Below are 125,529 nucleotides of genomic sequence, written 5' to 3' on the forward strand. Positions count from 1 at the left end.
ATCAGGAAGATACTTGTGGTGTGTCACACGCATTTCAATGGGCAAAAAACAATTCCCAAAATCGGGAAGACTTTCACATTTTTCTGTCAGAACATGAAGAGATGCTGGTACTTAAAGGGATAGTATAGTTTTGGTTGAGATTGGTCTTCAGGTTTCCAACGTTTTATGATGATGTTTTTGTTGTTTTGTTTTTTTTTAGATAAGGACAAACCTCTTATGAAATATGAAGAAGCATATAATTCTAAGAGGAATTCAAAGTTAATTTGATGAAAAATTGGTTTTGAAATTTTCTGAGATATCCAAAACAAAGTGATCCTAACAGAAGGTGGGACCAACAGTTCACTAGGATCAGTTTGTTTTACCTTCTTTTGGTCATCTCAGCCATTTCAAAACCGATTTTCATCAAATAGACTTTTAATTCGTCTTTAGAATTGTATGCTCTTAACATCTGATAAAGTGGTTTTTAAGTATCTTGCAAAAAGTTAAAAGCTGAATCATCATCTCAACCAATACTATACCATCCCTTTCAGTTTTCAGGGAGCCTCCTAACAAGATCATGGAGACTTGGTAGCCCTGATATGCTCCAAACTCTTACCAGTCCACTGACGTGATGGTTGTGTTGAAGGTTTACCTGTCGTATACGTGTAATGCCTAACAATGCCCTTCAGCAGACAAACTCCTACTACACAATGATTCATAGTCCATCTCCACAGTTTTGAAACATGAATATCAGCCATGTAGCTCACAAAAAACATCCTGCTTATTCAAGGCTTACTTTTTGTGTCTCTTTTTGAGTGTCATGTTGACGTGCCATGTAGCTTGGAATTTTACATTATATGGCTGTGTTTGTTGGCAAGAGCTGGAATTCTAATTTTTTATTTTTTATTTTTTACCAAACTTGCATGATTAGCAAACAAGTCAATGCAAATGCAGCATATACATTTTAGAACATGAACCCCCGTAACAACCACATTCAAAATGATAAGTGAGATTTCGTTATTGGTGTTTCTGTTTTCGTTTCAAAATTGAAAGCAACTCTGACCATCAGAGCAGGGCATACCTAGTATAGCTGAACATGACAAGCTGATTTTGCCGATAAATTTAAGATGCTTTGCCAACGCTGTTCAGCAAAGCACTCTCCATATATGAAGAGGTTTAAAATGTTCCGTCTTTCCCAACACACTCGTGACCAATCCATTTCCTCCATTAATACTTAACATCTGGAACAAGAGCGTTAGCAATGAACACATCATAAAGAATGCTGTCACTTCAAAACATTACACACAGTTAACATACACATCAGAGCAGAAAAATACACATGAACATAGAGCGTAACATCTAACCATTAACTGCACATTGTCGCTTCTAATCAGAAATTTTTGTTATTTCCCTTTAAATACAGTTGCCCATCTAAACACTAAGCCAAGACTACCCGAGCGGGGGCATACTTCCACCCAAATCAATCGGATAAATATTTGAAAAATTTATAAAGCCATGGTCTTGATATTTAGCTGGGTTACTCTTTGCAACTGATTGACAAATTGCCCTACATCGACGTTAATTTATTTACGTCGATGTGGGGCAATTTGTCAATCAGTTGCAATGAAAACATCTTGATGGGTTACTCTTGTTGATGAATACCTGCAATCTTAGCTCAACTTACTGACAAACATGACCCACACGCAGACAACCCATCAGTTCTAATACAGCCGGCATGACATCCAATAATGAGTCCACATTTGCTTTGCTTTCTGAATGAGCATGTAACATCTGTCAATCGTCACTGAGACTGGATCTCAGCTTGGCAAAGAAGCGACAAGTTTGGCATGTTCCAGGCCTGTCCTTTTAAGACACTGGTCTGGCTTGAAAATCAGTGACAATTTTGTTAGCCAAACAAGAAATGTGATGTGACATCATCACTAGAGCACCTCCTGTACTTCTTTGGGGTGGAGCATTATGTGCTTTATAAGCTGATCCTTCTACAGGAAGACAGGGACCACTTTGCATCAATTTGCATCACATGTTATCAGAGAGTGTAAGGAGCTGTGTGCACTGTGCGCAGCCATGGCCATATGACTGCCAAAAGTCACAAAGGTCACACACCCACAGTTAGATGATGATTGCATTGTTAGTGGAAGATGCCAAAAAGGCTGATTTGACAATAACTCTGTTTCAGCCAATGCCATGTTGTTCGTTCTCAGTCAATGTATTTGTGACCTACATCTCATAAAGCTAACACAGTCAGCTTGAACAAGCCATCTGAACTTTCACAAAATCCTGTATGCCTACAGCAGTAAGCATCATGCTTTCATAATTACCTACAACATGCATCTGGCTCTTGCAGTGAAGTGTTAACATGGTTACTGAATAATATGTCTTTTCAATAAGTACTTCTTATAAATACATTAATGGGCATCACAATGTTGCCTTCTGATTCCTTACGAGTTTAATGTCATCAGCAAACTGCCCTCTCAAACCATGAACCAATACTGACATTAACAAATTTTAGACCTGTGAAGGGAACGCTAAGCCTACCAGGTTGGGCAATGGAAACAGCCGTCTGGCGCATGTGTAGAACACCATTTTGGCTTCATTAGCGTCTTCTTAGCATTTGCATCACAGATCTAAAGCTTGCTATTGAAATAATATATGGTGAATTTAATGCGACTTTCCCCAGCGTATCTGAGCAATATCTTCAATGAAGTTCGCTCTACATACAGACAATACAATAAACTATCATGCAGAAAAATGTGTTCCAGCTCCCATGAAAATAAATGAAATATTTGCAATCTTGATATGGCCTTGACCTACAGTGCAACATTCACTACAAGTTAGTGAAGTTGCTCTTGAAAATGTAGAAACAGTTGCTTGGGGTTGGATGTAGGAAATATCTGTGCCCAGAGTATGACAAGCAATGGCTGCCAGACTGGTGAAATGGTAGACGACATCCACATCATGGTACACACCTTACACACATCTAAATGCCTATGCCTACAGCTTGGTCGTGTCATTTTGCATCATAAAATGTGGCCTATTCTAAATAAAATCCAAAAGATACAGCATGACCTCTCTTTTTTCCAGCAAAGCATGCTTCAGGAAGTTTATACAAGTGAGTGTTCTGTCATATATCATCAATTTGGGGGGGGGGGGGAGAGAATACAAGCAACTTTATGAAAGTTTGTTGCTGTCTTTTGTTATATGGACACCTAGTGACATGATGCTGTTATACACAGAAGAATGACACTGGTGGTAGGATGGCAGGATTGAGTAAGGAAGGGGGGGGGGGTCATGAGTGATCAGAAGCAGAAGAAACAGATGGCAACTAAATGGGAGGTTACTGCTATTTATCAGTATGGTACAGCATTCCAAAGATCTGTTATAGTTTGGTGCACATAGAAAGCATTTTGAAGCTATTCACAGAACCAATTAGGTAGCCTTGAAGAGAGCATATATCACAAGTACCATACTGTAAATGTGTGCACTGCCATGAGCATACGCGTGCTATATGGCACATTCACATTCTACTCTATTTGAATAGAGATCTCACATTTACTGAGTTCTAATGAGCATCTTCTGGGTCTCCTGGATAAAGAAAAATGTGTTTAAAAACAAACTACATTATGTCTCCTTTCCATATTTCCAAAAAAAAATACACAAATCCAAAACTTCAAGCCTGTCCACAATGATGTTGTGAGTTTCAGACTTAACACAAAGCTGCTGGCAAATGGTAAGTAAAGGTAACCTTTTAAAGGTTAAGCGCAGTATTCAACAACATGGCTTATTTGGCATGGGAACGTTTTCTTTCTGCTCAGCACTCCTGAACATGGTTAGCTATCCTCTCCCTTCCCCCACTAGCACCTCTTCCCAAAAACCTGCTATATAGGTCTTTGTAAGCTTTTAGACATTACATTTTTGCTCACTGCCACCCCGTTCTCCACGCCCTTCTAGACCATGGATATGACAATGAACACAAGATTTAGGGGGAACCTTAGGAGTACACACTGCAGCACAATTGGGCCTTATTTCACTATGACATGGGCCTTTGTTGTTCCAATAATGGCACACACCATTGCAATGACAAGACTGCTACCAGGTGATTGGTTGTTGCTTGGCTGTTGTCAAGGTGACCATGATTACTGCAGACTGCAACTGTGGCAAAGTGCTTCACGGAATGGCATTCTGCAGCTGTGATGGTTCCTTCAGATTACATTTCAAGAGATACAGAAGAATTTTAAAAGACATGTGACTTATTATGCCATTTTAAAGAAGTTTTGGCTGAAAAACATTCCCAGTGCACCACTTTTTACAAATAGGTGTGATAGCAGAGAAGACTGAGGGCCAGTGGAAGTCTTTTCTCCATCTACATCCCGTGTAGACATCTACCACATAGATTGGTGAGTGATGTGTGGAGGATGATCACTGTATGCCATAGACATGAAAGAGAAATGTGCCAGGGTAGGTACACAGAGAGGAAATATGGCAAGATTTCTAGAGACTCTGTGTCTCTCATCCGTTTACAGAGGTAGTGTGTTTGGTAGCTAAAGATGATTCTTGTGGTCGACAAGAGAGGGCAGTCTACCATGACTACTAAGTAGCTTGTAAAATATATCTCTTTCTATGAATGGGTGATTAACTTCATTCGCAACCTCACATACTGGAGTACACATCTATGACATTACCATAAGCCCTGGAACGAATCCAATGGGCCTTAATGTTACGCAATCACTTAGTAGGAGTGTACGTGTGAAAGGCAGAATCATAATGCACCACATACCCCCCCCCCCCACGTTAGTAACAGTCATCCATCAATGTCCTGTGCCTCCACATGAACACCTGTGAAAGGCTAAACTGGTTGAATATGTATCAAATTAGCAAATTGGGTCTAACAGATCCATAACAAAGACATGTTGTGTAGTCGCAAAACTGTTTCTGCTTCTCACAGTGCAGTGTTCAGACACAGGTCCCTTTCAGTGATTTCGGTTGAAGAACATCTCAACTTCCACCCCACAGAGATGTCAATAATGTCTTACTCTCAAGCTGAATTTCTCTACCAACTTAGCACAACTGTGGTAACAAACTCTTTTACATGTACGCTGCCATGGACAACACCTGCAACCAGCACATTCATGAAATATCTACCGTACTTGTGAGTGGTCACTAGGTACTGTGGCATTCTTCACACTATTCCAGCAATGTTATGTTGTCATGCAGAGGTCAAAGCCTGACAGTATTACGTATAAGCTGCACAATTGGCAAATACATGTGATGGCCTGCATTCCCATTTCAAACACCTACACAGTCAAGATGGCATTTCATTATCTGACATTCGTGGAGAAAAAAACCCAAAAACATTCCAAGGGTATCGAACTGGCAAGGAAAAACAAACAAGGAAGCAAATATTTAATACTGGTTTTGCAATCATCAAGCATTAATAACAACCTCATGACACCTTCATGCCCAAGAACATGTTAACACGGTGTATTACGATGCAATCGTTGAAATGCCTGTAGGGTATCATTGTGTCACTGTGTTTGAACTGCACCTCACCAAACCCCTTCGGCAGAAAGTGAGAGTGAGAAAGAGAGGAGGAGAGCTCAAAGATAACTAGATCATATTTCATACACTGTCAGTCTACAGAAACTAGTGAAATGAAGCTGCTCCATTATGTGCTAACTGAGAACTAACCCACAAAAAACTACTTGTACGTTACACACCTTGCAAATACATTAACATGCTCTTTCTCCACAATTCTGAAACAATGACCAACAAGCGAGAGAGAAAGAGAAACAAACAGTAACAAGCACAGAAACATGTAACAATGCATCACATTTAATGTATGCACACATTTTTCTTCTTTTTTTTTGTATGTTTTTGTAAAGCTCATTAACTTTTAACTGTAGCATGTTTTTCCAACGCTTGAGAAGAATAAAGAGCTGCACAACGCCCTAGTTACTCTTGGGTCGGTAGACTGCCGCATTGGGGTCCAGCACCGATGTCTTTGCAGGGGACGTTCCCTGGGACTGTGGCCCCGGGGGAGGAGTGCCAGGATTAGACGACTGCTGCTGGGGTGTTGTGGGAGGCTGCTGGGGTGGCGTCTGGACCAACGGGGATACCCCTACCACCGGCTTGCTGACCACTGGGGCCTGGCCAACTTCTTCAGGGGGGCAAGGGCTGCAGAAGTAGCGGGGCGTCGCCACAGGGTTGCTGGTCGAGGTGGGTACTGGGTAGTTGGCCATAGGCATGACAGCCATCAGGTCAGCTATGGTTGCCTTCAGATCCCGAATCTCCTGATCTCTATGGTGAATCTGATCTACAATGACACATTAACAAACAGCAAGATTGGTGTTATCAATAGACAGCTTGTCTTTATGAGCCAGTCGACTGTCCATCAAAGCAAGTGTTGGCATATCTGATTTGTAAACTGTATGCACAGTAAAAGGGGTGCAGGCCTGTGTTTCTCAAGTCAACATGAATAGCACCTTCGATACAGCCAGCAAACACCATAATAGGGGTGTAGGCCTGTGTTTCTCAAGTCAACATGAATAGCACCTTCGATACAGCCAGCAAACACCATAATAGGGGTGTAGGCCTGTGTTTCTCAAGTCAACATGAATAGCACCTTCGATACAGCCAGCAAACACCATAATCTGAAAGAGATATTCTGCCGTGAAAGTGTGGATCACAATCAACGCAATAGCAGCATTTGTCCCTCAACAGTCATGAAAGTCAGTAAACAGGGGTAATTTTTCATGCATGCTTCCCACACAGAGGTTATCCAAAGCAGCACAGATTTTAAGACAATGGCCAGATGCACACATGACCAAGTACTGGACATATGTACTAATAAACTTCTAATTCCAACTCTATCAATAAACAGGTTACACATGAACAGATTTGTTCACAAGTCACTTTAACAGACAAACATATTCAGAAATCTAACTGGTAAATGCAAGTGGTAAAATACTTGTGTTCATTTTCAATTTTTATTCTTCTATTTCCTTTGTTTTAATTGAATAACTTGTATTATCATGTTTTGCTTTACTGTTTTATGTCTTAGATTTAAAACAATATTGCTTCAACTGTTTTTGGGTTTTTTGTTTTTTTTTTTTGGGGGGGGGGGGAACTAAGCTGACAAGACCTTAGGTCTTTTGTAGTTTCCATGTTTCATTTATAATCAGCATGTGTTATGTATTGCACATTTATACACTCATTTTCTGTGTTCTGTTTGTTTTGTACGCAATGTTATGGTTTTAAAATGAAACAGCATAAAGTTTAAGTTCAAGTTCAGTTCAGTTCAAGTCATTTGAACGGGTTAAGTCGGTTGGAAAGGACTTACTTTGAGCTATTTCCACCTGTCGCCGTGCATCACCCAGTGCCGAGAACAAGTCCAGCTTGAGTCTGGTCTCTGCGCTGAGACTTGTCTCCAGTTGGGTATTCTTGTCCTGCATGGCGACCAGTGCGTTCATCAGCCTCTCCGTCTGGCTCTGCACCTCCTGGCGCTCATGGAGCTGTGAGGGTCGGAGGTCACAAACACCATGCTAATCCAACATCGCAAATAATGTTAATACTATACAAGAATGAGCTCCTTTTGTTGTTGTCCTGTGCGCATCCAGAAATGAATGCAGCATCACTTCTTCAAGAAGATTGAGGTACAGATGCAATTTGTCTCGCCCCTCTTTTGTGATCTAATATGCAAGCACCTTGTAAAATAGACTGGCATATGGTTTGTATTTCACATAAACTAGCACTGCACTGCAGACAAAATGATTCTTATCTTGTAATGTTTATTCCCGTTTGTAGAAAAGAATAGAAACATTTCAGCCCATATCCTACGTTATCTTTGAAAGTTTGCATGGGTGACGTAAATATCACAAGTAGAGGTTTGTGGTTTCATCGTGTGGACTGTCCTGACGAGGATTGGAGAGAGAAGACATGAGGATACTGAAAAGAAAGGTGAAAAGGTAGGAGAGGGAGCGTAGAGTAGTTTATTGCTTGAAATTTGGTGAAGTGGTGAGGATGGATCACCGTGTGGATAGTCTTTTCCGTAAAGACTGATGGGTGTTCTTTTACCATTAATTGATGACGTCCTGAGAAAACGGGTCACCGTGTGGATAGCCTGAATAATGACTGTTTGGTATTTTCCAACCGTAAATTGCTGAAGTTCTGAGAAACTGGATCAATGTGTTGACAGTCCTAGTATTAGTAATGACTCTTGGGGGGGGGTGGAGGATTGGGCTATAAATCTATGAAGTGTTGAGAAAACAGATCACTGTGTGAATAGCCCTAATAAGGACTGTTTGTTTGTTTGTTTTCTTTTTTTGCTATAAACTGATGAAGCCCTGAGAAAATGGATCACTGTGTGAATAACCAAAATAAGGACTGTTTGGTATTCTTTCATTAAGCTGGTAAAGTACTGAGGAAGACAGATAGGGCTGTTAGGCTTGGAAGAGGGAAGAAATGAAGAGAGTCAATAGAAAAGCAAGAAAGTATAAGTGAAAGAGAATAGACTATTTTTTCTTATGTTACGGGTAATAAATAGTGTATGCACTTGAGTGAACATGTTATTGAGAGTGCACACCTTCCTCTGAAAACACAACCATGACTGACATTATCTGAAGCTGGACTATAGAAAACCACTACTGGATTTGCATGGTTGGTCACATAAAACTATCTTTTCTATTTACCGCCAGCAAATAAAATTGAAAAAAAGAAAAGAAAAAGAAGAGAATCACACGGCTGATCAGGAGTGTGATATGACCTCAATCAGACATATTTATGTAACAGCATAAATTCTTTTCTCACTGCAATTACAGAATTGCTTTTGATACAATTAGCACAGTTACATCATACCATACCTCTAATTTTTGTTCTAAATCACGAAGTTTCTCGCCCTTGTCCCTTGTTTCTTTCAGTAAGTTTTGTATTTCACTTTCCTGATCTTGGCGTCGCAGGCGACAGTTTTCTGAGCATTCACCATCCCTGCAATTAACAGAAAACAAAAATATGCACAATTCAACATTTGCAATTTGCATCACATTTTACGTAAAATGTTCTTCTTCGCTGTGAGTTTTGGCTGGTGGAAAAAACATATTATTTACAACTTTAATAGCAAGCACAATGAATACAATTGTAAGGACAAACTAAGTGAAAAGATGTGTGAGATTAACTATAAATGCAAATAGATATCTTGTGTTGTCAGATGACTGTCTCACATCTGATCATCCTTTTCACTGTGATTTTGGTATATCACTGGGCCAATGGCATTCTTCATTTTCATTTGCATCTCAATTCTAATTACCCAGTTGCAAAGATCTGCTTCTAAGTTTATGGGATAAAAGCATTAATAATGAAAAAAAAAATAGATACTTAAGCAAAACTTCTGACAAGAGTTTAGACATCCATATTCTTTCCTTCAAATATTCAATCTTTTATGTGCAATTCCTGATCATGTTCACATTGAATTTTACACACAGAATGAAATCAGAAGAAAAGAATGATAGAGATTTCAGACACAAAAGTTATGAAAGGTCCCATGTGTTGACTGGACAGCACACAAACTGGAAGAGGCAATAATATTGTTACCTTACAAACATCCTACAGCTGGTGTGTAAACATAATGTTATTTGTGGCTGAATTACTTAAAATAGATAAAGATCAGTCAGACATATCAGGATTTGAGGCTGGAGAACAATTGCATTTGAAAATATAAAAAAAAAAAAAAAAAAACTAGAAAATTGAAAAGGTAATATGCAGCTCTACAAGCTGTATCTGGAAAGCAGTAATGAGATGATGACATCACTATTTGCATATAAATATAATGACTCTTCAAAAAATGTTTTGGGAAAATTAATGTAATTTCACAATTTCATAACTTCCCTAATTTTCATTTGATTTTGATAACATTTTCACTGTTGTGATTGCAGAATTTGACTCTATCTTTTCACTGGTCTGGAATTCCCCTTTAAGCCAACTTGAATGTTGTGATGGATTGCACTTCAACAATATCATATTGAACCAGGAAATAAGAGCAACCACATTTCACTCTCATGTATCAACCTCCAGTTAGAGGTTTTATTCCTTGTCTAGCAGGCGTACTAATTCTACACAGTGAAAGAGTTGGATATGTTCCCATCAATATACACTGTACTTTCAAGACTGCAATATTGCACAAGCTGTTTTTTTGCATACAGACATTTTCACGAATGAGGAGGTCACAGACATACCTGCGAAATTTTGATTTCATGATTTGACACCAATGTTTGTCATAAATGCAATTATGCCTGTTCATTTGCAATATTTTAGTGCAATGTTAAATTCGGGCCCCAGCAGTGATTAGCAAAATTCACAAAAACTAAACCCCGGTGAAAAAAAAAAAATGGCTTTTACGGTACCAAAATAAGACTACCTGAATCATTGCCAGTACGGAAAGGAGTGTTAAAATTCACAAATATATTTCTAGATCAGACAAAACTTATTGTTATAATATACTGTATGTATGACAAGCAATACACAGAGAGACAGAGAGAGAGAGAGAGAGGGGTACACATGTAGATTTAAAAAATGTATTTTTTTTTTTTTTAACTCCCGTGCATACATTTTTTGGAACAATTATTGGGTACATGTTTGGTTATACAATTAGTCCACTGTTGCTGTCAGCTGATGATATAACACTCCATTGGGTTTATTACCATGGTCGTGCAGAAACCAGAAACCACGAAGTACAACATGGAAATGATAAATGAACTCTTTTACTCTCACTTCTTTGAGGCCATATGAACGGACTCTGAGTTTCTGTTGTTTTCAGCATGTTCACTACCATACACTTTATCTAGTTCCAAAGATTGGTAGAATAAAAGAGGAAGAAACCAAAACCTAAAATAAAATGTAGTCCTACTGTGAGTAGGAATGAGGAAAATGTGTGTGCTACAGGAGAGAGAGAGAGAGAGAATATTTTCATATATATGATGCACACTCTAAATTACAGTTAGATGTGAAAGTGGTTTAAGGTTCACCCTTAATTGGGATTGTGGCTGTGGGGGAAGTTGGATGTAATGGCTCACACAATATCATGTCACTTAATGCAAAGCCCAAATTGAAAATCATAACATTTGAAAGTGGTGTTAACTTTCATAGCATACACAGCCTACAGTTGACATCTTGGTCTCACTCATACCATGTTTTTTATGACAGTCAAAACCTCAACTTCAGGGTATGGTTGGCAGCATATTCACACTTTAATTACTTATTAGTAACCTTTAAAATGGTGACTGCATGCACGGCAAAGAACACATGTAACATAGATCATTCGCACATTGTGTCTAGGCTTCCTAAGACCACATAAAAGTCCATTTTTGTATTCAAACTTGGTTTGAACTTTATTCTCAACAAAGAATCATAAATCTAAAAAGCATTGCTTTGCTAAGATATATCCTGGTTTAATGGATGACTCAAAAAACTCTCTCATTTCTTACCCTGATGGTTGCACAACCTGCCTGCCTGAGACCTCCTCAGCTTTTCTATTCTTTCGTTCTTCCTTCAGCTGGTTTTCAAACGTGGCGCGGGATTCCCGCTCCTGCTTAACCTTCTTCTCTAGCTGAACAATATTCTGCTTGTCTTGCTGTTTCTGAGACACCAAATTATGCAGTCTGCAAACAAAAGGAGAAAGAAGAATTAATATATTACTACACAGTCTACGGGGACTTCTGATACATAGGGGAACCAAGGTATGGTACATTCTGTATGCATCACATAATGTGTACAAAAAACAGGCATCTACAGTAGATGAATCATATATTACACACCTAAAGGGAGTGTGTGAAGGAAAAGTTTTGTGGTTGAATTTTGTAGTTTTATAATTGAACAAGGCCACTGTTCCCATTACATATTTGGCTGGAATCTGTACAGACACAAACTGAGCCAGCTTTCTTCATATGTATGATAAGAGGCATTATATCACTCATACTACAATTCAATGAAGGTCAATAACCTCAGTGTTGCATATGCATTTGCAGTCTATGATCTGTCAATCATGAGGCAAGTTTCTACACAAGATTACATCGTGTACAAGAAATAAAAAATCAAATGAGGTTTTGTCTGACATGGTCATGCATAGACAATTAGTTTTTTTTTTAAAATGCATCATACTTGCTGTGTGAGAATGACTTCATACCATGTGCAAAGGGTGCAATGACTGTCAACAAGGATATTCATAGATGTATACACATATGTCTTTATTCAATTAATACTGGTAGTTCTCACATCAGTTTAGTTTTAGTTTTTTTTTTTTTTTTTTTAACTGCTACTGATTGACAATTGTCATTCATTAAGATACACACCGATTATTCAGTGTTTTGAGTAACAGCCATGAAAAAAATCACGGGCATTCATCCTCGGGTTCAGTTTGAACTAACAACCCTCTGATTGCTAGACTGGCATCATATCCACTAGACATACAGGCTTCCTTCCAATAGCCAGTAATAGTTCTTATCCCTTTTAGCAGGGGGTACTGCATATTTATTCAAATGTACGATTCTTGTTTCAAGTCAATTTTATTGCAACGGGTTTAAATCCAACCCAAAAATGTATGCCCATAACTTTTATCATGAGTATTTATGCAATGAAGGGCAATGTGTTAATCAGTTGCAATAAAAACAACAATAATAATAGAAATAGAACTGCATAGAAAATAAAAGAACAAAGATGAGAGAGAGAATTAACCTGTTTTGCAAAGACTCATTGTCTTTCCTGGCCTGTTCCAAGTACATCTTGTCTTGCTGCTCGGAGGCCAACAGGCTGTTCACCTGGTTCCGGAGGTCACTTTCCACTTGACGACTGGCTTGTAAGTCAGCTTTCAGCTTCTTGACATCAGTCTCCAGTCTACCACATTGGATTGCAAATGGAATCTTTGTATTTGTACTGCTCATAACCAGCATTAAATCATTTCTCTTCGTAGCCTGGGTTAGCCCAGCATTAAAGCATGCATTGATTTTCTCAGCCCAGAGTGGGGATGCCCTAATAAACTGATGAAATGTCAAGTTCCTTTCATTACCCAACATGTCACCCAAACAATTTTCCCGTTGCATATATAATCACATACCAATACATAACCTTTTTCTGTCAATAGAATAAAACAAAAGAGACCTGACATAAATCAAGACCATGAACATGACTAATATTCAAGAAATCTTACCATTTGTGACCTTGCATCACAAAAACACTAAAAGGTCACACAAGACAAGGATTTTTAGTTAGGGGCAGATTATGAAAGAGCAGGGTTTAAGCTTTAAAATGATGTATAACTCGATACAACTGGACCTTCCTACCCTGTCTAAATAATGGAAAGAAAGTGCGTTCTCTGGAAAAGTCTTTATTGACAAAAGAGGCTTTAAAGCTTTAAGGGTCTACTCGAGTGCTAAATCTCTCCTAGTTCCAAAGCTGTCCAATGAATGGTACAAAAAAAAGGATGCAAAATTCTGTGATAACAATGAAAGGATTATCAGATTAAGCTGAAAATTTTCACACTCATGGAGCACATTCTATTCATGACTGATACTACATTTGACTACAGTACCACTATCCTTTTAAAAATTATCAGAGCCGAAATTGAACAGTATGAAAAGGGTTTTTATGAATAAAAAGGGGTCTCAAAGACATACATGATACCATTAAAACAAAAATAGTGTTAAGTAAAAGCTGCTAAAAAAAACCTAAATTTACTATTTGTTTTATAAATCCAAACTTTAGAATTACATAGAAGAATTGCTCTTCCAGAAAATATAAAAAACTCAAGATCTGGAACCTTCAAACTAATGGACGACAGAATGGAAATAAGTAAAATCATTTAGACCCTTTCTTCAGTATCGAAATGACTCTCTCACTCTTACCGTGCAATAATGTATTTTGACTGGTCCGTTTTGACTACTTGGGTTGCATTCAATGTCCTGGCCAGGTCAGCGCTGACATTTGTGTCTTTCTCTTTGTTCTCCAGCTTGGAAGGCAGCGGTTTGGGCTTCTTACTACCCTGGCCTGAAGAGCTGTTCTCTTTCATCACTGGTGAGGGATTGCGCTGCCGGGTCGACGACCCTACCGAAATTTGCTTCAGATTTTTGGCCTGGGTCTGCTCGTTCACTAGATTCTCTTTCACATTATCAAAGTCATTCACCGAGTGGCTGTTGCCAGTTGAGGATGACGATGAGGAGGAGGATGAAAGCGACGCGGCCGTCTTTGCGTCTAAAATATTTGCATCTGTTGGTGGGGTGGGGGAGGCAGATTTGGCATTATTTGTCCCAATGTGTCTATTTCGAGTCTCCTTTGCCACACTACCACCCCCTCCTCCACCTCCTCCTGATTTTTCCACACCACCACCAGTCTCTGCACCAGACTGATTCTTTGGTTGTTTACTACTCGGTGATTCTTTCTTGGCTGCTGCAACCCCATTTGCCACAGGTTCATCTGCTTTTTTACTTGAAGCTGTGTGGAAAGACAAATTATGAGAAGAGCTTGCATGGGAATGATCTTCACAACTATGATATTCACATGGACAAAACTTTCCCTTTCATATTTGATATATTGCAAGAAGTCATATGGTTAATATATCACACTATACTTGGCACACCCATTTCCCAGAAGCACTGGATTAAGTAAGAATGGCAATAACCAAAATCAAAATATACAAAATAACATCTCCACCACAAAATGGAGATTAAATATCTACATAGGTACTGGCTTCAAACTTGACTGGCATATAGAGGATTAATAAGAAAGCTATGAAAAGAGCACTGTAAACAGGAAAATTGAAGAGCCACATTAAACAACTGGGGCACTTGAAAATATGCCTTTCTGTTCATTTCTATTCTTCTTTTCCTGTTGTTAAGTACTCACCACATGAAATTCCCACAGATATTATGGTACTTCCAACTAACAAAATGATGTACTTCAATATGTAAGAAACACTCTTTTTTTTCTGACAAAGTGCAATATTATCATGAAAAATCAGTATGGATTTAGACCGGGGTACTCCACATCTTCTGCATTGATTGATTTCATTCGTAAGGTGATCTGTGCAATAGACAGCAGGAAAATTTTACTGGGCTTATTTTTAGACCTGAGCAAAGCATTTGACACGCTTGATCATAATATTTTCTTAGCTAAATTAGGTCAGTATGGTATTCGTGGAGTTATTTTAAATCTTTTAAAAAGTTATTTGAGTAATCGTAGGCGGTTTGTATCAATTGATAAGAATGTTTCTGAATATAAAAACATAAGATGTGGAGTGCCCCAGGGAACAATCCTCGGGCCTATTTTATTTCTTTTGTATATAAATGACTTGCCAAATGTTTCTAATGTTTTACAATGTATTTTATTTGCCGATGACACAAGCATATTTTTGTCTCATGATGATATGGATTCTTTACAAGAGGTTTTTAATAAGGAATTGCAATATGTTACAAGTTGGCTCCGAATGAATAAATTATTAATTAATATATCAAAAACTAATTTTATGATATTTAACTCTTTGAATATATCTAAATCTGGTTATAAAAAAAATTCTCCTCAATTATTTCAACCAAACTCATTTAAGTTAAGAGCATCAGTTTTTATCCTTTATGTTACGAGACATCAGGTATTTTGTTATTTGTCATTGTATGTTGATTGTCATGTCTTGGTGTTTTCCTGTTCTTATGTTTTACTTGCTTCGAAGACATTGGTAACAGAAATTTAACAAATGTTTTTAGGTCAGCCGAAAATAAGGGACATTTCCTGTCTGGCTGCTGCCTACCATAGCATTTCTTTTTACACTGTTTAACTGATATGTTTGTAATTGTGTTCTTATGTTGTTGTATGTGTTTGTTTGTTTCTATTATCTTCTTTGCTTTGGTGAAATAAAGAAACTTGAAACTGAAACTTTTATTCTTGGAAAAGGGGTATTTGATCATTTGACAGGCTTGTACTGTGCTGCTAAAAAAGGAATAAACATGAGAACAGAGAGTATGACTTAGGAGTATACACTGTAACTGCTCAAAATAATGATAATGTCAATTTTAATGGCTTGTTTGTTAGAGGTAGTGTGGACAGGTAGTCACAAAATTAATAAACCTGCAATTACAGAAATCAAGAATTCAACACATCTAAAGTAATTGCAACATGGACAAACATGTACAATATAAAAGAAATCTCTCTTGAAATTGTTACACAGTAGTTGTCAAAATAAAAATCTGAAATTCACTAGTACTTCAAAACAATATCGAATGAAGAAGTCAATCATTTATTCCAAACCTTCAAGTACTTTTTGTTTGAGGACAATCGAACTTGTAGTGAAGTGCTTTTTTCCTGCTTCTCTTGTCAAATTTCACCAAATGCAAATAATAAATGGTGCTGTGCTGTAGTTTCATCACCTATCACAGACGATGAAACTCTACTCTTGCTACAGCATAGTATCCCCTTGTCCCTTGACCTTTGACCCCATGACCCCCAAACTCTCAAGAGAACTATTATCAGGCAAGTCATGCATTTAACTCTTATGAAAATACCTTCAGGCATTGCACAGATATGGGGAAAACATTGAAATTTTCAGAATTTGCCTAGACCTTTGACCTTAGACCGTAAGCATGTGCACCAAAAAGTTGATAGGCACAACTCCATCTACTCATCCATACATATGCCAAGTTTCATTTGGATACCTCAAACGGTTTACGCTGTCCAAAAAATCAATTATGCGTGGAAGTACAGACGGACAACCTGAAACATACATTGTATACCTCCGGCAACACTTCATGGTGGAGGCATGGAGGCATTAAAAAAAAAAAAAAGTACAAAGAAACCAGTGCAAATGATCAATGAACACTGAAACAAGTAAGTACAGTGTACAGCTTTTGAGTGGAACTTTTCCCCACCAAAGCATCTTGAAAATCATGCAGCCAAAGTAATGATGTGGGTTTCTATCTCTTTGAGCCACAGGCTCAAAGGCCCTCTATGGTACACTCTCTGAACAACGGACCTTGCTGTTACTGTCCTGGATTGTTCTAAATATCACACATGATCAACATATGGGGCCAGTATACTGTTCACTACATCATACCTCACACCATCACATGGCAGGTACGGTGGATATGCTCACATGTCAACCGAAGAATTTCAGTATGAACAAAACCTTGCACAATTTCAGTATGAACAAAACCTTGCACATTACTGACCTTTGGGCTTGTCCCCTGGAATGACCGCCACACCGTTGGCTGGTTGTTGCTCAGGCGGCAAAGCTTGCTGCAGGAGTTGCATATAGAACTCATTCTCTTTTTGCACCTCTTTTTGCTTTCTCAGCCTCATGCGATAACTGACATAGCTCTTGAAATTGAAGCCCAGTGTCACCACAGGATAGCCAATACTGACGGTGAAGGAAGAGGCAAATTATAGTCTTAATCATTTAATCTGAATGGTAGCAATTTGACTTGACTGACTGGGGCAACCAAAACTAACTGCTGGGCAAGTGAAATGAAAACATACATCATGTACCCGCATACTCAATATGTAGGACACTCATCCAAGTATTCATTTGGGTAGGTAAAAAGCAAAACAATAAAATGTGCTGCCCTCACTAACAATACTTACTAAAAATATTAACCAAACAGAGCCATACTTCCTCAGCATAAGTGATGAATTCAAACATGACATTGAATGGGCAATGAGACTAATAATAATGTGATGAGTTATTGCTTGTGACTAATGACTCATCATCTGGTGTACACTACAGACAACAAATTCACCTGAAGATATATCACATGAATTCTCTCTGCAGAGCTTTGTTGCATATTATTATGTGCAACCCAAACATGCACATACATTGCAAAGTAGCAACTTCCATACAGCCACAGTAAGTCAAGAACTCATTAACTTAAGTCGATGTAAGAAGTTTTGTGATCACTCTGTCTTATAAAGAATGAAAGGATGTATTAGAACTTGAAGAGCATTATCACATTTATTAAAAAGATGGTAAAGATTTAAACATGGTAGAGTATCAATCACTTCTCAAAAGCATAGTGGTAGATGTCACAATCACATCTGAAAGCAAATTGAAAAGAAACACACACACACAAACAAAAAAAAAATTAATGAATAAAAATTTGATTTGAAGTAGGCTATTGTAGAATCAAAAGAAATATGTCCTCATATAAATCCTAGATTTTCTAAACATGTCAGAGACTGATGTCACATGAGTTTACAGAAGATGTAGAACATCAATAATTTACACATTTTTTTTTCTGACACATTTAATTTCCTCAAAGCAAAGAAGCTGTCTTCAGCAAGCTTCCATTTCAAATATTGGATCACTTTTGTTGGTTGCTTATGCTCTACTGCACAAAGGTTAGCAACAAAACAATATTTACCGTCTCAAGTTATACTATGTAGTCAATGCCATGAATTCTTCCGTATCTTATCACATATTACATAAAATCCTTTTAAAGCTAAAATAAGTTTATGGTGTTTTAAGATTACCATTAGTGAAATGCAGAGGTGGGTTATACTCTTCCAAGAATGTCGTAACTTTCCAAGAGTTTCATGAAAGTTAATTTACTCTCTTTGACAAGGGAATTTCTTATGCGATAGAGTGAGACTCCATCAGATTCATTAGGGCAGCAAACCCTTCTACAAAGTGGATCTCAAACATTGGAAAAAGAATCTAAATCACATTCTGAGTGCACGAATGCAAAAATCTCACCAGTGTGCTGCGAATGGTCTGCATAAATCGAGATGAAATGGCACCACGGATCTCAGCCCTCGCAGCCTCACCGAAGCCTCGATGTAAACAAACAGAAGCCAGAGTGCCACTGTTGGCAGGCAGATGCCACGATCTGCATTCAGATGGATGTAGAGTGTGACAATAGTGCAAAGTCATTATCACATTCCAGGATTGTGATATTTGAATAACAGACAATTAAGACTTGTAATCTGACAATATTATCTTGACTCTTAATAAAATGTAAATAAGAGATGGACAGACCACTTACACAAACTTATTACATTTATTACCTACAGTGGCGTGAGCTTGAGAAATAGCTATATAACAAATTAGAAATTAAGAATATACATGTACAACTGTATTTGTATGTGTTCAGCATTTTTCAGACCTATGAAGTAACCAACAGTCAAATGGTATTTGTTTGTATCTAAATTATTAGCATTAGCAAATTTTATTTTTACCATGCATATTTGCAACCATGGTAAACACAAACACAAAACAAAACTTGTTCTGCCTTCCTGGCTTATGTGCAGCCTTAATCAGAGTGTGTCCACGTACACTGTGGTTTATAAACAATACTCTTTTCTTGTGAGTAGCTTTGCTAAGTTCAGCATTTAGCATCAGAGCATATTTTGACTCATCTCAAGCGAATATGTGCTACAGAAATCAACTTGTCAGGATGACCACTTCTCAGCTCTCATGACAAAACTATGAAAGAACACCAGAAATTCTAGAGGTTTGGGGAAAATAAGCAGATGCATTGCTCATGACCCAGAGCAACAATATCCTATGCACATGCAGTACAGTACATACTTTGATAAATTGGTAAACAGCCAGTGGCTACTGATCACGATTGCTGTCCAGTGGAAAATTGGATGAAAATCTGTCTGAGGGGTGTATAACATAACAGTTCTAGATTTATTGCTATTGATTGACAAATTGATGTAAATAAGTACAAACCGTACTACTGTAAGAGTGGAAATTTTCGTGGTGTTTAAATTTTCACGCATTTTGCGCAACCAGAAACTAGCACAAATAAAGCAAAGGAATTTTTTTGCTACCCGTACATTCAAGTAGTTGATGTCTTGATTCCGCGGAATTAAAAACAAGCTAAAAGTCTCATTGCCCAGCTGAGCACGAAAAATTAGTCACACGAAAATATCCACTTTTACAGTAAATTAGAAAAAAAAACAACTAATGAGTGTTTTAGTAGTTGCAATGATAAACAAAATCACACCCATGCAGGATTGGAAGTAAAGATCTCCTGATCACCAGACAGGTGTCTCATCAACTAGACCTTTGTGCAACTCAAATCAAGAATTTCATCAATTTGAAGTCAATTTGGGCCTTATTTCATGATATAATATGAGAAAATCTTACCCTCATTAGGGTCAAATATTGCACAATCTTTGTCATGTGCAATATATGGTATTAGCTCATACAGTATATTCCAATACACTGTTCACTACCATCCAATATCTAAATATTTGCAACTACATGTATATATTTTCTTTGCTAACAGTGTACCTTTCTCTCTATAATATTTGCTGTAGTGGTCATGAGTGTCAGTGTTGTTAATGAGAACACGATGTGTGATGTGTGATGTGGTGTACAGCTGTACATACCTGTGTGCCAGACAAACTGGACCCACACATATGTACTGGCTGCAAAGAACAGCCAGTGGACAGGGATAAACAGTAGACAGATCATGTCCGACGTGAAGGCGATGAATATGAAGAACACCGAGAAGGCCTAGGAAAGAAAACAAAAACAACAACATAATAAAAGCTTTTGAAATACCAGTAACTGTACATCTTTGAGGAAACTGTTCAACAGCTGATATTAGAAATACTATAATTACAAAACATAAAACCACAGGATAATACAAACTAACACTCAGAGGCGTAATGGGCATGAAACAACTGGCATAGTTTTTGTTAACATGTGTATTTGTTTGTTTTTCCTTTGAAGTTATTAACTTAGTTACACAAATTTTTCAAAGGTACATTATGTACCAGGTACAAGTAATCATGTGTCCAACACCTTTGACAAACACACACACACATACACAGACAGACAGACAGACAGACAGACAGACAAATGGGATCAAACTGTTCGTTTGGTTCTACAGGGCTGTGAAACCCGCAGACTACTAGTTCAGGGAACACTTACCAGGCCTTGGTACTTGTAGGAGTCGTAGATACTGCGAAGGAGGAGCCAAACTGGCCACAGGTACTCAAACCGGAACTCCAGCAGAAAGTCAAGCAGCAGAACGAAGCCCCATATCGCAAGGAATTTCAGATACAGGAAAGTACTACTGCAATGGGTATAGGGAAAGGGAGATAAAACAACAGATGAATCAATTCACTTCTGAAGTTTATAAACACTGTTAACTAGAGCTGGCAAAAACAACAGATGAATAAACAGCAAGAAATACACAAAGATTGACTTTCATTGTTGAAACACTGATAAAGATTTCCGTAATGATGAGTAACATAATGTACATGGTACTGTACATGACTGCTTGAATGATAAAACCTGAGTAAGCCCATTGAAAATGATATGGAGCATTATCAAACTTGAATACCAGCTTTTCATGAACAAAATAAATCAACAAATGTCTTTGATGTCTGTGATTCTGCTCAAATGAAACAGACTACATTGTATTGTCTCCGCTCCTGCACATCACACGAGAAAGAAAAATTGAGTATTCTTCAAATTTCTCTTCCTTTCACAAATACAAAAAAAAAAAGAACACACACTCATTCTCTCAAATATTTATGTGTGCAGCAAATGGCTATTAATGAGATATATCCTAGTATTAGTAGTAACTATTCAGACATTTCCAAAGTGCATCCTCTACAGGTGGCCGGAACTTTTTGTTGTCTTCTCCTCATTTAAAATGATAATTACATGTAGAATAGACAACCTGTTAACAGAGCTCTTACATGTATCATCTAACAAATTTGAGAAGACATGGTACGAGTTAAAGAGTGACATGTGTAGTTTGATACCTCTATGTTTTATTCACTTTTCATGTGTTACATAATATATAACAGAATTTCTTCATCTACTTCCATGTCAAGCGCACTCCATCCATTATCTACAGTAGTGTATAACCCTTGTATTTATAAGCATAGCTTGATAGCTCTGACACAAAACTTACATACCCATGATGTATTAAATGAGAACGCATCACGAGAAAGTGCTGTTCTAGTGGGGAAAAAAGAAGAATCTAGGCCTACTAGTCAGGGCATAATGAACAAATATGAAATAAGTCTAAGCCTTAACCTGATTGTGTAAATGTACACTGACTGTATGTAGTGTATTAAAACCATGGACTCCTTCACATACATTTGTAAAGTGTAATGAACTGATGAATGACAATTAGCACTACACTGTTCCTACTGTATGACACTTAATTCACATGAAACTTGAACAACAAAACAAAACCATACAATTGTACATCCACATTTTGCTGCATTCATTGCCAGTACACCAGATATTTGATGCTATTAGACACTACCTATCTGCAATGTACCTTTTGTGATGTGCAGTGCATGCACTGATGTATAAGCTACACTGTAAGTGCGAACGCAGATCCTGCATTCTGAGTACATGCAGTGTGTACAGTGTACATGTATGTAGGTCCCATATCTTGGGGAAAGTTCAGCACTGCAGGACTTTCCTCTGACTCCCAAACATTAATAGTGAGAATGCTCTTGAAAAGGAACTTCCCTGGTGTCCCTGTGAATCTTGTTGGGGTTTGGTGGCATAATTTGGAGGGGAGAGTGACCTTGGGATCATAATTGATAGAATCAAGCTGTATTCATCAAATGTGTGCACATGGGCAATTCTGGTTTCAAATGACAGGGTATGCCCCTTCAGCACCTTGCAAGGCCTACTCCTAAACTACAAGTTGTGCCAGAGAGTGAGGCTTAGCTTGGAGACAGTCACTGTACAGTGGATGGTCGTCAGTCATTAAAAAGTGAAGATCTGTCCTGACTGTCCCAGCCAGGAACACAGGACAGAGGTCATCAGAAGAATCCAAGGTGAATTATTTGGCTGGATATGCACTGGCTCACTGACATTGTCACAATATTAACCACAGATGTTGGACAAAGCATGCAAGATTTACAGACAAAAATGCTACTGTCATAAAGGTCTATAAAAGGATATGATAATTTTTTAAGGTCATTGTACAGGCGTCAGACAATGTACCCACACTGAGACACACAGAAACATGCCCTACAGTAGGGTCTAATAAAAAACAAAACAGGTGAACATTTCTGAGATTTTTACACTGATAAGTGATGATGATAATGTGCCGAGTTGTACATACAAATGTCATGAATGTACAGTGTACATTTTAGAACTGGGCTCTCAATATCTAGTACTGTATATGTCAGGGCTGCCAACATTGGAAACTACTTGAGAGTGAGACTCCCATAGGCCAATGCTATAATTTCGGAGTCAAAATGAGTGAGATCAATAGAAATGCATGCAAATGAAATAAAGTTTTAGAGTGAGAAAGGACCAAAATGAGTGAGTCTCACTCTCAATGAGTGAGAGTTGGCAGCCCTGATATGTATCTGTTGCTTTTTGTTCTGGGTTGCACTGTTCCAGGATTAACATGGCAAGGTTCACATCGAGGAGTGTATTTGTGGGAAGGGAGAATGGTGAGAGGGGGTTCAAGAAATGGCTACACAAAGGCAAAGACCTAACTTAATAACGTTACTCTGAATACAGTTGCTCCAATTAGAGATATTATGTTAAAGTTGCGTGTGTGTGATGTGAATTCTGACCCTCCAGTGCTACATCGTACATGTAAATACTATTTGTAGTACAGACAGACAGCATACACAATACAGAGAAAAAAAAAACACACAAATAAATACTGTGATAATGCACATGCACATGCGATCGCCTGCTTTGTTTGGAAGGGTCATGGAGAACAATTGTTTACAAATGGGGAAAATTGTTGATGCTCATTTCATTGAATTCATATGATTTATTTGTCCATAAACATTTGTCATGCATCCTCGATAATTTGGCTACGACTGACAATAGCGGAAAGAGACATTCTATGTGAGTGTTCTTGCCCCATCCATCTACATACTGGACACACACACACTACACACACAGCACAAGCGAGACATCATTGGTCACAGCTAGCAAAAATCAACTAACAGTTAGCCAACCGATTCGAGTTACCTGCTGTAAATTCCTTCCGTGATTTTCGGGCGTTTCAAAGGACGTCTAGGTCTGCCGCAGTCGGCATTTCGTCTCTTCATATTCCCGATGTTGCCCAGCTTGTAAATAATTTAAACGAAATTCCAAAGAAGGCAAGACTTTCTCTTTCACCTTTTTGGCACTTCCTCACAGCGTCGTAGAAAACACTATCGCTAGCGTGTAATGTATAGGTTTATGTATTCTGTCGACTGCTATATGCTTACACGATTCCGAAGGTCTACATGTAGGACCACACATACGTACATACGCGACATAAGACACGGCACCTGGCATATGGACAGCATGCAAAGCTTAGCTCAGGCGCACACACACCCCATACTACGGAATTGAACGTCTTTTGTGCATATTCACACACAAGGTAGGACAGCGAAGATGTGTGTGTCCATATATCCCGTGTATCGATCAGGCAGTATTTTGCAGCTACCCAAACTCACTTGAACTAACGTGTCGAAGATGTCTTCAGTTCTTCGCAGCAAACAACCGATTACAGTATTATTGCCGCATTATTATTATCATCGCGCTTGCGCAATGAGGATGAAAAACTACTTTTTATCTTGTTTCACATAATGAAGCTAGCAGGAAGGCATAATAACGAGTAATAATGTGTTATTTTACATATCACAATTATTTCATTTTTTATCACATTGGCAATTGGAGGAATTTGTATTTAGAGCCACGGAAAACAAAGTGTAACTAAGTACTCAAGTTATAATCTTTAATCAATATTAGTAAAAGATTAAAAATACATGTTTATATAACAGGCCTCAAATTAAAAAATGAATTTGAATTTCAATAATTGTCATAATTCATTTCACACATTGGAATAGGGCAGAAGCATATCTAATATCTTTCCATAACTGTCCTTTAGGTTGGTGAAGAAAAAGAATTTCAAAAATATACACTGTATATATATATATATATATATATATATATATATATATATATACATGTATATAATATATATATGAGATTAAAACCTAAAATGGCATTAAAACGCTTTATCCTGGCGAGGAAAGCGCATGTTTTTGAAACAAGACACCAAACAGGTTAGTCATCGCATTCTTCATCAGCGACCAGGATGCGATGTGATGTTAGATTAAAAATCCGTTTCTGAAGCAGAACATACACACACGGGTATACGTCTGCTCCTGGGTCCCGTTGCATAAAACTCCAACCGGACTTTTTTCCGGTTGAAATCACAAAATTCCGGTTGAAAGCTCCCAACCAGAGTTTTTATGCAACGGATTTTACATTCTTAGATTAGCAACCTTAAAAAATTCAGGTTGGGCAAATCCCAACCTGAATTTTTTAAGGTTGCAAAAATGTTTTATGCAACGGGACCCTGGTCGGACGGATTTCAAAACTAACCTGCTTGTGGTGGAATGCGTCTAAACTGGTGGTAGTTGTTGCCACAGTGATGGTAACCGCGCAGTTTGTATGTGCGCGTTTGGCGTAGCAACGACGCATCCATGGACTGGTTCCCTCTACGAAGAGCCAAAGATGAAAGGATGAAATCAGTTTAAAAAACATGACATAAAGTTATGTTGAGTTATTAACATACTGGTTAATAACTCAACCGCATGCACACATCCTTTGAAATTATTGCTGCTAAGTTGTTGCACCCCAGCAATCATTATTTAGACAATGTGCATAATTTCATATTCATTTCTTATTTTTCGCACAAAAGAACAGCTAGTGCAAGGCATATTTCTATGGAGACTTGTTCAAGAGACAACTTCATGACGTCAGCTAATTTGCATAGTGTAAGTTTTAAAGTTGTGTGTGTTTTTATTCCAATTCTATATCCTACTTGTAACAGGTTTGATCTTCTGTTTGTTAGATTTCTCTGTATTATCATAGCCGATTGAAAGAAAAACTAGAGCAGACACACTTTGAAGTAGAGAAAAAAGTTTCAAAAGAAGAAAGTTATTGCCGTTTAACCATGGTTAACAGAACTCTAACTATCGCTATATTAGCCTAATTTAAGATCATGGGATGTGTGACTTACACAGAAATACAAATTTCCGACATTCCCTGAAGTTTATTGGAATTATATAATCATCAATAAAATTATGCATTATTTCTTCTTCTTCTTCTTCTTCTTCTTCTTTTTTTGCAATGGGGAATTATAGACCTGTCATAAGATTTTATCATGCAAAATCATGTTTTCATGTAAAATCAACCATGATACTTCTTTACCATTTTGCTGTTGAATCACTAGTTTTCTATTTGCAAAATTTATGTATCTTGAAATTACCTTGTTGTTTTCTTGGAGTGTTTTACCAATAGTTATGCAGGTTTTATATTGAGATGACATTTTCCAAGATCGAAGGAATCATCAATTTTTGTCTGACGGATTTATTCTTATACCATAAGCCAGACTAATAAATCAGTAATGATATATTATTCCAACTTAAATGTATATAAAAGTGTCAATTTTGCACTTTTCGTTAATTTTTACTGACTGAGACGGATTCATGCAATATAGGTGTTTTCATTTTTGTAGGCCTAAATGTGCGTGTATTCTTGTGTTCATGTAACTTTTATTGTAACACTGAATTTGTTTAATATTTTTCATGGGCAGAAAGAAACTTAAAATGAGGAATATATTGTGTATGTAATATGCTTTTATGACCTATGAAGAAATAAAAAACACACACACACACACATCTGTTAATAGTACAATAATGCTGATAATGATTATAGCATATCTCTACAACATAGTTGAATCATGTTATAAAAAGTAAAATGATTTATTGGCCTCTTAACAGATCATGGTTTCCACATCGATCCTGCATACAGAAATGATTTTGTACAATGCTAAGTAACCTGCGTAACGGTTGACACATATTTATGTCCCAAATACACAGACACATACACACCACGTTTGGCATCAGAGAGCGAGCGTCATCGCGCAGTATAACACGCCCTCTGACGTTTGATAATTAGATTCAACATTGGATGGCGCTATAGCCAAAATCGCAACAGTCAGGAATGTGAACTCCCAAAATGTTGCTTCGTCGAGGATTCTGCTGATCTTTAAAATGACTAGAAATCAAGAAGTGCTATGACGAGGATGTGTGGGGTGTGTGTGTGGGGGGGGGGGGAATTGTTGTGGAAGTTCAAATTATGTTTGGGTAATGTAGATCTTCTCGCCCCCTGGTTTGGCTTGTTCCAGTCTCTGCAGTGCACACACTTTTTTTTTTCAGTTGGAAGGGAGGATGAAACTGTTAATTGGTCACTCATTAGTTTGTTTGCTTGTTTGTTTGTTTGTTTTATTCTCCTTCCCCATCTCGGAATATCGCTCTTGAACAAGATCTGATTTGTATATGGTAACTTAATGTTCTGCCTTTTTGTGTTGTTCTTTTTTACAATTCCTCTACATTGTTCAGTGTTTGTGTTATTCTAATCAAGTTAATTGTTGTAAATAGTGTGATTCTGTATAATTTTTCAATAAAACAAATTAAAAAAAAGTGCTATTGAATAGATTGCTGATCTGATGTAGTAAAGGTGATAGAAAGAAAAAGTTGTCACCACAATGATGTTCAAGTGACGGAAAAATTAATTAAACTAAGTGGTTGCATAAACCGATTCTCGACCGTCCTGACTGACGGAGCTATAAGAAATTGTGATAGAATTATTTTGATAAGTTTTCTGTTTTGAAGTCTGTTTCAACGACAGGGCGTGGATCGGTGGAGGGGGCAGTTGCTCAGTTCCTATCCATAGATTAGGCGCACTTCTTTGATTGACTATTTCCCAAATATTCCATCATAAATGTGTATGCGAGATATTTTCATTTAAATTCTTAAAATGCCAAAGCTCCCTCTTAAGAGAGGGGTTGGGGCGCCCTTCCACACCCTCCCTCCCTGCCACAATCATTAGCCTATCCTCCATGCATTGATTATGGCTACGCTCCACCCAAAGCGTGCATCAGATTGTTGACTTGCAATCATAAAGAAGATGCAAATTCTCCCTCAAAATCCTTCCCCTGCTTGGTCTCCCTCCATAGATGACAAACTTACTGCACTTCTCTAATACAAATTTCCGGATATTCCATCAAAAGTAAGCCCAGATTGTTGAATTTTTATTCCAAAAAATGCAAAAGCTCCCTCGAATAGGAGACTGCAGTAATGGGAAGATGATACCTAATCCCTTTTCAACCCTTCCCTTGCTTGGTCCTCTCATTATAGACTCGGTACACTTTGGGGATTGACAATATTCAATCATCCTCCCCCCCCCCCCCCAAAAAAAAAAAAGTGTGCCTCAAATCGTCCCCACACACTCCCCTCCCAATCAACTTCCATACAATTAGTACAAGCGGAACATGATCTGAGATACCGCGATTTAGTCATTCATTTCTGTAAATATCTATCTTTATTACATTTTTATAGGAAAAACCAACATTTTTCACCATATCGCTAAATTTTAGGTCTGAAAATGTATTAGTCTTCGTCGTATGGAAATGAGGATCACCCTCTCCACGTCCGCTCCCTCGCACAGCTCTTCCGACTCCAAGTCCCCCCCCCCCCCTCGTGAAAATGGGTCACCGCCCTCGTTCAATGATATAGTCATATATTGTTATTAAGATACATTTCTTGGATCGTAGACTGTTCAAAGTGAACGGGCAGCCATAGATATCACAAAAAATACTTTGTGTGAGTGTCTATTTGTTTCTGTCTGTTTGTATAACCTATTAGCCACTAAAGATTCAGTACATAACGGCCTATGGTTTCCTGGAAGGTTTTATACAGCAATATTGTTCTCATCTCGACAACATTCTTAATAATAGAAATGAAATAGCTCACTGCATGTTTATTTTTGTTTATCATGAGTTATGTTTATATTTGTCTGACCATAAGCTATGTTAATTTTGAAAGCCGAAGGCTTTACCAAGAGAATGGTGTCAGAGGTAATTCTGACATACCTTTGACCTTTTTCAAGTTACGTAATTAAATATTCTATATAAAAAACAAAACAAATGTAAAGCATAAAACAGACGAGCGGTTTCCGGCGTTTCAGTGACTAATTAATGGGTCAATGACATACTAATATCTATTTCATTCTTATGCTTACTCGTTTGGTAACACACGACAGCACCTCGACCGTATCCGACAGCTGAAACCTGCTTTCTGCTACAGCCTGCTCTCTGCTACAGCCGAGGCGGTTAAATCTCTTCAAATTCGTCTTGTGTCGCAAAATCTATAAGGTATGCATGACAGTGCATGTGCCAAGTTGTCTTATAAATTGAAATAATAAATCCTTATGCTAACCCTATCAAGCGCCATGGTGTAGATTATTTTAAAAGACTGCTATATGTATTTGGTTATACGTATAATATATATATATATATATATATATATATATATATATATATATATATATATATATATATATATATATTGACATCAAATCTTGCACATTAATAGACGTGGCTGGTGTTGGGCAGCACCCCTTTAATCATCGAGCTTTCGGGCGAAAAGCCCTTCTTCAGGATCTATACAGTCAATGACAACAACGTATAAATAAAATCAACCTAGGTATAAAATCATACTAAACTCAACTAGCCTCATATACTATACATTTCAAAATATACTCAACGTAAAACATACCTCAATTCAGCGCATTTTATAACAAAAAACAAATCAGCATACTATTACTAAATACAATCGCAAAACAAAACTTACTGTGTTGGTGCTGAGTGTGGTCTTGTAGTGTTGTCTGTGTGAAGATTGTGGTCGGGTGTATCTTATATGTATTTGTGTATATGGGGGGGGGGCGTTCCTGTACTAAGGCTCGTTCTCAATAATCAATCAAAAACTACCAATACTCAAAAATTTTCACCATCCAACAATACAGAAAAACTTCCAAATTACCATTACAATTTCTACATATTAATACACCTCTTGTAATACATACAAAAATACATATCCGCATACATAATATAATTTATACACATGAATCTATTTATCCAAATACTTACATACTTACAACCACGTTACTTTAACTACAGTTCAACTTTCCCAAAATACATATACCATTATTGCATTACCTATTATATATCTACCTACATTTACATCAATCACTAATTCTATCTAACTAAAAATTATTCTAACCTTCTCAAACAATAACATATTTATCATATACTAACATTAAATTAATCTAACAAATATTGTAATAATCTAAAAAATAACATATTTTTATACACATACATTCAATTAATCTCCTCTCATCTATCTCTATATAATACACCCTCATACATCTATTCAATACTTTCCCATGATTCAAAAACAAAATATATATACAAACATACATACATACTTACATTTATTTTTACAATTACTCATACATATCTGACAATCAGTAAAAAAAACAAACAAAACAAAACAAAAAAAACAACATTAAGGTTCTATGTTAATTCCGTTTGGGTGGAGGGTTTTTAACTTGTCAATCCAAAAGGATTCTCGGCGTAATGTTGTCGTGTGTGATTTGCTCTCGATAGCTTCGATGGCTGTAAGTTGTAGGTTGGATAATGAGTGTGAGGGTAGGTTGAAATGTTTGGTGTATGGGAGTGTTTTGTGATGTGGGTTGTGGTAGTTACGTATTTCTGATAGTGTGTTGTTGATTCTTGTGTACAGTGTTGTTTCTGTTTTCCCGACGTACTGTTTATGACAGAGTGAGCATGTTAGGAGGTATATGACGCATGTGGATTTGCAGTTGATGTGTGAGGAGATCTTGAATTGTCTACCTGTGGTTGTGCTTTGGAATGTTGTAGTTTCTACGATGTGTTGGTGAAGGTTACATTTTCGTGAGTTGCAACGGTAGAATCCGTTAGGTTTGTGTGATGGCGTGCTGGGGGAGGGGTCTTTGGCCCGAACTAAGAGGTCTCTTATTGTGCGTCCACGGCGGAAGGAGATGATAGGGGGTTTGGGGAATAATTCCCGGGTGTTGTCAGATTGTTGTAGAGTCTGGTGGTGTTTGTGTGTGATGTGAGGTAGTTTGGCAGTGGCAGGCGAGTATGTGATTGGAAAGAATATGTCCTGTTTATGTGTGTCGCCTCCCTTTCTGTAGGAGAGAAGTTCATCACGTGGTGTGTGTCTTGCCCGTGTTATCTGGTTGTGGACCATTTGTTTGTTGTAGCCTCGTTGGTTGAAATGTTGTGCGAGTTGTTGTAGGTGGTGTTCCAGTGACTCTGTGTTTGAGCATATCCGTGTGACGCGTAGGGCTTGGCTGTAGACAATACCCTTGAAAGAGTGTGCTGGGTGACAGGATGTGGGGAGGAGGTATGTGTGGGTGTCAGTGGGTTTGGTGTAAAGTTCTGTGTGAAGTTGTGAGTCCGCGTGTTTGATTGTGACGTCGAGAAAGTGTGTTTGTTCGGGTGAGGAGTCAAACGTGAATTTGATGGTTGGGTGTATGTTGTTCATTTTCTCTTGGAGTGATGCGAGGGAGCGGGGGGAGCCGTTCCATAGGAAGAAGATGTCATCAATGTAGCGTCGCCATGAAGTTTTGAGGAGAGGAGGATTTGTCAACGATAGTATGGCATGTTCTACTTTGCCCATAAAGATGTTGGCGTATGTGGGGGCAACCGGGGTTCCCGTAGCGGTCCCTTGGATCTGTAGGTAATGTTCACCATTAAATGAGAAGTTGTTGAGTGTGAGTACGAGATGGAGGAGGCGGAGGAGTTGGTCTGTCGGTGGGTGTGTATTTGTTCGGGTGTTGAGTGCTTCTTTGCATGCTTGCATGCCTTCTTGGTGGGGTATGTTTGTGTACAGCGATGTGACGTCTGCAGTGACGCCGGGAGTGTTCTTGAAGAGAGTGGGGCGTGATGTGTGTTGATGTCGAGAATGTGGTTCAGGAAGTGGGTTGTGTCTTTTAGATAGGATGGCAGTCGTTGTGCGAGTGGTCTGAGGTGAAAATCTAGGAACCTTGAAATTTCCACAGTAGGGCAGGAGCAGCCAGATACGATAGGGCGCCCTGGGTTGTTTTGCTTGTGAATCTTTGGGAGGAAATACAAGCTTGGGCATACTGAGTTTTTTGGTACCAGATACCTTTTTGTGTCAGAGTCTACATCTAAAGACTGGACTGCATCTTTCACTTTCTGTAAGTGTTGTGGGGTGGGATCCGCAGGGAGTTTTTTGTATGTGGTACTGTTTGATAATTGTCTGTCTCCTTCTGCAATGTAGTCATTTGTGGACATTATGACAACCTCCGAGCCTTTATCAGCTGGTTTGATGATAATATCCTTCTTTGACTTCAGTGCCTTCAGTGCTTCCCGTTCATCCTTTGGTGAGATTATCAATGTGTCGCGATGAGTTATATGATTTGGCATTGTCCTCCATTTCTGACTGTATATTGCTGAGGTAGACACTCAAGTGGGGGTTGGTGATTGGAGGTGACCACATATTTGCTGGTTTTGGTGGAATGAACGTGTTTGTGTTGTCTTGTGTGCCGGGGTAAGTCAGAGGGCTGGAGGTGTTAGCGTTATCGTTTTCTTTATCTCTTTGATCTGTGCTGAAATGGGCTTTCAGAGACATTTTCCGTTTAAACGATTCAAAATCTTTGTTGATGGATTGAACGTCAACCTGAGGGGGCGTGGGACAAAATTTCAGACCTTTGGAGAGTAGACTTGTTTCTGCTGGTGATAATTTATGGTGCGAGAGGTTCACAATGGCTGCCATAGGGTTTTCGACTAAGGATTCAGGGGGTACATTTTGGGCATTGTTATTGTTACATGTATTCTTTGACGTTTTTCTTCCTTGTCTTTTCCTCCTGAATCTCCTATTGGTTCGCTTGCGTTCAGAGGTCGTGTTTGTTGTTTTACTGACGCGTTCGGACACGGCGTTAATGTGACTCTCGTTAGTATTGTTTATCTGTGGGTTCTGTTCCCTTTCATCACGACCCAATTTCCGTACTTTGTGCTTCACAATTCTGGTTTTAACAGTCATGCAGTCGCGATGAATTCCATTCATGGTGTCGTGATAGGTGCGAGGAGAGGTGGCTAGTCGTAGTTTCTCTTGGTGGTCAGCTGTCTGTTGTTGTAGTTCAGTGATTTTCTTTTCTAATACCTGGATGGTCAAATCTCTCAGTTGACAGGATGCTTTGTATAGGATGGATTCCCATTGTTCCCGTGAGCTGTTGTCAATGAAGGCAGGCGTCTTCTTTAAGAGGAGTCCTTTTGGGACAATGCCTCTCTTTCTGTATTTGCCTAGGAATTCTGCGTGCAGTTGATATCTAATTCTACGTTCCAGATGATCAGAAAGATTACACGTGAGGCGGTTGATTGTTTGTGCAAGATGTGCAAGATTTGATGTCAATAGATTTACTGTTCTTGCACCGCCCGCCATGTTGTGGTTAAGTCTTTTGATGCCAGTATATATATATATATATATATATATATATATATATATATATATACACATATATACATATATATATATATATATATATATATATATATATATATATATGTTGATAAGGTAGTCCACGTGTTGGCAAGATAAAAAGATAAGTAACAAAGCTGCAACAAAGTTCATGCTGTATTCACCAACGGTTTATTTCTTCATTATATACATATATATATATATGCTTGTTTATGATTGTGTGTATGTATGTATATTATATTATGTATGATTAACGCATATATACACTCCTATTAATTTTATTTTCTACTATTGTTACCTCTGTCATTATCGTTATTATTTTCACTATCATCTTGATCATTATTATTTTTTTTGTATACAATATATCATGTTCTGTACCTATCATCATTATTTTGTCCGATTTCTATGATCCTCAGTCTTGATAAAGGGCAGGGGCCGAAATCTTGAGAATAAAATTCCAACTGTGAGGATTCAAGCTACGTCTATCGTCTCATCCTTTTTCTCACCTATATATTGCTTCCAATATATATATATATATATATATATATATATGCTTGTTTATGATTGTGTGTATATATGTATATTGTATTATGTATGATTAACGCATGTATACACTCCTATTAATTTTATTTTCTACTATTGTTACCTCTGTCATTATCGTTATTATCTTCACTATCATCTTGATCATTATTTTTTTTTTTGTATACAGTATATCATGTTCTGTATCTATCATCATTATTTTGTCCGATTTCTATTATCCTCAGTCTTGATAAAGGGCAGGGGCCGAAATCTTGAAAATTAAAAATCAAACTGTGAGGATTCAAGCTACGTCTATCGTCTCATCCTTTCTCTCACCTCTATATTGCTTCCATATATATATATATATATATATATATATATATATATATATATATATATATATATATATATATATGTGTGTGTGTGTGTGTGTGTATATTAACGACATGATTATCATGCAAAGTGAACGAGAGGGTGTCGTGACCTCGTATGTTTCTCGTTGTTTCATTTCCCCAATTTGTCCATATGAAATGAAAAAAAGGAAACAAATTGTGTTCTTTGTATGCCATCAGGCTATTGGGTTGGGATAATCCTTTCAGTGATGGGGCAAGAGCTGTAGTTGTTGTTGTTGTTGTTGTTTTTTTTTTAATCGACTAAAACACGACATTGATAGTTAGCGCACAACCCGGAACGAGAGTTACGTGTTGATGACCTTAATGACCTAAGGTGGCTTTCATAATCATGCCATTGCAACTAGTATCAATATTCAGAACGATACTTATTAATGTCCGATGTTTGATGAGACTTCTCTTTTAGTCTGCTCTTCTAACATATTTTACAATACATTAGAGTCACCGTGGGCGTAGTGCAGAAATGCACTTATAGACCGCCAATCTCAGCATAGCTACATTGTCTCGACGGGGTGATATTCGCTATTCCGAAGGTTTGCTTGTCCGAAAATGAAATATGGTTCGTTATTCCGAAGGTTCGGTTTTGGTTTTGTTTTGTTTTGTTTTGGTTTTTGTTTTTTGTTTTTTGCCGAAACACGCAATTCCCTTTACCCAATTGTTTATTAATCCGGAAATAAAGAGGTTCGTTTATCCGAGAATTTGTGGCATTATTCCGAAGGTTCGTTGATTAAAAAAAGAAGAAGAAGAAGAAGAGAAATGAGGTTCGTTAATCCGAAAATAAAAAGATGGTCGGCATTAACGAACCTTTGGAATTATGAACCTCTTATTTCGCTTTAGGATTAACGAACCTTCGGATTAACAACCCTTCGGAATAATGAAGTGATTAATGAGCCTATTGAATAACGAACCTTCGGAATAACGAACTGCTGCTGTCTCGACGTAGGCCTACTTCTATACTGGGGACAGATCCCAACAGAAGATCTTCTGCAGTGGACCCGCCCTAACCCCTACCACATGACTTTACCAGAATAAATCTTTGATGTATTTTACTAGTATATAACACAACAAGACGCAGAGCATTGATCCAATTGTCATTTTATTCAAGATGATATAAATTTTCTTTCACGTTTTCCAAAAACAATTGTTAGGCCTACCGGTATAACACATTACCGGTACATTGTATAACACATTGATATTTATTCTATAGGTGAATGTCACAACGCATGCAAATACGACCAAGATACAACACTTTTCATGCTATTGACATGAAAACAAAGGGTATAAACACTGCATTTTAGACGTAACTTTCGGTGTTCACTTTAAACTCATTACTTTCAAACCATGCACTGAATCCACTTATATGCCTTTAGTACACAGATAGACGTATTCCATGAACTGGGACTTTAATTTCCATTTATGTTCTCCCAAGACAATAATTGCTTAGTATTTAACTGAGATCTTTTTTTTTTTCTTTAAAAATATTGAAATAAATCAACATAAATACAAAGAGTCGGTTCCCCTCCTCTCCTCGTCAGCTTCGTTTCGTTGACGCTGATCCAGGTTAAAGGGATCGTACAGTTTTGGTTGAGACCTAATTTCAGGTTTCTAACATTTATGGGTGAGATAATGAGAAACCTCTTATAAAATATGAAAGAGCATGTAATTCCATGAGGAATTCAGCGCTTATTTGATGAAAATTGGTTTTGAAATGGCTGAGATATCCAAAACAGAGCAATTCTAATAAGTGTGGGATCCATTACGATCGCTTTGTTTTACTTTGTTTTTGGATGTTTCATTCATTCCAAACCCAATTTTCATCAAATAAACTTTGAATTCCTCTTAAAATGGTATGCTCTGTACTATTTCATAAGTGTTTTCTTGGTATCTCGCAAAAAGTTAAAAGCTCAATTCTCATCTCCACCAATACTGTACCATCCCTTCAAGGACATTCTGTGGTAGTCTTGTGTGTCAAATTAATTCTTGGTAGCTTAGTAACGGGTTAGTGCTGCAAGCAAGACGTGATCTCAGTTGTAACGGATGTTTTGTTCCTTCAACGTGATGAAAGATGTGGCGAAAGAAGAACGGTAGATTGTAAATCGTTTACGATGAACATCAAAAACCATTAAAAAACCAACGACGAAATGTCCTAGATGCTCTTATCTGCAAGCCACGTGTTTTTATCATTTTTTTCTGAAGACTCCCCATGTTCACTTAAAAAGTATAATTCATAAGTTGCAAATTGTGTTTTTGTGCTTGCGTGTGTGTGTAGGGGGTGGAGTTATTGGGAGGTAACATAAACCCGTTTCTGACAATCAGACGGCATAACAGAAAAAAAATCTGAAACATCTTTTCATCGAAAACACATCATACTTTTTTGAATTAATGATCCAACGTAGAGGACAGCGGCATTACTATCACACCCGGACTTCGTATATTTTTCATTCAAAGATGCATGCAAAGGGACCTGGAAAGATTACCGCAACTTACAGTTAGAAGAGCCTGCAATCCAAATGTATGTTGACCTCTATTTATGCCTTTTGGTCTGTACATAACCAAATCACTAGATACTTATCATCACACATCATCCTGTTACACTTGAGTTGAACAACAGACACAGTTATATGTGCCTTTTACCATGTATTGCTATGACTACCAGCACTTACAACAGCATCACATGTTCTTTTTACATGTATGTCAATGTTTCTTACAAATTTTTGATGTAGCAATAAACGGTAAAGTATATACTGTTTCTATTGTTCAGCTCAAGTGTTACAGTTCTCATGGTTGGAATATGAATAAGGGCGGTCAGGATGATTTTTAAGAGTTGGAGCTTAAAAGGGTACAGAAAAAAAAAATAATGAAAAATGTTTCAAAATATATGATGCATATTTCCATGAGGTATTTAGTGATTTGGTTATGTACAGACCAAAAGGCATCGATAGAGGTGAACATACATTAATTGAATTGCGGGGACCCTTAAAGTTTTCTAGAACATAGGTGCTCAATGGTATCACCACTTTACAACCCTGCCCAATAGTACTTCTAATTTGAATCTTCTTTCGGCACGTCATTGATCCGAGTACTGTCTTCTCATAATATTTTTTCCATCTACATTCTTCATCCTCATTTTCCTCATAAAATACAAAGACATCGATTTACACACTTAGAAGAAAGACATGATGTTTATATAAGTTACTCTTTTCTTTCATATGAGTCTATCAAAGGTGTGTTTTTAAAGCATTTTGTGAACAACACAGCCATAACAGGTCATTTGCCAATCGTTAGGGGACACTAGTTTATCAAGATGACGACATATATTTACTAGAATTCTACATTAGAACGCGAAAAACAGAAAACTTCCTCAGAATTGATTTAAAAATCAATTTTAATTCATCATATAAAATACTTTTTTAAATACTTCATAAAAGGAATTTTATAACGATTAATAATGAAAAAATGCTTGAATACCTTACCCTTCCCACCTACTAATAAAAACCCAACATAGAATAATACAAAATACAATACAAACATAGGAATACTTCGAATGTCAATCGATGTAAAAATGGCTGTTGAAGAAGGATTAGGAGAATGATGATGATGATGATGACGAAAAGGAAAAGAATGATTAAAAAAAATTAATTCGTATAAGAAGAACAACGTACACTCTTGTTATGGTAATCTTTTTATGAACTTTTTTCCTTGTTGTCATATATACCAAGCAAGCAGAGATATTTCCATAACGGTTGTTAAAAGTAATGAAATAACGGCATTTCTATTCATGTTATGAGCGGATTGAATGCACTGACAGCTAAACGAAACACATGACAACATGTAAAATCAAAGTATCTTGAGATACTATAATACTATGCAACGATAATGCATTGGATATTGCACTCACTAATAGCACTTCAAGTTCAAGCCATGAGATCTTTCGAAATAAATACGTGCTAATAAAATAGATTGCATTTGTTTGTGGAAATAAGTTCTTCTTTTGTGGGTTCCTACAATGCGCATGCGATGTAGATATTGCACAACTTGTACATAATCTATGTTAATCCTATGAGTTGAACAATACACACCAGACAAACAAGCCTGTAATTTTGCATAAATATGTATGATTGGTTAAATAAAACAATGCAGTTGGTAGTTGGTGATTAAGAACACTAAGCCTAAGGTACAAAAATTGCAATATAAACTGCCTGTACACATTAGTCTGCCAAACATTCGTTTGGTGGAAGAAATGGTTGTTGAATTTATCAGTCCAATATGCGACTTGTACACTGTTGATATTGCATTACCAGGAACGCTGTTTCTTAATCGCACCAGCATTGTATGACCAGGAGTGTGGAAAAAAGTTTGAAAAAAGCTTTCTCGTTCCCCCTTTATTTTTCATTTCTATTTTTTTTTTTTACACATTCTATCCAGTTCCTTTAAAGGATATATATTTTTCCCTCCCAGGGATAAGAATTGAAATGCTTCATCATTATGATTTTTATTGTTGATAAGACTAAACAAGTTTTCAGAATACGACACACGTCATGATTTTATATCGCATTAATGATAACACGCTTGAAAAGAAAAAGTGAGTGATACAGGGCAAAAGAATATTTCATATTCTTACCCTTTATGAAACTGTATATCATACTTACTTCTATCCTTTCTTTTTAAATTATGTAAGAAACTGCTATCTTTTGTGACTCGAAAGTCTGACGGTGGATAGTTACACGCAAAAAGAGTCTAACTGTTGACCAGATTTGTAGATACTGAATATAAAGTGTTGTGAACAACAACACGAGCCATTTGCAAAATTATTGCGCCCTCTTTGGTAGAAAGCACACCGCCCCCAAAATGTACAGTATAACCAGGCAGCATGAGCATCTTGTAAGTAAGATATCGGAGTACATATAGAAGTTTGATTTTTTTAATGCCATCAAGCAAGAAGCATGTAATGATATGAACGAGAGATGCACGCGATTTGCTTTTGTTACTTTGCGTCTTTATACTTGTGCATGATTTATAAGGTTACTGTTGGGAAAATGATATGAAAATAAGCAGCATTCACAATTCCAGACCTTCCGGCTTTCCGTAAACATTTGTGTTCTTCAATCAATATCGTACCCAACTCAAACGCTTTGAAATCAGCATATCTCATTATCATTGCACAAAATCAATTTGAATGGAATTGCGTATACTTGTCTTTATTGCACTTGCGCTGATGCATGACATCAGTAAAAATCACGTCCAGAGCTCCAACATGAGCGCGACAGTACCGTTGTTATTCACCTTGGTGGCACTCATTAAAATGGGAACATGACTTGAAAACATGGCGGGACAGAAAAAGGTCCTCCCAAAACGCCAGTTGAGTTCATAACTCAGCACTAGTAACTGGCGATATGTCTTCGGATCTGGCAAGTCCATGCAGCAGTTGACAGCACGAAGGCCTGCGTGTTTCGAATTCAATATCAGAGAATATCATCGCTGTGTAGTATATGCACAACAGTCAGATCCTCAAGAATTTAGAGTTGTTTTTTACAGGAACCCACTATCGGTCAAGGATAGATGGCCGACTTTAATCGAAGAACCAAAGTCCTCAGCTGCTGGTAATCGCGCTGTAACAGCGGCAGGCACTCCTCTTCCTCCTCCTCCTCATCGTCATCCTCGTCGTCCTCGTCGTCCTCGTCCGCAACTTCTAGACCAGTCTTGCTGAGGTTGTCGATAGCGTCCTCGTTTTCCGAGTCGATGAAACCGTTTTCGACTGGTTCGAGCTCCTCTCCTCTCATGATCAAGAAAGCACCAGTCCTATTATTTCGGATATCCTAAATAGGGGAAGAAGAATGGAAAATCAAAATCAGTTAAATGAAGGGACCGCTGAATGGAAGTGACCGTACGCACTTATTGTACATACACATTCACAGACAGACAGACAGACATACACATGCACACATACAAACACTATACATACATGTGCATATTTGAAAAGTTTTATCACAAAACAAGCTAACTTCATTCTTGTTCAGTTTAGATATATGTGATTAAAGCTGCTAAAAAACAAAGAAAATGATAAGAAAATACACGACATTTTTTGATCATAACATCTAGAATATTCCTTGTTATGCTACAAGTGAGGTATTACTGTAAAGGTTTAATTTTGCTCTAAATTTTCAAAAATGGCGCTTAGCTCATTTTGCAATAAAACTCTTCATTTATACATCAACATGATTACAACTTAACATCTAGAGATAAACATTGAAAAAAAAGGCAGACAGACGGACAGGAAAGAGTTGCGAGAGTCGAATACAATAGCTCGAGTGGACGCACTTCCCTCAGTCTCGAGGACTTCGTTTCAGTTTCAGAAAGCTTTATTTCTCCACTTGTATTAAGAAGAATTAAGTATGGCAATATCAAATATATTTATAAGTCATGAAAATATAAGCAAGAGTTATCAGGTTTGAATTTTCTTCCATTTGTCTTCCTCTAACAAATGAAATTTGTGAGATCGTTGAATTACAGATCAGCAGTTGCGATCTCACAAATTTCATTTTGTTAGAGAGAGACAAACTGAAGAAAATTCAAACCTCAACCTCTACCACCTCTATATTATTCTCTTGCAATAGTTATCAGTACAAATATATAATCATGAGAATAATACATATATTTCATGACAAATCTTTAAGTACACAGGTGGAGGAGACCGTTATCGATAAGCTTGACTTGGACAACAGACTTTGACTCCTACGAAGTTCACTTTTTCCCCTTTTTATCAGATTGATTAGGGTAAAGTTTACAAAAATAGCTAACATGTCAGATTGTGAACAGCATCATTTTTGCAACCCCTGAAGACAATACTTCATGTATACTTTTTGCATAGAAATCTTAAAGAGAAGTACATCTTTGAGAAAAGTGCATGAGATTGCTTCCAATGGGCTCACTTGGGGTGACATGAATATTAAATATGATTACATGATTCATCAAGGATGGAGTGATTTGATAAGTAGATAAATTCAAACCATTTCAATTTAATTCTTTATTCATCATCATTTCGGAAAACTATATGATAATAACAAAATACACAAAGGTGCATACCTCTTTAAAAAGTAGATAAAAAATTAAGAATGATAATTTATTGATGATGTGATTCCCACGAAAAGCAATGCCCTTCAGAGTTAGGGGACCCAGTAAACACAGATATTTACATATTGTCATAAAATACACGCGAAAGGGGGAAAATCGTTCGTCTGTGTGTATGTCAGTCTGTAAAAACGCTTGGTGAAAAAATAGTATACGATGATATAAACACGTACAAAGGGAAAGCAAAGAAAATAAGGAGAAAATTAGGAAACAAGTTTCGGAAGGGAAAATAGGGGAAGTATTAACTCAAGAATCTGAGAGATCAGACTTGAAATAAACTAAAGTGTAAGCTGTAGTGACGATAAACGTCCATTTGGGTAACAACGAAAGAGTTGATCTATGGAATTTCCATGAGAAGGAGTAAGATAATCCACTGAGTCTTGAGAAAGTTATGTCCTCTTGAAGAATATTGCTCGAAAGAAAATCAAATACCACGGTCTAGGTATTTGGAATTCCTAACTGAATGCATTCAAGCGCACTTGGCTGTATTCTTTTGAGGCATTACTGCAAAGAAAAGTGCTGAGTAAATAGTGTGACGAGAACTACTAGTATTCACCTCAGTTTCACGCAAGACTGGAGACTTATTCTCCTCTCATTCCTACACTGTATCTTAAAAAAAAGAAAACAAATACTGATACACCAATCAGATACATGCCTGTATACACAAAAGTCCATGGACATCTTCACGATATTCGCACATACCTACACTTAATACGAGTCCAAAATATACAAACACTTTTTTGTTTTCAGTGATCTTTTTATTAATTCCATTTCCTTTGAGAATATAACAATTCAACAAAAAAAATACACACATTCTACATAACATCTGTCATAAATCATGTAAATGTTCCTACAGTTATGAGACATAATCCATAATCCATAAAACAAGAATAATCATTCAATTCATTTTAAGGCAGAAGTCAAACAGAAGAAAGAAAATAGAATGTATTATCCGATCATTCCTTTTTAACTACAAAACAAACAAGAAAAATTCATATGCAATTGTAAGCAGTAGTTAGCCAAACACTAGAAAAACAGGAAATGAAATTTCTATTATATCAAAAGAATAACAACAACAACAACAACAGAAACCACCCTCATTCCCACCTTTCCACCATACCCAACCCTCAACTACTCATAACTTTAAATTTTAACCCCCCCCCAAAAAAAAAAAAAAAAAAAAAGAAACCGTCCCTCTCATATCTAAACCACCTCCCCATCCTCTACACCACATCCACCTCCTTACCCGAGACAGACACCCTCCCTCCCATCCACCTCTCATCTCATCCACCTCTCATCCACCCACCCATTCACACACCCACCCTGCACACACATCCACTTAACACACACACACACACATACACACACATCCACACCCCCCTGCACACACATTCACTCAACACAACACACAATTATTTCTGCTCGCATTCAGAACATAAATAATTATACTAATTATGCTTAGGATATATGCTGCATACACCAATACATGAATGCACATACACATATACACACAATATACATATCCACATACCTGCATATATATTTCATATACACAATACTTATCTCTGAACTCAAAAATATCTAAAGAAAAAAAAAGTCAGTGATCAAACACACACAAAAGGGGAGAAGTACGAGTGCATAAATAAACTAATCCTTGGCAAATTATTTAAACATTCCCATTTCAGCAAATGCAAACCCGGTTTATTTCTTCTAATGGCAATATCATTCTCTTCCTTTCGACATATCAGTAATGCCTTTTTTAATTCTGCCAATGTCGGTGTTATTAACTGTGACCTCGCTTAATATAACATATGTTTAACTATAAGAATAAGAGTGTTGTACAATTTGATTCTGTGAGAAGTTCCTTCTAAACCAATATGCATATCCCGCCAAGCTAAATTACATAACTCTTCTAACTGAAAGTACTCAATGAAATCATGCCATAAAGATTTAACTTTTTCACAGTTCCAAAATAAATGCGAGTAAGTTTCAGAGCTTTTTCCACAAAAGGAACATAAATTATCAGCCACAAAACCAAATTTTTGGAGCTGTTCCTTAGTATAAATCGCCCCGTGTAATAACTTATATTGAAATTCTCTTAAATCTCCAATTAGAGTTGAACTTCTGGGCCTTATAAAAATATCTCTCATACTTTTATCAGCGAAAACAAATTTTTGGTGGCCATCTCTAATTTCTAAACAGTAAGACTGCTTTAAAAGAGACACGAAATATGAATAAATCTTCCTGGATTGTATCTTTTTTAAATCTGTAATTTGTCCAAAAAACTTTAAAGGTATATTAAAATCATTGACATCTACTTCACACTAATTGCATAAAATTCCATCATATTTCACACACAAGCACAAATACACAGAAATACACACACACACACACACACATCATGATAGGACACTCTCTTTTACGGGCTGTCAGGTATTCATTCTCTTCTTGATCTTTTCACATAACAAGGTATTGTTGTTGTTGTTGTTGTTGTTGTTGTTGTTGTTGTTGTTATAAGGGCCTACATGTCATTCGAAGCCGACATCGCAGTCAACTTTGGTTACTATGGCGGTCTCCTGCATTTTGTCGTGATATTTGTATAAAGTGTCTTACACATTCGACCAATGAAGTGACGAATGAAGTGACCAATGAAGTGAAAAAAAAAATGGTATCATAATTATTGCTGTATAAACGTGTTCATTCATATCAGTTTATATATCCTCTCATTGTTATACATGTATTTGTGTTCACATTTTTCGAGAGAAAATAAAATATGATAAGCTGAGCATATAACTTTCCCTTGGGTGGCCACTATAGACAGGTTTGACCGTATTTGTGTTTTTCGAGAGAAAATAAAATTAAAATAATAGCTGGGCAAAATAATAACACATATCCCATTAGCAAACGACAAACACATAGGCCCGAATTCACGAAGGTGGTACAAATGAAACCATGGTTTAAACCATGGACAAAAACCATGGAGTGCCAAGTGTCGCATGGAATATTTCGTTACGAAATCAGTCATTTTGTCGATGAAAACTATTATTTTGTAACAAAATGACAACATTTTGTAACTAAATGAACATTTTGTCCACGAAATGATAATTTTGTTTAACAAAACGGTCATTTTGTCGACGAAATTACCAATTTCGTAACGAAATATTCCGTGCGAGACTTGGTGCTCCATGGTTTTTGTCCATGGTTTAAACCATGGTTTCATTTGTACCACCTTCGTGAATTTGGGCCTTTAGGGGCAAAACCAGACCTTTCCACTTTACCTGCTTTGCTGGTTGATCTGAACACTGTGGCAACCAAAATAACGCGACTTCTGTATCTGATTTTCAGATGTGGAAACAAATATAGATACGTGAAGACCGTAAAAAATTATATAGGCCTGTTTCATGATTGCGTTTACTACAAACTGTATGCAACAAAATTTTATGAAATATCATTGGAGAAAGAGGCTTGTATGTATTCGACACTAGAGACGGATTACAAGCGTAAGAAAATGCTTCGCTATTTTTAGCGAGGGCACTATATGCGGAAACTAGCAGCTCTGACAATGATAATACTATTAAGAGAGCGGCCTCTGTACAGAGAGCTGGCATTGTTCCGCTTGGGTAACGACGCACGGCTGGAGTTATTGTGATTCCGGGACGGTGTAGCTTTAGGAATTCAGTAACAAAGCAGGAAACTACAGGGCAATCGAATTGCGCTGAGATAGTATGAGAAGTTGCTCAGGAGAAATTGACGTCAAATGGTATGAGGAAAGGCGCGAAAGAAGATATGTTCCTCATCAACAATTGTGAACCACCGATGCAATGCTCAACTTCAAGTAGTTACTCTGCTGAAAAGTGTGCCAAGACAAGGATTAAACCAGTGCAAAGTGGAAACCGAAACCGCACCACGCCGGGTTCGTGTTGTGGATCACCAAACCTGCAGCGACAAAACATTCAACGTTCTCAATGAACACTGACGGTAATGATTTGTGCGCTCGGGCGTGTCTTTCATTTTGCCGTCATATTCCATTCGCGATTCACTATTTACATTATATACAGTCTTGCCGATTGTGTGTGATGATTATGTACGGTACACATGATATATGAGTCAGGTGTGTTGACTCTAGGACTGTGTGGAAATAGTGTTCCCCTCTAAGAGGAAGTGTCCCGCAAAATAAGCCACAAAAAGCGTCAAAAACGCTAAAGAGTGGATAGCACTGCGGTACACTGCAGGGAAGAGGACGGCGGAAAAGTGATCGCGGCCACTGCATATTCACAGCAATTTCTGTCTGCAGCACAAACCGTGGAACCAGCTATGGCAGATAGAGAAAAGCTCAGTAAGTCATTGGATTGCATTAGCAGCGAAGTCGATGCCCACTTTGAAGCTGTAAGGAATGAGATCGTTTCGGCTACCGACGACGAGATCGCCAGGACCACGGAAAAGCGACGGAAGACAATAGCGGAGATCAACGCTGAAGCTGAACGCGAGATTCAACGGATCTGCGACACAAGGGACCAGAAACGACAGCATTGCTTCTTCGAGTCTGAAGAAACATGCCGAAAGATAGAACAGACAAAAAAGGCACTGCTGAAAAAGCTCCACCACTTTGATATAAAACTTCACGCTTACATCGAAAAATTGAAGGGAAAATACCACGGATCACATGCATCCGAGGTCAATGCCAACATAGCAAAGACGGTGACGGATGTGCCCCCTGATGGGCAGACTGTACACGAAGAAAGTCAATTTATAAACAATGGTAATTTCGACGGAAATGACATCCCAGATGCAGCGATCAAGACTATCTTCGGCGTCATGCGCGGAGTGGCCTTCGAGAGAGTGGAGGGTGAGAAAGTTGGAAAGATACATGGTCATGAGGAAAGATGGGTGCTTGAGCACAAGATCAAGATGGATTCGATCAGTATCCCTGTCCTAAGAGGTACGGCTGGTGAAAATGAAGTTGTTGTCAGTGACGGAAAGACACAGTCTCTCTATGTCACCAACATTGATACAAAGGTGTCCCGTCAAGTGCTGGACGACAGGACGCACTTATTCAATTGTGCCTCACAGGACGGACGGATACATGTTTGTGGCAGGAAGAACGGACAAGTGGACGTGTACGACGAAGACTGGAAGTTCCTCCGAAAGCTGACCCTACCAACCTCTATACAGACAGGGTGTGGCGCCGGCGCCGTATGCGTTGCCATCGACAACGATGGATGTATACTGACAGCACCATACGGAGGCAACAACATCCACTTCTACCATCCCTCTGGCGTTCGCTGGCTACGGACGATTAACATAGATGCTATGATACCAATCCACGGCATACACATCCTACAATCGGGCATCGCTGTCCACTCGGCAATGTTTGGCGAGCAAGTGTGTGTTGTGGACAAGATGGGTGTCACCAAAGCGACAGAGTTTCTTGAGGAATCGGAGGACAAATGTTTGAGCGTGCTGACGGCCAGTCAAGGGACGGACACGATGTTCCACTTGTACTGTGACTCGTCACGCGGATGGTGTGTCGTGGAGGAACTACAGGACATTTCTTCAGGTAAAGTCGTGATCGAGAAAGCGTTGGAGTTTCCGGCCCCACGATTGGCCAACGGACTTATCGGAGCTGAGGGTTTCAGCGTCCTGAAGTCGGGCAAGATGGTGACGTGTGATGGAGAGCAGCTGCTTGTTTTCTCCAAGCAAAGAGGGATAGACTGCCTTACCGATATCTCTGATCTACTCTGATCTACTCTGAATAACGAGTCTATTGTGATGCTCGTAGATTATGTCCTTCATGTCACCGTGTTCTTTTTTTTTTTTCATGAAATCATAGGGGCCAAATATCCTTCCATGGAACTAGGACACATAATATTTGTCACTATGCATGCCTTAAGAACATGAATTGATACTATTCTGGTCTTTTGAAATCCAGGAGAAGAATTCTAATAGAAAAGGAGGGATTCTGGAAACTAAGGTGTTCGAGAAACATTTGTCAAATTTTAGGTTGAGCCACTGGTGGGTTCGGCCTTGTAACATAGACGTATTCTTTGATTCATTGTTATTCGTGTGGTACAATGTATATCTACCATTGTAGAATATATTAATATATATATTGTGTGCCATGTTAATCACATAAGTGTCATTTAGGTAGGTCTGCTTAATAGTTTGTTTTGCGCGAAAAGCCTGTTGTTTATGATACTGAGAGACATGTATGTATTCCTGGACAACTATTAGAAGCGATGCAATTTGTAATGGTTTGGTTCAATATGAAATTCGATATGTATGAACGTACTTGACGAAGTTCGTATCTTTCGTGATACACATTTAACGAATGAAACAATATAACAAATGTAATTTTGTAATGAGCAATAGACAAAGTTAATAGGCTCACATTTCTCTTTACGAGATAACACAATTTTGAACTGTAAAAATAGGGTTCCCTACACATTTCGAAACAGTCCTCCCATGTCGCTCATACTGAAATTTGATCCTTTTATCTAACTACAAATATGAAAGCTATAAGGTGAGAAGGAATTCTCATAAGTTCACATTTGACAAATCCAGACAACAGGCTGAACACTACACAGTCAGTTTTATGTAGCTACCCAGCGATTTCTGCGAGTTTCTGAACGCACTGACCCAACGACCCCAGTTTATCGCATGCTTTGAAGTACGAATTTTTTGAAGAATACTCGAATGGTGATGGAGTTAACTTCATACATTATGCGTACTATGTTTGCTGGTTTTGTAGAGTTAACGTGTTGTTGTTTTTTTTTTCCTTATTGTTCAGTTAGGAATGATACGGAGAATGAAGAAAAGAGTCACCTAGAAGAGAAAAAAGGCACTTTTATTTCTCAAGTACGAGACGAAAGCATGTCTCCCTTTCTATGTGTCAGCCACAGTTGCAACATTATTATTGTTATTATTATTTTACAGAGTAACCACATTTATGTCATGCTATCAGTATGATAATGCTCAAATAATGCTACATTCAAATGCCGTTTACCAAAACAAATAATCAAACAAAAAAAGCAAACAAACAAACCAAATTGAAGGGTCTTCAAAGCATTATACCCAGAGGATAATCAAGTTTATTAAGTGCAGTACAGTAGTAAAGGCAGTGATGTTTTAAGCGTATAGAAACAAATATATCAAGTCCGTTACAAATATAATGTATCATTATTACTATCATTATGTCAATATTTTATGCCCATTGAATCAACTTTTCTAGCAATTTACATTCTTATGGAACCACCTTATTGTGCCATTTTTGTTATGGTTAACTTAATCTAGCACACATCATTACTATTTCTGTATTTCTTGTATCAATGTTTTGCTTTCAGATTGAGCCATACTCGTCAAGTAGATAAACTATTTTGTAAGACGAGGTCAATAGCAACACATTTTCTCGAGCAAATATCCGTTTTAGTAAGTCGTTGTAAGTGCAAGTAACCTTTAGCATTTTTTTTTCATTATATTATACGGTTATGGCAGGTCCATCGAACCTTTTATACAGAATAGGAAGGTAGAAGTGCATTTATTTCTATATATTACTCCAAAGTGTTCATGATCAATCTAATAATTATTTAGGTTGTGTTACACGTACATTCCTTTTCACGTAGTTTTCGTAGTCACTGGTACTGGTCTACATTTTTTCTTTCTACTAGTCTAATTTGGTTGCGTTTTGAGATATTATCTGAATCTTAGCTACTTGAAGGCTGTAAGCCTGATCTCATTTTTGTTTGTATCACTGCTATATACTACGACCAGCAGAATGGGTTAATAGTAATATTGCCATTACGTTAAGGTGTAGCTGCATGATATCACAACCAAAGCGGAACCGCAAAGTATAAAGTTTGTAAGCAGCTGATGGGTTGGGGGAAGTGGACTTTAGCCTTCTCCAAATGTGTGGGGGTGTAAGGACCAAGACTGAATGGCACGATATGCGTTGAGTATATGCGAATCATATATACTCGTTGTGATGTAGATTAAAGCACAATATTTGTATAAACGTATGTTGTGATAAGGTGGGTCACAGGAACATGTACCTCGCTTATATTTATACAGCTTGTTCGAGGGTGATTGATTTAGTGCACGCGCTGTATTGTACATGGAATATCTGCATTGTTCAGCGGTATGCTCTTCGTTAAAGCTGAAAGGTCAAGGTTGAGTAATGAAAAAAAAAAGCAAGTCATATCCTCCCGTATACAGCACGCTCTTTTCAAGCACAATACAAATGTGATGCTAAATTAAGTAAGTGCATCAGATTTCCGCCAAATGTTTGTACCGTAAACAATATGTCGGTCACAGAAATTATCTCCACACTAGAAAATATATACAAAATAAATCGCTGATCGGTATTCTTTTTTGCCATGCATTATGTATTTTTTCTGTGTCCTATTTCAATTTGTCTTTATTTCGGATATTAACAGTGATGGAATTTCACGACGTTCATAGCGTGTCTCCATAACTTGCTCTTTCTCCTCAGTGGCAAAGAAACATCCTTAATTTCTTTTGTAATGATATATATATATATATATATATATATATATATATATATGTATATATATATATAATGTATGACAGCTCTCAGTAGATTGAAAATGTGTCTTTCATTCATGTGAGTAAAAACGAGATATGACTGTTGTATCTTTTACGCAAATATTTTTAGGCTGTTAACCGTGGCACACACCATCCTGAAAAAAAAAAAATAATAGCATCTTTACTGAAGACAAATAAAAGTCAGGTTATGCGAGATCAAATTGTCGTTATTGACGATCAAACAACGAAACTGAGAAATGAATCAATTAAGATTTATCCTTTCCCTGTTTTCAAGGGAGTCGATGGACTTGGCTCAAATGGTCAGGAAGAATACAATGCATGATAATGGGGTTTGACAATGCTCACGGTTTCAGTCCGGAAACAACATCTAGAAATAAACATGAATGAGTCTCATAAATGTTTGAGACTGTCCAATTATTTCTATCTATGCTTCATGCTTGTCCTTCTCAAAAACACGATATCACTTTTATTTGCGCAGAGAATAATTTAAAGACGAGTATTAATGAAACTTAAGGACAATGCGTCGGTTGAGAATGATAAGGGCGTTAAGTTGCCTCTAAACCCATAGTGTTCGGGACAACTTAACGCCCTTCTCATTCTCAACAGACGACCTGGTTTATGACAAGTTCACCAAAATATATGTGTTGATTGAGTGAATGCAGCAATATTTGTATAACACATCAGTGGAAAGTTTGAGGAAAATCAGACAATCCCTTCAAAGGTTATGGATTTTTGAAGTTTTAGTGCTGCCACTTCACTGGATAAGAAGACTAAAAATATGTGAAATTTTCTATATATTTACTTTAAATCTTTCTTCGCATGTGACGTCACAAACTGTAGTACTTATCTCATTCAACGATGGCTGCACGAAAACTTTAAAATTAATTACTTTTGAAGGAATTGTCCAATTTTTCTCAAACTTTCACCGATGTGTTCTACTAATATTGCTGCATTCACTCAATCCACACACATATTTGGATGAACTTACCCTTTAAGAAGGAGGAAATGGCGTAATATCATACGTCACCTTATCAACGAGAATGTAATCTTCTGTGACGCGACCGTGCACGTAACCATTCCGATGAAGAAACTCAAGCGCTCTGCCGACGTCACGTTCAATCACCATCACGTCGACTTCGGACAGGTAGAGACTCGGCGTGGATAAGTAGTGCGCCAGCGTGAAGGTGCGACATCGGCTGCTTACCACTGGCATGACCCGATTCTCAGACAGGTCTAGATTGATAGAGCGCACGAAGGGACTGGCCAAATCTCCTGCTGAAAGGAGAAAGAAGATTTAGAATCGTGTTAACTTGGTATGCCTGAGATTAAAAAAAAAAATAGTATCATTCGTGTTCATGACGTCGTTAAACACTTTGGCCCGAATTCATGAAGGTGGTACAAATGAAACCATGGTTTAAACCATGGACAAAAACCATGGAGTGCCAAGTGTCGCGTGAAATATTTCGTTACGAAATCAGTAATTTCGTCGATGAAATGATTGTTTTGTAACGAAATGACATTTTGTAACTAAATGAACATTTCGTCCACGAAATGATAATTTCGTTAACGAAACGGTCATTTTGTTGACGAAATTACCAGTTTCCAAACGAAATATTCCGTGCGACACTTGGCGCTCCATGGTTTTTGTCCATGGTTTAAACCATGCTTTCATTTGTACCACCTTTGTGAAAATTTCAATAAGATCTAATACGACAAATCTAATGAGGATAACATTAATTCAAAACACTTTAGTTCAAACATCAGAGAAAGAGTATTATATCAGTGAATTTCACAGTTGAAAGGCTGAGGAGCAAAGAAGCTGCACTATCAGAAATGAAGAATTTGTTTGCGGTGAAACCATGGATGAAACGTTGAGTGTTTTCTTCTTTTTTTTTTGGGGGGGGGGATGGGGAATTTGGAAAGCATATTTTCTGTTACCAAGATCTATGTAAAACTGGTGTATTTTTCATAGACTTCGACAATGATAATAGCAATGGTAGTGGCAGTGACGCTATAATGAAAACAGTAGTAGTTGACAATATGTATTATAATTATAAGAATAAAGGCACACTGACAAGCAACATGTTTACAACACTATTAAACAAGAATAATATTTAAAAAGTTAAGGTTGTTTCTTGAAACGATAGGTGCTGCTAAACAGCGCCTAATAACAATGTGCACAGCATGACCTTTTTTTTTTTTCCTTGGCTCAAATTTCACATTGTACTTATCAAAAAAGCGAAAGTAACACAACGAAAGAGATATATCGTTTGGATGACTGCCCCAACTGTTAATGACTGGCGATAAAAATCATTCCTAGACATATTACGGGAATAATGGGGCCTACGTGACAGGGTTGATAAGAAACATAATTATAGCCATCGTATCTGGGTTTATGAGCTCTATCTGAAGAAAAGAGAAGGTATATCATTTCAAGATTGAAACATCATTTTATTTATGATTAATTTGCACCAGGCTGTGTGGGTAGTTTCCATGCTCACAGTAGAATTTACGATGAGTTTGGAAATCATTCAATTTTAAGCCACTGATCAAACACAAGAATGTAGGCAACGAAGCGATTGGATATACATGCTGCATATAACATGTCGAGTTTGTCTTTTTCTCTTCAGGTGCTTACGTGTAATATCCCTCCGTACCCCTGGTATCCCTAAATGAATTGAGTAAATCATATATATGTATACACACATATGAATATATATAAAACGAAGAATCAAGAAATAAACTAGTAATGCATTGTTTCGCCAATAAAGAATGAGTTTATTGTACTCAAATTTTCGGTGGCCTCCACCTTCTTCAGGAGTCTCGTCGAGACTCGCAATTAATCGCAATAATCGCAATTATTCTCAATCTACTCGAATATATATTTTATATAGGACATGGGATATAGGAAGCAGGAACTTTGAAATAGTTCGCCAGAAAAGTGTGTTAAAGGCGAACGAGCACTTCCGCATTTACAGTGTACAAATATTATAATGCGATATACCAGTGGTCACATGTAGAACAAGTATGCTGTACTTTCAGGGTAGGCCAAATATATTTTTGTACATCATGTTTTTCTGTCCCCTTCGCGATTGCGACCACGAATGATTTCTCTCTGGCAGTTTAATGACGAAGTTTAAAGCCAAAGGGTATTGTGCAATCGAGGTATGAAGGCTCATTGAAATTAATATGTTAAGTTTATTCACGCCATTCTTGATCACCAATCAATCAAGTTGGAGATATTTGGTTTCCTGATTACAATATTTAGCCTAGGACCTATGTCTGAAAAGTTATAATGTAAACATGCCCTCAACACATGCATTCTGATGCAATTCTTTCATCGAGCCCTACTCTTACCAGCCGAGCACTGTTAGCATAATTATATTGTAGGCCCTTCGTCTAGCATGACAAACGTACAATATTCTGCAGAGATATTTCGAACGTTCACTTTAGAAACAGAAGAATAGATGATTATCATCCATGTCGGTTGAGAATTAGCTTGCTAATCAACGAGATTTTCAATTTTATTTATTCCACGCCCAACATGGATAGCCTGTGTGCTTTTGCCAATATGTGACCTTTTTCTGGGAGATGGATTTGTATAGGTTATTGTTTCGCAGGTTGCAATCGAATATAGTACTACTTTTTTTTTGTTGCTTTGTTTTGTTTTGTTTTGTTTTCAAGCAGGCACGGTTTTCATTGGTACGCCCATACGTTCAAGACCAGTCACTTCTGGCCAATCAAAGGCCACATGCACGCACGCACACACGCACACAGAAAGTGACTAGCGACCCGAGGTTGTTCGAACGGCACCTTTGGGAGCACCGCTGTCCCGCCGCACAAAGCGCACCATCTCTAGATCGCCCACACTAAGCTCTCGTGTGCACTCGCTCTTCCATGTGCTGTGTGTGGGGGGTGTGCCCTTACTCTTCTCCCGAGAGCGCTCCAGGGTAGAGATGGTGTAGAGGTAGGGGTTGGCCGCTGAGTTCACGGGGAGGATGAACACCGCAACCCAAGCATACATTTCCTGGATAGAAAAATGAAAATGGACAAAGAGGGAGGGGGAGATGGAGAAACATTCGTTAAAAGAAATATATCACATATTCTGGGTACAGCAAGGGGCAGAGAGACATGATTATCAACTTCTCCCTCCAGTCTTTATCGCGATGGATGGATTCTTTTCATACTACTTTTTATACTATTCATATGAAGAGGCGAATTGTCATGGATTTTTTTTTTCACCGCGATATGACATGCTGATGCCTGTTAAGAGATTATTCTGTATTACAATAATATGAAATACGGAGACTCACGTCTGGGTCATATTTCTCTCAGTTCGCATTGCATGCTTGCATCAGAAGTATGTAAATTATCATATGTTAACCAAAAAGTGACGCATAAAAATAGAACAACAACAACCAACCAACCAACAAACAAACCTACAAACCTTAACTGAAATCCATGTGTTGGATACAATACTTTGTACTTCCGACTCGCTTCATCCAAGTCAATAGAAATATCATGATTTTCTTGTGTGTGATTTTATTGCATCAATTTCTCCTCTGTTGACATCTGTTTGACACACTGAGATCTTGTTTCATTTCATATGGCCAAATTGTTCCGTTTGAATCAATTCAGTTCATCACCGCACTTCAGTAGAATTTCATAGGCCTAATGCATTCAAAACCTGTGAGAATTCCAGTAACAAGGGCTACCAACGGAAACCAAAAAACTTGCAGAAGGCTTGTCCGACCTAGCAACAACTGGTATGAGCAAAGTGATTCCAGGTGAAATGGACACGAGAACTTCATACTTTGAAAAGCTTGCACGTGATAGGTTTAAAGTGATATTAGCGAGATCGTCAGGATTGAATACAAAGTCATAATTGATAATTATGAATACATTATGAAACTCGTGTATTTAGGTATACCTGAGGGATTTCCACGGCCTTGCTGAGTGACAATAAGGCCATAACGATAATGGGCATCCAGCAGCAGAAATCTGTCCCTACGATCACAGCCATCTTCGTGGCCATCTTAACCTCCTCCGACCGCTCTCTTTGCCTGGTGCACTGCTGCGACGCCCTGCGTATCGCGATGAACATGGCCGTGTAGCAGCAGAAGATGATGAAGAACGATACGAAGTTGAAACCGATGAAGACGGCGACCGAGTATCCCCAGCCGCGTGGACGGTCCGCCGTCAGCGGCAGCGCTAAACACACGCTGGAGCGACCGTAGAAGCGGTCGCCGAATGCAGACTTAAGAGTGAGAGGCAGCAGGCTGAGGATGAAGGCGAGCAGCCAGGCTATGAAGACGTTGACGCGCACGGATTTGGTGTGGAATCGAAAGCGGCTGAAGGGGAACACGACGCCGAGGAAGCGGTCGATGGAGATGAGTGTGACGAGGAAGACTGAGGCTTCAGCACTCAGTACTGAGAGGAAACCAGCCATCTGACACAGAGGACTCGACTGCCATTTCTCCTTGTGAATCATGTACTCCTGTTCAAAATGAAAAGAGGAAATGTCTTCTTCGTACATTGTAAGTATGTCTTGCGCGTTCTAATGTATACTAGCGCAAGATCTTTTAAAAATCTTAAGATAGCATTCATTAGGTTAATTTGACAGAATTTGTCACACACATTAAAGAGCAGTTTTCACGAAGAAAATGGACGCTTGCGTTGTGAAAAAAGAAATCGGCCGATTCATACGGATATATTTTCAATTTCCCTTGTAGAACTGTCACAAATTATGTCTGCCTTTTGTGTCATACACATTGTAATGAATTGTAGGTATGTGCCTTTCATTTACAATCTTCCTCAAAGTTTCTAATGAAACTAGGATCTTAGCAAAATGCTCAATCATGGAAATGAAAATACCTCTGCATGACAGTGATTGAAACCAACGTTGTTACGCTAATGAAGAATTCTTATGTCTAACATTATTTTCTGTTCTAAGTTTTGTTGCTGTAGATCACTCTACAACAAGCTATGTGAAAATCCGTTTTTCTCATCTCTGTTAAGTTGAACGTGTGAACGCAAGTTAATGATTTTGTATTGTTGTTGTTCATCACCATCATGATGATCATCATCATCAACATTATCATCATCATCATCAACAACAACAACATCATCAATGGCATAAAAAGTTCATTATCCCATTCTGTTGGACGGTTCATTTCCTTCACGACCATTCTCTCAAACTTCCTGGTGGTTTGATCTACGTATGTTGGCAAGAGTTCAGATGTTCTAGTGTCTCCCTCAGCAGTTTCCTTCCATGTTTGGCAAGATATTGAGTCATTGGCATTGTAATTGTGGTTGTTTCTACGTCTCTTTGCATATTCAGACAAAGTGCAATTGGACTAGTTTATATAAATGCTCTATACCGCACATTATGAGTACTATTTGCATGAGTGTACTCCTGTGTCCTTGGGTTTGAATAGACAAATAGACATATATTCTATCTGCGTTTCTCTCCATCCCTCCAAATAAAATTGCAAAGTTCTATCGAATTATATAGCCACTATATTTTTCTGTCAACCGCATTTTTTGTATCATACTGAATATCATGTATCTTCATATTGTATATAACTTACAATTCATATTGTTTATACCTTATATACTTGTCTAATTAAGATAGACATGTCTGCTTGTAGAATATCTTATTTATTTGCGACAGTATTGACTGTGTTATTCATTATCTTTAGTTCCTCACTGGTATCTGTTCACTTTGTGTCATGTATTACGTAGAATGGATATAAACTGTGATTTGAAGTTAATTGAGTATCTACCGGGACTTACTGGTTCTTTATGGAAACAATATATATAATAAGAGTCTCCCCTTCACGGACAAAGAATAAATCATGGTTCAATCCGTTATTCCCTGATAAATATATAAAGCGCGTGAAGAATCGACCACTACACTGCAACTTTTCACCCCCACTCTGATGGCTCACTAAGCGAATACCCAGCATGTCCATATCGTAATCTGCACGTGCAAGTAATACCATCGTGAAAATTGATCTTTCGAATGATTCTGATCACAGTAGGACTTTATTACTATGGAAACGGTGGACAGAAATCCCCTGGTATTACGTTGTCAAGCAGTTTCAGTTTCTTATTTCCTCGTTATACAAGTCGCCATTTCCTGATATTCACCGAGGAAACAGGAGTCTACTGCTCCCAAAAACATTCGGGTTACCTTGACAACACTGTAAAGACATCGTATGATATAATGACTATATGCACTTATGATTGTTGACATCAGTCGACGTACACATACATTCTCTCTATTCAGACACAAATTGCCTCTTTCTGCCTGGTCCCAAACAGTTTCTGCGCTGCGAAGATCATGCACTACTTGTTTTTGTTCCCTCCCCTTCTTTAATACCTTGTATTTCCTTTGTTTGCACTGTCTTTTGTTTTATTTTGGGTTTTTTTTTGTGGGAGGGGGTGTCTTCTCTTTCCCTCTTCTTGCTTCTGTCGGTTTTTCCCTGAATGCTGCACATACAAAACGTTTTTTGTTCTCACGTGTTTTTTGTTTGTTTGTTTTTTGCGATATGTTTGCTTGTTTATTGTTTGTTTTTGAGGAGGACTGTAATATACAAGCGAGTTTTTCGCAGTCTCATCCACTTCCAACAGCCTACTTAATTACCCATTAGCCGGGTTCACACGTACATCAATTAGCGGGATACAAATCTCGAGATTTGCATCGCGATCGTCATCCCGCTAATTTGTACGTGTGAACCCGGCTATTATCTACTAAGCTACAACAATCAAGTCCATAAGATTTTGATTAAAGTTTGTTACCTTAGTAGCTATTTACGTGCTGATGTAAATATTTGAAATACTTTGTATTCACACAATTACGCTGTGTTTATGACTGTGTATAATTTTTGTGCGAAATGGAAAATAAGTGAAGTGAAATAAATGGAATGAAATCACTGTTTGTCCGTATGTGGTAATGGCGATCACACAAAACTCTGAAAGAGGATCCGTCCTACTTCCGCATAATCACCATGGCAACCAAAAGAGAGGTAAAAAAAAAAAACAGCAACAATAGCAGCACACAAGGGATTTGTCACCCCGCCACGGCCAGGTTGCTACCAGTCATTCGTCAGTAGTTTCTTACCTCCCTGTAGTACATGTCCGCACTGCCTATGATGATCATGTAGAGTCCCATGAGGAGATCGCTCAGGGCCAGGTTGAGGATGAGAAAAGTCTGTACCCTCTTGGTGGGTTCCTTGTGCCTCGTTCGCCAGCGCCACACCATCACAAAGGCGTTCCCCACCAGAGCGCTGAGGCCCAGGAGCCAGATGGCGACCCGGAGGAACTTGTTCCGCATCAGGTCCTGGCAGTTGGAGAACTGATCAATTGGCGCCTCGCAGTGGGTCGAGTCGTGAACCAGGCAACAGAACACGAAGTCGTCAGTGTATCTGATTTGAATCAAGATTCAAGAGCCAGTTTCTGTATCATTCCTATATCGTGAAAATTTAGAGAATGTACTATAACACAACACAATGATTTCAATGAAACTAACATGCAATACAAAGATAGACTAATGGCGATGACACATCAGCATTAACACGTTTAAATGACGATAATGAATGTGTCTATAGATTATAAACATAACACTATTTAAAAATAAGGTGTACTTTTAAGTATAATATTCTCATATGCATATTTCTTTGTGTCTACACCTTAATAGTAGGACAGAGTGGAGGCCAAGGGTACATGACATGGCAGATTTACAAGGCCGCGATATTGGTTTGCGGTCGGAAAGGCGGTGGGGTTATATACAAGGGCATATGCAGGGCAAGTATTATCGAAAATCTCTTCGTACAAAATAATACTGCCTTTAGCATTTTCCTTTTCCCCGAAGAATTATAAGAATTATATAGAAGTTGCAATCGTTGACCAGCTCCATAAAAATAAAAGCGGATTCTAGAAGAATGCTTTGTCCATGTGGTGTTTTTTTTTTTTTCATATCAGTAAAACAGAAACTGCTCGAAGAGAACAGATCTTCGGTAATGAAGCTCATTCCTAACAGATTTCTTGAAACTCTCGGAGCATTCTTTTTTTTTCGCGAAACCTAAAAACTGAAGTATGTTAGACTGCTGCATCTTCACCACTGCTGGTGTGCGGATAAACTTCGGCTGACTTCTAGAAATTTCAATAAAGTTGCCGTGTGTTTTTCGACCAGGCACCCCGAGCATTCTTCGAGGAATTTCACAGTAAAATACTGAAACTGCCCTTGCAGTGATACAGAATCCTCTAAAAAAAAAAAAAAAAAAAAAAAAAAAAAAAAAACTGATTCAGATGGCAATTTGGATCATCAACTCAAATTCAGCTTATCCCCTCAAATTACGTCCTTATTCGTCATGTCTTTTTGTAAAGATTTTGCTGGAAATCAAACAAACAAGCACACTTCGTCGTCAAAACACTACCTCATTTGCAGAGGCAAACGGCTGGAAGCAAGCTGATATTGATAATGGCATGGTCTTATCCAGGGCAGTGTATAAATGGTGCCACTATACTCATCCTGAAGTCCTCGGCGTTATGATTACCCGAACATTGTCAGGTACTCATTTATAAACCTAGGTTGAGGGGGACATACTAGACATACACTTTGTCCATACATACAACCTTCTCGTTTAAATAAATAAATGAATAAATAAATCTGGCGTCTTATCCATTATACTACGGTGATGAATATGTTGGCCTATTGTTCTACAATGCTGCCAGCAGGCTTGCCTTGGCATATCTACAGTGTCATAAACTTGAAATAGTCGCGAGCTTTATAGATCTGCGACGCTAATTCTATAATGACGCGCCTCTTCGCGGGTTGGGCAACGGGAACAACTGTCTCGAGGATGAGCACAACAATATTTTTATTGGTCTAATACATGTAGTTGCGTCGTATAGGGTTAGCGTCGCCAGATGTAAAGCTCGCTAATCATTACTCTGAACTGACTGTGTACATGTAAGTATTCAAAGACATACATTTACCAGGCATACTCACACAAACACCAACAATTGAACACAATGACAGCATGGTCAAACACAGTACGATTGACTTACAGTGTGTTCAGCTCGACCAAGCCATTGAACACATCGCGATGAAATGATGTTACGTCACACCCACGTATATCTCTATGGATTGAGAGAAAATGTATCAAAATCATTTCAATTTCAGAAAGTCAGTTACGAGTAACAAAAGTCATACTCACAAGTAGATACCACATCAACTGTTGTTGTTGTTTTTTATACTCAAATATACATTTTTGGTATGGAGCCATTACAGACAAAGATCAAGAATGTTTAGATTGTTCTACAAAAATTATTGACATCCTACATGACGGAAACGATTGAACCAGGGCTTTCAAAAGAATCAAAAGAAAATTATTTAAAAAACAAACACCGTGTATTGATCTAGAAACCTGATATAAAACGGATGGAACAGAACCTTGCCCGTGGTGTACATTGACGAAGGATTCATATATGCATGTACTTCGATGCATGGTAAAAAAAATGAACAAACGGATCCAGATGTGCTGCCAAGCGGATAACAGACTACTGCCTGAATTAGGATACAAAGTCAAGTGTGCCTTCCAGTAATACTAAGGTAAGTGAATATGAGGCTTGATCAGTCAGATACTCACAGTGTTTCTGTCATGTTCAGTGAATGGAATACTCCTGTCTCGACCTTATAGAGCGGATTATTCCTCAGTGAGCTGTAAAAACAAAGATACAAAGAGCCACGGTTTAAGAACGGTGTGAAGAATATACATTTCATTCATTCATTCATTCATTCATTCATTCATTCATTCATTCATTCATTCATTCATTCATTCATTTTTCTTTCCGTTTCCAAACAATCTACATGCCTATCATTAGCGTAATGTAATGTTTCAAAATAATCCATAACTGTTTTTATCAACATTGTAATCATGGATAGAACGCTGTCACTGGAGAGAGCATATATATCATAATTATGGGATTATGTCGAAGAAAATATTAGTACAAAAGAATTTAAATAGTGATATATACTACTCGATTGTTAGTCTATAAAGTGATTTTACCAATAAGTTCAACTACAACCACTTGAATATTTCACTCTCATAATCCACTCCATTACATCAAAAAAATCTGAACTACTGTCTGTAGGAAAATCTGTACTCATAATAATTATAATCTGTGATAAGGTGGATTGACTCCATGAGACATTAATTGTGTTCGTCACGGTGTATGGTCGTGCACATAATCATGAATTTTCAACGGGGAGCCAGCGCTAAGCGTTGTATAATATTCTATGTTTTTTGCTCTGTCATGCATTTTTCCGAACTATGCACTCCAAATGCATTATTACCCTACATCTAATCATCTGCACTTGAGTTAATTGTGCACGTATCATACACATAATCTGGTATTGTACAGCCGTGATCGGGCACCATTCATACAATGTTAACACCGTGGAGGATTGGATTACACATGTCTACGGAAGTCAATCCGTCGACCATTCGAGGTCACGCACGTTACCAGACTTTACGGCCCAAATGCATAATTAGCCTACATGCCGTTCTACATGTATATACAAACCCTTACCTGGGTTAAGTGCGCATTAATAGGGCGTATATCTGGTATAGTACATTTAGACTATGTACCATTTGTTCAATGTAAACACTTGTGGGTACTAGTATTGCCTTACATGTGTTTGACGGAAGTCAGTCCACCGAACGTTCGAGGTTTAAGTGTGTTTAGGTCCAACGAAGATAAATTCCTGAAAGGCATACCAAATAGAAAGAAAAAAAATAGAAAGAGGAAACGATATGTTCCAGCGGCTGTCAAATGGCTGAAACTACACAACGTAAATAATCACATCGCACACTAAATGATATCACGGAAATATAGGCCTACTTCTTGTGACCATAAATTGCACGAAAAATGTGAGGTGTGATGAGTAGAGACAGTGGGGATAATATCGATGTAAGCTAGTGAAAGGGGAACAGGTAGGCCCTATATCCCTGTTTTGCGATAAACTCGAAATTGGTATAGGCAGGGGCGGATCCAGGGAGGACCGCAACCGGCGCACGCCCCCCCCCCCTTTATTTTTTGTTGAAACAAAAGAAATAAAAAGAAAAAATGGGGGGAGGGGTGCGTGCGCCCCCCCCCCCTTTAATTTTGTAAACACGCCCCCTCTTTACGGAATTCCTGGATCCGCCCCTGATAGGGTATTAAGAGTCCTGTTGGAATCTAATGGACTAATTGATAATAGTATCTATGTCTTCAGCTGATCCCTCGTTTGTATGTTTTTGCTGCTGTTAGAGACTGTAATACATGCAGGGAGGTGCTAGAGAAGGAGAGACAACTACTGCTCTCCTTTGAAGTCATGCGCGGCACCGCCGAGAAGTTATGCGTTCAACTACAGGTGTTACCCATGTGCTTTGACAAAAGAGAGCATCAATAATCGGGACTAGCGCTCTCACAGAAATACTTGCCCATATTGCAATTCGCTCACTCTTTCAACGTGATGGCAACAATGAATTTGTGTACCTTGAATTAGAGCAGCGAATCAAAATGCAGTGTAAAACTTACAATTTTAAGAGCAAATAGTTTAAAAGCACGCTGAAACACGCTTTAGCGGAGTACTTTATTTGAAAGATCAAAATATCCCAGATTAAAAGATAGAAAACTAACATGCGGAAATGTGCGCATAATAGAAAATTATTAGCTTTTTTAAGAGGGTCTAACTTTAATTTCATTTCGATTTGCGCATTACGAAGAAACTAGAAATACATGCTTATGATAATGAATTCTTTCCTAGACTATTCTAAATCAATTCGTGTATTTAATTTCAAATTTTACGGTGAAATAAAGCTTGTAATTCAACGAAAGGTGAAATGCGTTCTTCGTCTCCGAACTTTGTCTTGCAGCTAGAGCGGTGCCGAGCATGATTTCAAAGCGTAGTGGAATGCTAGACATCCCATTGTAACGCCTTGAACCCAAACATGTGTTTGCATGAATTACGAAGAGTTGCCACTCCGTCTGTAACACCTCCCTGATACATGTATGTTGTTTCTTTTTGTTTCTTCAGGATGTCTCCTTCGCATTCCTTTGAACAAGCTCGTGTGCGTGGGCGCGCGTTCGTGCGTGTGTGTGGGTGTACTGTTTCAGAAGCTCGGTACAAGGCGTAAATTATACAGATGGTGCGAACAAGGAGGTATCACCTTGGTGCGAATAAAAAGACGTCCAGGAACTTTAGGTACCGCTTTCCGCAAGTTGTTGACGGAAGGCTCACATTTATTAGGGATCACAAAGGGTTATATGCCCTCATAATGTTCTCGGAAAGATAACTGTCTCTGGTATCCTGTGTTGTGGTGATAAACTATATAATGAGCCACACTTATAAATCTCTGATTCATTGATTGCTCAATCATTCCTCAAAGTGTCAACTGGGGAAAATTTCAACACTTAAAATTCTTTCTGAAAGGATCAACTTTCGAGAGGATATTTCCATTTCGATGTCTTTTGCATTCAACGTTTAATAGAACAATTCAGAAAGGTTACATGGTTTTAGGTAAACTCTTCATTATGTTCTGGTTTTGAATAATGTAATATTGATATTTGTGACTGAAAGCCCAATGAATAATGATAATAATAATAACAGTAGTAGCAATAATAATAATAATAGAATAGAATAGAATAGAAATTGTATGTATTATTACTGTTATTATTATTATTATTATTATTATTATTATTATTATTATTATTATTGATAGAATAGAAATTGTATGTATTATTATTATTATTATTATTATCATTAATAACAATAATAATAATAATAATAATAAAAACAACAATTATAATAATAATAAACATAATAGCCTTTTCAGCTAAATTCCCTTCTCCAAATAGGGTCCTGTCAGTTACCCCTGTATACATCTAGGTCATGACGGACATGACGGACATGATGAATATGGAATCTTGTTGGATTGCTTGCCAGTTAATAACTGTATATTGGAGTCAAGTGCCTTGATCAATGTCAATAAGTTCTCAAATAAATCAGGAAGTGGGGGATTAGGGAATTCCCACGGGCTCATAACTCAATGTGCGCATGAATGGTTAATCAAAGACCAACATTTTTGGTGGAATGATTTAAAAGGGGACGGGGCCAGGAAACTTACAGTGTTGGCAGCGCCCTCAGTGAGGCAAATGCTCCAGGTGAGATAAGATGAAGAGGATTTCCGCTAAGGTCACTGAGCAGAAAGACGGAACGAAATAAAAAAAAAAAAAAAAATACCCAGCTAAAAGAACAAGGAAAAGCGTTTGTCAATTTTTTTTTTTTAGGGAAATACGACTTAAACCATACTACAACATATTTTTTTCCTTTCAAATATTATTCTTCGAAAGCAATTCTAAAGTCTTTTCAGAAGAGTCATTCTCTGTCAGTATATGGTACTTCCTAACATCTTCCAAATTAGTGGTTCCAGCAACGTTTACGTTTTGTAACTATACGTTCAAATATGATTGCCCAAATTGAGAAATTTCTTGCAATTACAGACCAATAGGAAACGTTAATGAAAATATATACTGTGCGTAGAATATATACAATAAGAAAATATTGACAAACAACACCATGACTTATGTGCACTTTAAGTCAAGTTTTGTTTTACTTTGTATTTTAGTTCTGTATTTTCTGCATTTTTTTTTTTTTATTTGCGGAGTACATGTATACGTATGAATTTTAACTGAGGAATTCAAAAAGAAAACCAACTTAACCTGCTTATTCACAGAATATGAATGACCGGGCACACGACATATAGTCATAAACATCTTAATTGCAACACAAGCTCATAACTCGGTTATGAGTCATCGAGCTGTTTTTAAATCCAAATCTATGGTTTCGAATACGTATGAGCATCTTTTGGAAGAGATGTTGTCTGCCCACATAATCATGTAAACTGATAGAGAGGAGTACTCACAGATGGACTAAACGCACAAGACCTTCAAATGTGCGATTCTGAAGGAACTTGATGTTGTTTTCTGCCATTATTCTGTGTAGAAGCAAAACATGATTACGATGTTTAGCTCGCTCATAACTTTTACAGTTGGAACACTTAGCAACGGGATGGATAAACAAACTCTTATAACGCGCTAACTTACTGTTTTGGAGAAGATGTGTTCAAACGCTCCTTGATTTTTTTTTTCTGGCGTCACCCTAATACTAAAAAGTTGTGGGGTATATTTTTCTCCTTTTCATAAAATTTGCGATTACTCGTGTGCAGAACAAGCATCATACAGCACGACAGAATCTTCGAGTTGGTATTGTCGGTTTAAAAACGTAGGATTATTTTCCCAATATTACAAGAGTGTGCATGTCACTTGCTCTTCTCCAAATACCACATTCACTGTAACATGATATAATTTACTAGACAAAACGAAAAAGACAGATCCAACTGATTTAATCATTCCCGATTGAATATTTGTAAAGAATATCTATGAAAAATATATACAAATTGAGGCAAGTGCTGATCTTTTCAATTTTTCCACAAATTTTCAAAAACTTTAATGAGCACAAAGTATGCACTTAGACCGAAAGTGTCTGAAGTGCATTGCTAGATAATGACTTTTTTAGTATGGTAAAAAGACTACTAAGTATTTGTTTTGATTTTTGAAGAGTTGACAAATTGCTGAACTTTGATATCAAAACATCTTTGTCTGCTTGCTCCATTCTTTACTCCGTGAATTCTAGGATTAAAGGTACTGTTTATCATTGGGAATAGTGATTTAAAAAAAAAAATGTTCAAGATATCACATTTTGATGCATATGCGTAGGTCAGTTGTATCGCAAAACAGCCTACCATGTAAAAATTTCTGAATAAAGCCTAAATGATAAGATGTCAATATTTTTCTCACAAAACCATATCTGTAGTTGTCTAGTCTAGAAACATTTTTATTGTAACTATTGTTCACATTTTGTATATCTAACAATACTTAACATTAATTATACTGATTCAAATTTTTACATTGGTTATTTCTATCCATAACTCACATTTCAGAACTATATTTGAAAAACTAAAGCTGGGTTTCACCTGCAAATGGTATATACTGCCTTTAAAATCTTTTTTTTTTAAAGAACGTCACACGAAGATTCTCGATTTTTTTTTACTCACAGTTTGTAGAGATTGATGAGGGTGGAAAATGTTCCAGGATGAACAATTTCGATTTCATTATTCGACACATCCCTGGAGAGAACAAAATATTAACAAACATGAAAGCAAAAGACAAGAAAATAAAATGGAAAGCATATACATGTACTACTCGTGTATGCCATTAGTGAAAGTTATTCAACCCACTCTGTCAACATTTCCTTGTGTTGTAATGTTGTAATTATCACATAGACGTAATACACTTCTAATGATAGTGAGCAGGGTGAAGTTATTATGCACAGTTTGATTTTGTGAAGGTGTAGTGCTCTAGTAACCTTTGAAACTGGCAGTGACACTATCTAAACAAGAAATCAATACATAATTCATCTCTCATAGCGTGTATATAGATATTAACCTGAGGGGATGTGAAAACATTAAATGTTCTTGACCTATATAAGTCCTATACAAAGCGGAATCGAAACTGGTGTGCATTACTGTGCCGGCGAAAAGAATAATTTCCACTTTCAGAGTCACATTAACAGTGACATGCACAACCATCTGATCTTCAAGTCTGTTTTACGTTTTTCGTACTACACTGCTGCCACGTAGCTACAATTTCGTTTTATTCCAAAGGAAAAGAAATACATTTTAGTACAACATTTTACTGCATTGTTCAATAGACATGTTCTTTAACATGTGACTTCTTACTGCAAGCACAAGGCAATTTTGCAGATGTACATCACACACCCTGCGAATGGTTTCAGCCAGAGAGTTGTATAGCTAAAATCAAGCTCAGAATCAATTGACACGAATACTTATCTCGATGAACATCGGAACTGCCAATACTAATGTTACCAATCCTTCTCTTCCTGTTTACTTACAGCTCAGCCAGGAGTCTGAAGTCATGAAGATCGATGTGAAGAGCGTCCTCTAGCGTCAGGTTGCCCTGAATCGATCGCTTCTCTCGGTAGGAACGGGACATCACACTGCTAAGATTTCTGTGATAACAAAACGAGAATAAGAGAGTCAATAACAATAATAATAATAATAATAATAATAATAATAATAATAATAATAATAAAAACAACAATTATAATAACAATAAACGTAATAGCCTTTTCAGCTAAATTCCCTTCTCCAAATAGGGTCCTGTCAGTTACCCCTGTATACATCTAGGTCATGACGGACATGACGGACATGATGAATATGGAATCTTGTCTTTAAAAAGGCCAAGCTGGATTGCTTGCCAGTTAATAACTGTATATAATCAAGTCGATGTCGGGCAATTTGTTAATGTGATGATGTGATGTTAATGTGATGAATGATCAAGGATGTTTTTAAAATCGCATCCGTTGTGAGTGGTATCAAATTACACAAGCTTTTAAATCACTTGCAATGGTCAAGAACATTTTAACATCCTGTTGTTGTTTGAAAGATGAGTTGTACCTGATGCATTTGATAATACACCAAAATAATTCAAATAGAGAAGGCTATAGCCACATCTATAAGCTTAAAAAAGAATTACTAACGGAACATCTTAAGTCAATGTCTTGTGTAGGATTTTTGAGTGCACAGCTTACAGTATTCTGGTGTTAGTGGAGATCAAACTAGCTGCGGTAGAGCTCCATACAGCGCTCGAGGAACACGTGTAGGCCAGTCCAGAACACAGACAGCCCGATGGACACGCCTCGCCTTGGGTGTCGACAGAGTAAATTGAATAAAAAGGGGGAAGAGCCATTAGTTGATCACCATTTACATTACAAGCACACATACACGCACACACGAAAACACACACGCCCCCCCCCCCCCCAACACACGTATATCCAACTCAATTGTCAGGATAGGTTGTACACAGCTTGTTTTATAGATCTGTTGGGCTTGGGCGATATTTTTATGTCGTCTATTTCCACGGGGGGGGGGGGGGGCTTCAGTACGTCTGACTTGCTAATTTATGCATTGACATAACAATGCATGTGACTCATTGCATAATTCAAATAACCATCTTTTCTTCTTATTAGTTACAATGTTCTAAGACACTGTAGCTTATGTTGACAATAAGTGGGGAACTTCCAAAATAAAAAGAAAAGATGGTTCATCTGGTTATACAATGAGTCAGGTGCATTGCTACGTCCGTGCATAAATCACCTTCAGGTAGACTGAAGCCCCCATGTATGACTGAAATCTAGTAGACTTAAGCATAAAAAGCAGCTCCAGATTGATCAGGGCCCTGTTTTATCAAAAGATATAATCGATTTTAAATTTCCTAAACACACAGGCTGCCATAGACTTATGATAGAAATCAACTTTATACTCAATTTTAACTCTTCGTGAAACAAGGCACAGGTCTATACATTAGCTACGTTCAGAAGAGGAGAGCCAACTTCGAGTATAAGTTCTATGGGGCGCCAAGTGTGGCACGGTCGATCGTTATGAAATGGCCATTTCGTCGACTAAGATCATTTCATAACGAAATTGACCATGTGACGTTCGGCGCCCCAGGTATCCTCTAGGTAAGGATCACCGTCTGAAACCAATGACAAAACAAATCGTTACGTGTGCACATACTTCATGAATATTCATCATGCATACTTGTACTAACCACAGAAGAATTCATCGTCGCCTTGAGGACACTGTTTGATGCCATCGCAGACCTCTGAGGGCGTCAGGCAAAACATCTCGCCACGGCAACGGTAGGTCCCGGATGGACATGTATAGTTGTCTGGGGAATATGGTGGGCCAAACAAGATGTTTCTATTTTTGTCTGAGAAAGAGTGACAGAGTAGTATGTACAATGATCATATACTGCACATTTTGAATGGGCATGGTTGTAGTTTTGCGCGGTCTTATTCTTTAGAACCATGCAACATTTCTTCCGTTCGATAGGTGTATGGCTGTACAGTTGTACGCAATCTGTAAGTAGCTCGTTAGCTATAATAGTAATAACAAATGCAACCATGCACATATGCATCCATTTGGAAAGGATGCACTGTTGTAGCCAATCAGAATGCACGAAACTATTTAACTATACAATTTGGTGATATACAATCGTGGCATACATGCATCGTCTATACTTGTACCATAGTGAACGGAGCTAATGCATCTCTTCCTCAATACGACACGCATACAATGGTTGTAACCAAGGAAATCAACTACTGAATTCACTATCACTGTTGTCTTCTCTCATAGTAAATCCCTGTCCTCTAATGTTATTTTCTGTATCCACATGACTTGCTTCATTACATGTACTCTATGAATCTTCTTCTGTGCTTTGTTATTTCGCCACTAACATTGGCGGGCTTACGTCATTAAAGGAAACAACACATTTTGATGGCAGACGTGTTAGTTGTGTATCCACTTGTGACGTGTGAAAGCAACCTTGACGTCATTGTCAGGGATGTTACTTCAATACGCGCGAATGAAGATGGAAAATCATTTACAAGCATCTATGTGCTACACACGAGAAGGTTTGTAAAATCAAATGTCAGGGCCTGTGCTCGAATGTAGTGGAGTGATTGTGACGTCATACCACATCCCAACTCGTCTTCTCCCGTTGGACAATCCCTCGTTCCGTCACATCGTCGCTTCAGTGGAATGCAGTACGTATTTGGGCACTTGAACGTGGACGAACCACACTCGAACAGTTCTGAGGAGAATTTCGAAAATTGCTTTCAAGCTACAACTACAATGTTGTATACATTTCTGCAAAAATGGAAAAAAAAATAGTCATCATAATTTCAACACAAATTCACAAAATACCGTCAGAATGTGAATGATTTTCTTTATATCACATTACCTGCATATATTTTGATGGAAATATGAATGGAAATTGGGACACTGCAACATCTTGAGGCATTTACTCACTTCAGTCAACAACAACAAAAAAAAAGCTCGACATTATATTCATCGAACTTGGAATCTCAAGCGATATTTCGGAAGCATGCACACACACACACACACACACACACGCTCACACATACACACAAAATGTAGAAAACGTTTCTCTGTATTCGCTTTACATATGTTTTTTTTTTAACCTAAGATTGTATTCTTGTCAATAACACGATGGTGTGTGTGTGCGCGCGCATACGTTTATCTTATGATAGAATGAAACAGAAAAAGAGTATTGAGGTCTTACCACAATGCCGTAAGTGTGTGACGTCACGACAGCCTATTTGAAGCCCATACTCGTCAAAGTCGTAAAGACAGGTGGTCGAGCGATCTGCGCATGCACCGTTTCGGCACTGAATCTGGAACTCCGCCGCGCACTCGAAGCTGGAGAGGTTGAAACCTGTCTTGGTGTAATCATTTTGTATATTATTCTAACAAGACAGTTATTTACAGATTTCTTAGAGGGTGATGAGGAAGACTTTAAACGGCCTATTGAAATATTACGCTGCTTATCTAAAGCGTTCTAGTCTACATTCTGTACAATCATACAGGATTGTTTATAAGCTTTTGAGAGACCGTTATGACTTTTTCAGAACCGGTATTGACATTCAAGACTTTACTATGCCGCATCGAAATAATATAATTATAATTATTTTGTAACCTGTTCTTATGACAATTAGATGCATGCATTATGCACTTGTACTGGGAACAGAATGGCCATTTAGTTTTTGTATGGACTGATGAAAATGATTTGTTTGCTAGAGCATAAGCTGTTCAATTGTATCAGGAAATAGCGGTGGTGCTCACGGCAGTAGTTAGGCTCGTCCTCCCAGCTGTTTCCTGGACAATCCTTCACGCCATCACACAGGATGCGAAGTGGAAACCACGTACTGTCGTAGCACTGGAACCCCACGTTGGAAGACTCTGCAGTATTCGATAAGAATTTGATATTCTGATGAGACATCAATAAGTATGTCACGAGTGAGTATTGAAACAAAGGACAAGATCTGGTAAGATCTGTCCACTATCAGGAGAACTGCGGCTATCGCATTGTTTGAGAGCCCCCTTTATACATAGCACAAGATGGGGAATGTAAGATGGAGAAAACCTGTCCAGGTAACGAATCAATGATATTGCTTCTATAAGAGCCTTAATGGTCGTAGATGAACTATTAGTGATCCTAAAAAATTTGTTTTTAAATCCATCATAATTTTTTATAAAAAGAAAATTATACCACAATATTGGTAATTTTATTCTGTATTTTATCATAATTTCTTTGTCTCGTGATAATGCGCGTAGAAACGTCGGTATTAAGCACTATATAAGTGTTATTTATTGTTATGAAAATAATCATTATTATGTAACATTACTTACGACATGCTATCTCGTCCGACCCGTCGATACACTGGGGAAGTAGATCGCACCGTTGGCTGATCGGGATGCACTGGCCGTTGTCACAGGAGAACGAATCTTCTGAACATGTGGGATACTCTGAGAAGAAGGCATAAATCCAGCGTTTATTGATGTGTTCGAACTGCAATACTGCCATAATAAATGAAACAACTATCAAACCTAATAATGTTGGATATAACAGCTGTTGATATGTGTCCCAGTGGATAAGACCGTGGACATATCTTTAAATTCATGTTCATTCATATCCCTCGAGAAGTTTCTACTGGTCAGAAAAAAAAAATCAGGTTTCAATCATGATTTTATACAACGCTAAATAACAGACTAATCAGTTGACAGATAATAGGTACCTTGTACCTCTGTGAGATATGAAGTCTAACGTACGACAAAGATTGGATAAATAGATATAGGACTGGTAGAAGGGGAAAAAGAGATACCTTGATGGCCATTCGAAATAGATAGACATTTTGAAAAAGAATAGAAACTTGACAGGATGATCGAAACATAAAGAGAGAGCCACTGAGAGACGGAAAAACTGATGGTGATAACAAAAGATAGCGATTTACCACATTCTTCGTCCGAGCCATCTGCGCAGTGCTTGATGAAGTCACAAAAGAATGAGACAGAGATACACTCGCCCGATTTACATCGGAAGAAGTTACTTCGGCAGACCGGGAGTTCTTCCGTGTCACTCTGTATGGTCAGCGGTGAACTTGTTACGGTGGTTACCTCTGTAAGATATGAAGTCTACCATTAGTTTTTATTGTTATCAATCCCATTATCATTATTTGATGATTCTTCTTATTCTTCTCGATATTCTTTGTTCAGGGAATGCAACAGTGAAAACTTGCTTGGCAATGATGGATGGGCACAAGAATAAAGTAACTTAGGGCATCGGAATAGAAAATAAATCAAACGAAAAAAAATAGAATTGACGTTCACTCAGATTTAGAGAGACCAAAATCCCTGAAATGGAGAAACTTTTAGAGTCATGATTAAGATGGTGATTGTATGGGGTAAGGGTTTGCAGTTGGCAACTGGAATGTTTTAAGGCGATTACGTCATCACGTCGTCAACTTGTGAAAACATTTGAAACTTCCATAACTTTCTTTCTTCATGATGTCCGATATTTCACGGAAACTTCTATCTTTTCGCCTGTATGCTTCTTCTCTATTCTCCAAAGTCAATTTGAGCATGAGAGACAATACAAAACCAGCCAAAGACATTTTGGTTGTAGAATACGCTGACTACTCAGTATTATTCAAGAAGTGTTGAATAAGATGACTTTACTGCTAAATGTATGCCAAAGAAACTTTTTGATTCACAAACAGCTTTTAAAGACGTGTTAATACTTTACCTGGTGGCGGACATAGTTCTGGGGATTCGTCGCTCCCGTCCGTACAGTCAGTGTGTCTGTCGCAAACGTACACGTTGTGCACGCACTCTCCAGATCCGCACTGAAACATGTGCGCCAAGCAAGTACTGGGGTTTTCTAGCAGGCAAGAGAGGAGAGAAAGACCTCATCAGAAATTACATGTATTCGTCTTTGTTTTTCATCAGGCAAAGCTCTCGTTTTTATGTGCTCTCTTTACTTAATGGTAAATAATTCGCAGTTTTGCCCATTCTGAATGAAATCACTACAGGGCCAAACTACCTTGGAATGATAATTGATATAGCTAGTTTTTATAAAGCGCATTTCACACTTGTAAAGTATCTTACAGACTATTATTGCCCCGGTCACTGGATACATCATTTCCAACTAGCACTAACAGTGCTCACTCTCTACTCTCTCATTCCAGCCAGTCGTAGCCATTTCACAGATCAACCAACATAAATTTTCTCGTTCTACCGGGTAGCCTTTAACACTCCTGGGTGGAGAGCAGTTATGTGGACATGTAAAGGGCAAACGTGTCTGGCTTCGCATGGGCCCTAACCCACGAACCATCCCATGCTCATGTCGTTTCATTCAGAGACGAGCAACGACAAAGTTGAGATTGAACTAACCCACTGCTGGTTTCGAACAGATGACCGCACCCATATTGCTCGAGCAATCGATTAGTTTCATCTGAAACTTGACTCTACCGTCCACCTGTTCCTTCACCAACACCTGACATGACCTCGACTTCGCGTCTTCTACCAGGATGGTGTCGAAGTCGCGCGCACTCGGCCACAGGTGGTCGGCGTAAAAGGTCAGCTGCCGCGACAACGGGATGGTCATGAACTGGAGCTTAGAAGAGCCAGGCGGACAGGACGATTGTGACGTTACATTGGAGGCGTGGCGCGCCGGCTGGAGAGAGATTAGTCGCACGCAGGAGGAGCCAATCAGGTCCCAGGGCTGATCGCAAGCTGATTAGATTGAGGAATCAAATAATACAGTCAATTAGATGTGGGAATATCAATCACTTTCAGTGACTTTTTGCATCGGACTGATTTGTTGTATTTCAAAAATAATGTGATGTTGGAAGTGAGAATTGAATGGAATTAAATTGAATTGAATTGAATTGAATTGAATTGAATTGAATTGAATTGAATTGAATTGAATTGAATTGAATTGAATTGAATTGAACTGAGTTAAATTGAATTGAATTGAAATGAACTGAATTGCATTGCACTGCACTGCATTGAATTGAATTGCATTGAATTGAATTGGAAAAAGCTCTCGTGATATGCAGTCAATTCACTATAATCTTTTTAGAAGGTGTTGCAGATGTCAAATCTCAATGTTTGATTATAGTCGTTGTGTTCAGGTGGAATAATCAAACCCTCCCCCATTGGAGAAAGGCTTGTAAGTTTCACGTTAAATTTTGCAACAACAATTTGGGCTTAAACACTTTCATCAGAGCCTGAACTGTTTTATAACCAATTCAGATATAAGACGATGTAAACTATTAACAGTCATATCTCAAAATCCACATCATTTTAACTCTGTAAAGCAGCACTATCTTTATTTTCATTTAAAAATGTTAAACCATTCCTTACCTTTTTGAGAAAATGGTCCGACACGTTGCCTTGATATTTTTCGGAGTCCTGTTGGAAACAAAAGTTTTTATCCCTGCTTTAAATCCCTCATTTCAAGTCATTACAGGACAACCATGCAGCAGTGTGCCGGGATGGGCAATCTTGTGAAGCCTTCTTCATACAAAACATTTCCTTCAAGAGTCTAAATCAGCAAGGGGTTGCAGACTTTTTATAGAACAAATAATTTTGACGTCATTACTATCTTCGAGTCTTTTTTGCAAATACTGATCAAGGTAGTCATCATTTCACTCTGGGTAAGTAACTACAAAACATGAAGCTGTCTTTCCAAAACAAGTGATATATCCTATAATCTTTGTCTCTAGACTTGATTAATCGCTAATTTTGATATGCAGACGTTTATCATAGAATTCAATTTTCACACCACATGTCGTTAACGCACCTTTTAGATCGTAAGTACCGAAAGTTGTAAACACACGGCATCAATCCATATGGTGGTCAATGGAGTTCTTGACAATGTTATCATATAATAACAATATATGTACAATCAGAGTGACCAGAAAGAATAACTTTCTTTAAAAGGCACTATGTTTTCAAGCGTAAATATTGAGGAAGCATATTTTCCTGCATTGTTCATGAATGACGAGATAAAAAAAAAAAAATCGGCCTACCATGATGCAGTACGTTCTACCACATTAAAATTTGATTAAACTTGCGTTTGGTACCATCTGCGATACTGATAAGAGACCATGCAATTATTCATAAACTTGTAACTTGGCAATACAAAAATTCTTCTCTACCACTAAATAAACTGAATGCACTTTTTTTTTTTACATCAACAAACTGCACAACTCTGGGCAGATTGTGCAGTGGAGATATGCACAGACCTGTTGCAGTGTGGGCCGCCTTCTCACACACGAGTTGCATAGCGCTTTTTGAGGCACACGGTACGTCGTGCCACTGACTCATGGAGTGGAGGTTGTGCAGGTTGATGAGAGCGCATTCCTCCAAGTCGCCGCCGTTGGGTTGTCGTAGACCCCAGTCGCTGTTCCTATACAAACGAACCCGGTCATGGTTATTCAGCAGTGATTGTACAGTGTCCTCCCGTTATAACGAACACGATTATAACAAAATTCCTGTTACAACAACGTAAAAATTAAGACCGCATCATTATCCACTCTATGCTTTCTATTGTTTATTTGTTCGGTTATAACAAAATTTCGATATAACGAAAAAATACTGCCGGTCCCGAGGACTTCGATATAATGGGAGTTCACTGTATTAATTCGCAAGGCACAGTTGAATCTCTGAACGAAAGCAACTCGCTGAAGTTTCCATAACAATTTGTCTTATTAGGTGAGCATGCTATAAAAACAATTGGAGGAAACAATGTCACACGCCCCGTCATGATATTTCAAGCGTTCATCATTTGAACTCACTCAAAATCGAACTAGCCATAGGCCTTTTCCTTTTATGGCCCACTCGCGTATGAACTTTGAGGTGACAATCATTTGAAATAATCAACTGCAAGCATACATAACATGTGTTGATATGTTAATACCTAGAGGAAATGATTAGACGCCGATGTAAACGTTTTCGATGACAATTTCGTCTTCTAAAAGGTGTTGTGAAGTCGTTATCATCGTTGAAAGCTGCCAATGGTTACAATCTAGTGCAAATATAATTATTGTTATCATCAAGCATCTGTCTGTTGCATATGAAGACTGCTGTGTTAAAAACTCAGTGACTCGGAAGTATACCTGTCTGGGATGAACCAATCGGCATAGCTGAGAGGACTGTCGTCTACCCAGCGATGGAGGCGCTTTTCACGTTCATATGTCAAACCTGGAATTATAGAAGTAAATCATATAAATATAAATAATGGATATTGTAATTCCTTCGTTTATCCATAGTCTAATTGTGATAGAGCAAATGAAGCCATGACTTGCGTCATGAGAAATGAAAAGGTAGTTTTTATCTCCAAAGTAGCATATTTGATGTGCTACTAATGTAACATGTGAGTGTATGATTACATATTGTGCGTGTGTAGGCCTACTTGTTTGCATATCACCTGGTGCTACAATGTCCGAAGTAGTTAAAAACACAAACATGATACCATCCATCTTCAGTGAAGGCGTTACAGCATACGTGGCTCCATCTTACCGATAAACGTCCTAAGATTATCCCGGAACCACGTAGACGTGAGAAGAATGTGTACGAATCGCATCTCGTCCTCATTCGCTATGCTAACAAGATGCGCCCCTTCATCCCGGCACATGCGGTTGGCGTCCGTCCAGCGCACTCCACTCTCTGTCTGCCGGAGCGCGTAGCAGCTCTCCGCGTACAGCTCCCACCCGGGTGGGCACATCCTGGTTTCTTTGACGGTAAATGAAACAAAATAAACGAAGAACAAGAAAGGCATGTGAATTCAGCATGCACGTGTACGTGACCAGTATGTCAATGCGAAATTGATGATTAGAACTGCCTAACGTGAAGTCCTCACTCTTAAGCATGTCCTTTCAAAACTGCTAGAAACACAAAATATGAATGAAGGTTAGATCCCCACAGACAACAATGTAAAGAACAAAAGCATATGCATTCATATGTGTTCGTCCCTTTGCCAAGATTTAGAGGAATGCGTATCTTTTATAAAGTAAGAAAAGTAGTTTGGTAGGAGTAACCAGTGACGAAATAAGACGATGTACCAGACGAATTGCTAAAAAAAATTGTTGGATATCGAATTAACGATTACTATTCGGAAATATGCTGTGATGTCACTCCTGTTTGTTACTAAATACCTGGCCCTTCTTATCATCATCATAATGACTTTTTATTTCAGAACCTCAGGAAAACTACCGGATTATTGACAATTTTCCCTACATGAAGTAGCGATACTGTTCTATTTGGAGTTAGTTATAAAAACAAATTGTTGACCTATTTGAGAACTTGAAGTTCCTTCAATTGGCGATGCTGTATGAGAAGACTCCAGTTTCCTTTCTTAGCCATGATCATACCACTTATTTTGTGTGTTCCTTTTGCTATTTGTCAGAAATTAACTATGATAAAGTTTCTGCTTTTTTTAATTTGCAATACCATCACAGTTTAACATGTCGGAGATGTCAATCTCCTCGTTTACCATACAGAGTCGGGTTAGAATTAATGTCGAGCATGTGTCCATGATAGTCAAGAGTGTCCTTTGTTTTGGCAATGGAAGCTATACCGTTTGAGCTGCATGTATCGTTTTGATGGAGGCCAATCTCATTTAACACCACGATGTTAAGCATCATAAACATGCCTGTTTCCAAAAGAAAAAGTCAGTTTTCTGGGCAGCGGTCGATTTTTTTCCCTCATACCTTTACCCGGTGCAACGATAGGTGTTGTCGGCCCGTCTTCCAGTGTCTCTTGGAACGTAGTGCCCCTGTAGACAGCGTAGAAGCCACGCCCTGTCCCGCTACCAAGCGAGCGGAGCTTGATGTACATGGAGTTGAAGCTGGCGACCACAACTTCGGGAGGAGGGAGGCTGTTGCAGTAAGTCCCTATCAGCGGCGTCATTTCGGTCGCTCCATCGTGAATGCTCAACGTGTCACCTTCACACCTAACCGTCAAAGATTACAGGGAAATACATTTTCATTCTGTTCACTTTATCTGTTTATTGAGCTGCCAAATGAATCTGTAGTCAAATTTTCATCTGCACAGTAATACACAAATTCTTTAAGTGCGCGAATAATTCATAAATATTCATAGATATCGCTGTTTTTGTTTAGTCTGCCATGTGTCATAGGATGAGCCATGAGCACACACAGGCATCGTCTGTTTTGTTTTGTTTGTTTGTTTGTTTGTTTTTTTTGGGTTTTTTTGTTTTGTTTTGTTTTGTTTTGTTTTGTTGATCAATGACAATCTTTCTGCTGTTCGTCAAGGGGGACGAACCCAGCAGCTCACATACTTACAAGTGGCCTCGTAATTTGGCTCTTCACTTGCTACAAAAACAGAACCTTGATGACAGTTATGCCGCTCAGTATAACATTAATTCAAAAACGCTAATCATCATCTTGTAGACTTTTAAGTGATGAAGTGGACTTCATGGGACGTGTTCATACGAAAACAGAACTAAAAACGTTATGAAATTTGTTGTAATTTATACTCATTACTATATTCTCACGACAAGACTAAATCACGCACACTTAAACATGGCGACTGTCGCTCTATTTCTCTTGGACACTTTATAACTTCATATTCGGTTCACGCGTATCTACCTTAAGCCGGGTGAGCCAATTTCAAAGTCCTCAAAGCGAAGCTGGATAAAGGTGCCATGTCTGGTGGTGATTCGCCATCTTGGACGAGCGTTGGGTTGGTATGGCAACGGATAGTTAGGGGACGCCACTGCCGCGCTGTCGTAGTTACAGACGATTTCTTCGGTGGTCGATTCGTAGTTTCCGACCTTACAACCAGGTACAGCTGACATGAATAAGAAATTTAATTACTTAAACTGGGGCAAAGTGCGACTGAGAGATAGATTTGGCGGGAAACTATCATCGTCCACCCACTCTTGTCAAATGTATTGAATTCATAAGCAAACAAACGTTTGTAACTGAACTTTCGGTCTGAACTCGTAATTTCATAATCTACAGCCCCCTTCACCTGTGAACACATACGCACACTCCTGCAACTCCTCATACTAGAATCAATGAACACAAACCCTTCTACATGTATACACAGACAATGATACTTACGGAGTACGCACCAACGCACACACATACACAACAAACAAACAGGTCTTCTACCACTAACATCCCAATTCTTCCATTATGTTCCATTCACCTTGTGACGAATACACGACATGAAATCCGTGAGACTCTGAATCCAGACCAGTCTGAAAGATGAGAGTGACGGACGATACATTTGTCATGACGTAGCCAGCGCGCGTCCCACAGAGTAGATGGCGGGAACGGCCTTCGTCCCACCGACGCGACGTTGGGACGATCTCTACGCTGTCCACGCACGCACCAGAGTCGGCGTCGCGTTCAACGTCGAATTCCGTGAAGTTGAGGAAGATAAACTTGCCCTCTGGTAGCGTGATGGTCCAGGTGCAGGCGGAGAAAGGCTGGACACTGGACCGTCCGAGGTTGTCGAGGGAGAAGTTTCCCCGTGGTGCCGTGAAGGGGTCCTGCCTCCCACATCCCGGATCGCACTCTTCATGCGACTGAGAGCAATCTGAAGGTGAAACGAATGCGATGTGGATTTAACAGAAGGCTGCTTGTACAATTACCCCACCTCCACCCCACCCCCCCCAAAAAAAAAGCCATTTACGTTTCCACTGTCCACTGATTTCAGAAGTGTTTCCTCCCTGATACTAGTATGATTAATCTCTGTTCTCAGGAATATAATGAATTGCCATCTACGCTTACTGGTCACATGATAGCAAGTTAAATACTCATCCCATGAAGAGGTCAGGCAAGGGTCAATGTTGCTTTGCCTCGATCCCAACACGAGTCTCATTCGCGATTGGAACAAGGAGGGGAAGAATCCAGGGAAAGAGCATGTTTGGTTCGTGGTCATTCGTTACTATTGTACCATACTCCGGTAAAATTTACTGATATAGGCCTTAATTGGAGTAAATGTGACAGAGAGTATTCCAAGTAGATTAAGTAATCAAGTTGTGTCTTTGAAACCATCCTCAGTACTCTCCATAGTGGTGGCTCCAAACTGTATCGCGAGAGAATTGAGCGAGGCAAGGTTAATTTTCGATCAGTCGTATATGGATGGATTGCCACATAGGATGTGAACACATGACAGACACTACTCATCCTACATGCAGTTATTTTGATCTATACCCTCGTAACGGATTCGTAACTCACACGTAGTTTATAAGGCATCGTGTTACCTAGAGTGTCGTAGGTCGCAATGAAACCGAGCTTCTTCGGCATGTCTGCTTCCAGCGCCCCCATCTCCAGCCTTAAGGTGACGTCATTTGACCTTGACTTGACCTTGAGGTCCCGGAAGTGGCCACAGTAGGAGCCTCGGAGGAGTTGTCCCTTGTTTGGGATGCGGTCAGTGATGTTCAGAGTGTCGATGCAGATAGCGGCAGAGTGGCTGGAACGGCGGAGGGTCATCTCGTGGAAGAAAAATCTATGTGGAATAAATCGATGAGGAAAAAAAAAACATCGGTCATGTAGTCTAAAATAAGTGTATTAGCGGAAGACAGTTCAGCATTCATTTTGATCAGCAACTTTACTTAATATATTCTCTTTCTCCTGCTTGCGTACGTATGACATATAATGTGGCCCCATTGTCCCACTCAACGACATCAGCCAACCAAGACGCAATGGATATCCTCCAACATGTAATTTCTTGAAGGTTTGTTCACGTATTGTACACTGCATGATGTCCGCTCACGTAAGTCTGCGTTAGTTTGATAGCATTGTGTGTGTATAGCATTCGTTAAAAAAGAGTTGGTAATGCGCGTTTCATTCGTTGAAAGAGTGAATGACAACATTCCTTCTTGTTCAAGTTGTCGCTTCTCTCCCTTCTCTCCATCTTATTTCTTGTTATCATCTTCATTGTCATTATCACATCATCCTCATCATCATCATCATCATCATCATTATGGCATTCACCTTTGCGACATGATTGTTTTATTCACATTTTTCATTCTTCTTCTACTATAACTTTGCATCTATTTCATCTACTTCTTTCTCTCCTTTCTTCATCTTTGCTTTCTTTTTCTTTTTTCTTTTTGTGTTTTTCTTCTTCTTTCTCCGCCTATCTTAATATCAGAATCTTGCCAAAACAATTTCGCACATAATTACCATACATCAGTCGATATAATACTGACGCAATACAGAGGTATTGGCATAATGTACACTGAGAAATTTACAGGGACTGTTTCCTGAAAAGTTTCACAGTTAAATATTTTATTTTTTTCGTAGACTAATGAGATGAAACCTGTGATCTAGTTCGGGCTAATCATAAGTTGTTTCTTCTTCTTCTTCTTCTTCTTCTTCTTCTTCTTCTTCTTCTTCTTCTTCTTCTTCCTCTTCTTCTTAAAATAAAGTACAGGCCACCATGTGGTGTATCAACGTACTGATTATACCAGGACTTTCTTTTCCTACCTAATGATCTGTCCTTCTGGTACATGGATCCTCATCTGGCACCACTGACCCGTGTTGTACCAAGGGGGAAAGCTCACGGATTCCACTAGACCAAAAGTCAGACTGGTTTCTACGACAGACTGGTGTGACTCCCACAACTCCTCGCAACGCAGAGAAGCGAATTCTGTCCATAAACCAGTAAAGAAGACATGATTACCAGGAACAAATGGACAGCAAGGGAGTGACTTATATCATCTTTTCCTTCTCAAGAATTGCACAGAAAGTATCTTGAAGTGACTGCTATTTTTGCTTCTAGCGCATGTTTTTTTTTTTATTTACTTGACCGTTTTATAGGGGATAAGGACCTTTGTTGTGAATATGCAATGCATGTAAAAGTGTCAATTGCAAAACAAGCGAAAGACAGAATCAATTTTGGCACCTCCAAAATCCACAGGAATAGAGGATATTGTTGTCATAATGTGAGACATACATATAAACGTACACACATACATACATCATACACACATACTAACTATACTATGAGCACTTCTTGGACACTTCTCATTAAACGTGACATCATTGGAATTAGACATAAAGACTAAAAATTACGTATATAATCATTAGAAAAACATGCAGCCGTCTCATGGAGCGTAAATGCAAACAAACTCAGTTTTAATATCAGTCAAGGAAAAAAAGCTTCAGAGCTTTTTTTAACAACTGAAGAGTGAAGATTTTCTAATGGCCTAACGAAAATTATTTCATTCTTGAGAATCAACTACCGTAAAAGCCTATCAGCTGCTTGATTTAGGGTTTACTGGATAATTAAGTCTTTTTTCACAAGAAGATGAGAGGAATCCAAAGAGAGTGCCAAACCTGTGGAGCAAATCGCCGAAGACTCTTCCTCCATGTACCACGGCGTCGGGTCGGGCGACGAGGAGGGTGTCGACCACGGCATAACCCACCGTGGCCATCGATGATGATGTCCGAGCTGGTTTCGTTTGTTTCTATGCCTGGACAGCTGTTTCAGTCAGTCAAAAACAGAAACAAAGACAAACAGAAAAGAGGGACCGTATGATTATCTGTACCTATCTTATAACATTAGGCACGCCATGACAAAAATCATACCAACCTTGCAGAGAACATCTCTTGAAATGATATTGCACGTGTCATAGTAATTGTCCAGCCAACAGACCACCACCCTGCCATTAAATGCTTATTTAAATGGTTGACAATCCGCACTATAACCTACATTAAATATCACTGATTCTGAGCAGAAGAACAAATTTTTGTGGGAGAACTCTGCTAAAGAAGATATTTCATTTTATCACTATTACTCTTATTATCATCATTATTGATGCTATAATTGTTGTTGTTGCTATTTTTACTATTACGATGATGACGACGATGATGATGATGATTATCGTTATTGTTGTTGATATCATTATTTCAATATACTACTACTACTTCATTTACTGATGCAGCTACAACTATTATCATCATCACTATTCGTGTATTTTATGGTGCATCATGTCAAAGCAAGGAAAATACAAACCCCTGAGTCTTCTGGGAAAGTTGTCAGGGATTGTCTAGGACGACATTCCAAGGCTGATGTCGTATTACTGAACGGGGAGCGCTCGAAGTCAGCGTGGAATTCGCAAACCGTTCCGTTCTGAGTGAGATTTGCTTCAGCCAGGTAGTGGAATTTGCTCTGACAAACAGCTACAATGACAGACAGAGAAGTAAGGTAAACTCCTGTAAGAGATGCTTATTTTTTCAGATAATGTCAGGAGAAGAAAAATATTTGAAAGCAGCCTGTTTTGAGAAAGAAGAAAGCTACAGTGTTTCATTCCAAATAAAAGTTTTAACAGCATGACATACTGCGCAGTAACCTGGATAACCATTTACAATCTTATATTGTATGTTTAATGATAATGTTTGATATCCAAGGTCTATATTGTTCTGATTTTATGTCAGTATTGTATGGGACAAATTATTTGTTAAATAGGGTCTCAAATTTTGTCCTCTCTTCTTTTCTTTAAAAAAAACAACAACAACATAAACCTATCTAACGTTTCAAATCTCAAGGAAAAGTGGTCGTCACAGAGACAACGATTAAAACTGCTTATTAAAGAGATGATAAATCATGTACATCATACATGCATCATTTTTCCAGTTCCTCAGTTCACTTAACACAGGCAAAATGCATGCTGTGGCACATAAGAAATCTAGGTGGTGTGACATGTATACACCACTCTGTTCTACTGTGCTCAGACTGAAACGTTTGATTGAACCGTACATGTACAGGTGGAGCCATTAAGACTCTCCAAGTGATAGCCTCGTGGACACATGCAGTGAAAGCTGCCCTCTACGTTCTGGCATCTATGCGAACATCCGTTGTCTCTCGTCAAGCATTCATCGACGTCTGTAAGAAAACAAACATTGAAATATATGTCATAGAGGTTATTTAACGTCTTTCGGAGGTCAGAATGTCGAAGTGGCAGTGACGTCACTCACCTTCATCTTCGTATGGCACGATGTACAGTATTTGCTATCGTTTGCTCATTGGTACAAGTCAGCCTCGAAGAAAGAATCGTATTGCGCTGGTATCGTTCACTTTTGTCCGGAAAGGTGTGAGTAAAAGACTACGTTTTACCACGTCATCTTCGTGAGATGTGAACTTATACCCCTTGCATGTATAGATTTTGATTTCCTCATGAATAGGTTGTATATTTTCTGCCTTGTCAGACGGACTGAAAGGGGCATTCCAGACGATTTTCATGATTTTATATTATGTAGTACATAAATCGACAGCTCCATGCATAGATTTGTGGAATTCACTGTAAGCACGCTGTCATTATCACGCGTTGGAAATTAACTAAGCCTTACTTCCGACGGCTAATTCAGTTAAAACTCTGCTGAAGGCATGCATTATAACAAATATCATCATACACCCAGATGGTATCATTGTCACAACTGAGGGCTACCCTCTGTATAATTTCCCCCTTGAACTCTTTACTTAAAACATTTTATCCGAGTGTATTGAATAATTTGTTTTTATCTAACTTTGGATATAAACAAATGAATAACAAACACAAACACACAAACATACGCACGCACGCACATACGCATTCGCTACCTTACCAATCTGACATACAGTGGCTCGTGAGATGAGGTCGTCTCGACACTTATAAGCTCGCCACTTCATGCCATCGTCCATGTCGAAGGACACGCACCAGTCCTCCGTTGAGTTTACGTCCACCTGGTCAGGTGTCCAGCGAAAATTCTGGAAGGTGGACGGGGTCCCGTCCCGCCACGTGAAGCTGTGCTGACCCTGAGACTGGAGCATGCGGAGTCCGATCACGTACTGATATCGGTATGGAAGCTCAAACCTGCATGATGTAAAGCGGAGCGATCGATTAATCGTTACTTTAGGTACCTCATGCATCATATAAATTAACATCTTTCGGGGTTTTTTTACATTGTCTGTAATAACCAGTGATGTGTAAGCACTTCAGAAGTTACTCAATGTGTACAAAGACCCATTCCAAATTTGTTGATTTCTAATTGTGCTCATCAGTGCTGTGAATTGTTGCTATCATCATCGTTAATTATTATCAAGTAAGGTGTAACAATTTGTCTATTAAACTATAGGCATGTCACAAACGAGCGACACGTAAGTACATTAACAATTGACATTTTGAAGGGTTATCCATGGATGGTGTCCTCGTCTTGATATGTTCTTACAAAGAGAACGGTGATGACTTTTAAGATACGCTTGTCTACAATGAGTATTTTCATAGTAAAGAAACAAGTTACCACGGGAGGAAATCTGCGGAACGTGAAAACTGTTATGATAAAGGCTGCGGAATGGCTCTGCTAATCTCAAACGCTGAAAAAAAAAACACATCTTGCACAGTCTGCTGTTTTGGCTCTCGTGATTTGAGACTTAATAAAACAGACACCACGGTTACCAAACTAAACAGAAATCACTCGCTCTCTTACTTTGTTCTATTTTTCTCCAGAAAGTCCTGTGTCTTCTGTGAGGAGATGGCAATGGGGTAGCTGCCCTCCATGAAGATATTATCACATGAGTCCACCTTCTGGTTGTTGACGGTGGACAGGCAAAACCCGTCGTGAGCTACGCTAGTCTCGCCGCAGATCTGTCCGTATTCTGTTTGGGATGGTAAAGTAGAAAGTTATATTTATGAAAACGTAAATTCAGCTGACCAACGAAATGATTCCCATTGAAAATAAACAGTGACGGCAAATGTCTACCGCGTTTTCTTTGTTCTACCCCATCAGTTCTCCTGTAGTGTTATGTTTGGTTTTGACATCAGCAACATATGCCACAGCCACAATCTCTAATCTACTCATTTTCTAGTAGGTGTGTGTATGAGAGAGAGAAAGAGAGGGAGGTATAGATTAGAGAGAATTGAGAGAAAAGAAGAAGGAAAAGAAGGGGAGGTGATAATGAAGACAAGGGATACTAAGTAGGAAAAAATATGAAACAGAACGCATTGGACATTCCCGCATTCAATAATCCAGAATAATAAATATATTTCAGGGCTACCCGTAACGTAAAATATCGGATGAATTTCAAAACAATCGGGAAAATGACTGATGCTAAGTGATTCATCGTGAAGTGATCAAGGTGAAAGGGGATGGAGTAGGAAAGAATTCCCTGTAGGAAAGAATTCCCTGTAAGAAAGAATTCCCTGTTCACTAAAACTGCAAGGCTGTGACAGCAAGCAGGAGGAACGTACCGACAAGTCTACAGCCCAGCAGCTCCAGTCGAACGCAGAACTGACCCCGAGAGGAGCGAGGGTTGAGGCGTACTGCTGAAGTGATGAAGGGTCTCTCCAGGTCGTGTCGCATCTCAGTGTGAGGGTCGGGGTACATGGGGAAGTCCTGATGAGAAGGAACACGATTGGTAGAAAGGTCAGAAATCATTAGGAGGCTCCTTTCAAGTCTTCCTTCACACTCTTTGCATTTAAAGGAGACCTCCGGATGATCTTCAGATTTTTACATTTGAACAACTATAAATTAGTTATACTGAGGACAGAGTTTCAGAATTTGTGACAATCGGGATGAAGAATAAGAATATTTTCAAGATTTAGAACAAATTGCAATGAACAAGGATGATGACATAGCAGAGTCACCATAAAAATGCATGAGTTGTGGCTCAAGGAAGCGGAACAAAAGAAGAAGGCATGCATAAATTATACACAGGTGAACTCTCAAGCAAGCCATTATTGTAATGGAATTACACTGCTACATTTCTAAAATGTATGTGAACATCCTATGTCATCATCCTTGTTCAGTGTAATTTGTTTAAAGTTTTTCAAAGTATTGCTTCTCTGCTCAAGAGCCACTATTATTCCACAAGTCTATACATGGAGTTGTCGATTTATCTACTACATGATGTGGAATTATGAAAATCGTCTGGAATGTCCCTTTAAACGACGGGGCATGGAGTCATACACACGTCAGCGATTATCATAGTTTAGTGATGATAATTAAATTTGCTATGACAACAACTAGCATGCTTATGGCTGATTGGTCGTTGCCTTGTAGCTGCTGTGCGCGCGAATACACAGAAAGCCTGCGCTTCCATTGTTCATATTATATCGACGGAATAAATCTCAAGTGTATACCTCCTTACCATGTGGTTACCGGCGCGATCCGTGTATACCCGCCACTCCTGCTCGTCCTTGCTGAGGTAGAGCAGCCGATAGTACTCGCCCCACATGTACTCGCGAGTCCAGTCATCGTAGCCTCCCTGCGTGATGACACCAGTGATGGTGTACAGCCCCAGCAACTGCACCTGATCATTTCGATAATATTATGAGATTGCCATAGAAACAAGTAATGTTAATATGATTGCATTTGTACCCCGACAAGCGTCATATGACAATTTTAACTTGACTTCGTCCGTCACCTGATCATTATATTATTTCATTAGTGTCCTCACTTTTTCTGTTGTTTATAATGCGACGGCACAAATCCAAATAGTGATTACATTTCTTATACTGGTGGTGCTAATTCAACCAATCACAAATCATGTACAACATAATATACTCTAATTCTTATTTTATGATGAAAACGTAAAGAACGTGAAAACTGAAAGGATATCAGCTGATAGTGGCAATTGCCAGCCGGATTGCCCGGGACACCACATTAGACTGCGTGCAAATTTTTAAGTGTCCATGAATTTCATGTCGTTCTCTAACTACACTTTCTTTTCTAGAGCTGTTATCTTATCACAATATGCCCAGTAAATGCGCTTGCTGATGAGGCAAGAATAGAGTCGTTCATTGTATTCCCCTCTCATCTCGATTGTGACTTCACAATATCAACTCCCATTACAGTGATGCATAAATTTTCGCCACATTGCGAATTGTACGAATTGTCATCGATCAGTCTCAACACAATCGCATCGCAGCTGCCATAAACCAAACTTATTCGTAAGTTCTTTTCTATATGCTCAATAAAACAAAATAACAAAACAAAAATGATGATTTTGATAATAAACGAGTCTTTAGGAAAGATGCGACAAGTACCTCAATCCAGTGATGGTCTCCCCAGCTGCTTGGTATCCAACACCCCCTCGGGAAATGGAGTCGGCCGGCGGCAGGTGGGCCGAACCACTCTTCCACTGCCGACGTGATTTGGCGGTCGGCAATGAACCGCGACTCCATGCCGATACGGTTGCCGCACACTGCAAGACGGGGGTCCGGGATGATTAAATTGAAAAGAAAAAAGAAAATAGACAGATTTAAATCTTTTAATTACGCCTCCGTCATATGTCACGTTTACTCTCTAAGAAAAATCAATCTTATTCTTCACATATTAAGATCGCTCTCACTTTCTATCGCTCTCTCCCTTTAGACCTTAAGACCTTTAGACCTATAGACCTTCAGACCTCTGCTTCAGACCCTTTGGCAACCTATAGTTTCCACATAGCTTCACCGGAATTTTGAGGCAGCGATCCTGAGGGGTTTGGCAGTCACTTGTTATATTAAGGGTTAATGTCATCACATGCCTTCGCATACTAGTTGATGGATTGGAATAAACACAGTTGGGGGCGCTGTGACGTAGTGGATTGGACGCTAAGACTCTAAGATCAAAGGCCCTGAGTTCTAATCCCGTCAAGTGCCTCCATTCTTGGATAAGCTGCATGTCCCTCTCGACCCAGGAGTACAGGTTGATACTTAGCAAAGTGGGGAAATAATACTGACCTAATCCTCAGGCAGAGCAATAGCAACACCGAAGATTTTTATTGTTATTATTATCATGAGGAGGAAGCAGCAATAAAAAACTTGCCAAATCAAAACGTTGCTTATCACCTTAGTTTTTAGCAGCCCGATAGAGGATGACTTTAATTAATGTCCTTTGCGCTCAAAAAAAAAGAAAGAAAGAAAGAAAGGGAAAATCGAAGCCGAAGAGCTACCTAGTATACTTTTTAACTCACCTCTGTGTTTGCATCCAACCAGCTCGAATCTTAGGCAGATACCATTGTGGCTGTACTGAACGACCAAGCGAACTGTCTGAGCCACAGTAGGCTTCTCCAGGTTGTTCCTCACCACCGTGTTGTTGTCCGTGTTGGCCAAGAATATCTGTTGGAAGAAGAATACACTGCTTATTACGTTTCCAGTGCTTTTGTGAGGTAAGATTTAACATGATGACAATGTAATCAGAATGATTTGGGTTTTACGTCTGATACAGACATCGGCAGTCATGATCTTGTGGGGCGCGGTGCCATAGTGGATAAGACTCCCGACTCCAAATCGGAGGACCGGAGTTCTTACGTCCTTGGACAAGATGTTTTTACCCACCATGTCCCTCTCGACCCAGGTGTTTAAACGGGTACGTGGCAACGCTAGAGTGATAATAATGGCAGGGCCATCTGGTAGAGCAGTGGAAACACTGAAGAGGCTACCCTAGATAGATAAGACATTATTGTTATCATTATTATCTCTTCAGTCTTGTCGATATTCTGAAGTTTGAAGAAACCTTGTGTCGCCGAGCTGGTTGTCTGTTATCAAACCGCTAAAGCTCTTAGGATTTGCCAGACGCTTTTTTCCTGTACTTCATTTCACTTTTCACCTTCCCTGTACATCAATTAAAGTCCTAGCATTTTCATTCGTATCCTCCTTATTGCGGATGTTGAGTTGTTGTTCCACACGTTGAAAATGAATCAAAATAAGTTGTAATAAATCAATGATAGTCACGAACAAGACATTCTTTGCACGTGTTTCAAAGCAAGCCAACGTAAGTTTCAGCGACCAAAACATGTCAAAACTTACAAAAACACATATGTTAGAGTTTGCTACTTAACACATTTATATTACAGAGTTTGCTATTTTGCTACCTGACTGCATGTAGACATGAAAATCTACCTTTAAAGTCTTCAATATACTGTATTTTTTTAGTTTATCTGTGTGATGAATTTAATACGATGTATATACAAATTCGATGCTGTTTTCCACTGACACTACGACCACCCGACTTATGGCGAATCTTCTACTAAATTATACATGTTCAAAAAGGTACCGTACACGACGAATACAAAAGACATTTAAGGAAAGTGTGCTAACAGACTTAGTGGATTCCTGCCGTTCATCAAAATCATATGTTACATAATGTACATACTGAATAGACAATCTTGAACCTTGCAAAATCGATTTTGAAGATGTCACAGGGCGGCCATTGTAATTTCTGCATGACACACAACCGTTGATGCCGAAGTCAATGAAGTAGAATGCTAAAATGGACTTGGATTTGGAAACATTGTCATCCCTCCCCGTCCCTAACTGGTTGATGGGAAGAAGCGCTCACCCTGGTTTCGTTGCCAAGCTTGTAGGACCGAAACTGCTGTTTGGACGTCGAGTAGAGAAGAGTGAAAGCCGTGACCCAGCGACGCCCGCATCCCTGGGTCAACACTGCCTTGATGAGATACGATGTCCTCAGGTCCACCTGTCACAGATGGCCAGGAGGGAAGATGACGTCACATTTAGAGAAAGAAAAGGTATGGCAGCATGCAATTCAAAATCCTAGTGCAATTGATATCATTCATCCACAACTTGAACGCTTTTTTTTTTAATGGATCTGTAGAAGTCAAAAGTAACATTACTTTGATAACTAGTAGAGAAATATATCGTTCAAATATGTTGGATCTATATCTTCATCGTGAAATCCGACATAAAGCTGGTGGTAAATGCTATTTGTATAATGTAAACGTTACCATGATCACTTTTCTTTTCTTTTCTTTTCAAAATTTGATGCACGAGGGAGGAGGGGGTCATTGAAAATGGTTTTGACCCACCTGGATCCATTTGATGCACGAGGGAGGAGGGGGTCATTGAAAATGGTTTTGACCCACCTGGATCCATTTGATGCACGAGGGAGGAGGGGGTCATTGAAAATGGTTTTGACCCACCTGGATCCATTTGATGCACGAGGGAGGAGGGGGTCATTGAAAATGGTTTTGACCCACCTGGATCCACTCCTTGACCTCAGGCAAGGTGGGAGTGTCGTAGTCTGCCAAGCGGGAGTTGGAATGGTAGGAGGGCATCCATCCGTTGCCATCTTTCTGCTGCCCGTAAGGACGCAGGCGGGACTGAGGGGGCCCGTAGAGGACCTCACTCAGGCTTGACGAGGCTGTGATGCGACTGTCGTGGATTCGCCCGTTCTGCATCCCCAGCGTGAAGTCGCAGTCTGAAACGTTACAGCCGAGGAAATAAGTAAAGAACTCTACGCAGTTCGCGCATGATGTACAACATAACTCCGAGAATCAATTACAATTATGAAAGAGAAGATTGCTGGAAGACCCTATTCACAATCATACATTTAATTATTGACAAGGTCACAGCTGAACCCAGTGTATGTCGTCTTCATACCGGATACAGGTATTCACTCGTTCAGTGCAAACACCTAATTCGGCTTTGATGGTTAAAAACACAAAATAACATAATTTAGTAGTTCTCCAACTGCTGCGATCTCTAACCTAATCAATTTCTAGTAAATGTGTGTGAGAGGGAGGGAGAGAGAGAGAGAAAGAGAGGGAGGGTGAATTAACGAGAGAGAGAAGGGAGGGAGAGAAAATAAGGAAAAGAAGGAGGAGGTAATAAATAATAATAATAATAATAATAATAATAATAATAATAATAATAAGGTCTTATTTACCCAGGGTAGCCTCTTCAGTGTTACCACTGTTCTACCAGAGAGCCCTGCTATTATTATTACCCTAGCGTTGCCAGGTACCCATTTATACACCTGGGTCGAGAGGGACATAGTGGGTAAAAACGTCTTGTCCAAGGACGTAAGCACTGGGCGGGATTCGAACTCGGGTCCTCCGATCGGGAGTCGGGAGTCTTATCCACTATACCACAGCTCCCCCATACAATAAATACAAGCGAGAATAAGTAGGAAAAGAACTTGAAAGATACAGAACTGATTTTGTTTTCGACAAGAAAGTGAACGATTATACTAAGAAATGTCTAAAATGTCAATTTCGGAGTGCACACGGGGCATAATAGAGTAAGCTTGTCTTTTGCCCCTCCACAGGAGATTTCCTGCACAAGGACCTTGTACGACTGACACCACGGGTATCTCGGAACAATGTCCACAGCAATACGTCCATTCCACAGAGATTTTTCTCTCATCGGTCACTCATCGTTTTCTGCCACCAACCGAAGCGTATCGGATCGCAGTCCGATGAATCCGACTTGTGTTGGTCGACTAGCAGGTGAGTGTCCATGTCGGGCGGTGATCTGATGAGGCAAGATCGTCCGAGGAGAATCATGCGCGACATTTCTGACAATCACTTGAAAGTCGACCAACCAAGTCGGATTCATCAGACTGCGATCCGATATACTTCGGTGGGTGGGGAAACCAACAGAATTTGCTTCCGATGAGTGACCGATGAGAGAAAATCTCTGAGGAATGAGGGTATAAAGCAGACAAACGAGACCGTCTTACCGTCATCTCGACATCCGAGGACCTCCAGCCGCATGGAGATGTTCTTGTACTTCTCAAAGGGAATGATTCTCAGCTGAGCAGCACGGATCGGCGCGTCGAAGTACACGGGTCGCTCACAATGAGGCTCTCCGTTCCCACGGAATAGCTAGGAAATGGATATCAACACATGCAAAGCAGCAAATTCATCTAGAGCACAGTTTCCCGTACCGGAAAATCACTCTTTCTTAATAGTAGCTTTTGTCGCCAGTCTCACAACATAAAGTGAAGACGCAACAATGAATGATTTATTCAAATGCTGAGTGATACTCATCTATTTAACTTCACATAATCTTATGATCTCTTGAAACGTATTAAATAAATGATGTGCATGATATGGAACGCGAGCATGAATGTAGTGGCAAAGAAATCAGCCGACATAGTGCAATCGGAAGACATTTTGTTCACTTGGAAATGGTTAAATACCGGTGATCATGAATACAACAATATAATTATAAGCACTACAAAGAGTCAGTACCAAAAAAAGTCTAAAGCGCGGAACGTGGCTAGCAACCTCACATGCAGTGCTTTTATTATCTTTAAAGACTTACAACGTCGGTGATCTCAAGATGACTGAAGTCCATAATGAACCACCAGAGGTTGTCCAAGCTGTCGTCGTTTCGATACAGTACGTAGAAGCTCTCGACGAAGGCGCCATCGTTGACTCCCTCGCCCTGCACAATCAGGCCGGTGAAGATCATTCGCGACGGGAAGACGATTTCGATGTGCGGCTGTGGGTCGTTGAGGGCGGGCATCCATGAGGAGCTGTTGCCTAGTCTCGCAAAGTGTGGCATGTGCTCCGCGTCGAGGTACGACGACGCAGTGATCTGCGCGTCGGCAATCACACCCGACGCCATGCCGAGAGGAAGAGGACAAAGATCTGTAGGTAACGAGGACCAAATGGAGAACTATATTCTAAGAAGTATCAGGATATCATTGTGACAGTAGCGATTAACAGGATCAAAGCGAAACCAGCGACGAGGGATACATCCGTGCAAACGGAACATATACAGATAAAGACGCTTTTAAGGTTTGGAAATCAAAACACCACGATGCAGGAAAGCAAAGAAAACAAAATCAAAGCTTATGGATAAGTGTTTTTTCTATGAAATCTAATAATGATCATCAAAACCGACGATCTACATCAATTCTTCTTGCATCTTGGAACCCCAGAAGTAGCAATTCCACAACTGGTGCTTTCAATTAGAACCTACATTTTGGCGAGTTGTGCGTCATTCAATGAAAGCTCGCTCATCTACTACATCAAGATTTAGCAATGCAGTTAACAAGATTGGCAGGACAGCAGGACTGATTGTATAACTACGATTAGATATAACTAATTAACTTATCTGTGTTTACATTTGCATTCACGTTAGGGATCGGAGTGAGAAACAACAACAATATGAAAAGTGAACTGTTATCTGCTGATTATAAGCTGATAGCAAGTGACCGGAACTTGAAACTTAGATACCACTCGAAAAAAAAAAAACTGTTCAACATCATTTTATACATGTGTTGTCCAATAATAGTGGTTGGCTTCCCCGGTTGTTTTCCGGGTTGGCTTACATTTCACTGAAGGTTTCATGAATTTCAGTCTGACCCCCCCCCCCCCCCCCCCGGGCATGATGGGGAGGAGGAGTGTTGGATAGTGGAGGGGAATGAATTCGGTCTTGTCTGTATATCGATGCTCTTGAGAACCAATGTGATGTACAGTATTGCACATAGTATTACATAACAACAATGAAGGGCAAATATTAAAACATAACGGAAGCAACCTTTCAACGAAAACGCGAACAATTTATGAACTAAAAACTTTTCAAACACAAGGGCACAAAATGGAGGTAGCAACCAGAGTACAGCAAGTGCAGGTCATTTTTTTTTAATATAATTCTGTGGCATGTTTCCTACGTGCGATTGTTTCTCAAAACAGAGAAAAAATTTCCATTACTTACCTGGATACTCCGTTGGTTCGTATGCATCGCATACTGATGGCATTTAGTGATGGGTAAAGTAATAGATAATGGATAAAGTTAGATCATGGCACATACCATTGTTAGTGAGGGGTAGGTTTTCATCCTTGCGTAGCATGCGTTATACGAGAACGAATTTAGTTCATGATTGTGATAATGACTCCATTCTTTGCAAGGTATGAAAAGTCAAATTATTATATGATTGCAGTCATAGCACAAACCAATTTAATAAACATCTGTACCTACTCATGTGAATTATGATTATCATAGAATCATATAAACTTGAATGATATATCAATTTCTCTCTCTGTATTTGTTTACCTAACCATCTGTGTATTACGGAAATAGGGAGATAGATAGGCAGACATATAGATACATAGGCCTGGATGTAGAAATATATCAATTATATATATATATATATATATATATATATATATATATATATATATATATATATATACGATGTTATACAATAATATTATGATTATATCATTACATACGTACATTGTACATGTACATTCATGTTCACTCGTCGGGACCAAGATAGCCGTGGTCCTTCAAATATACAAAAAATTAGAAAGTTGGACCGTAATAAGTTGACAATCACCTACTTGCATCAATCCTAGTGAAGAGGTCGAACTGCTCGTCTCTCTTGGGCTCTCTGTAGTTATCCAGAGTGTAGATGCTCACGTTAGTCCAGATGCAGACCGGTCGCTGATCGTTCTGTGCCGCCGACATGAAGGGCGGGATGTATTTCATGAATTCGTTGAAGATAAACGACCGACACTTGAACGATGTCTCCTGCGGAGCGAAAGGGTAATAAAACTTATTAAACGTTTTCATTTAGTCAACTTTTTCCTAATAGCACTCATAACACTAGAAGTTATCATAATGAGGATAAAAATGCTAAGGGTATTTTATAATCACTTCTATAAGTAGGAGTTAAGTAGGATTTATTGCAAACATCATTATCACCATCATCAAAACAATGATTAAGGTCTATGCTACCGTAATTAACCACTTCAGTGTTAACAATTTGCCTCAAGAGTAACCATTTCTACCATTATACCAGAACTGCCTGTACCCGTGTTAAGGGATATTAAAGTTAGACACACACACAAAAAGAAAAGTCCGGGCATATAGGCGAATGGTTTGATGTCGATCATGAAAATCCAGTTATGCGTCCAGTTTTATCTCAGGTATACCTCAGTAGTCTCAGATAGCATGTTGAAGAGTAGAAGAAAGTCAAGTTATTGGATAATGACGCTGATTAATAAGGTTTCAATGCTACCTGCAACTGACTGGGTAAAACCATAAAGCTAAAGACTGCAACAACAGGGAAACATTTGGATCTTTTGTATACTCAGGATTTTGCGCTAGCTGATTTAGGCGATGAGGAACAGTTGCACGTTCCATGAAACAAAAGACATTGTCTTATTATGATATGTACATTACATAAAAGTATGTTCCAATTACATTATTTCTGTATTTAGGCGATTGCAAAAATTGCCTTGAAACATGACCAAAACCTTATAAACAATAGTCCCTATCCATTAGGGTTGTACATTGTTATTCATTGGAAAAGAAAAATCATTACAAGAAATTAACCAAAGTTCAACGGTGAAATATGCAATTATGTCTTTTATAATATCCATTCGTGATCCAATGCATTAAAAGTGAATGAGTTTGGTGTACCGCGTAAACATGAAATCATTCAATAGCTTCATCGCGTTACCAATAAAGCTGATTATATCAATGCTACTTCTCCGTCTTGACACCAAATGATAGAAAGGAAAAAACTACATCTCCGTATTCTTGACACCAAATAATAGAAAGAATAACGCATTTCCTTTATGTCCATGCAAGTTCTTAAAAAACAAACAAACAAACACATCCATGACAGCAGCAGTCTCTCGTAATCTAGCAAGAGTCGCATGAAGGTCGAGGAGGAGGCATCGTCGTGTTGGGTAAGAACGCGGGTGGAAGTCGTCCGCGGGGGAATTGTTTCGGGGATAGTAGTCCTAAACCCATGGCCCGAATTCACGAAGATGGTACGAATGAAACATGGTTTAAACCATGGACAAAAACTATCGAGCGCCCTAAGTGTCGCATGGAATATTTCGTTAAGAAATTGGTCATTTCGTCGACAAAATGACCGTTTCGTTAACGAAATTATCATTTCGTGGACGAAATGTTAATTCAGTTACAAAATGTTGTCATTTCGTTACAAAATAATCATTTCATCGACGAAACGACTGATTTCGTAACGAAATATTCCATGCGACACTTGGAGCTCCATGGTTTTTGTCCATGGTTTAAACCATGGTTTCATTTGTACCACCTTCGTGAATTCGGGCCATAGGTTGCATGACTTACTTGTAGGCAGTTTAGGGCGCATTCCTCTACCGTGACAATGTCGCTACCCTTGTATTCGTTGTATGGCCACAGACGATAATTAATTGTTGTCCCCAGAAGACGAGAGAAGTTGGATAATGTATTGTCCTGGCCTGAGAACAGAATATTGGATGCGAACACAGCTTTAGAGATGAGTTATTGGAAGAACATTTTGATGCTGCAGACAGTAAGTGACATTCTAATCCCACAATCCTGCTCGGAAGACCTTAATACGTGATTAAAATGAAATGCAGTTGATAGGGGCCTAATTCGAGTCAGCATTCGAGTCAACATTACATAATTGTCCTTATTTGACACCTGCTTATATCCAAATCACGACATACATCTAAACAAAACTACAGTAATATTAGAATTGAAGGGAATATAACATAATAATAACAATTATGGCCAACAAGACAGTGTGTGTTATAATATGTAGGCCTAATAATACAGGCTCAATCGATATAGAATACACACAAGCACACACACACAAGCAAAAACACACATACAATTACACTGTGAATCACATACTCTCTGTTTTGTTTCATTTCTTTTGTCTTATTTCTGTCTTTCCTTTTGTGTCTGAGCACAATAGCAAATTGATGCAAAGTACAAAGCACAAAGCTAAAGAGACAAATCAATAAAGGAATCATCAATTCCATAACAACACTGTCCCTAATAGCACGACATAATAAGAAAATGACGGCATCGCACACTACGTTAAAAAAGGAGAAACAATACAGGGGTCTGCCATCATAAGCAGAACTTGAGTTAGATGGTAACTATGCTAATAAATTTGAAAGTTTTACAAACTTATTCTTTGTGTTCAGTCGCTTTCAAAGTACAAAAATATCGGAATACATGCTTCGACAGTTCCACTCGAATCAAATCAATTCGCTTGGTGAAATTCTAGAATAAAATGAATTCAATTTTGTACAAGCAATTTGAAAAAGAGGTTGCTTCACCAAACGAGACAATAAAATGATATTCTGCGAGTAGTGCTTCTAGATTTCGTTACTGGCAGGTCATTGAAAAGATATGGCAGATAGGCGGCTCCATTTCGACGTGACATTTTATTCCAGCAGTCGTTTTTATCAGTGTCGTTGAGTAGTACGGTGTGCCCGCCGAGTGATGCACTTGAATGAAAATATCATGTGCTCGAGTGCTGAGGTGATATTACACTTTGCCATTATCTGCATGGTCGACTTACGGTATCCCGCCACTAGAGGGCGTGATGGAAGCTGTTCAGAACGTGTAGACCAATACTCACATTGTGGGATTGGACAGAAGTCCCACGACACCGAACTATCGTCATAGAAGTAGCACCACGGACGTTCCTTGTTGTCGGGATTCCGACAGAAATTGTTCGTCAGTCCTTTTCCATGCGTGGACATGAAAAAAAGTAAAAGTATTCAAGCGATTATACAGAGAAAGGATGTGTTTGTTTTTTGTTCGTTTGTTGTTGTTGGTTTTGTTTTGTTTTTTTTTTTTTGGGGGGGGGGTGGGGGTCGGGGTGCACAAATGGGTGAAATATAGTTTCAGACGAACAATCCGTTCCAATAGGCATTTCTGTATCACGTTCTCATTATTAGATGCTCCGACCAGTTTACACTAAAATAATGCAATATCGAATTTACTACCTCTTGACTACCGAATTCACCTGTTCATTATTCGATCTGGCATTAAAACTAAAGTGATTGGCATTCGGTTACCAATTACATAAATGAATCATGAATGTTTCAAAATGATAAAAAACCATTCTCCTACATCCAACCATTTGAATTTAGAGCACGTATACTGAACACTTCTAAAATTGATGAACAGTCCTGCTGAAATCTGATCTACTTCTGGAGGAGAGGAAAAAAACATGTCCGCACGGAATCGGTATCTCATTTCTTTTTTTCTCACCTGTTCTTTTTGGAATGAGCTCAAAACGTAATCTAAGAATTCTAAATTTTAAAGAGCAACTATGATCGCACTGGAAAGGCACTTACTCGGAAATGACTGGCTCAACAGCCTTATTCACTTATTCGATTTCTAGGTGATTAGTAAAAGAAACAAATTTGTACCCGCTCACCTGCGTTAGGATGTGTGGAAAGATTGACCGGTTGTTCGCCCACATCCGACCAGTACAGGCAGCGGTGTCCCGTCTCTGTGAACATGGCCATGTCCCTGTATTCAGTCCCGTTCCCGAACATACAACCAGCGTGGGCTTCACAAGAACGGACAGACAGGTAAACACAACCCAGTATAGTTTTGTTTATATTCAGCGGTAAGATACAACTCAAGCCGTCTGTCATCCAACACAGGAATTCCGTAAAAGGGGGGGGGGGGCAAAAAAAAATATTTCTGGTGCTGCTTCCGGGTTTCATTTCATTTTTTTCCTTTTTATTTCTTTTGTTTCAAAAAAAAAAAATAGCGAGGGGGCGGGCGCCCGATGCGCCCCCCTCTGGATGCGCCACTGCAACCTCAGTATAACATCAACTAGAGTACACAGGTAAACAAAGGCATGCACCTTTCCAAACAGGCGCACGCACTTTCAAAATGTATGTCAAGACTTTTATTTTGATGAATAGCAACCTCCATGTGCAGAGAAATGATTCATTTCCTTCAATGCAAACGCCAAAACTGCAACTGAAATATGATTAAGATACCAGAAATCAGGGGGGGGGGTTTCTCAGCGACATAACGCTTTTGACCATCAGAGCTGTTAGAAAACGCGTATACCCTACACATTCTATTCTGAAACTAATTCGTTGAAAAAGAAATTTACTGTAGAAACTGAATTGAAATCCTATAGTCGGAGTTTAGAGATATCAATACACAGCTGCACATAATAAAACATTGCGATTCATCTTCTTTTTTTTTTCTTTTTTTTTTGTCTCGAAAGGACGGTGAAGGGCCCTTTGTCATCATAAACAACTGACCCAAATGCTAGTTTTGAAACTGTCTTGTCTTCAACAATATTGACAAGAAATGAACAAAATGGGCTTTATTGTTCTCTTCTGTCACATCAATAGTTCCTTGAGAAACTTCAAGCCACCCGAGTATCGCAACTTCATATCATTATGCTCATTATCTGATACTTAAGGTTAGAAAGGCCATTGATAGTATTTTCTCTTTCTGTTCAGACCGTACTTCAAAGAGCCTGATATAAGAAAATATCCCAATGGCGTTGACCTTACTACAAGGATTGACAAAGAATCTATTAACTACAAGATAAGTCTATTTAGGCCAACTTTATTACCTATTAGCCCTGCCCACCACCGAACAGAATGAATCAAGATCAAAGATTGAAATATAGGGTCATGGGAGATCACGATCTCCTTTCCAAAATTCGTTGCTAGAAGCGCTGAGGACATTTCTGGACGCCCATGCTTGCCAAAATTGGGTGCCTCGTTTCGGTGTCACGTGACTTACATGGGTTTTAAGTAACCCTTCAAGTCAATACCATTTTGCCTTCTATTCCCGTACAAATCGAGAGAGCATTTAGGCCGTTATTCACCACGTTTAGAGCTGCGGTTGTATATTCATCTGATTATTTTACGTCTTGAAAACCAATAGCACGTCAAAGAAACTAGGTAAACAGAATCCTTAGCCCCTCGAAAAAAAGAGTGATGTCTCAGCGACAGGGCCGCCAATCATGCCATCAAACACGTTGATTTATTCTACTTTACCTTATTCTTTTTTTCCAGTTCCATGTAAAAAATAACAATTTAATTCTATTTTAAATGTATATTACGTATGAATGATTCGTCATCGGAAAAAAAATGTGACAAAGTTATCGAATATCAATCAATTCCCTTGATGTGATATATGATTTTTTCCTTGCACGCTAAGCGTTCCACTAACATAAGATAATGTCATAAGATATGTCATATATATTATGTCCCACTTTATTTCCAGTCTACATAAATGAGAGATGAGAAAGCTGGCTATACCAAACGAAAAAAAAGATGAACATAGATCGGCATTTAAGACTTGATGCACACTATGTAGTGCAACAAATTGGGCATTTTAACACAAGAGCTCAACGAAAAATACAATGCAGCATAGAAACGTATGAGTTTATTGAAACCTACAAGCTTTAAACATCTACATTGCTGGAAAATAGAACAAAATGGGTATGTGATGACCATACAGCGGTCTGAGCTACTAAGTGTCTTGGTGGAGGATATCATTTACACTCGTAATTATTTAGGTTATTTTTCTATTCTAAGAATGTAAGTATGTAGATACGTGTGAAGATTGTGAAAGATTTGTGGGAGAAATGGTACATGTATGGGTATGTGTGGAGGAACACATGGCAGTCAGTGTAGGAATTTTCTTTGGGCAGACTACTATTAAAGGCTTCCCAAAGATTTATTACGTCATTATCACTCCTATTTTTAATGTCAAAGATAAAAGCTGTATAAATTTATCACAATCAATTTGTTTGAATTGCAAATACAGATTTTTAAAGTTAAAATATTTTACATGTCACGTGCTTAATTCAGAGTGATCGTTCCTCACTGGGAATTATACAGTTTAACCTATACAGCTAGAGCTATTATGTTTGCTCAGATGCATTCCGTATGTTTCCGTTCGTTTCTTCGATGCATTACATGCAGAGTGTATCCATTGATATAATTAATTTGTTTGTTGTTGCTGTTTGTTTGTTTGTTTGTTTTTTGTTTTTTTGTTTTTTTAAGTAAACCTACTTTTCATAGTGTGTGACTTGATTGCAGGAATTTCGTTCAAGGAGCCGACCAACCTTGAACTTGCATTATCCCAATCAATACAGTTTTGAATGTAGCGACAAGGTTACTACCCGGAATTGAATAATGGAGGCGTATTAGTACTCCTCTACAGTGACAGTGCTTTTTTTTTTCTTCTTCTTCTTCTTCTTCTTACCATCACACGGAGGGATGCTACAGCTGATGAAGTAGGTAGTATTGTGTTCCACCTGGTTAATAACGCACTGGGGTGTAGTCGAGTCTGGTCCGATGAACCGGCAAAAATTCTCCTCAAGGTCCAGCTCGGCAACTAAGCGAGAGACAGAAAGATATACATATATATATATATATATATATATATATATATATATATATATATATATATATATATATATATATATATATGTAAAAACCCGTATATATTGGCGAAGAAAGAGCATGATTTGGTGACTTGTTTCTAAATCATGCGCTTTCCTCGCCAGGATAAAGCGTTTTTAGATCTATTGCCATTTTAGGTTTTTATCATATATATATATATATATATATATATAGGCGTAAGACAGTATAATATTCAACTGACCAGACGTAGCTTCTTCTTTCTCAAAAAAAAAACAGAGAAAAGTATACAAAATATCATATACAATTATATATTATATATTGTATAAGCAGAGCATTTGTTATAATTGCAAAAACCTAAAGTGTGGGTGGATGTGCATGTGGTTTGTTTCTTTTTTTTTTTTTCATTCGATGAAGCAAAGTAGAGTTAAACACGGGCTGGACAGCATGGCGCAAAGTTCACCTACATACGTCTTAGCGTATTTTTCACTTTTTTTTTTTTTTTTTTTTTTTTTTGCTTGTCAACAATGTTTCAAGGACAGTTCAGACTAGCAAAGGTCTTAAGGTTGTCACGGGCTCGTCCAGATGGATAAAACTGTCATGCTTCGGGGAAGTCCCAACATGCAATGTTTGATCGATCTAAAGACTTAAATAGCACTTATGTCCTCTCTCCGGACTCATCTGTGACTCCTGAGATTTATAGAAAGAGGGGGAGTGTCATGGCAGAAGTGTGAAAAGACAGAGGATTGTAAGAAGGACGCCCAGTCTGGCGTCGAGATGGCCTTAGGGTACGGCAGCTTGGTCTTTTGTCTCCTTTTCCCCTTTCTGCCCTCCATCCTGATTGTTATGAATTTCCTGACCTCGATTTCATTTCACATCCACTTTCCATCTTTATTGCTTTATCGTGAATTTTCATGGGGGAAATTTAACTGAAAATTATGCACGCCCTATATCGTACTGAGTGTTTACGCTGGGATGTTGAATTAAACATGTTTAATAGTTGAACAGTTTCAGACCACCCATCCTTTTCTCTCTTTACAAATACACACACACACACACACACACACACACACACTCACTTTTTCATTACAAAGCACTCCTACCCTCATTCAATCCCTTTCCGTCTCATGGTTATTTCATGGAGTTTACCCAGCCCGTTTCCACCATTCCTTACTGTCCAGTCGGATGTTATGCAGAGTTCTAATTGGTGTGGACGCAGGCTGCCCACTGAGCTCCGTAAGTCCGCACAGTGTTCTGTCACTGTTGACACCTGTTTGACCTGAAGACAAGTACCTCGCAACCTGCGTATTATAATGCTGCTATACATAATTATTATATAGTCGCCCGTAACACTACTGTACAATACGTTGATATCCTAGTCATGCCTTGCTTCTCTGTGATACGAATTGCTCCTTTAAAAACTTCTGCACATTATGCACCTACTCCAGCAGTATTAGTACGGATTAGCTATTTGGTGTGAACCTTTGACATAAGAAACATGTAGTGAAACCCCTTCTAATGATACGTGATACAGGAAAGCTTAAATTTTTGAGCAGCACTCTAACGTACGAGTAGTTACAGAGAAATACCAGGCCGAGAATTTCCGTAATCTGTAACCTTTGAAGTTAATTAAAGATTCAAAGACAGATTGAAAGGAATTGTACAGGATGTCTACTTGATTTTCACAGTGAGCCTGGCTATCTTGTGTGTGTGTGTGTGGGGGGGGGGGGCTTCAGTGGGTCTCTCTCAGCCACTTACGTCAGTGCAAACTTACAAGAAAGAATTGAACTTTTCACGTCATTGTCGGTGCTTTTCTGGTCGACTTTGCTACAGGAGACAAGTGTACCGTTGTGGTGTAAAAAAATGAGATTTCTATCTTGAGAAATTTGCGAACTGACAGACAAATTCCCCCTTCTAAATCCTTCATGACAAAATTCAAAGATATTACAGTGAGTTGAATCGATGTGTTCTGCAGTGTGCATACAGCTCTAACGGAAGACAAAGTGACACTTTAAAGTCCCCCTTATGATGTTGGATGTTGATGACATTTCTACTATTCTAACACACTGAAACTAAGATTTTAAGAAAATCACAATGGACTTTGCAATATAACATACACTTAACGATATATTTATGTCATATCGGACGCCCATACTTAACAATGCTCACAATGTTAGGACACGCACAAACCTAAATCTAAATCTAACTTAAATGTATTGTCTATTTTTTTTTTTTTATAAACTAATGCGCATTGGAACAGGATAATTGATCATATCAAAAAAGTTGGTTCGGGGGATTTTATAATTCTATTTTTCTTCTTCCCACGACGATGTACTTTTTTTTTTCGAAAGTTTTGTACGTGACATGGGAAATTTCGTTTTCCACACGTATTTGCATTTTGCTCTGTCATACTAAGAATACAATGATAATGTTTCGCACGCAACGGAAATTTGAGTCAACAAAAACTCCCAACGTAATCGTTGCCTCTCCTTTATATCTATATTGCTGAATGCACAATTAACAAAAGGTGCTTTCTTCTGTGAAATGAGAACGAGATTCTGTCCAATGGCTTGGGTGTTGTGGCTGTTGGGAGATGGAATGTGCGTGTAAGAGATCGTCTTGAGTGGGGGCGCTGTGGCACAGTGGATAAGCCTCCCGAATCCCAATCGGAGGACCCGAGTTCGATTCCCGCCTTGTGCTTACGTCCTGATGAACAAGATGTTTTACCCACTATGTCCCTCTCGACCCAGGTGTATAAATGGGTACCTGGCAACGCTATAGGGTAATAATAATGGCAGGGCTCTCCGGTAGAGCAGTGGCTACACTGAAGAGGCTACCCTGGGTAAATAAGACCTTATTATTATCATTATTAACTTTAATGTCGATAATATGGTACTGTGAATACTTCCCTTGACAAACATATTAATGCCCTACTCTGATGTTTGAGATATTATGAGCTATAACACAGAGAAAAAGGCACAAACCCAGTAACTCGTGTCTACATCCATGTGCATCAGTGTGTGGAAATTAACGCTCTTATGCAACCCACGCTATCATTTCGGCACTTCCTTTAGATTGAGAAAAACGGGGTTAGCCCACTAGACCGACACCCACGAGTCATACAGCCCACGAGTTCGACATTGAAAACAGGTCCATGAGTAATACAGCTCACGAATCACACATCCCATGAATTCGACACCAGGCAAATAAAACCCATGATTTCGTAAACAGCCCACGAGGTCGACAGATACAACACGGGGCTGAATGTATCAGACTCGTGGGCCTTGTTTGCTTAGGGTTGAACTCATGGGCTGTATGACTCGTGGGCTGTATGACTCGTGGGTGTCGGTCTCGTGACGCGCACCAGAGAAAAACTGGTGCCATCACTATACTATCACATTAGCACGTTATTACAAGTACAAAATTTCACATTTTCCCCGTGACTACTAACAACAATTAATTCTAGCATACAAATGAATTAGCTTTGTTCATGAAATGAAGGAATTATGATCTTGACTGCATTTCTCTGTGCACAGACATCCGAAGGATTGACGAAAATAAAATTTAAAAGTGTTGCAGGAGCTGCATATGAATGAAACCATAAAAGTGAAAATTATTTGTGTGACAAAAGAATGTATGACGTTTGTCGGGTAGATTTTTAAATCAAGTAATTGGAATAGAGTTACGAGCTCCCTGCGCTTCAAAGGAGAGACAAACCAAGTATGTTAAACTGAGAGAGGATGACATGAAGAAAGGAGAGATCGCAAGAACATTGCGATATTTGCGTCTTGTTACACGTCCTCCACATTTTGGTCCAAATTGATTCGTCAAAGATCAATGGGTCGGAACACGCGTCAGCCAAAGACGTGGTCATTACGCTCAGACACAGGACCGACGTCTTTTGTCTGGAAAGAAAGTCATTTGGTGTCTTCTTATTGTCCGTCCGCTAAGGATTATCTTTGTCATTTGTACAGCAAACTGTCTTCAATCATTCATGCAGTCGGCAGTAGTTCTGGGTTCCGGAGTGTGTGGTTAACACGTTAATGAAATAATGGACATTTTATATTTGAGCATTAGCTGTTCAATCTAACAGCACCGAGAACTAAGGGAGACAACGTGAGGCCTTTTAGGGCCAAATTGTATCCTTCTTTAGGCCTTAGCGTAGAACATGATTCGAGTGGGAGCACGCCATATGTTTCTTATTAGGAGCTTTTTTATAATGACAGAAAAGGAGAAAAGAAAATAGAAGGAATCAAACTTCATCTCCTGCGCCTGTTGTTAATCCTTTGTTTGTTTGTTTTTTATCGCTTTTTTTTTGAAAGCCCGATCCGCTTCAGATTCGATTCTTAGATTGAATCTATTGTTGTTACTTTCTCTGTACTTTTTCCCAACCTTCGTTTTCAGCGGAAATAAAAGTACTTTTACCATTTCCGTAACCTGATTTTCAGATGGAGAGATACTGGAAACAAGGCTCAAGACCTTTGGTGCTATCTTGAGCTTTAAAGTGGTAATCATGGTGTTCTCTTGACTTAGCGACCAGAACTGAGCATTCTTCATTCAGTGGATTGACAGCGATGACAACAAATTGAAACCATCCGAAGATACTATCGTTCGTCTAACGGATTTAATATGGTTGGTTGTAACTTTTGTTTGGACGCTCAGAGTGCCTGGAGGGAAATGGTTGTTGATTAACCTTTTCTGTACCCATGAATCCTATGTACACAAATTTCACACAAAAACCTACGGACAAGAAATCGATAAGGCATGTTGAGAGTTAAAGCAACAATTTGCCTCAGCGGGAGTGCCGGATAAACATTCGACGCCACTTTGTAATATTCATGTCACTGGTTCATCACATTCGGTGAGCGTTGCAAGAAGTACCCTCATTATAACCTCGACTTTATTAGGCACCTGCACTATCACGCACTATGATATATGTCGAGGTAAAATAATATATCACGCAAAATATTATATTTCAAGTTAATGGTGAAACGTTAAGAGATATAAAAGATGTTATGGTTACAGAAATTCTCTCAGGAAAGATGACTTAACTTTAATTCGAGTAATAAGGCAGATCTTTTTCATTTCATCACTTTAGATAACCACAGTGCACTCCCGTTAACGAACACGGTTATAACGGCATTCCGGTTACAACGAAGTAAAAATTCAGACTGCAACATTATCAGCTCTATGTTTCTTATTGTTGATTTGTTCAATTATAACGAAATTTCGATATAACGAACGAAAACTGCAGGTCCCGAGGACTTCGATATAACGGGAGTCCACTGCATATACTTTATGACTGTGATGTTTATATCTACACAGTCTCCGCCGACTTTCTGAGATTCAGTTCATTGCAGTCACCGTAGCGTGAATACTGCCTCATTTCAGATGCATGAAAAGAAAATGTGAATATAATAGTATGTATATGTATGTATGTATGTATATATATGTGTGTGTGCGTGAGTGTGTGTGCGTGTAATGTGTGTGTGTGCTTTTACTCTTTCCCTAATGAGAAGCTTCATAATTTGTACATTCAGCGTGGAGTCTCTAGATATAGCCACTGCTATCTGATCTCCATCAGCAGTTATACGTCATTATCTTGTTCTCCTAACACCAGTGGTCATTGGGAAAGCTGTCGATCCTATTTTCACTGATCGTGTTGATAGCATGCAATGTGATCTACTGGCCTGCCTGTAAGTTGTCGGAAACTCCAAGTATCAAGTTAATAGAAGCCCTGGGCCCCGTTGCAAGAAAGTTGCAATCAATTGCAAATAATTGCTAATTTTGAAATAACCATTCTGATTGGCTCAGGGTCTGCCCTATTAAGAAGACATGCATGCAACAATGATTTTGATTGGCCAGTGACAATCAGTTGCAAGTTGCGTTTAAACGCAAAATTTCTAGCAACGGGGCCCAGAGCTCATTGGATGGACTTAGACGCCATGACGTCATAACAACAGCGTTGCACGTGTCTCCTTCTCATTCACCGACGCAATACAGTCCGACCTCGATTATCCGGCCCTCTCTTTAAAGGAGAAAATCCAGTTCAAATATAAGTTAGTCTTACAAAAAATAAGAATCAAATCTTATGAGTTCAACGGTGAAAATTTGACTGAAATCGGGTGAAAAATAAGGAAGTTCTGACATTTTGAAGTTTTGCTAATTTTTGCAAAACAGTTCTTGTACAGTGGATATGAATATGCAAATGAATGAGCTAACCATGTCATAACCTCACAGTTTTGTGTACACAAAAAAAATGACGAAAACTCAATGTTTCTGTCATTGAAATCTGAAATATGATGTTATTCCTGGTTTAACAACTTCAGAATAGTGATCAGTTAGATATACAATGTACGAGGATTTGAGCCCCGGGCATAATTGCGTTTGAATGAAAAACTGGAAATTTCAGAATTTTCTGTACAAACTATATGGCAAGTTGTGAGGGGATGACATGCTCACTTTGCCATTTGCATATTCATATTGACCGCTCAAGAACTGTTTCCCCCCGAAATAGTGAAACTTTAAAATGTCATGACTTCCTTATTTTTCAGCCGATTTTGATCAAAATTACACCGTAGAACTCGTAATATTTTACTCTTTCTTACCAGATTAAAAAATATTTGGGCTAGATTTCCCCTTTAATATCTGTCATTTTCTACGTAATAGCCTGACGCATCCAAGCATTCAAGACAAAAAAAAAAAAAAAAGTGATTCAAACACGGTTGAAGTTCCTATAAAACTCACACAATTTATGACATTCCATACAGAAACATGTTATACATTTTACAGTAAAATGTTTCAATTTCATGACTGATTTCAAGTAGTCTGGCGTAAATGACACTTTTGTTGCGGTGTACGCTACCGTAGCTACCACTGGGTCGGCAACGTACTTGTACTCATACTTAAACATTGTTTCTCCCATATCCGGTCAACTCACTAAATGTCTTATCCGGACTGGTGCCTATCACAGGCGATCCGTTCCAGCCAGTAGATAAGTTCCGCCAGAACGAATCGGCGGAATTTGGCCAGTATATCAGATCCACCGGATCCAATCGGCGGGATTTTTGCCTCACCGCCGATACGATCCCCCACCGCCGATTCTATCCTGGTCTCTACCGTACAATGTATACAAAGTGGTGATGGGGAAACACCCTTCAGTAAAATGTACTCTTCCAGTCTCCCTCCAAAACCAATGAACTTCTCCGAATCTCTCTAACCAGCCAATCGAACAAAGTTGCCAATTTGAGACCCGGACTGTACAAAGCGATTCTTTTTTTTCTCTCTCTCTCCCTATCTCATGGTGGCCATGATACAGTACATGCACGCACCGGGTACCGATATGACGTTGGTCATGCCAACCTCACTGATTTGAATCGTCTTGAACAGATCGAATGAGTTACTGTAGTCGGGATGTTCGGCATGCTTCATGTTAACTACTATACTACAAGGAGCTTCATATTAAATACACGTATGAGCTCAAATAGTCCACCTTCATTTTAATGTCTATTTACAGCGCTCAGAATCTAATCATTTAGTACGATATAACGACCAATATAATCGCCATCACTATACATGCATTTTTTAATCAGTTGTAACAACTTCAAATGACGGGGTGAATTTTGTTTTTGTGTGTTCAGTTGTATTTGTTCTATTTTGTGTCCTTGTGTATGTGCATATGTGTGTGTGTGTCTCTGTGTTGGGGGCGGTCTATCTCTTCTGGGGTATTAATGTCTTACACAGAGATAACTTCAAACAGGCATGGTATTCTAAAGGGATAATATTTGAAGTTGAGATGGGCGATTGAAAATGTAACGTTTTGCTAGATAATTAGAAAGCACATATTAGGACAAGAGTGTTACTTTTAACCTGGACATTTCCGGTAACAAGCTGATCAGTGGAAGAGGGCAACCCTATACCACCGCACCCTTCTATGAATATATCTTTTTGTTCCCTTCTGATGGAAACAAAAAATCTAATATTTCACCAATAGGGTGCATCAGATGTCTGAATATCAAGTCTTAAAATGCAAAATATCCCTCATGTGGGGGAGGGTGATCCCCCTTCCAAACCCTCCTGTTGCCCATTTCTCTGAATACTACTTCATATTTTTCTTGCTCTTTGATGGAAACAATTCAATATTTTACCAAACGTGTGCACTACCATGTTTCATCTTCAAGTCTATAAAAAAAAAGAAAGAAAATCCCTCTCGGGGAAGAGAAGTATCCCTCCTCCATGTACCAATAACTACGAGTGTCATATCCTCTGATTTCTATCTATTATTTATCTAATCTACATGAAATGAATGAAATAATTTCATCACTATGTTTTAAGGTGGAGCAATAGAATGCAACACAGAAATTTACTGTCATGTGATAAATTGCACATTATTTTGTGACACAGTTAATAGACATTTATTTTGAATATGTATGTGATACAGATACCCAAAAGATTTGTTTTTACTTCCTAAGTAATAATTGACAATTTCAAATGTAACTCATCTCATGGTAGACATCAAATGCGTAGGCAAAAAAAAAAAAAGAAAAGAAAGAGGGTAGCACTAAATTTTCATCTCATGTGCTTAGACCATAATAAATTATGGTAAAAATATCGCCTTCTAGTAGGCTGTCTGTTTAACAACAAAACAAGTGGTGAAATGTTTCTCTGGTAACAAGGTCACACTCCTTCATTTCAACATTCAAATCTCATAATTTGTATACTTTACACATAAGAACTATTTTTATCTAAAAAAAAAGTTTTGAATATTTTTCGGATGAAAAATCACATGTTAATCATATACTGATATGTATTTACATAATCGCGAGATAAAATTGTTATTGCCGGCAATTTTACTCACCATTTTGCATGCTAGGAAAAGTTCGAGCGGTTGTATCAGTACTTGCGTGCTTAAACATCTCTTAATATGTATTTTATTATGTTCTGCATGCTTCAAAACATATATTTAGACAATCAAATTTGGTATCTGGGTTATCTGGTTGAAAGGTTATAAGAATTTCAGAAAATGGCGGTCATTTTGGACGCCATCTTGGATTACGGTATTTGTGTGAGTCAACATCTCTTAATTATGTATTTCACTGAGTCCTGCATGCTTCAAAACATGATATATTTAGACACTTAAATTTTGTATTGGGTTTCCTTGTTGAAAGGTAATAAAGATATACAAGAAATGGTTGTCCTTTTGAGCCGTCTTGGATTACGGAACATGTGTGAGTCAACATCTCTAATTGTGAATTTTATTGATTTCTTCATGTTTCAAAACATGATATATTTAGACACTTAAATTTTGTATTGGGTTGCCTGGTTGAAAGATAATAAAGGTATTCAGGAAATGGCGGCCATTTTGGACGCATCTTTGATTACGGTACATGTGTGCGTAAACATCTTTTAATCATTATGTATTTTATTGAGTTCTTCGTGCTTCAAAACATATATTTAGACATTTAAATTTTGTATTTGGGTTCCCTGGTTGAAAATTTTGAAGAATTTCAGGAAATGGCCGTCATTTTGGACCCCATATTGAATTGCGGAAAACGTTCAAGGAGGATTTATGAGGACTTTAAGTATGTTATTCTACACATATTTCTTGACCTATCTTGAAAAAAAAAAAAAATCAGTCTGTAACCAGAAATGTCCTAATGACCTCATGCCCTTGGACTATATGAAATATTAGAGAGCATAAGATTCTAAGAGAAATTCCAAGTGCATTATACAAAATCGTTTTGGACTGAAACAAAAATACATGTGGAGTGGGCAGATAAGATGGGTCCATCCTTTAGTTAGGGCCTCTTTGTTTGTGCATATATATATCAGCAATTCGAAGCAAATTTGTATTAAATGAACTCTGAATTCCTAAGAGAATCTTTTATATTGTAGGTTGCTTATTATTTGTTTGTTGATTTTTCTTTTTTAGTTGGAAACCTGAACCCCCATCTCAGTCAATAATGTACGATCCATTTAATCTTGAATGCCTTCCCTTTTAATGATAGTGACTGCGGCGCCAAAACAGATCTTCTGTTTAAAAAAAGTAGGGTGCATGCAAAATCACGTAAATTTTTGACTGTCTGTGCAACAGCTCCAGATGATCGACTCGTACGTATGTGTGCATACCTAAGCCACTGTCTTGTTCGAGCGCAATTTAAGTACGAGGCTAATATAATGATATAATGCAGTTAAAGGGACATTATCAGAACGCAAACATATTTTTGTCATTACTATTATTTAAGAAATGAAGAAATAGCTTGCTTACATTTTTTTTTTTTGGGGGGGGGGGTGGTATCGGCATCCACAATAAGCAGATATCATTTTGTTTTTAATAAGGCTTACTCGCACAACCCGGATAGGATCGGCGGTTGCGGAACGTTTCTGCGTACTGCCTATCGTACGGTATATTCGTTCCGGCGGAACCAGTCGACTGAATTCGGCCAGTATATCGGTTCCCCCCGGATCCCGGAACGGATCGCCTGTGACATCGGTCCCGACATGACCGGATAACAGAGGTTGGACTGTAATACGTACTTCTCGAGTTCATCAATTCAAGTACATGCACAAACATTATTGTATTGTGTACGACAACGCTTCATAGGTTCGTTTATCTTGCTGTTGTTGATGTTGTTTTTCCTTTTTCCATTTTGTATAAAGTATGCATTTAAAGTGCCATTCTACACTTTATTCAAGTTGGTTGTTATGTAGTTGGATAGCAATATCAAACGAACAAAATAAAAGGGGTTTAATCAAAATCGAACCTAATCGAAGGAATAAGAAAACTTGACTCACCTTCGTCGGCTGAGAGTGCGAAGGTCCCGTAGAAGAGTTCGTCCGGGACATCGCTCCAATTCATGCAGGAGTAGCAGGGGCCGTAGTCCGGTATGCAGGCCACTGAGCCGTTACCCTTATAAGACCGCATCTCGTCAGCCACGTTGTAACAGTCCCATTTACCTGCATACGTGTCGGGCAGAGCATTATGTACTAACGGTGGAACAGGTTCAGGATTAATCATAGATTATTGGATTCAGCTATAGGTTTATGTCATTATAGATATAAAATGTATACATGATATGAGAAGCTATTCAGGAAGCAAACTTATGTTGTCACCTCCTCATTGGTTGACAAAGGTCACGTGGGTTGTCAATTAGTAATTCTGTGTACCTGCCTCGTCTTTCAATCTTCACTTATGTTCTCTGAATAATCACTTCGCTTAAGCAATATTGTAGCCATTGTTGAAATACGTAATTTCAGCACAGCGTACATTTCTCATCAAGTTCAAAGTCACCTCGTATGTTAACAAGCTTTTTTTTTTTACGGCATTAAAAAATTTTATTCAGGAAAAAACACTATGCCAGTGCATAGTATTACAGCATGATGACAACTTTTTAAGTAATAAACCTTCCCCCATCACACCATACTGTAATGGTAGCTTTGTTATGTATTCAAAGGAATAGTGTTCACAGATGAGTCTGATGCGTATGTATGTATCAGAGAGTAAATGCAAATAATCATTTGTTTCTATAGAACAACGATAAGTGAGAGAAAAAAAAAACATAAGACCATAACTATGAAACTTGAATTTGAAAGGTTGTTAGGCAATGATAATTAAAACAGTGAAATATTGTTTAGACACATAAGCTTTACCTTGTCTAAAGGCTTGTGGAGAATTTATGATAAATCTTGTTGAAGTCATGTCACTAAACAAAAAATCGAAAATCGATTTCTCAGAAACATATCCAGTGAGATGACTTTCTCAATTAAATACATGCTAACACCAGACAGGTGTATTCTAAGCGATGAGTAATCACCGATCATTAACAATATTGTCTTCCGCTGTCTTCTCGATTACGAACCTCGCATTATGATACACATATTGGATGTTCCTGTCTGTATGAAGGAAATGGACTGTGTCTTTAAAATAAGCTTTGATATTTCCGAAAGATCTCGATTGTTGCTGTTCGTATTGTACGGCTTAAATTACGCATAGATGGATTTGTCTGAAAGCCAATTTTGTAAGTCGCTAGGTTGCCTCATACGACGCTTTGATTTTATTGAAAAGAGAAATGGATGTGCTGTAAGCCACAATATACTTCTTTATAAGGATTGAAGCAAGGGTGAAAGCTTTAAAGACAAGTGAGTATGAATCACTTTATACGAAAATGTACAGCTGTGTAATCTGCGGGATTTTCAGCTAAATGCATTATAAACATATACTGTATATGGATATAATTATGTATATTATATTTCAGGTGTTTGTTTGGATTTACTGCATCGCCAGAGCAAGTCTTTGTCGTGCTAAAGACTGCTATATTTCATTTCGTATCTTCCATTTCTCTTGAGGAGGAACTATAAGAAGACTTGGATTGATACAGTGAGGAGCCATTCGGCTTGTAGAGAGAACAATTTGGTGGAAGAGAAAATGTATCAGAATGAGCAGTCTCTGGATTGTCCCGAATGTTCGAACAGTTCTGTGTATAGCCCTTCAGACAATTACTTCTACCAGCCCTTCGTTCTGGGATAAGTCAGATTCCATTCGATTGTAATGAAGTTCTTTGAGTTCCTTTCAGCCAATTCAAGCCAATTTCTTAAAGTTCCACATTAAATTCTTTCACTTGAATTTATTGTGTATCTTTGTGTTCTAGAAATGATGCCCCCCCCCCCCGTAACTATAATTGTTTGACTAAATTGTTACTTTATCTAGTATTGGTGCCTTTACTTTAATTACGTACATTAGGTATTTCGTGCATTATACGTACATTTTATTACATTTTCTATATCTTGTGTTTCGTCATTTTTTGTAATTAACACATTGTATTAAACGCTATACTATTACTATGGGGCCTAAGTCCAACAAGCTTCTGCTTTTAGAAAGCATACACGTTATTCATATTTCCTTGGTCTTTGTTTGATTGTACCTCACACTGACTGTCTTGTAAAACTTATTTCTAGAAATCAAATGGAATGTAAAATCTGTACCAAAATATGGAACATGGAGCAATGAAATTAAAAAAAAAAGTGTATGATGAATAACGCAGTTATTTAAATGGACCTAAACTTGAAAATCAGGGAGAAGATACAGCAGTATTCGTGACGAAAGATGTGCGCTGAAACATCACTGTGGGCATTACTGAGCATGTGATTAGTGAGGTCGGCCTGCTCAAACCACTGTCGGAACTTGTTTTCCCTTTATAAAAGCTTTTTATTCATAGTTTGCCCGCATGTAATATCTGCGATAGAAAACATCGGAAATCTGATATGACAGTGCGCTCTGACAAGAATGCGGAACCAAACGACTCCAAAATCAATATCATTATTTAATCTGACATACCCAGTGTTGCGTCGTGAAACCAGAAACCTGCCGCTCGCGCAATTACGTCCGCTTTAACCCCCACCACTCCCTCGTCGAAGTGGGTTAATAGAGGTGCTTTTCGTCACCCCATACTCATCAAATTAACGGACGTACCCCCGAGTGGTGGGGATTCTCTTCATATCTGCGTGCGTGTTTGTTAGTTCGAGGTTGAACCAGAAATATTGCATGCATATATCTGAGTGGACATTAGTACGAAACTTATTATTAGAAAACCACTTCTCTGAGTATCATGTTTTAGAGATGTAGAGAGCTTTGAACGTGATTGACATTCAAGTAAACCACTGAAGATATCTTCCGAAGCTTGTCTGACTGTAATATAGTTATGATGCATATGTATAGTGTCTTCTGAATCAAGAATCTCCGCGTCACGAGCGTCCTGAATTCCACTAAATTTCTTTTGCTTTGACACTCGATATCATTCTTACACACTTGTCTAAGTTTTTATAATTTTTTTTTATTCATTGTTACTAGTTAAACTTTTTTAGCTGAAGCCTTGTCCTACTTTCGTGTTTGTTTTTTTTTTTGTTTCTCTGAATAATAAACTTTTCTTGTCAGCATAAAATCATTGATTTCATCTCTTCTGTCGGTGAATTTTGTGATTGTATCGGTTGTCACTGCGATTCGACTCAAGAATTGTATTGTGTCCATGTGTACCGTGATCTATTTCATAATTAAATTGTTTCCATTTTAGTGAGGGATAGCAGTGCTGATTGGAAAGCTGTGCAGGTGAGCATTATTGTCTTAAAATTTTCGTCCTGATATCGGATAACGGAAAACACACACATGATAAGAAATTCATGGAATTTCTTACTTTTTTTTTGGGGGGGGGGTGGTATTACCCGTTTCCGAACAGAGACACAGCACGCAGAACTGGCCTCTCACTCGGTGCATTGACTCGTACACGATACACAATTTTCCAGTTTTAGAAAAATACGGGAATTTCAATCTTTATGAAATGTGTTGCCATTCTGAGGATTAGCTAGTCACTTGGAAAAATTATAACAAATAGCGACAATGAAACACATTTTTCGTAACTCTGCTTTATGAAAACACTTACAATTAGCAATAGACAGCATAATCTATATAAAAAAACACACACACACAAATACAGCACCATAACATACACAAAATGATTCTGGGACGTCATAGGTGAAATTGTTTTAGCCCTTTCCGTGCTTATGATTTATAAAGTCTAATGTGCATAAAATTTCACACACACACCTATGGACAAGAAATTAAGGTGGTACGCAGGAAGTTAAAGTGTCTCGGGCAATGCGACTGGGTCATTCCATGCATGCACAAGGCGTAGGCGCTGAAACCTTCAGGTGGAAACGTGTTCGAGAGAAAACATTTCGAGATGATACAAATCTGAGAATATGTTAAGAGAACCCCGAAAGCAGTGAAATGAGAATGAGGTTCGTCTAAAGGCATGTTGCCTTGTCATGTATATGAATATACTGGAGTTCGTCTGTAACGGTGGTTTGCATTCCCGTTCCAAGGACGAATGCTTTATACTGCTTAATAACACTTTGTGTGTGCGTGTGTGTGTGTGTAGATGTGTGTTTGTGAGTGTGTGTATTTGTGTGTGCGAGTGCGTATACGTGTCTGAAAATGGGGTTTTGTGTAAGAGATATTATGGCAATCCGGAGACGATTGGTCAATAAACTGCCTGGCGGAATCCGCTCTCAACCTTTCTTTCATACTTGCTCGTTATTGCTACACAAATTGATTATCACCTGCCGGAATCTTCGTTCCTACGTACATCATCTGCAAGAGGACTTCACTGAAGACAGCGTTGTTTGCTGTCATTTTTAATGTTTTTTGTGTGTTTTGTTTTTGTTTGTTTGCTTGTTTTTGTTTTGTTTTGTTTTTGTTTGTTTTTTGTTCGTTACTGTGTTTTTGTTGTTGTTTTTGTTGTGTGTTTTTTTGTTTTGTTTTTTTTGTTTTTGCTGCTCAGACTCAGGGATCGATTGCGTCGATTCAAGACATTCTCTCACAGGAAAAACATATATTAATCGCTTTGGTAACAAGTGACTGTCGGAAATCTGATCACGATTTAGCCAAAAACGTGCTCCGGGGACAGGGACGTTTCACTTGGCATCGACGACGACAACGAAATTGGCCCGAGGGTAAATCGCTGTATCCGAAGAGATACTTTGAGGCAGTTTTATGCAGAAGTTTTGTCGTCAATACTGCACATCACACAGCCCAAGTGAACAAGAGGGACACAAAACCCAGGTTTAACGCGGCAGGTAATTGAGCAACCTGTATGATACATCTGTTTCAGAGTAATTGCTTTTTGCAGCTGCTTCCCGTGACATTGATTTTTTTTTTTTTTTTGTAGATTGGTTTGTTTCAGTTCTTTTTCCTTTCATCACAGGTTTTTTTTTTTTTTGTTTTTTTTTAGAGAGACAAAAGAGGAAGATTATTCAGCCACTGGGGAGATTGCAGATGGTATTGTGAGTAAGCATTGAGTTTATCTGGTCATCTTCATCTACGGCAGGTGCACCACAGGCGATCCATCTCAATTCGTATGAAATACTCTTACTGGAGGCGAAGTATTTCAAAAGATCACCTTACATAATCTTTAAGCATGTTCGTCGTAGTTTTATTTTCACTGAAAGACGGAGAGTGTATGTTAATATACAGGATGTCAGCTTGCTCCTATATTCTCGGGTGGGGGGATAGTTCACCTTGGGCACTAAAAACAATCATTAGCTTGATCGATGTTTGAGCTGCGGTCGCGTCAAAATGGTTATGCGATATGTAAGCGAGGAGGCATGAATTGTAATTACTGCTGCACTTTTTTTGTTGGCGTGATGGCATGAATGAGCACGTATTGTAGCTTCAAGATCAATTGTCACTGATCATGTTCATGAAGTTTTTCATTTTGAATGCTTCTTCGAAAGATTTAAGCTTCTCAACTAGCCCTTTACTGTTTTTATAGTTATGATTATTAATTGCTCTTTTTACAGCTTCCGTGAGGTCAAGTGTTCTGCTGCTTCTCGAATCAAAATAAATCCCCATGCAATGGATCTAGTGCATGGTGCACCCATTTATAGGTACAACATTATAGTAGAAACAGGTCAACCCGTGAACATGCAGACGTCCCACGTTCATTTGAGTTCATCGTAACCTTCAATTAAAGGAGAAGATGCAGCCATGAATCGCAATATCGGCTTGCTTCGTACTTCATGACGTAGATAATAATATAATATAATAACTATAATAATATAATAATTTAATAAATGAAGATACTGGTTTCACTCATACACGTAATGGTGTTACTGTGTAGGATTCCAGTCTCCCATATACAAAAACAGACGTGATTAAAGACTGTAGAGAACTGTAGACTGTAGAGAACTACTAAAGGCAAAGTGAGGAATGAAACACTCTGAAGGTGGCAAGAACAGAGAGGTAGAAGGTAGGGAGGAAAAATAAAAGAAAAAGAAATGGTGACTCTTTGTCTACATTGTCAAATGATCTGAAATGATACTATTTCTCTGTAGTAGGCTTCATACATCCCGCATGAATTCATTAAAAAGAATTAACAGAGTAACATTCGAATATCGATCAGTGTCACATGTCTTGCACTGTGTCACCAGTTTGTCGCGTGTAATTACCCATTCAGTTGTTGAAATCTACAGAGCCCTAAATTTTCGATTTAAGTGTTTTTCTCAACACCACTGTTGAGTTATTTTAGGCACTCTTTGCTGATATCCATGCAGACAAGATTGTTTTCCAATGACACCAGCATGTGCCCACGCTAATTGAGGTACTATTGACAGGATAATGGGGTTTGAGAATGGAGCTGTGTGGGTATCTCTTCAGGTTTCGTTTACTAGCAGCAACTTTAATAAATATGGATGAGATTAACAGCATCCACGCACCACTTTACTCAAGTGTCTCATCTCGATCTCCAAAGCCCTCTCAGATTAGTTACATCCTATAGTGTCCAAAGTATTTAACGATAACAATTATCTCAGCAACTGCAATGTCCCACATAAATATGGAGCACTCAACCCAAGCAACATGTAAAGCAGGTAAGCACTATACCGGCATGATGAAGTTGATGATTAATCTATCGTTTATACGAAGTTTAATCCATGCAATATTTACTGTTATAGCATGTCATTAGCTTACAGAGACGCAGTCATTGGCAAACGAAATGGAGGACGATTACGGTTTAATTTCTTGTCAGTATTTACCTTCTGTTGGGTCCAACGTTATGATATCGAAATAATATCAAGTTAAACTGTGTACTTACAATTTATAGTTTTATCATCATACTTGTCATCATTACCATAATCGCATAGTTCGATCCTATGTGGTAATCATCCACATTTAGTGAAGATTTCCCACTTATGTGATACGTTGTCATGTTGTCAGTATACATTGCTTTCACCGTAGCATCATTAGCAGCAGTCGTAGCGATGTTGTGGTGAGAATATCACCGTCATTTATGAAAGGAGAACAAATAAGTACCTTGACTGCATCAGCTGCCACAAGCATGACCATTAACTTCCACAGTAGATAAAGTTCATTGATCTGAGTAATTATTTTGAGTATTGATTTTCACCCTCTTTCACAAATGAAATATTTCATAACCCATTTCTAATCATCATACCTGACTAACTCATCACTGCACTGTCCTATGGCTGAAGTTACGTCTAAAACGTAACATCATTAGCTAACTATCAGTGACCTTTGACTTCTACTGTGTCTATCCTTCCCTCCAAATCACATTAACATCTAACAACCATAACTTAATGCATCAGAATGTTTACTTCGCATCTTCCTTGATTCCTCTGGGCGAAGCTCCATGACAATCTACAGGAGGGATTTCTCAGAAATCATGTTCATGTCGGCTATTTTGAACGGAAGGATGGACCAGCATCCTTCGGGGCTTGAGGCATATAGAAAAGAGTATTATATCATTCGGAATAATATCACGTATGCTTATATGCCCACTCTCCGTATAACCGAAAGTCTGTTGTGATGGTTTTCCTCACATATAGTAAAAACTGTTAGAAAAACAAACAAACAAACCAACAGCGTAAAGCAATGTTGTTGCTTTAGTTTGTAAACATTATTCAAGTCTTACCTTCCGTGGCAGCGGCGAACATAGCCAAGAAGTAACCCAGGAAAATGTGCCACGAAGTCATTGGAACAAAGGCCTTGTGTGTCTGGGTCTAGGGGGAAAAGTAGTAGTGAAGACTTTGGGATCTGGTGATTGGTTCAACGTGATTGCTCCATGAGTTGGCATCTAGCGTTTCGATACCTGCAGAGAGAAAAAAAAAGAAGGAACACCAGACATAAAAACACATGTATTATATCATTATGATAGGTTGGGCAATCCTTCAGAAGCTAGACACCAAAAACTACACAAGTCAACTCTACACTTTCCCAACGTCTCAAGCAAGCCCTGACGAGCGCCCGTCGAAGGGTCGAAAGCTTGGTATACATTAAAAGCACTGAACAGAGAAAACAAAGCGAATGTTTTAGAAGCAAGCACAAAACAGGTTAGTCATCGCATTCTTCATCAGCGAAGAATGCTCGGTACGTTAACCGAAAGAAATTATGAAACTACCCTTAACCACTGAAATCGAACACAATGAATACATGCGGAAGTCTGCAAAAAAGCGATATATATATATATATAGTATAAACTGTGTTTACAGACCTCCGGATGTAGTCATTGTCTTCGATTTCAGTGGTTAATGGTAGTTTCATAATATCCTTCGCTTGAAGTACAGAACATTGTTAACAGTTAAAAGATATATATATATATATATATATATATATATATATATATATATATATATGTATATTATCTTCTGATCTTGTGTGCCATTATAATGCATTAGTCGCAAATATATATATATATATATATATATATATATATATATATATATATATATATATGCACATACATGTAATCTATGTGAAAGGATAAGAAGCGGCAAATGCATTTCCACTGGCACGGACACTCCTGTCAACGAAATTACAGGGGTTTTCGAGAAAATACGAATTGCTTTCCGCATGAAGTGACAGCTCGCCAAAACAAATAATAGAAAAAGATAGAATTACAGTATTCGCCTCGTCTGGATAACGAACAAAGGGTGTACACTCCTCATGAAGCTTGCTGACAATACAACAATTAACAAAGTGAAACGAACGTTTGGGGAAAAGCATTTTCATTCCTCTGTGATACAGCTGGGGGTGATTTCAGCCATGATATGTCTGACGTGAAGCCCTGTAGACGGAGGGGTAATCTTCCTCTGTCATCTTGTTCAGTTTCTTTAATCTTCGGCTGACGATTACGAAATCATAATCATGTACACTATATATGCAACATGATTTCAGCAATAACAAAAACAACCAGAGGCAAGACCACTGGAGCAAAAGGGGCCTATAGACGTCTATTGTTTCAAATAAACGATGACAAATGGTTTCGAGTCAAGTCACTGTTGCCTTCACTCCAATGTTGAGAAAAACTGCTGCATAATAAGAGAAAGGGGGCTATCTCACGAAAACTATGACGACATTATTTACACAATCTCAAGCCCAAACCCGCAACTACGTATTGCGGTTATGTTGAATATTAGAATGCCCCTCTGAAGGAGAGACTTGATCAATATTTTTATGGGAGGGGAAGAGATAATAAAAACATATGAATGAGGCGCTTGAATGACAGACTCATGGACAGACCAAGTGAAGACTTTAACGTTGTATCAGCCTATCCCATCCATGTGCCGTTTTCATGTCGAAGACTTGGCACACAGATCATTTTCTACGTATAAAATCAAAATGTTATATAAAGTCTGACAATAAGGCATTTGGGTAACAAAGACACTGAAACGAACCAGCATTTAAAGAGGATTTGTACTTTAAAGCAGACGGCAACATATGCATCTATTGCTTACGTCATGTTGTCTTCGAGGTCACATGTGTATCGATGTCACTTCGATCGCAATCGAGTCACGAATCGGAAGTTATCGATTCGAATTCATAGTTGATAAATATTTGGATAACTATCTTGCACACAGGGTATGATACCAAAGCTGGGCCCTCAAAGTTTCCCTTCTACATGTATCTATGTACAAAATGTTTTATAGTGATTGCACTTTAGTTGGAAATGAAATAAATGAAATGAAATCAAACATGTCAAATAACCGCGTTTAATTTCTGTACAATTTTTTTTTCCTGAAACTAAATAATGCTCGGGTACACCTGGTCCTGTTGTTTAAATTGATGTTCCAGAATATTCTTATTTCAGTACCAGTGATCAGAAAATGTATTTGTTATGGGTAACTTGCATGCCTCACCTCAATGCATAGGGGATAATATGGCACGACTTAATCTTAAAGCCACACAAAACCATGACGACGTACAAGGCAGAACGTTGATTGAATCCTTGTGGAGATACTTTACCATTATGGATATTCAGTAGTGATGCATTGTAATACGAAGGCAGTATCTACGAATACACAATGAGCAAACGCACTTCAATATTGTCATTCTAACAAGTCCTGCATGTACCATGTAACGATCAAAGCTATTGTCACGTTCTGAGGTAATGCAGAGAACAATACATGAACGTCAATATGAAATAAACATTGGTTTTTAATCATTTTGGTCGGAAGTGCTCTTATTAAGAATAAGAACTGACCTCACTTTGAAATCGATGATTCACACTTTTCATGAACAGGCGGAAAATAATCTTATTTTGTCAAGAATTCAGTAATAAGAAATAAAAATCAATGATTACATTCATTTGTCTGGCGTGCGTAACCGTCGCAATGATATATTCTATAATATGACCAAAATAGAGAGAAATGAAATGATTATTTTCTTAGAAAGTTGAACCGTTAAAGATTTCAGTATGTATAACTATCATTTTTTTTTGTTACCGTGTTTTGTTTGTTGTTTTGTTTTTTTGTTGTTTTGTTTTTGTTTTTGGGGTTTTTTTTTAAGGAATGGTGTAAGTTCCACCTATATATAGTCTGGGGCAATTCAGTTTGAGATGCCAGACAATCCTTGTCTGAGAAAAGATCGATCGGTCCGAAAATATTAATCATTGTCACAACAAGTTGAGTAATTCTATCTATTTCTGAATGCCAACATTTTCATCTAGGAGCCTTCTACCTAACCTTGAGGCCCATGTGCGGATCTGAACTTCATCTTTCTTTTGGGCAGATGTACAGTGCTAGAATACAACTACACAAGTTTGTTGCAAGCCTTTTCTAAGTGAAAAGTAGGTTCAAATTTTGCAGCTTTACCTCTGTGAACTCAAGGTTTATGTTACCTTTGCCCTCTAGGTCCGCACGAGGCTTAGCGATCAGATATACAAGGAAATTCTTTCATTTCCCATGCATCACACAACAAATACTGTTCTCCCAAGTTTAAAGACAAAGGTTCATCCATCACATGCAGGCAAAGTTGGATCATGTAAATAAATCTTACAATATTACAAAAATTAAAAGTGTAGGTTTTGATAGCATAAAAACTAGAATAACTTATTAATATTCTTTTGCTTTTATGGAATGATTATTACCAAAATCAATCACCTGATACAAGTACACACTTATTGATTTTGGACATTATTGGACTCTACTGAATTACGCCATATTTTGAACTGCGCAGTGAGGAATGAAACTCCTATCAACGCATGCAACTCGTTTTTACAATGCACTTTAATAGTTTATCCTCTCTTACAGGATCGGATATTTCATTTCTGAATGAACCTACAAATTTAACGGAAAAAATACTTTAAACCATATTGCCCTTGAATAGATTGCAAAATAATTTACAAAATTCCACATTTATGCGAATCTACAAAGCACAAAAATGTCTTCCCGTCGCGTCGGATCGATAACATTCACAAGAAACTTTAATGTACTTAGTATATTTCCTCAGATATTTTGACGCATTAATCATGCTGTCGACCTACATGCATATCACGTACCCTCACACGGTTTGTCAATGACATAAGCATCCCGTATCTCACATGAAACATTGGTGCATTATCTATGTATCCATGTCAGAGGCTGTCACCAAAATCAAGCTTCCGCTTGAGATGGCGGCCTCCTGCATTTTGTTTACAATGATTTGATTAAATAGTTTATGATTTTCCAATTGTTTGTTTATCAGGCCCTACAACAATTCACGCATACTATATGATTGGTATGTGTATTTTGCTTCAATGTGTAACTATTAAGCATTCTGACATTTTGTAATGTTATATTTACTTTGTGAAAAATGCAGAAATGACATAGAATCAAAATCAAATCAGATAACTATGAGTCAAGCAGGACCACTCGGAACTTCATTCAATTAGTTTACTAGTAGCACGTCTTTGGCATAATGGATAACCCTTGCGTCACAGGCAGCTTTCCGGAAACCTCGCACGGGTCACCACCGTGCACCGTATTGGCTGCCCTATCACACTTGTGTAATCCATTAATCATCTATTTCTATCTCTGCTCCATGAATGAGTGCATGCTGTAGAAAACAAGAAATCGCAAACAATAATGTAAAGCAGAATATGTGTTGTTGTTGTTGTTGTTTTGATGCAGATTAATACTGCCCAGTGCCAGATGGAATCTTTAGGTGGTCTTGTACAAGGTCATTGTTGTTGTTGTTGTTTTGTTTTTTTTGTTGTTTTTTTTTGGGGGGGGGGGGGAGGGGGCATTTTGTACTCGGCTGGTTAATATGGAGCACTCCGCGGAGTAACTATGCACTTCACTTATGGTACATAATTATCTTTCATCTGGTTGAATCTTTTCTTCGCAAATTAAAAAAACAAAACAAAACAGGAATACACATTGTGATTCGCTGCAAAATCCTAAGCCCCATAAGACAGGGTTCAGACTTGTTTGCAGCTTCTTGTTCTTGATCTATATAGGAAGGAAGTGAAGGCGTCAAATATATTTCTTTTCGAAGTATCAAACAATGAGATCTCTTTGCCCATGATCACGTGTTGCAGTCATGAAAAAAAAAATCCCCGAAGACTGTGTAATTGTAAGTGTTTCATTCGAGGTAAACATCTGATGCAAACAAGGCAAGTGACAAAATGTGTCTCGCCCATTCGCGTAGAAAAAATTAATACTTTCTAACTCCCGGAAGTTCATTGTCCCCGCTTATGACCTTTGATCTTGTGGTGACCTTCAACTCCCCAAGGGACATTTACCAGCCAAGTTTGGTCACAAATAGACATAGGGATCAAAAGTAATGAGCC

At 38.5% G+C, this 125,529-nt stretch overlaps 3 protein-coding genes across 3 annotated transcripts; 1 reads left to right on the forward strand and 2 right to left on the reverse strand.

The window, feature by feature from the left end:
* Positions 1–5,172: 5,172 nt before the first annotated feature.
* Positions 5,173–24,060, reverse strand: LOC140242214 (macoilin-1-like). The gene is made up of 11 exons (XM_072321958.1): positions 23,948–24,060; positions 20,906–21,050; positions 20,359–20,485; positions 18,713–18,845; positions 17,193–17,380; positions 13,884–14,469; positions 12,718–12,876; positions 11,472–11,645; positions 8,856–8,979; positions 7,337–7,508; positions 5,173–6,310 (listed from the first exon to the last, which is right to left on the reverse strand). Exons 1-11 carry the CDS (start codon positions 24,025–24,027, stop codon positions 5,946–5,948), a joined length of 2,253 nt encoding a protein of 750 aa, XP_072178059.1. The 5' UTR covers positions 24,028–24,060; the 3' UTR covers positions 5,173–5,945.
* Positions 24,061–39,288: 15,228 nt separating this feature from the next.
* Positions 39,289–120,454, reverse strand: LOC140242309 (uncharacterized). The gene is made up of 52 exons (XM_072322051.1): positions 120,394–120,454; positions 112,709–112,900; positions 101,757–101,888; positions 98,941–99,075; positions 98,134–98,238; positions 96,846–96,976; positions 95,081–95,270; positions 94,452–94,484; positions 93,051–93,379; positions 92,464–92,608; positions 90,980–91,200; positions 90,322–90,459; positions 88,955–89,099; positions 88,044–88,201; positions 87,146–87,307; positions 86,247–86,391; positions 85,486–85,654; positions 84,625–84,872; positions 83,780–83,905; positions 83,032–83,202; positions 82,676–82,695; positions 82,357–82,501; positions 81,505–81,667; positions 80,277–80,521; positions 79,214–79,606; positions 78,649–78,850; positions 77,721–77,990; positions 76,559–76,773; positions 76,156–76,240; positions 75,283–75,446; positions 74,399–74,446; positions 73,424–73,765; positions 72,762–72,911; positions 71,986–72,150; positions 71,384–71,500; positions 70,817–70,933; positions 70,257–70,409; positions 69,648–69,764; positions 68,721–68,840; positions 67,702–67,813; positions 67,003–67,119; positions 66,146–66,217; positions 64,955–65,026; positions 64,157–64,228; positions 61,681–61,752; positions 60,635–60,706; positions 60,054–60,125; positions 58,105–58,408; positions 54,910–55,476; positions 53,772–54,006; positions 51,007–51,248; positions 39,289–40,108 (listed from the first exon to the last, which is right to left on the reverse strand). The coding sequence occupies exons 1-52, from the start codon at positions 120,452–120,454 to the stop codon at positions 39,842–39,844; spliced, it is 8,643 nt and encodes a 2,880-aa protein (XP_072178152.1). The 3' UTR covers positions 39,289–39,841.
* On the forward strand, positions 45,435–47,162 carry LOC140242514 (uncharacterized). The gene has a single exon (XM_072322248.1). The coding sequence runs from the start codon at positions 45,735–45,737 to the stop codon at positions 47,160–47,162; it is 1,428 nt and encodes a 475-aa protein (XP_072178349.1). The 5' UTR covers positions 45,435–45,734.
* Positions 120,455–125,529: the final 5,075 nt, after the last annotated feature.

The sequence above is a fragment of the Diadema setosum genome, chromosome 19 (assembly GCF_964275005.1).
Source record: "Diadema setosum chromosome 19, eeDiaSeto1, whole genome shotgun sequence".
NCBI lineage: Eukaryota > Metazoa > Echinodermata > Echinoidea > Diadematoida > Diadematidae > Diadema > Diadema setosum.

What these genes read in the sequence shown, in the direction of transcription:
- LOC140242214 (XM_072321958.1), bottom strand. Translation starts at nt 24,027, where the DNA reads ATGAAGAGACGAAATGCCGACTGCGGCAGACCTAGACGTCCTTTGAAA. An exon ending in CCTACAAGTACCAAGGCCTG is followed by an intron (nt 20,486 to 20,905) that starts GTAAGTGTTCCC and finishes TTTCTTTCCTAG; the next exon opens with GCCTTCTCGGTGTTCTTCAT. An exon ending in TCAAAATACATTATTGCACG is followed by an intron (nt 12,877 to 13,883) that starts GTAAGAGTGAGA and finishes CCAATGTGGTAG; the next exon opens with ACTGGAGACTGATGTCAAGA.
- LOC140242514 (XM_072322248.1), top strand. Translation starts at nt 45,735, where the DNA reads ATGGCAGATAGAGAAAAGCTCAGTAAGTCATTGGATTGCATTAGCAGC.
- LOC140242309 (XM_072322051.1), bottom strand. Translation starts at nt 120,454, where the DNA reads ATGACTTCGTGGCACATTTTCCTGGGTTACTTCTTGGCTATGTTCGCC. An exon ending in CACACACTTACGGCATTGTG is followed by an intron (nt 69,765 to 70,256) that starts GTAAGACCTCAA and finishes AATTCTCCTCAG; the next exon opens with AACTGTTCGAGTGTGGTTCG. An exon ending in ATTACATTCTCGTTGATAAG is followed by an intron (nt 40,109 to 51,006) that starts GTGACGTATGAT and finishes TCCCCTATTTAG; the next exon opens with GATATCCGAAATAATAGGAC.